The following is a 144,179-nucleotide window of genomic DNA, read 5'->3' as shown; positions in this document are numbered from 1 at the left end:
AATACTAAAAATCTTTTAGCAGAGGAGTTACAACTGTGGCTGTCAACATGGCTATAATTAGGCAGCACTAAGTGAAATGACTTCTTCTCAGATGTACTCCCTCGAGAATCCACAGATCTGGATTGTCATACAAAGGAAGGAGGCTAAAAAGGGCTGCTCACTGTTTGTGTTGCAGGGCCTACAGAGGCCAGCTGAAATGGGACCCAAGTGGAGCAGTCTCAGGAGTCAAGGAAGAGCGAGGTCAGTCTGCCACTCAATCTAAACTGTCACACTTTGTATTCCCCTTCTGCCTTTTTTTCCAGGGCCTCCAAGCACCTCACAAGTACCAGAGTTATGCCTCTCAAACACCCAGGAGTATTAATCACTTGAAAGATGAGTTAATAATCTTTGAGTTGTTGAGACATGCTGAAGAACAAGCTGATAAATTTTCATTGCACAGTGGGGAAGTGTTCCTCTGGCGGGGAGATCGGGTTGATGACAAGTTCAGAAGCCTCTGGGGAAGCAGATGAAGAGACAGAAGTTTTCTGTGCGAACAGGAAAAGTCACTTATAAATATAAAGCCTCCTGTGGAAAAGTCAAGCAGTGTTTAAAGAGACTCATACCTCCCTGCTTAAGGATTAATCTTTACATAAAAGGTAATTGTTGCTGCATAATTTCTGCAGTGCCTAAACCAAAAAGGTCTTTCTTCAGCATCATGCCTTTTTTTTTTTACAGTTTAGAGAAAATAAACATTCTTGAAACATTTGTGAAGAGAAATAGTCTCCAACTACCAAAGGGTTTTTGTGTATTTTTCGTTCCGGGTATCACTACCCTGATCTTGTTCTTTACATGTGACCCCACTTCTTGTATGGATATGTCTGAAGGTGCGCATCCTTGAGGGTACTGATCTAGCCTGAGATGAACTGGCTGTGACATCCCTGCCAAGGTGGAGCAACAGCGGTGACAACAGCAATTGAGAAGGATATTAAACTACCATTGATTAAGTCAGCTCTGACTGTAATGCTGAAATCAGCATGACTCCTGGTGCTGCAGACTATACTGCATTTCCACAATAATAGAAAACATCACTTTTCAGCCTTGCTTAATGCTGTTGTCCTGGGAACATAAAATTTGCACTCACTCCCAAAATGCTGATCTGTTGACTCATTTTTCAGGTGAGATGTTATTAAATCTTGCTGGGTGTGTTGCTCCTGCATCCTATTTGTGAAGAAGTGGAGGGCTGAGTTTTGTTATCAGCTCCCTTTATGCCTTATTATAGCAAATGGCCTTGGGTTAAAAAGCAGGAATTTCTGATTCTAGAGATGCCTTGAATCCCTGCTTCTGATTTTTGTACAGTATGCAATCCATAAAGGCTAAGCACCATTCAGGAACTTTCTGAGATGACAGATTTATATGATGATGCTTTATGCCAGGGCTCTCCCTACATGTGATGTGCCTGCAGTCAGGAGTTGGGACTCAGACAACTTTGGTTAGTGCCAGACTTGTCAAGTTGGGGCTTGGCCATCATATTAATCTATAAAACCAGACTGTTCATTCCACTTCTGAGGAAGGCAATGGAAAACATGAAGGACTGAATTAACTTAAGGGTAAGTAATTGCTGAATTCAAATTTCCAGGTCTTTTTACTGCTTCCTTTTGTGTTTCAAACAGCTGCCACCCACCTGGGGTGGCAATATGTTGTCACTATCAGCACACCTGCATGGAGGACAGCAGAAAAGCAGCTCTCTCCTGTGAGTCAGTGTGCTCCCATCTGAAACATTTGGTATGATTAGCAAGGAGCCTCGTAAGCACATCTTTTTCCTCCATCTGGCAGTTTGATACATGTTCCCCTGTCACCATTTTTGATGTATTCATTTCACACGTAATGAAAGACAGTCTCTTGGGTGTTTAAAAAGCAATAGCAAGGCAGTTGCTAGCGCTCCAGTGCAGAGACCTTCAACCAGTGGTCCTGCTGGCTGTTTTTAGTTACTGTATGATAGGAGGAGCACTTTACCTAGCAGCAGTCTTGATCCTTATGTTTGCTACAGTGGAAACACTTTTGACAGCGAAAGAAGCATATTCAATGGTGACCACTACCAGAACGAAAGAGCAGGGCTGAGCACGCCGCAGTGTTTTGATGTGCAAAGCTAGCACTACTGCACGTGCTTGTGAGAGGAAGAGGTGTAGAGGTGACACCAACACTGTTAGGGACAACTACAGTCAAGGGAGGGGTAGAGGTGGGTGTACAGCTCTCAGATGAGTCAGTAAGGAAGAGCCCCCGCAGAGGAGTCTCACACCTCTTACTGCCTTGCAGATCTGCTCGCTGCTGCCTCTTCTCCTGTCCTACTTTCTAGGAAAGCTGCAAAAGTTCACTGCATTCTCACAATGCCCCCAACAGCAATTCTGAGCAACTTGCACTATCAGAGCACTCATTAAGCCATCAGCTATACAAAGAGAAATCTAAAGATGACAGACAATGCTTTTCACAGGTACTCCTCCTTGCATAAGAGCTGAGCCTGGGCTGTGTGAAGAGGGGAAGGAGCATAGCTGAGAGTTTCTGTGAATCGCACAGGAGCGTAACAGGCAAATTTTTCTTTTATATTTCTGTGCACAGAACTATGGTGCAGTGAGGACAAAGACATATTCTGGAAGCTCCACCCTGGGCCTCCATTACTGCTCAGAGGCAAGTTCTGTGACTGTACCACCAGCTCTTACCCAGAGATGCTGGCATCAACAACAGACCCATCAAAAGCAACACCTCTAAACTTGAGACTCCAGGCTTTTTATGGCCTCATATTCCAGAACTCTGTTAAACCCTCTGCTTTTCATATAGTCAGACCCATAACTGTAATGTACATAGCACTTTTATGTCCTTACATGACCCTTATTACATGTTGGTTGACAAGAAGCTCAACATGAGCTGCAGTGCACACATGCAGACCAGAAAGCCAACTGTATGCTGGACTGCATCAAAAAGAGCATGACCAGCAGGCTGAGGGAGGTTATCCTGCCCCTCTACTCTGATCTTATGAGACCCCACTTGCAGTACTGCATCCAGCTCTGGGGCCTGCAACACAAGAGAGATGTGGACCTGTTGGACCAAGTCCAGAAGAGGCCACAAAGATGCTCAGAGGGCTGGAGCACCTCTCCTATACTGAGAGAGCTGAGCTTGCTCAGCCTGGAGGAGAAGGCTCCAGGGAGACCTTAGAGCAGCTTTCAGTGCCTAAAGGGGCTACAAGAAATCTCAATAGGGACTTTTTACAAGAGAAAGTAGTGATAGGACAAGAAGGAATGGCTTTAAACTGAAAGAGATTTAGATTAGGTAATAGGAAAATACTCTTCACTGTGAGGGTGGTGAGGCACTGGAACAGGTTACCCAGAGAAATTGTGGCTGCCCCATCCCTGGCAGTGTTCAAGGGCAGGTTGGATGGGGCTTTGAGCAACCTGGTCTAGTAGAAGGTGTCCTGCCCATGGCAGGAGGGAGTTGGAACCAGATGAGCTTTAAGGTCGCTTCCAACCCAAACCATCCTATGATTCTATGACCCAACCTGCAGACTTTCTTCCTACAGGTGTCAAGACACACTTGACCATGCCTCTGTGGTCCTTGGGGAAGAGGGTGATGGAAAAACAACATAGAACTGAGTTATTTGTTCTGCTGCATCCCATCCAGTTCGCCCTTCCCTTCAGAGCTACCTGGTTCTCAAACAAGAACTTTTAGTTGTAGCAAAACAATTCACTATCAGAATTTCAGAAAAAAATCTATTGTGTTTTCCCTCTGAAGCCAGAGGAGGCTCCCTGGGCAGGGCAGACTCACTCATCTGAGACCAAGTTAATCTGTAGTTTTGGGGCTGAAACAAAATAAACTTTAGTGAAAGAAAGTCCCCAAACTGTACTTGCTTTATTTTCTACCCACCTCCTTTATGTGGTTTATGCTGAGGTAATCCCTGCATAAGATGGAAAGGGCTGGTTGCTTTTCCTAACTCCGTTCCTGATCCTGAAACACACACAGCTTGGAACAGCCTTACCACACACAGTGTGACCTGGCCTCTGTGTGGGGGCTGGTGAGTACAATGTCTCTTGGGTGTCTACATAACACCCCAGCTGACAGCAGATAATCCCTCAGCAGATGCAGATAAATTTCTGCTTAGGGATGCCACATAACTCCATCGCTCTGTCCCTGGGTTTTGCTTCTATTCCACATGACAGAGGGTAGCAATATACCCTCCTCAGCCAACAGTAAGGAATTGATGTTAAATGTACACTGATCTCTACAGTCTCTGCAGAAAATCTCTGCTCACTGAGGAATTTCTCTACCTTTCACAGAGTCCTAGAGCAAACCAGGCTGCCAGGCACCTCTGGAAATTGTTTCCAATGCCCTGCTCAAGCAGAGTCAGCTAGAGCAGGCTGCTCTGGACTGTGTCCAGTTGGGTTTTGAATATCTCCAAGTACAGAGGCTCTAGAACCAAACTAGGCAATCTATGCCAGTGTTTAGCCATTTTTACATTAAAAAGCTTTTTTCTTACCTTCAAGTGGAATCTCCTGTATTTCAATTTATGCTCATTCCTTCTTGTCCTTTCATTGGGTGCCACTGAGAATAGCCTGTGTAAAGCAGATTTTTAGTATGCTTCTTTTCTTCCCTACACTTTCTTTACACTTGCAAATTTCTATCTGAGGATGCTGTAAAAAAAACCAGCACAATATGAATTACCACTTACACACTGAAGCCAGGCTAGTAATGATGTGGGGCTGATTCCTAATGACAGCCACAAGTTGGCACGTCTGCAACCAGTCAAAAAGCATCATTCACTCATTCAGCTTCCAACACAGGCTTATTTATGAGGCATCTCCTGTCTGTAAGGGTAAACAAGGACCTAAACAGACTGGAAGTTTACCCTTCCATTTATGTTGTCACAGACAAATACCAGTTTACTGCCTACCAAGGATTTCTAATGTCTGCCACCTTGCTATTAATGTAGCCCAAGCACCAGAACACCCCTGACATTGCTCCTCTTGCGCCCAGGAGTTCCTTGGAGCTAGCCACTGGTAAGTATTCCATCAGCTCAGCAAGACTCACCTGTTATCAGAAAATAACCTTTACAGTTAAAAATTCTTTAATAGGCTGATATTGAGAACATGCTGGTGAATGTACAGCACTAAGGCTTGAACCAGAAGTACAGAGGACATAATAGGATCTCATTATAAGGGTCTTACTAATAGTGAAAAATTCTTGTTTCTGTAGGACTCTTCACTATGACATTTAATTCAGGGAAAAACCAAACCAGAAAAACCTCAGATTACAAACATATCAAGCAATATTTTGGAAATAGTTGCTGGGCAATATCAACTGCAGTGTCAGTGACAGAACTTTATATTTTGAATTAAAATTTATTCTTAACTCGACTGTGATCCTTTACCGGCACCATGTTAAGAATTTTCAAAGCTCTTCCTTTGCTCTGAAGGATTTTAAAAGGCAGCAGAGTCCACCTCAGCCTTCACTTTGTGAGGCTGAACAAGCCCAACTACTTTAGGCACTGTTAATAAAACTGCAGCTTTCTCTGTCATGGTGCAGCCTTGAGCTCATCTGCCTTGAGCACAGAACTGCACACAAAAGAGTTCTGGGTATACGTGCCTGGGAATAGGTCAAAACTCTGCTTTAAAAAGACCTCTTCAGATACATAAAGTATCTGTTTGCCTTTCTCATTACCATCCCATCACAGTCATGATACAACCAACTATTATCCTCATTCCTTCCTTGCTGCAGCCCAAAGAGCTATGGGTGGCCTTTTAGGAGCAGATACCCTTCTTAAGGTGTGACTGATCTGCTGTAGCTTTAGCTGACTGAATAGTAGGTTTCACAGCTGCCTCTCAAGTGCATGAGAGTCATCTCCTACAGGTGATTCACTCCAGATCACTGTCTCAAGTGCTAAGACTGAACTTCCAGAGTGCTTTTCTTTCTGTATCACTGATAAAGATGCTGTAATAACTGTTTGGTTTTGACATTTAACATCCAAATAGCTCCTACCCTCATACATAACTTGTATTCTGCCCTAGCAAATGCCACCTCATTTCCATCACTTTAATCACCAGTACCATGCAGTGCTTTTAATGTTCCATCTCTTTTCCGTGCTGACAGTACCTCAAAACTTCCTTAGCATCTGCCCTCCCAAGAAATTAAAATCTTGAAGAGGATCAGACCCAACACCTTGAGAAATTCTGATATTAATTTTCATCCCACTCTGTAATTCTTTGCCCAAGTTGACCTGTGCTGGCTCCTCCCTCTCTCTGATACCCAGTTGTAAGGGTGTCTTGTGCAGTCCAAGACAAGTATTATCACAAGTGATCAAATCAATACAGCTTAGCAAGTTACTTGACAGTTTAGCATCCAGGTAAATGAGTTATGCCTGGAAAATCAACAAGAGACACCAGCTAAGTTTGCCCTAATCATTTTATCTACATCATTTTCTACCTACCTTCAGGTCTTAATTATTCTTTCCTTCAAAATTTGTTCTGAAGATTGCCCACGGTTGTAGAAAGACGGATTAAGTCTTTGCTGTCAAGATAATCTTTGTCTTTTTAATAAGCATGGGTACGGTGCTTACTGTTCTGCTGTCAGACTGGAGCACTCCTAATTTTTAAAGTCTCTGTTCCTGGAACAGCAGCTTTATACACCAGCTCTTCAAAACTCCTGATGCGGATAATTCTATTTCTTCTCTCGGTTTGAGCACACTAAATGCTGTGAGCTTCTCTTGCACTTCACTCATGGTTCTTCCTATGTCTCCACCTTTTTTCAAGCAGCCACCCTAGCTTCATTTTCTGGTGTAGCCAGAGCAGGAAAGAAATAATTCTTTCTTTGTGTGAATTATAACAGCTACTGCAGGTCCCCTCTGAAAAGACAAACATGATTGTGTAGAGATAGCATTACATACAAGACTACCTCCTACTATTCACTTTTTCACCTACTTAGAGCACTGCAAGGTTTTACAAATATACAGACCGCTCTGTTGATGAACTTTGAGAGAGAACTGAGGAGTCCTGCCAGCATGAGGCTGAAGACAGTACATTGAACTCCAAGGAAGCTACTGGCAAAGTACCTAAAGAATCACAGAATCACAGAATCCCAAGGGTTGGAAGGAACCTCAAAAGATCATCTAGTCCAACCCCCCTGCAAGAGCAGGGTAACCTAGAGTACATCACACAGGAACTTATCCAGGCAGGCCTTGAATATCTCCAATGTAGGAGACTCCACAACCCCCCTGGGCAACCTGTTCCAGTGCTCTGTCACTCTCACAGTAAAGAAGTTCTTCCTGATGTTAACGTGGAACCTCCTATGCTCCAGTTTACACCCATTGTCCCTTGTCCTACCACTAGATATCACTGAAAAAAGCCTAGCTCCATCATCCTGACACCCACCCTTTACATATTTGTAAACACTGATGAGGTCACCCCTCAGTCTCCTCTTCTCCAAGCTAAAGAGACCCAGCTCCCTCAGCCTCTCCTCATAAGGGAGGTTTTCCACTCCCTTCATCATCTTTGTGGCTCTGTGCTGGACTCTTTCAAGCAATTCCCTGTCCTTCTTGAACTGAGGGGCCCAGAACTGGGCACAATATTCCACATGCAGCCTTACCAAGCAGCTATATTGGCAAATAAAGGTAAAACTCTTTAGTCAAAGCCTTTGGCTTAGGCTGAGGCTAAACCATACATACAAATTTACCCGCAGGGGGCAGCAGGAGGGCCTGGAAGCCTCTTTCTGTCACCATGGAGCAAATCTTTGATCTAAAGGATCTGCTTTTGTATTCATCAAAGTCAGCATCAAAATTCCCTTTGGCTTTAATAGCATCCTGTGTTAGCAGAGTGCTTTTTGCTTGCTTGGAGCTGAACAGAGCTATAAACTATGCACATGCTCTTTTGCACAAGCATTAGTGCCTGTTTGGTGCCAAGGAAATGGACTGGATTGCCACAAAGGGCTTTTTCCAGGTACTAATTGCACTGTAAGAGATTCAGTTCTACAAGCTCACAGTAGACTAAATGCACACGGTCGATTTCCACACTCTGTATTTACTGATCACTCTTACAGCCAGCATTTAGGGAACTTAGCAAAGACCGCTAAGGTAAGTGTTTTAGCCAAGTCTGAGTTTGTGATGGGCAGGGGTGTTCTCTGCATCACTTTGTTGTCTCGGCAAATTAACCATGAGCTAGCAATGCCCCCCAGTTTGCATGTACTCTAGTATTGTTACAGCATGTAAAGGTTCTTCCTTTCCTCAAGCACAGGCTTTACGTCAGACACAACAGAACCTTGGTAATTAATCTGCTGCTTATTTGGTGGAAAATTACATCATCTGGTGAACTAGTCCAAGAATTAATATGATTCCAAGTTTGTACCTTAGCTTTATTAAACTTTGGCTGTGTAGTCCGTGTACTGTGAAGTCTTGTGTATCCAGACCAGCTGGACATCCTTACCAGTGTGTTTGGGAATTAACGCATTTTGCAAAATGTTCATGGTAACTCAGAAGTTCCTGAGTGAGTTCATTAGTTCCAGTGGCAGAATTCCAGTGGCTTGGCACCAGCCCCCCAGAAGTGAGCGCACAGCTGTCCTTGTGGGAGTATCGCTGCCCTCAGCCAGCCATGAAAAGCCAAGTGCTGTGTAAGGTCACACACACAGCTTTCCCAGCAGCTTGCTGTCCTTATCTGAAGTATGTGCTACTGCACTCCTGGGCCTATTTTGCTCAGCTGATTGCTCAATGTGCCATGCTCTATGGGGGGCCTGAGACACACAGAAAGGGACTGTGACAGAACCAAATGCATTGTGGTGACCTCTTGTAAGCAGCGTGCAGGCTACAGGATGGTAGTGACACAATCATCATGCAACCACAGGTAACAGCTATCATGGATCTGCTCTTCAGTCAGACTTGCTTCAGCAAGGCCTGAGACACTGAACAATCAGTGGGAACTCTTGAAGGCACCCAAACTAAACCCACCCATAGCTGGGGCAGCCACAAAGCCTGTGCAGTGAGATATGGCAGCTTTGTAGAAGTGTGTGCTTCATGCACATGTGAGTGAACCTCCTGGAGCATGTGGCATCGAGTCTCCTTAGCAAGACACTTCAGATAAAGGCTTTCTGGGTAACAAACAGAAATCAAGGATACTTGTGAGAAGGGTCACTAAAACTTATTTTAATTTCTGCAAATGAGCAAATATGTTTGGATATAAAAGTGAAATAGGTATAAAATGGTTTCTTTTAATGTAAGGAAGATTACACAGGCTCTGCTCATGGAATAGTAAGATCATTTAGCTATAGAGTATACTTAAACAGTAGTTTGGCATGTACGTAAACTACATAATGGAGATGGTTTAGCATGTCCTCATGGGATATAAATGAGGACAGCATATTTGCAAAGCTAATCTTTAATAACCCTATAGTTCTAGTCATACTGTAACATAAATACATTTCCTAGTATAAGAAGCTGCACTGTTCTGTGAAACTGAGCCACATATATGGTTTAAAAATGCACATGCAAATGTTATGCTTCTTCAAATTAGAACACATATTTAGAGAAAGAAAAAAGAAATCTGATGTTTGTCATTTAGTTATTGCTATAGTTGTGATATATGAACTACTAAGGATCTAGCTTTGTTAACTTAAGATTAAGCTTGTACCTTCCTGGTTCATACCATGAAAGCAAATTACATGTCCTATCCTAGTTTTAATAAAGGTCCTGTGATTATTTAAAGGGATGAACTAAATAGAAGTTCAGTTCTAGACAGGACATGCTGAGGTCCTGCAAAAGATCCTGGGGGATACTCTGAACCTGCAGCCCTGACAGGAACGGCTCCCTCATGCTTGCACTGTTTATTGAAAGTCATTTCACTGAACTGTGCAGCTGGATAGTTGAGTCTCAGATGGGGGATTCTTTTAATCATGTTAACTTAGCAACAGGAAGGTGCACTTAGATATGCACACAAACGATAAACTTGTTTTTATAGTGGGATATTGAATTTTCTACAAACTTGGCAGCTCATCCAGATTTCCTGCCAGAAGCGTAACACTGTAAAAATGTAAAGTTAGAAAGTTCAGAGAAATATGTGGTTTATGCTGGTTTCCAAGCTTACTGAAGCCCATTAACAGTGTGCAAGAGTTATAATCGGGGCAGCTTACATCTGGAGCAAAGTGTTTATCTTGGCTATACTTTGGGCTGTCAGAGATAAAGGAGAGTGAGAATAGGCCACACTCATGACATCTGAGAAGTTAACAAATGCATAGTTAGTGCAGAGTGTGAAATACCTGCATGCTAATTCCAAAGATAGTAGCACAAATTTCAAAGCACTAGAAGGAGCATACAGTGCTCAAAAATTACATCATTCAATCTTACTGCTTCCATAGCTTGTTTGTCACTTATGGTGGAGATGGAATGTAACTACTTCTAATTTACATTAAGGTCCAGCTGGAGGCTTGCTTCCATCCCACTGTGATACACACTGACCACTGATCAGTACCTGGCTCCTATCAATGCTCATACAACCCCAATCCAAGCTATGTATTGTTTGTATTCTTATTAGCTGCCCTGGTGGGAAATGAGGCAGAATTCAACGTCTTGCTTTTATTTAAACATCAGAGATGCCAACATTTATTTTCAATTATATTTTTCTGGTCTGCTTTGACCTTATTTTAGGTTAATTTGTAAACCAAGGCTGTAACTTTGTCAAAAAAGCTGAACCCTGCCAGACCAGCAAATCAGAAAATTTGGGAAGAACACCACAGACCTCCTGGCTGAATATGCAGCAGCAGGCTAAGGCTCAGATCAGCCCCACTCACTCTGTAACTTTGTGCCAATAAACTACCCATAGCCTGCAGGCTGTTTGGTAATGTGGTACCTCTCACCCCAGTCAGGCTTGAGGGTTCCCATGAGTTTATTATATATGTTAATGAACCAGAAGCCCTTTTGTTTAAGCCTGGGGAGTGTGATCCCTTTTGCCATGGGTGTGGGATGAACACAAGGCAAAATTCAGCTCCTACCCCAGAGGTGCTACATTTAGCCAAAGGTGAGAATAGAAGTTGAAGATGACATGAGTCCTGCAGGTGGAAGTTCCTCACTGCTGAGGCTTCTAGGCACTATACAGCAGTGCCTGACATTGGAGTTCCAGTCATTTACTGATTCATGATGCAAAAAAAGAGTAAGAAATAGTTTATTTTACTAGAAATTATAACCTATGGGTCTCAGAAATGCAGAAAGACACCACTAAATGTGCTGGCATGCAGGAAAGGCTACATCTGATCAGAAATTATATCCTGTGTGTTCAAGACAGCATCAGCACCAAGCTGGTTCAAACTGATTCAGTGAGAAATGTGAGCGCTGCTGCAAACAGAAGTTAAGCAGAAAGACTTACTCTCCTTAGTAAGCTGATCTGTGAGACCTCCTGGAGGCAGCAGTTTCTGCTGGAAGCCTTGTGGTCTACCCAGTCTCAGGCTATGGTGAAAATGGTCTCCCACCAGACACTCCCAAAAAACATTTCTTGTGATACTTAATAGACAAGATGGGAACTTTAAGGAGTTCTCTCCACACTGTTAGTAATTTGTCATGGAAACTGCATGGTAACATGATTATATAAATATGTCTGAAAGGAAACTGGTCAACTGACAGCATTCTCTGGTTGTTAGTTTGTTCTAGATACAGGATTATTAAGGTCTTCATTACATGCCCTATGAAGCATACTTGGACTACCTTCCCATGGCCAACTTAATCTGTTCAGTGTTTTCATGTGCATCACAGCTATACATGAAGGAAAACCTGCAGCTCGCTAAAAACCTGGGTTTCAGGCCTTGAAATTGCTCCTGGGTTCATGGGAAAAATCAATCCTAGAAGTCAAACCTATGCAAGCAAATGTTTCCACAATCTGCTGTGCCTCCTCTCCACCCTCCTGGCCCTCACAGAGAACCCATTCCAAAGGTTTTCCAGAGCTCTGCTATAATTTTCAGTTTGTCACTCTCTAACTTCACAAAATTGAAAATTCTTTTATTTTTATCCATCTATACAAGGCAGTCTCTCCAGACCCCCACAGCCTAGTCATTTGCCAAACCTGTAAGATTTCCAGTGACAAAGAGCAGCTCATTTTCATTGCCTCGGCATTCCCTCCTCACTGAAAGAAACCAAAGCAATCTGAAGCTGTGATTTTTGTGACCCTCTAGATAATCTGCTTCTCTGGAAGCTGGAGCTAGAGCAATGCTGTCCAATACCCATACAACTTGAGTGAGCTCCAAAACTGCCGAAGAAATATTAAAAACTAATATACCAACAAAACACCCAAACCAAAACCACAACTAAATGCATATAACAAAGAATGGGAAAGAAAACATTTTTTGATCTAGCCAAAAATCCTCCAAATTAATGGCTTGAGGAGTAAGGAAAATGAGATGTAACAGCAACAGTCTCTTCTTGTGTCTTGATGGAGACAGCAGAGCATGACTGGGTGTAGGAAAGCAGTGCGCTGTCAGCCACAAACAGTGTATTTGTTAGCTCCAGAGAACTGCTTGCTGTGCAGACAGACGGGAATTGTGTGATGCGGGTACAAATGCCGTGAGCCTGAACAGCGCGAGGCTGAGGGGAGGCCATGCTGCTGCAGCAGCAGCGCTGGCAGCACGGAGCCGAGCCCCCAGCAGGTGGTGGGCTCCGACAGCGCAGGAGAGGGAAATCCCTGCTGCAGACTCATTGATTTCGCGGTGGAAAAGAAGGGGAGTGGATCAGCCCACATTTCTAAGGCTGTACTGCTGTGTGCGTGCGGTGGCTGAAAGCTGGCTTCCCTGATAGAAGTGAAATGTCCTGGGAGACAAGTCACAGAGGTCTCAGTAGCAAAGCTCATTGCAAACTGAAAATAAAGTCTTTTTTTTTGTATGAATTTCAGTCATCTCCCTTGTTTTGGAGATGCATTTCTTTGAACCATCAGAAAATGCTGGGTTCTCAGTGCCCACCTTGGGTCTGCAAACATCTGACATCTCACAGACTGCAAAATTACCTGTCCTGGTCATGCACATGAAGAGTAAGAGACTCCCAAACCGGTGAGATAAAGTGGAGTGTGCAGCTATCAAAAGGCAGGACTGGCTGCACGTGGCGCTCCTGCTGCTCAGTCACTGAACAATGCTAAGTTGTATGGTTCCCTGCTACTTGTTTCACTTGGACTGTTACAGCCCCCATCTTTACCTGCCCAGGGTTTCTGTCATCATGATACAGGAGGTACCACAAACATGAACCCCATCCAACAAGCACACCTTAATGCACATGCACAAAGGATGGAATAATGGTTGCACAGTCAACCTCTGCATTCTGGAGTGGTTTATGTGGCTATGTGACCTTAACATTAACTTTTCTGAATGTTTAACTGCTCGGGTTTTCAGAGAACAAATGGAAAACAAATCCACCACACGGCCTCATACCTGCACCTCTGTATGTTGTGAGCAGGACTGAAGCATCAGGATCCCCACCTCTGCGTGAGCAGAGGTTGTAACGGACCCTGAGCTGATGGCACTGAGCTCTCTGTGAACCATCACTGTGGGCAATGAAGCACATAAATCACATCGCGATTTGAGGCACCCGACATCACAGCGGCAGCCTGCAGCAGCCACAGGCAGCACGGGCAGGGAGAGTCTCCTTTATCCATGGTGGTCCTACACCGGACTTTAATGCATCTTCAAGGATTTTAGCTGCCAAATTCTAAAACATCCCCGCTGGGAAGCACATTTTCCACAGCTTTTAATGTTTTAATAGTTTGGGCTAAAGTTACATTGCTGGGTCCTTGCCAAATGCATGCCTCAGTGCAGGGAGGCACTCTAGCTCTTACTAACTTGTGTGTTGTGATGGTTACAAAATGACCGTATGTGAGCTGAACATGGGCAACGACTGTTTCACACTAACTAGTTCTGGTTCTGTCTGAACTATTTTTAAGAAGATTTAAAGCTGAAATTCAGCCTGAGGCAGACAAGTAGTATGAGAGATTTCAAAGAAATTTAGTTTGGCAGGGAAATGGGGTGTGGAGCAGCCCTCTCCCTAAACTCTGCCATCTGCAGACTCGGAAGGAACACCGGAATGCATCTGGCTCTTACGAAACCAGCAGAGAGCGAGGAAGTCCTTCCCATCAGATGGAGGTTTGCCTTCATAGTTTTGAAAATTACCCTAATCCTTGCGGTTTGGTTTGGTTTTTTTTTTTCCCAAGCCTTTTACTAACTTTTCCAGAAAGATGTTAATTTCTATGTTCAAAGGTTTTATCACTCCTTCGTTCCCGGTCCATTCCCCCAACCTCCCTCACACACGGTCTTTGCTATAACCGTCGCCCCGAGCGCCCGCGGGCGCCATTTTGCCGCCGGCGACGCGCTCCGTGCTCCCAGCCACGAGATGGCGGCGTTGCGCCGCCGCCAGCCCCGCCGCCGGGGAGCGGGGGATACGCTCGGTGTGAAGGGCGGAGGGGAGGCGAACGGCAAGCGCAGAACGGGTCGCTCGCTCGACCTCACGGCCCAGCCGGGAGTTACCCGGGCAAAGAAATCACCTGGGGGCGCAGGGGAGTGAGGGTGCGGCCGTGGAGACACGCAGCCGGCGAAGCGGCGAACATGGCGGCCAACGGCTCCTTTCTCAGGCTCCAAACTTCAGCGCCTCACAGGCGGCTCCCGAGCTCTGTGCCTGCTCCCTGGAGCTGAGGTCTGAGAGGTCATAGATAATGGATGGAGGGGAACTCCTGAGCCCCCGCACGTAGCCAAGCCACGGCTGGCCTTGTGCTGCCCTTTTGGCGTGTGTCAGCGGCTGAGTTTGCCCTCGGTTTCCCAGGGCAGAGCGGTCCGCAGAGTTCAGGTGGTTCTTCCTCAGCCGGGGTAGTAAGAATCAGCACGCTCTGAGGCGGCCGCGTCAGGCTGGCCATGGTGCATTGCCGATGTCATTCCTGAAAGCGGGAAGTGCTTGGGAGCTGCCCCTCCGGCCTCCACTCGGCGGCAGCGGGGCCAGCCGCACCCGGCCATCCACTTCCACAGCTGGTGGAAGTACTATGTGCATTAAAAACAAGTGACATAATTTAATTTGCATGCTTCATGCAAATAATATGACTTGGCCCGAGTGTCTCCTTTCTCTCTGAAAAAAAAAAAGAACAACAAAAAACCTCCACCTTTTTGTTTCACATGGTTTGGGGTTTTTTTTAGCGTAAAAGCTGATTTTAGGCTATACACCTACATTCTCTCCACATCTAGCTATGTAACAACTCAGTTGCCTTCACCTCACTGACTTCTCTCTGGATAAAACCATTTAACATACTGCCACTTGCTTTTCCTGCTTTACGCATAATTACTTTCCCATAATTGTCTTTCTTGACTCATAGCTTGAGCCTGCAGGTGCTGGATCTCTTGTGAATGGTACCTAGTGGCATCATTCTTGCTGACAGCAATTCAGGAGTCAAATAAGCCAATGGCTGGAAACAGGATTAAAACCAGAACAAAAGAGGCCTTGAATAACGTGAAGCATGGGTTACTCTCCTTTGGGAAATCTGAAGGGCAGGTACCGTCAACTGCAGGAGTGAGCTAGTGCCATCTGGCCATGTATTTCATGTACCTGTGCAGTGGTTTGGCTGTGGAAAGAGCTGAGTCAGGGATGTAGATTCAGCCTCTGTCAGTCAAAAGCAATTCCATTTGAGAGGTGGGAGAGGCTGTGTTTGGAGTCCTGTGAACATCTGAGACAGATGATGCCAAACATGTGGCTAAATCTGAAGGTGTTTCTGCCTTTCAGAAAACGGCAGCTGTTTGTAAATGCTGTAGAAAGTTGCAGCTTTGGGAATAGCGAGGAGAGGAGGGTTTTGGAGTTGGACAGTTCATGATAGTCTGCAGTGGCACTTGGCCAAAAGAACACTTTAAAAAATGTGGTCTTGTAGCTTTTAATCCATCTAATTCAATAATTACTGAGAGAAATGAAACATCCTCATTTTTTATACAAAATTAGGTATTTGTAGGGTGATCATTTACTTCTGTATTGCCATTTGAAGTGAGACAGGTGTGATAATGAAGTTCTGCTACAGCCAGCCCAGCAGTTTTCTAGCAGCTGAACAATTCTGTCTTCTCTGCAGCAGTAATGTTTCCTTGGAAGTTGGTCCTTCCAAGTGTGCAAGTGTATGTTTATTCCTTCATTCAGAGGTGAGATGAGAGAGCAGGTGATGATGAAAACCACAGGAATCTATGAAAAGGGCATTATTTCAGGACAAAAGCATCTCTCAATCCCGTCCCCTCTGTAAAATAGGCTAGTGAATGCTTAGGCAACTGTTCCCTGGGTGAAGACATGGCTGAGTGCCTCCCTTTGTCAGAAACTTTTTTCTTCCAAAATCTTAGAAAACGAGCTGTCGTGGTATCACCAGTTCCATTTTTCTGTTGTGTATTTACATAGAAAGCATTACATACTAAACAGCTCCATCTGTGGGCTGATGCACCTGCACACAACGCCTGATAGAGATGTGGGCTAATAGCTTTGAGGGAGGTTGTGAAAACTGCTGTGAACAGATACCTCAAAATAGCCCATTTCCAAAATAGGTTTGTTTCCTCTGGATGAATCATACTGTATAGCATGTTATCCTACAGTAGTAAGCAGATATACATATGCATTTTTTACTAGAAGGACTACATACATGTAAAGTTGCAACAAATTCAAGTCAGGAATAACTGATTCTATTCTGTTTGACAGGAGGAGTGTGAGCTAGTGATGGAGTCTGTTGCTTCAGGATAAACAAACAGTAGAGGCTTAGAACTGTCAACCACTTATGTGTCCATTTGGCCAAAAAGGTAGCTTTTGACTGTGGAGACTGGTAATTAATGCCAGTATGAGTTGTTGCAGACCTTCAGAAGAGTAGTACATAAACATCTTCTGCACTTCCAAAGAGCAGGAAATTAGAAATGTTGCCCCCATAGGTGACCATGCTGCTACCTTTTGTTTGGTTTTTTTTTTTCCTCAGGCAGGTAATACCTGTAGGAGTGAGCATGAGCTTCCTACAGGATGTGTTTTCTGGCAGCTATTTCCTATATAGTGCTTTGAGAAGGGAAAGACACCTTTACATACAGGTGCTTTCAAATAATCTCATGGGTAGTCCAGTTATGTGTCTGCAAGGATTATAACAGTAGTCACATGCTTAAATCACAAAGCATTTCATAAAGGAAGTGATACATTATCCCCGTTTGAGGCGCATCGCTTGTGTTTGTATTGGTCACCCAGAACATGCTCAGGCTTGCTGTTGAGCACTGAGGCTGACTGGCATGGAGCAGCCTGTGCTCCCTGCATTCCCTCCAAAGCAGAGTGATTGATTGCCTTCTGCATGGCTTCTGGGGATGGTGGTGGGTTGTGCTGACTCCTGAGCTGTGTAGGGAATTGTCTGGGACACTGCCAGTTGGCTTCAGTGAAACTGATGCCAAGGATTATGTCAACAGTTTATAGAGGGTTGAATTCCAATGCCCTGGAACATGCCCTAGTAGGGTTTAATTTATTTGATAGACCTAATCAGAAAAAGACTAAGTGCTTTTTCCAAGGTCACATAGCATGTTTTCAGCCTTAATCTTGGGCGATCCCTTGAAGGATATAGTTCCCTGGGCTACAATACACTAAATATCTCACAGATTTTGTGTGTATGCCTAGGCTTTAACATAGGCGCTGACACATGGAAAGGTGCTTTTCCTGTTCTTTCCTGAGTCTTTTCTCAGCTTGTAAATACACAGCAAGCAAAATAAACTTCTGGGACTGAAAGCAGCAGAATTATACCAGGGCTAAATTAGTTGTAATATGAACCACTTTTTAGAAAAAGGGGTTTGCTGCACTCTTCTGAGGCAGTTTATATACCTTTGTCTTTAACATCTAAGCTCCAAGGCTTAGAACCAGGCATGAAACACATCATGTGAAGCACACTTGAAGAGTGACAGGATTTGTCTATGTTTAGCTTGGGTTTATTTAAAATTCATTTAATGCCATGTCTAGTTCCTATCCAAAAAAACCTAAAGCACTTTATTGCTATTGTGCTGTAAAGCTCTTTGGATATCTATTTTAATAGCAACTTTCAGTGAGAAAGTGCTTTAAACTGGATTTTGGTGAAATATAGGTGCCTTACCTCCAGAAAGCAATCCAAAATACCATCTCACAGCACAGCCTTAATCTAAAGTACCTCTATTCCCTAGTTCCCTGGGCATGCAGGAAATGAAGGGAATGCACTGAGAAAGTAAGCACATGTAAGCTCCCTCAAAGTCTAAACTAGTATGAAGAAACCTGAAATCCACCAGTTTCCAGCCTGGTTTTGCCTGTACGCGTATCTGAACTCACCACAAAACACTGTAGCTGCTGTCATGTGACCCTTTTCAGTGGCACTGCTGCTTGCCATTGAGAATAAACATAGTGGTTGGCAATCTTGCTCAGCATTGGGAAGCACCTGGATCCAATGTTCTTTTCAGCCTGAAGGCATTCAAACCTACAGTTTTCGTTATGATTTGTATTCTCTAACCACCAGGACCGGGGGTGGCAAAAGCAGAGGTGGGCTCAGACAGGAAAGCAGATCTGGAGCAGGAAGAGAAAGAGCCTGAGGGTATAGGTAGGTGGGTGGAGGAAAACCTGGATTATGATAATGCTGAGGAAGGGGAGCTGAGAGGTAGTCTTCCATTTTGTGAGCAAGTGCTCTCCAGTCACTGAATTAGCACATAATGGGTTGGCTGTCCTTTCTGCCTTTTGCTTGGCTGTTCTGGGAAAAGTAGTGCTCAGCTCAACCAACTGTCTGCTTTAGGAGAAGACTCTGAATTTCAAGAGGGCAAAGTGTGAAAAGGAAGGAGGAGAGGGTCAGGATCTCAAGCTGTGCCTTGTAATCTTTGCCCAGTGCATGGGAGCATGGCATCACCTGTGGAGATGCCCTGTTCCCTCCACTGACTGCGAGAGCCCCACCTAACTGATGCTGCCAGTTACTGTGGTGGCCCTGGGAACACATACTTTAGGGGATGTACTGCCTGTGGTGGGAGCTGAATGGTGACTTCTCAACCTTTCCCCATGCCCCTTTCCTGCTGTGCAGTCTTCTCTTGATGGCAGAGGTGCAGAGTCAGGGCCCCTCTTCACAGGGCAGTATTGTCACCCAGCAGGAACAGGGGCCTGGACTCTGCTTGTGCCCTGAAGGCTTGTATGAACTACTGTGGTAATATTTATTGTATTTCCACAGCACCAAGTGAGGAGTATGCTGCTTTCCAAGTCATACGTAGTGGTGGTTCAGCTGAGATCTTCATCCTATAACTGACCCCTTGGAGAACAGAAACCTCCTGTCTGTTCTGACGTTACCCCATCAGGCAGCTGTTGACTCTCTTTCCTGACACGGGTCACAGGTCTGGAGTTAATTTGATTAATGGTGTAGACTTTGTGTAATTGCTGGAAAAATTAATGAATGTCTTGAGACATTATGTTGTTTTCTTACTTTATTTGCCTTCCCCCTTCCACAGGCAAGCATGTACATGCTCACACAAATGCCCAGATCCAGGTCCTCAAATGAGCCTCAGTAGGCTGTACCTCACTTGCTGTGTCCAGGTTTGGGCTGAAGAAATCCTGGAGGATACCAATTCCACCTAAATCTCTTTACCAAGTCCTTGGAGCAGAGGAGAACACACAGTACTATCTCCCTGAGGGTGCTCCAGAAAAACGTGACTAAATTTTTTTGGTCATGACTTGTGCCCTTGTATATGTTGGGACCGTGCCCAAGTCCGTACATGCACAATCCTGATGTAAGTTACAGGGAGGCCCCAACAGAAGCGACAGATAACACCACCTTCTTGAGAACTTCTGTCAGGTGTTATTCCGCATTCAGATTTGGAGATGTGTTTATGTGTTTGGTGCTGCTGCAAGTTGGTTGATTTGTCATGCTTATTCTGGTATTCATCTTTTTAATTGGGTGTTAAAAGGCAAGCAAGATAGATTAAACTGGAAATTATTGAAAGGTGATTTGCTGATCTTAAAGTAAATTAATAAGCATATGGCTGGTGGTTCTGATGGCAAGGACTTCTTTTTTGTCTCTTGTTTCTCTGGTATCAGTTCTGTCAGCATCCTGGGTTCTGTATTTCAGCTGTGGGTGTGTTACTACAAGGGTGCGTAGGATGGTTGGGACACTTGGTCTTTGTATTGGTTTAGGTGTGCAAACTGCAGCTGAGCATAAGATAAAAATGTTGGTAGAACAAATGAAAAATGGCAATTATTTTCTTCTGCAGAGAGGTACTCTCCCTGGAGGGATTTTTGCATTCAGTAATTCAGCTTCATGGGTTTTACTTGAAATGATCTTTCATAAATCTCAGGCTTATGCTTCTGGCTAGTTTGTGCTTGATAAATCATTGAATGAATCCATCAGAAACAGAGTGCCACATTAAGAAAAAAGGTCTGGAGAGAGCTAAGAGACAGCTGTGTGACAGCTGGAGTAACAACAGCATGCACAAGAATGGAGAACGATCATTGAACTCCCATGCAGAGGGCACAGGGGCCCAGAGCTTCAGAGTGCTGTTGAGTCCTAGGCCGTGCACATCAGCTGAATCCGAATAATCCTTTGTCCCAACTACACAGAGTATCTTCCAAGCTTCCAGCATGGAAGCTGATGCCAGCAGCCAGAGCCTGTTTGCTACCCTTGCCTATGAATGTGTGAAAAAATGCTGCTGAGTTCCTTGCTACTGCCTAGCCTGATCCCACTCTAATGTCCAGGTAGGATCTTGGTGAGAGTCTGTCTCTAAACCTGTAGGGATTCACATTCCCTTTGCTTTTTGTCTTGCTGTGGATGAAATTGCTTGGTCATTAAAAACAAACCGCTTGTGGTATCTAAAGATATGGAACAAGTCTACAGTGCAAGTATAGCCGGTCCTGCTGCAGGGTAGATGATGAGATAGCTGATTTCCTGAGGCTTCTGCCAGCTCTTTCTTGGTGGCCTTTTGGTCAGATAGAAAATCACATCTAGGGGGAAAAAAACACTGTTCTGTGGTTAACATAATGATAGTCAGACAGAAGGATGCTAGTTCATCCAGCAAAGCTTAGGAGAAGTATCCAAGATGCATCTTGCCGCAATCAGAGATTAGGGCCTAGCTGGTTCAATTAATGAAATTATGCCAGCTGAGAATCTGGTCTCCAAGGGTTTCATCTGTATTAAGTCTTCAGGGAAGGGCATGTTCTCTCATCCAACAGTGGAACACTCAAGCCAGAGCGATCTGTTTGGCTTCAGACTGCAGCCATGTTTTCTTCTCCAGAGGTGTTTTCTCCACATGCTGGATTCCATTTTTCAGTAATTTTGAATTAAAACATGATTTGGTCCATTACACCAGATCCTGGCCTGGGAGAAACCCCTACTGCTGTGGTCAGGACAGACTGAGGATCACCAGCTGAAACGAAGGTCACAGGTTGAAGCCTAGCAGCCAGGGTGACCATCATGTAACACCAGCCTTCTTACAGAGGTAAGATCTGGCCATAAAACTCTGTTACGCGGGAAGGCAGCTGGACACCTTGCCAGGGCAAAGCCAGAGGCACGTGGATCTGGACTTTGGACACTCCACACTGTTTTCCATCCTTTTTCAATCTACCCAGGCTGACATACGTAAATACAAGTTTTGTGAGAACTTTATTTTCATGCTCTTTTCTCTTTGCAAGGTCATTCCCAGCATATTAATAGGGTGTTTAGCGAGTCCTTTTTTCTCTGAAATGCCAAGCTGTGAAAATGTTGAGTAAAACACAACTGTTCCTTGCTGGCATATGGGGTATCTTCTGGGGCAAGATCCTTTTACAGATCTAGCACCTAGGAGTCATAGTTTATATGCAGTGACTAAGTCCTGGTTGCTGAGGGACTAGAACTAATTGAAATAAAGTGAGGAAGCTCTCAAGATATTTTAGATGAACCTTTATAGAGATGAATACATATTTATGTTCTTTTTTCTAAAAGTCATAGTCAGAATGTCAGCCGTTTGGGGACTGTTCATTGTTTCATTTAAAAGCTGGTAAACTGAGGTGGATTTCAGTGCAGTTGTTTAAAGAGAAATGTTGTTAAAGAAACCCTGAGCCAGTTGTTTTATTATAAGCTCTCCTAGTATTATTGTCCCACCTTATTTGAAGTCTGCATGTTCTGCCTCGTTATGGCTTGACATTATCTGAAGAGAACACCATAAGTGATGTATTTGCTCTACTTAACAAACTGCAACAGAAGAAACAGTATTTGGGGAAATCACTTTTATATTTCTTTATCACTTGGCCAGGAGGGAGCCAGTACATTAATTTCACAGCAAGAAGGAAACTATTCTCAACATGTTTTAAGTTTGCTTTCTAAATAAAAGGTTTACAATTATCCGATATCAAAAGTGCTCAAAGGTTCTACTCTCTTTTGTAATAGTTGTCAAGCTCATAAAAAGATTAAAAGAGAATTGTTGGGTTTTTTTGTTATTGTTGTTGTTCACTGAATGTTAGAAGGGTTTGTACGCATAGAAAGTCCTATCAGTTTAGGAAACAGCAGCTGGATAAATACATGTGGAGTGGTTTTGAAGGACTAAGTGGTCTTAAACTGCCCTTCCCAGGCATATTGGGTTCCACTATATGTCCCTGGGAAAGGGCGTTGCGATCAACAGAATATGCACATAGTTTGAGACTAAGAAATGTACAATATGTGGGCTGGAGAATGTCTACTGTGAGGACAGGCTGAGAGAGCTGGGCTTGTTCAGCCTGGGGAAGAGAAAGCTCCTGGGCAAACCTTAGAACAGCCTTCTAGCACCTAAAGGGAGCTATAAGAAAGCTGGAGAGGGACTTTTTACAAGGGATAGGGACAAGGGGGAATGGCTTTAAACTGAAAGTGGGTAGTTTTAGATTAGCTATTAAGAAAAAGTACTGAAAGAGTGCTGGCACAGGTTGCCCAGAGAAACTATGGCTGCCCCATCCTTGGCAGTGTTCAAGGCCTAAGTTGGAAGAGGCTTGGAGCAACCCAATCTAGCAACCCCTGTGGCAGGGGGTTGGAACTGGATGAGCTTTAAGGTCCCTTCCAACCCAAACCATGCTGTGATTCTACCATTCTGTGAAAAGATGCCATAGCACCACTCCCAGGGGTCCGCTTCCTAGAGGGGACAGGGCTCCAGCAGCAGCCAGGAGATGCCTGGAAGCAGGCTCATCGCCTTTTCTCCAAATTCACGTCGGCAGCTGGTGGGAGAGGTGGGTACATGCAACCCAGCAGAGAGGCTGCTGCTGCCATCTTGGGCAGCAAGGGGCAAATGCCAGAGGCAGTGCTTAGCACAACATTGGCATCCATCTGCACACAAAGCAGTGCTCCCCTAAGCGGCTGTGCGCACGAAGGAGGCTGAGGCAGGTCATAGAATCTTGTGTCTGCTGGAGAAGATATTTCACGCTGTACAAGACCTCCTTGTACCCTCCCTTCAGCACCTCTGGCTTGCTGAAGAGGGGAACAGGCTAGCAGCCAGCACAAAGCTTTCTTTTTGCAAAGAGAAAGGGACATAGGAGACTGAGGCCTGGGCTGAGCATGTGCCTGGGAAGGCTGGGCACACCTCTGCACTGTTGTGGCTATTGGGAAACAGGTAGTGATGATTTCTTTCTCCTACCCCACTGCCCAGCTTGTGGGGCATATGGGGTTTGGTTGGCTGGGCTGCACCCTTTGTGGAGCAAATGGATGAGCAGATCCTTAAACCCTGCTCCATGTCTGCAGCTCATCTGACTGCATGCCCTAATCAGTTGACACAAGTTGCTACAGGGCCTCCTTGCTCACTGAACCCAGCACCCATGCCACACAGGCACGCTCTTGCTTGGCATGGAGTTTGCACAAGAGCTTTCCCACACTGTGTAGTTCCAAATGCAGTGTGTGGAAAGCAAACTGTACCTGTGCACCCCCACACTCTCCAGTAGTGGTGTGTCTCTCTAATGGAGATGCACTATGGAGGCTGTAATGAAAATACAGCCAATTTCCTGGTGAAGTGCTTCATCTGCAGTGATAACTTCTCCAGGACAGTGGCCAAACAGTGCAGAAAATGCTAAATTTAAGTTGTGCGCTGCATGAAGAGCTCTTCAACCAAGTTCATGTCCTCCTGGCCTGGGTAGAAAACAGCTTATGGAATATGAGGAGAGATAATCCTTTTAATTGTCTTTTAATAATTACTAGCTTTTCATCTCTAAGATACTTGGCTAAGCCCCTCAGGCTCCAAGTTTCATGAGGCAACAGGTTCTATCAGGAAGGATGTGCAGTCCATGCTCCATGGGAGAGCATCATGGGAGAGCTCATGACTCTGCTCCTTGCTTTGTTCCTTCTGTTTTAGACTGCCTGCGTGGACTCTAGCAGCTGCAGTGTCACAGACACACAGCAGAGTACAGAGGGGAGAGAAGCACCAGCTGCCTTTTTATTCCTTCTCTCAGATTAGATATGTGGATCAGCTGGACACAAAAACTATGCCAAAGGAAAGAGACAAGAGATAACTGGAAATGGGGTGATACACAACATGGATTTGCTTGAGGTAGATCATACCAAATTAACACAGTGCCTTTCTTTTCTAAGATAATTGACCTTTTCAGGTAGGGCAGGCACAGCCAGTTAGCACTAAAAAGTTAAAATAAACCCCAGAAGTTATTTCTTATACTGGAGAAACAAATTTTAATTCAAAAGGAGATGGTAGCATTAACTGATGACAGTGTTCAGTACTTCCAGTAATGGGGCATGTGAGATGCTACCCACAAAAATCTTGTTGGTTTGAGTAATGAAGCAATGGAAGGTAGTAATGCAAATGAGGTTAAACATAATAGTGGAGAGCATAGGGCCTGATCTGAGAACTTGTAACGGGAAGCTCTGCCACCAGCCATATAGATGTTTTTCAGTTGGGGTGAGGAAGATCTGTGCATGTATTAGTCCAGGGCAGTTCAAACACGGTTGTGATCAAGACTTGGAACACTTTGTCCTTCCCTTGCTTCATAGATTGTGGCAGTAACAGCTGTGGCTCAGGCTTTTGTGACCACACTGTCATCCCTTACAGAAACAGACTTGCAAGAGGACAGGCTGTCCTGAGAGCACTCCTTTTCCTGGTGACTGGACATAACAGCTAGTCCAGCTTCTGTTGGATGCTCCTTTTTCCCTCAGTAATGAGGCAGAAACTCTAGCCAGGCACTGCAAGAAGATACTGCATTTTCCCAATTCCTTCTCCAATGCACAGGGATGGAACAAGAGCTATAGGCTCTAAGCTGGCTTCTGGAAGGGTAAAGGTGTTAAGTTCTTGGGCACCCTTTGTTATGAAAACAGCCATTTACCATGGGAAGAAGACTGGCTGAATGGGATTGTGCTATGCTGGAGCTGGTGCACAAGCTGCGTCATGCTGCGTTAGTCAGTCACAGCATGAGTAGGAGCCGCTGATATACAGGAAGCATAGTTCTAGTGCATATAGAATGTAAGGATGACCAGCAGAGTATGGGCAGGTTTAATGCCCTGGTCCACAAGTCTTTTGAGTGTTTGGCAAGCTGTGTTTGCCTGCCTGTAAGGGATTTGTTGAAGGTGCGGAGAAGGGAATCACAAACAAGCAGGGGGTGGAAAAGCCCATGTTGTAAGAGGAGATTCAAGAGTCAGGCTTGTTTCAGCTGGCAGGACGAGGTGAAGGGGGATATAACTGCCATACACACCCATCAAAGGGTGTGAGCATTTCAGTGTGGGCAGAGGTGAGGTAAGACCAAAGGTAAAAGACAGAGCTGACCACAGATAAATCAAGACATCGGATTAGATTTCTAACAGTATGGAGTGAGCAACCTAACATGTTTTAAATGGTACTTGGCTTGTTTACTAGCGTTTGTATTATGTATTTACCTATGATAGCTGACATCAGGGCTCATGGCGGAGGTCCGTTCTTGCCATCCATCTTCTAGTTCTTTATGAGCTGCTGTTATTTCCAGTAGGACATGTTTTGAAGATGTGAAATGTCAAGCAATCAGCCAAAGCATACAGCTGTCCTTGAGTCAATGAAAGAAGTATTCCTCCATTCCTGAAACACCCAGGTCTCTGGGAATATCACAGCAGCAAGGAGGAAATAATGCATCTCCTGCTTTAGTGCCACTGAAGGAGCCACAGTGGACATTGATTCATAAATCCTATCCGCTCTTCAGCCAGTGCTGTTTCCAGGGTGCTTGTGTTCATATGCATGGCTGAGAATGACCTGATGGATACTGGCATGCCATACCAGCAGTGACTGCATTGAAGAACCAGGAAAAAGAACATGCTATGTATTTTTTCATACCAATACTTGCACATATTTGTGCTGGTGCTTCTGAAGTCTCATTTTGGCCAGTGTATGCCTGTATCCTTGCACACATATATGTGCATGCACGTGTATTTATGTGTATAGGCATCCAAAATGAGCACAGGGGTGCGGCGGGGTCATAGAACCATAGTATCACAGGATGGTTGGGTTGGAGAGGATGTCTAAAGATCATCTAGTCAAACTCCCCTCGGGAATTGGGCAGGGACACCTTTCACAAGATCAGGTTGCTCAAAGTCCCGTCTAACCTGGCTTTGAATACTTAGGTGCCTAGGTTCAAATACAGGTATACTAATTTTACATGTCTACAGTATAGAACATTATAGTTTCAAAGGTGATCTTGCTTCTACTTCTGGAGAGACCACCGGGAAGATACTGTTGTAGTTAAATTGCAGACATCAGTACAATGAAGCCCAAGAGACATTCCCATGCTTCCTTGGCAGTGTCCCCTATGATACCAGGATGGCCCATAGTTCCATTCCACCGCAGAGACAAACAGGTGATCCAGAAGTGTGACAGAAATCAGTGTCCAAAGACCAGAGTAGGAGGGGATGTTACGATAGGAGAAATCCTTGCAGGTATTAGTAAGACCCAGCTTGCAACCAACCCTGTCAAATCCCCAGTTCCAATGACACATGATTACACCAGCAATGTGCTCCATTGTTTTATGTGGGGAGCCTGCTTAGTCTTCACCCATACCTGGCAGTTTAACTGTATCAGCAGAACTGTTGGACAACAACAGAGCTGGCTTCAGTTTTCCTATCCCCTTCCACACAACTGAGAATATTCCCATTGCTCTGGTCCAGCTGCTTGCACAGCTGCTGGGTACACCTCTGCGAGCTCCTGGGTCCGTCCATGGTGTGCCAAGATGAAGATGAATTATACCCAAAGACACTTGCCTTGGTGATGTTAATTCAGATTTAATGTTCATGAGCTTTCAGACCTGCTGAAGCTAGAAAGCTTCTGCAATTAACAAAACAAACTCATGTAATAAACTGTTTGCTTATGTATATTCAGTCCTTTTCTCTAAGATGGATGTGCCTGGTATTGGTCGCTAAATCCTTCTGGAATAAACATGGTTTAGTGTGAGGTGTCCCTGCCCATTGCAGGGGTGTTGGAACTCTATGATCTTAAGGTCCTTTCCAACCCTAACTATTCTATGATTCTATGCCTGAAATTCCTCCTTCATAATGCTATTTTTGGTTAGTTATCCCCTGTCAAATGTATGGCTTTTGGTTTGAAGTGGTTTATCCAAGATTTTGTCTGATTTTAAAAAAGAAAATTGTTAAATTGGATTTTTGAACTATTTGTCAAAAAGCCAGAGACAAGCGCTTGTTTTCTGGCCCTGGGGAAACTGCAGGGACTAGGATTGGTGGGAAGAAAAATGAGAAAGGGTAAGAAATCATATTTGCATGAATCACATTAAAAAATTGCTCACATTTATTGAATTTTGGAAAAAGGAAGGTAAATAACTTCCCCTTCCCCGCCCTTTCTTGGTAGCACCTGAACTTTTTTGGCTGAAGATATAAACCCCAGATAAATAGAAAGTGAATGAAACTGCCTGAGGCAGTGTAGGAGAATTGGAGCCATAGGAGAAAGAGGCAGAGGCTGGCAGAGTGTAAGGATGTAAGGAGCGATGCGGGAGGAAGCATGGCACAGCCGTTAATGAAGAGGTGCTAGCAGCACTGCTTACTGTGCACACACGGCTGGGTGTGTGCATGTGAGCTCTGCTGTGTGTGCATGAGCACCACTCGCGTGTCCTCTCGTGGGAAGTGGGGATTAGCCCAGACTGGGCAGAACTCAGCAATATTGTTCACATAGCTTAATTATTTTGCAGTGTTTCACAGAGTCTGTCAGCTGGGAAAAGCATTTCCAGCTAATGGAAGCTTGCTACACACATAAATCTGTGACTCCTTTCCATGAGATTCTAGCTAGAAGCATTGAAAGCTGCTAAGTGAAGAGAGAAAAGATACGCTGAGAGACACTTCCTGACCTTTCTGAAACCCTCCTCATGGAACAGGAGCTGTGCAAGGCAGCAGTGCATAGCTCAGGCCTTTAAGTTCACCAGAACAATTTGATAATTTCAATGCCCAGTTCCTTCTAGCACATATTAAAACCCTTCTCTGCAGAGGCTCAGCCAAATAAAGTACTATTTATTTCCTTTTTCTGCTCCTGGAGGTCTTCCTCCATATAACTCCTACGCAGATGCAGAGAATATTTACAAGCAACCTCTCTCACATGTCTCAGTGCATGCAGAGCACTCCTTTCATTTAGCGTAGGAGGTTTCTATTTTTGCCATAGTAGGTCCCAAAAGACTTTGCTCTAGCTCACACCACATCATAGTTTTTATGTGTTGTGGATAGTCTGGAATGATAACTGGGATGTAACAGTGCACAATGGCTTCAGACTTCACATTCCAAAGGACTAAAATGAACTGTCTGCTTTTTCTCCTGATTTTCCCATGGAGGCTTCAAGTAGCACCATAAGAGGACAACTGCTGGATGAGAAGGGTCTGTGTAGTTGTACCCTGCCTCTCACACCAACCAGGGCCTTTCACCTCAGCTGACTGTGGGAACAGCTTGGCCATCCATGTAGTTTCTTCACACCCCAACAAGCAAGTGGGGAGCTTTAACTACTAAGCCTGGGAGTGCAGTTGCTGAGGAGGGGTTTCAGTGCATGAGACATTAAACTTCAAGAATATGCAGCAATATCTTGTGTCTGAACCATGGATTGCCAAAAACCCTTAGGTAATTTGCTTTTGCTGTCTCAGTTTCCCATTTGTAAAACTCCATCTTACTGGGTCACTGGGGCATACTGGAATAGCATAGTGACGGTGCCCATATAGCTCCCCTAGAACTGTTAGGATGCCAAGAGGAAATGCCGCATTACATCCACTGCTACAACTTGGTGTGACAGGCAGGAGGACCCAGAGCGTGTCCTGCTGTGTTTGCCCACTGCAATTTCTTGGATTTATAGCTCCATCAGCGTGGGTTTAGGTGACAGATTTGGCCTCACTCCTATGTATATACATACTTTCACTACAACTCCCAGCTATTAGGTGGAAAATTATCTTTCCATGCCCAGTTCAGTCTGGGCCTCTTCACAGAAGTGACCAGTTACTGCCTGTGTAGCTGCTCCTCCCATGGGGACTGGGTGCAGATTCACTCATGCTTTACATAGGCCACCAAATTAGTGTCAAATGTGATGATTTACGGTCGCTGCTCAGCCAGCATGGACTCCTTGAGTGGATGAGTGACCTTGAGTTAGTGGATTTTGGACTCTCTTGCCAATTCCTTGCCCTATCCCCCAGATAAAGTTTATTGTGAGTATCTGTCTTACCCAATCCACAGGCAGGAAGGGTGTTTAGCTAACTAACTGCAATATATTCTCCACATTTTTTTCAATGTTAGGCTGAAGTAAAATATTACCTTAAAAGCATCAGTAAATACTGCAGCTTTCATGTAAACACATCAGATATACATCTGCTATTTCTTTGTTCTTTACTGATAATAGAGAAGTTGTAGAAGGCAGGCATGTGCATACCTTCCACTGTGTGGGCTTCTTTCCATCCCTTCGGCAGCAGCCTTTGCCTACCAAGAAGTCCTTCAGGGAGCTTCCTGTGTACGAAGAGGATGGGGCAAAGGGGTCTGAAGAAGCTGGGTGCTGCTCTTGGTTTTGCCAGGAATTTGTCCTCTTTATGGATGTCTTGTGAACAGGTCATACCTGATCCTATGTGCTATGTGCTTTCAGAGGCCTGTAGCAGTGTTTACAGGTAGTACTGCCCTAAGAGCAGTCATTGCCATGAAGGATGCTAAGGTGTGCTTCCTCCACAGAGATTTTGGGTACAGTCACCCAAACTAAGCAATATGCTGACTGCTCAGGATTGTGATGCTCTTCAAGCAGAAGTCCTTTTGTGCATAGAACATGGGTGGTGAGGCTAAAAATACTTTCCTTCCTGTCTTCTTTACCCATGGTATTTTATGGATCCCACCGACCCCTGCAGACCTTCTACAGCAGGCTCCCAAAGCCTGTCTGGGAACAGCAGTCCACTGCTAAAGAAATGCTGTGTAATCATACACTCGTAATACAGCCTAGCAAAATAAAAGGTTACATTCCTCAGCAAAGTAAGTCCTGCCATAAAAAATGCCGTAAGTCTCTATATATTATACCTGAAAACCCTGAGAGCTCATCTAGGGAAAAGGCCAAAAGCCACCAAGTCCAACACCTTGCATCCATAGAAACTACAATGAGTGCAAAATTCACTACTACGTGCTGGTCCCAAGGTAGTCATTGCACTTTGAAGGAAGCAGGATAAACACAGTGTTCTGCAGGATAATCCCAAATGTGTTAGTAGAATATTAGCCAAAGGCTCTGCATCCCTGAGAAATAGTGGGGTAGGAGGTACAAGGATTAGGCAAAGAATCTCAAGCTGGTACTTCATATATCTTTTAAATTTTACCCTAGAACTAAGCACTAGATCAACGGTGGCTTCAGCTGTTGGTAAATCAGTGTCTAACAGCACCAAAGCTCACACCTTCAGGCAGGCCACATGGCTGAGAGAAAAAGTGGGCAGCCTTCACTGAACCACAGTAGGGTTTGTCGTCGGGATGCCACATGGATGCATAACCACAGAGGTCCTGATCCTCAGCAGCTCAAGGTCCAGGCCTCATTTCATGACCTAGCAGCCAATGCAGAGTGCTATGGAGTGGCCTACCAAAAACACTGGCTGTGGAGAGTGCATCCATGAATGTGAAACTCAAACAACCTCTTGACCCACAATCCACCTAAGGTTCAATCCACTCCACTCAATCATATAGAAACCGCTTACAGCTATGCAAATAGTCCATCCTACCTGTCTTGTTGGCCTTCCATCTGCCTGGCCCAATTAGTGTGGTGAGTAAATAGAACAATGAGGTCAAATACAGGGCTAGATTTTCCTGGAAATGGCTCCAGCTATGGCCAAGCTGCTCGATAGTGTGGTATCCAGAGATCCTGCTTTGGGAGCAATAGCTGCAGCATCCAACCATCCAGAGGGTGGATGATCCAGAGCAGGATGACAGTCACCAGCCCCTGCAACCTTGGGGACTAAATAAAATACCATCTGTATATGCTGATCTGCAGAACACCCAGTGTTTCCCCTGCACGAGCTCTGGATTTGTGCTCACGCATTCCTGTGCTTCAGATGCATTTCAAGGGCAAATTACAACAGCCTCTGACATGGAAGGGGCTTTTCAGCACCCCATCAGACGCCAGGTGATTTTTTTCTGCAGCATTAAGTCAAGGCGATCTGGAAGGGAGGCAGGCAAGCCTGGTCAGGTTCTCACATACTCGCTCCATGGTATGAAGCCAAACTGTGAAGTTTTCCAAGTATTTTAATGAGCATGTTTCAGACTTTTTTATTAACTTTTAATGCCTCTTTCTTTTGGCAGTTCCAACTGCTATGCTACAGGAAAGGCCAAGCCACCCTCCAGTGCTGTTCCAGATAAATAGGACTTAACCACAAATTAACACTTATCTCTTGTACTGCTTCTGAAGTTGAAGGCTCCGTGATCTGTCTGAGAATTGCTGTCTGCAGTTTCAGGTTGATTTTGCTCTGTGAAGCCCCATCTGGCTGAGCTCTAGGAGAAAATGCTCCTTCCTCAATGCCTGGGTGTCCATTGGCAACTTGGAGAGAATTGCAGGAGCTGGAGCATCATTTGTTGGGTTTGCTTGTAGGGATCTGGGGGACAGGCTCCACTTCTAGGACATGGAGCTGCATAGCAGGATGGGGTGGAAAAGGGGCTCATCAGAGGAGCAGCTTAGAGGATGGGAGAGAGACACTGAGGATCTGTCCTGCTCTGAGCCCTCTGCACATGCTGTTGTTGTGGACCTGGAGGAAAGTGATGCTGAAGGTGCTGCATCCCCAGGCCTCTGCTTGGTTTCTGAATAAACCTCTTTTCCTCACTCTGCCAGTTTGCTTTGGGATTAAGACGTAGGAGAAGGATTCAGCAGCCCTAAAGGTGGAAGGTGTCCATAAAAAGCTGCCTTGCTTCTTTCAGAAATTTGTTTCCAGATCCCCTCTGGGGATGAACTTCAGAATTGGGATTGTAATTTCTATTTCTCTATAAAAGAGCCTGTTCCAATCCAGGCCTTTAATTGCTCCCTTTTTACCTAGAAAGCAATAAGGATATAACATCTACCTCCCCAGAATGCCCCCGAGACAGACCTCTAGACATTATTTCAGCAAGTTCTTCCAACAGAGACAGGCCATGCTGGAACTACACACATCCTGTTGAGTCTGCTGTTACTTTGCCAAATCTAGGAGAATTCCAGCTATGAATAAACTGGACACACATGAATGCAGTTGAAATTGTCACCTATTGGCTTGACCCTATTCTTTTCTATCTGGCTTCCCCCAGCGGGATGGCATATGACCCTTGGGTTCTTCCAAGACACCTAACTGCAGTGAAGCAAGAAGCCATGCAGAGAAACAGCTTTTTCCATTACACAGTGTATAGAGAACAACTCTGGATTTACATGGGAAAATGTAGGTATCTGAACATATGCTGTGATACCGGACCAAGGCAGTGGTACACACAGACATACAGAACATTCTGACTGTAGACAAGAAAACCCACTTGTACTGTGCAGGTGGTTCAACACAGGCACAGGCTTCACACAGAAGTTGTGGAGTCTCACCCTTGGAGATACTCAAACCCTGACTGAACACATCCGTGAGCAGCCTGCTCTGTCTGACCCTGTAAGAGCAAGGTTTAGGGTTGGACAGTCTCCAGTTGTGGCTGCCAGCCTCAGCTGCACTGGCTCTGTGATTGTGTCCTATAAGGGCCCTGGCATTCCCCTGGTCACTGCGATCACAAATCTGGCCCAATGTGCTCCACAGTTTACCCAGTTTCCACACATGCAGAGGAATATAAGAGGATGCTGGTGCGTAAGTGCTTATTTAGTGTATTTTATCTTAGTGTGTGTTGCACAGCTAACAAAACTGTCAAAGGATTTTCCAGTGGCATCCACAAAAGCTTTGGAAAGGTTTGCTTTTTATATGTTCCTGGATTATCTTGAAAAATTAATTCTTCTTCCTGCATATCCAAAGCTCTGAGAGATGATACAGATGTGGAGGTAAGTATGGATGGTCACCATGTTTTTCATTCACTTGCCATGCAAGCCTTACAGTAGTAGTTCCTTGTACTGGAAATCATTCAACCCCACACCCTGAACATCGCACTGATGTGATCAAAGCTAACTGTAACTTTTCACCTCTGACTTCAGGGTCTGAGGTGGAGCACCATGAGGTTGTCTCATTACCTGCCCCATGTCCTGGTATCCCTGTGCTACAATTACAACCATCCTGGCTGCAATTCTCCAGGCCTTGTGAAATGTGCCTCTCTCTGGGCCCTGTCAGCCTGATGGCTTTCTGTGTACATGATCCTCACTTTCCAGCCACAGCTCAGCACCAGCCCTCATCAGTGCTGATTCACTGGCTGGATGTTTCTAGGATTCAGACATTCACTGCTGTCTCCTTTTCCCCCTGGTATTTCAAGTCACTTTTCCAGTTACATTTGAGTTGTTCAGTTTCTATATTCCTATATATTTCTATATATTCTAATCTTCTGTATTGTTTTAGGTAAGCTCTTCCCTAGCACTGCTCTCAGGGCACCTACTGAATGTGAAATCCCTTGTAGACTCCTCCAGCCACCGTGGGGGTCCCAAGCTGGCAGTGCTGGGGGCTCAGCCCCTGCTGCAGCTCCTCACTTGGGCTGCTGCAGCTCTGATGTCCACAGATTTACTGGGCTTGTGTCCTGGCTGTGCTGGCCACCGTTGTCAGTGGTTACATGCCTGCATCACTGCCCTTCCAACCTGAGCACACTCTTGCTAAGGAGAAAGGTGATTTTGGGCAGCTCCACTGCCACACACCCTTACAAGGGGCACACTGCTGCTGGTCTTTTAAATGCACAGATGTGGCACCTGCAGATGCTTCCTCTTCATAGCCCTTTTCTCATCTGTCCTTGCTTTTGTGTCAGCATTTGAGTTAATGTTTCAAGCAGGAGACTGCCTGAGCAAACTGCAGGGCTGTCTGGACAGCCACTGGCACACTGGTGCAGTGGGATGGCATTGTTAGCAGGACACATGGACGAGGTCACTCTGATCCCTGTTTTATAAGATGCTGCTGCCTAATGGGAATTAATTACAACATTGATATTAGACTTTTATCATTCAGTTAGCTACTTCTGAAATATTAGCACAGACAGAAGAAGTTGCAAAGCATTTTTGCAACAATGAGAATATAAGCTGCACCACTTTGCTTTAAAGAAGTTGAAACACTACACAGAGCCTAGAAAATGAAGCAGTAGAAACTGGAGATACATTAACTTTGTGTCACTTCCTGTGAATTGATCCTGGTGAATAGCTTTGATAGAAATGACAAAATTTAACCCCCAGTTAAATATTACACCGATATTAAAACTCTTAAAAATTAATCTTCTAAGGTTTTTTTCTATGATTCTATAAATGAAGGAGATTCAAGCTGGATGTGAGGAAGAAACTCTTTACAATGAGGGTGGTAAAACACTGGCACAGGTTGCCCAGAGAGGTGGTGGGTGAGCCATCCCTGGAGACATTCAGGGCCAGGCTGGATGTGGTTCTGGGCAACCTGGTCTAATTGGAGATGTCCCTGGTCATTGCAGGGGATTGGACCAGATGACCTTTGAAGGTTCCTTCCGACCCAAACTATTCTGAGTCTATGTCTATATTACTTTCGTCTTTGTCTTTTCATATTTCTATGGTCAGAGTTTGCTAGCTTTGCTTTTATTCATTAATAAACCACATCTACTTTAATTAAAGCAATGCAAAGCCTATTGCTTCAGTATTGCTTATGATACCATAGTTGTATGACTCTTTCTATCTTCTTTGCACCATCCATGCTGTCATCCAAGCAAAGGCCAGGGAGTTTTATTTAGCTAAATCTAACAGGGAGTGTCAGCTTAACACTTCTATGTGTGACGCAGGGCTGGACAGGGATGGTTGCCTTTGTGATGTTCTATGCAGTGTTACCATTTGTAACATAATTTAGAACTGCTTTACGAAACTCTCGTGATTAACACTTGGAGTTGCAATGTAATTTGTCCAGGGTTCGAAGCTGAGAGAACAATTGAGACAAATATGGCTTAGCAAGGTTTCCTCTTCTTGCTTAGGTCTGGCTTCTACTCAGGTCCCTTTCTCATCTTCTCTTTCTAAAAATAGTTGTCCAGCCAGAAGTTCTCAGTATGTACCACTGCTTTGCTCTGCTCTGCCAGTAACAACCTCAGCATTCAGGCAACTCACTGAGGTGCTCTTATGCTCTTCTATTTCTCCAAAGTGATCTTTTAAAGAGCTTTAAGACTTTGCAGACTGACAAGATGTAGCCTTGGTTTGCCCCCAGGCCGCTCTCCCCCTTTCTGTCACATTTTCCAGTCCTAAGGGATTTCTCTTGAACTTCGAAAAGGTTTGCTAACGTGTCTCTAATTTCTTTCCCCATTTCATTCAGCATGCCTGCATGCAGCATAAAACCTTTTACTGGTTTTACAGATCCCAGGCTTTTTATTAACTATTCCTGATCTTATCTCCCAGTCTCTTAATTCCTCATATTCTGCTCTCAGCAATCAGAATCTTGCTTAAGAAAATATCTGTTCTCTGGCAGCCAGAGATGCAAAGTAAGCGTTAATATTTTATTTGCCCTTTTAATTTCTCAGTTTTCTTTAACAGCCTTATGAAACGAAATGTCTTTCTGTCTTCCTTCTTTGTTTGCTGTTTATGCTCTTTCAGGTGATCCAGGCTGGTGTAAATATGGTGAAATACATCAGTGTCTCCCCCATCAAGTGTGTTCAGCTGTGACTCCAGTGTGGTTTTGCTTCACTGCCTTCTAAATGTGCAAGCAAATTAGCAGGGACTGCTTGCTCAAGTTTCCTGCCTTTGCATCCTTGCATGAAGCTAGCAATAGCTGAACACAAGCCAGGTACAGAAGCCTGCTCACACTAAAAGTGGATCCTTTACACCTCACCATGTATGAGCAGTGAATGCCCTCTGTGGAGTACGAGCACCTCCAACTCTACTTCTGACAATGACCAGCACTGCTGCACAGTACCAGCACAGTGTGGAGCTTGGCTTCATTCTTAATAATGTTCATGTGTGGATTCTGTGTTTTTGCTGCAATGCTCACTTGCTTCAGCTGTTGCTTGATCCACATTTCAGATCCCATCAGCTGATGATTACTGGACTGTGCAATTAGAGGCTGACTGAGAGCAAATCCTGAAGTGTTTGGACTTGTTTCTCAGCAGGCCATGTTGAGATCAGCTCCTGGTTTAGCCTGAGGTAGACAGCTTTGGACACTTGTCCTTGTTCTGGCAGATGGTAATGGAGCTGATCCCAACTGACCAAAGGGACATTCCATGCCATACTATGTCATGCTCAGCATATAAAGCAGGGGATGTTCAGAGTGATGGTGTTTGGCTTCCCAAGTAACTGCTGCACGTGATGAAGCCCAGCTTTCCTGGGAATGGCTGAACACCTCCCTGCCCATGCGAAGTGGTGAATGAATTCCATGTTTGCTTTGTTTGAGCACATGGCTCTTGCTTTACCTATTATGCTGACTTTATCTCAATCCATGAGTTTTCCCAGTTTTACCCTTCCAGTCCTCTCCTCCATCCCACCAGGGAGTGTGAACAAGCAGCTGTGCGGGGCACAGTTGCTGGATGGGGTTAAACCATGACAGTCCTTTACGGTGCCTGAGGCTCAAAGGGTTTGAGATAATGACAGATCTGATTGTAATGTGCTAGATTGAATTTATAGCTTTTATTGCTGTTTAGCTATTAACTGACATGCTTCTGTGCTTTTCATAGGTCTTGCTTGCCTTAGTGTATATTAGAGTCTAGTACTAATTAATGGCTGCTCTTTGCTTTCTCTGCTTGCTGTAGAGCTGTGCTGCTCATCATCTCAGTGTGCTGTGCTTGGGAGTGTTTTGCTAACAGCAGTGGTGATATGTCTGGATGGGCAGATGGTCAGGGCATCACTCCTGTTTCTGTGCTATTGAACTGGACAGGCTGGAACTCCAGTGTGACCTCAAGTCGAAGGGACTGACCTGTGGATGACTGCACATAGGAACAAGACATCCTGAAGTGTCTGTGGTCATGAATAAGCCCACAGCAGAGCAGGTACATCTTGAAGCATCTGTGGCCGTGGTAATGTCTGTACCACAGCAGGTGTACCTCTGAAGGGATTGTGGCCCAGGGGTATGTCCGTGTTGGAGAAGGTATACCTCGAAACATCTGTAGCTGTGGATGAGTCCATGATGCCACAGCTACACCTTGAAGCATCAGTGGTTGTGCATGAGGTCATGCTGGAGCACCTCAAAGTGTGTGGCCATGGATAAGCCCACAACAGAGCAGGTACGCCTTTGGAAGGACTGCATTCATAACCATGTTGGAGCAGGTTTAATTCTGAAGAGACTGTGGCTGTGGGTAAGGCCACACTGGAGCAGTTAGATGTCTGAAGGCATTGTAGCCCATGAATAAGGCCATGCTGGAGCAGGTGCACCTCAGTGACTGTGGCTGTGGGTACCTGTGTGCAGCAGTAGGTACACCCCTGAAGAGACTGTGGCTCCTACATAAGGCTCCACTTGGAGCAGGTACACCCCAAAGGGACTGCAGCCTGTGGATAAGAAGTCCAGCAGGAGCAGGGGCAAGGGAAGGAGTTCGTTGCAATGTTAAACCTTATGGTCTGGTCCAAAGGGACCAAGAGTGGAGATTTTAATGCATATACCTTTAAATTGTGTTAACCCATGATTTGAGTTGCATGTTACAGGAATTACTATTCCAGGAACCTCTCATTGTTAGCCAGGCTGGGAGCAAAGGCAGGAGTTCAACTGCAATCTTAAACCCTATAACCTGGCTCAAAGGGATCAGGGGTGGATATTGAAATGGATGTATCTTTAAACTGTTGTAACACATGATTTGAGTTGCATGTTACAGGAATTACTATTCCAGGAGCTACCTGAATCAGTGGAGGATGAGGCCTTTTCTGCTCCTCACCCCACCCCACCAGCGAGCAGGCTGGGGGTGCACAAGGAGTTGGGAAGGGACACAGCCAGGACAGCTGACCCCAACTCACCAAAGGGATATTCCACACCATATAGCATTATGCTCAGCATATAAAGGGGGGGGGGGGGGGAAAGAATTGTGTGAGGGAGCATTTGTTATGGTGTTTGTCTTTCCAAGAAACCATTACATGTGATGGAGCCCTGCTGTCCTGGGAATGGCTGAACACCTGCCTGCCCATGGAAAGTGTGAATGAATTCCTTATTTTGCTTTCTTTGTGCACTTGGCTTTTGCTTTACCTGTTGAACCACCCGTATCTCAACCCATGAGTTTTCTGTTTTGCTCTGATGATTCTCTCCCCCATCCCACCGGAGTGAGTGAGTGAGTAGCTGTGTGGGGCTCAGTTGGTGGCTGTGGTTAAACCACAACAGATCTCCAGCCATCATGTGTGAAGCTGGCTGAGGTTTTTCTGCACAGTGCTTGTGAGACCAGAGCAATCAGGAACTCCTCAAGAGTGCTTTGCCAGCCTTCACTTCTTTCCTCACTCTTGCCAGAGGTTTCATTTCTCTACGCTAAGAAGCCTGGGAGTCTGCAGAGCTTCAGCATGGCCACAAACCCAGAACAAGCAAGCAGGCAGCTGCTGAGGACCAAGTCATCTCCTCTTGTGCCTACAAACTCTGTCACTATCTGCTCTCCCTGGAGTGCCAAACCATGATTATGAGCTGCAATCAGTCCTGCAGGAGAGCAATAATAAAAATAAACCTGAATCTTAAAACTGCTCTGTTGTGCCTTGATGCTGCAGACTGCCTTGATTAACCTCTGTGGCTTTGCTTTTCCCAGAGGGATTAAAGCTGTCATCTTTTGCACCAGGACTGAATGCTGTAGCAGCAAACAGCCTGTCTGGAAGTACAGTCTCTGCAGGCAGCAAACCCTTTTCTGTTACTCATGAGATTATCAGCATGATAGAAAAATCAAATTTCCCTATTTTTCTGTCACCTCCTCCCAAAGTTTAGGTGGCTGTGGAAGTCAGGTTCCCCTGCTTCTCTCACTCGTATACATTAGGGGTCCCTTCTCAATGATACCTATGTATCTGCTTTGCACAGGACCCCTGCTGAAGCCAGTGGGAAAGTGTAGGATGGCCACACACTGACAATTGGTGACCCTTCTCTTCCTGGTGTGTAGCCCTGTGCTGGATTTGTAACTCCCTAATTAAACCCTGCTCTGAACTCAGGATTGCCCTTCCTCTGGGCTGTCCTGTGGTGCTCCAGCACAGACGTGTCCCACAAAGATCAGTGAATCTATTCTTGTAACTGCTTTTGTACAAAACCCAACCAGGATTGTCACAGCTTTAGACACAGAGGCACAAAGCAGTGCATGTAAACAGAGCAGTGTCAGGACCAGGGCTCAAGCGTGGGTGCAGTAAGTGTTAACAGTCTCAGCTCAAGCCAAAAGCACCCTCCCCAGGTGGTGCCTGGGCACAGCCTGGGGTGGCCTAAGCAGGGGTCCTCGTGGCATCAGGTCAAATAGCTTCCCCACTTCCTTACTTCTGAGTAATGTGCTTTGTATTATCACCAAGAAGTCTTTGAAGTACAGTTCACAAGTTGTTGGGTTTTTTTAAGGGCAAAAGGAAGAGCCAGCCCCATTTCCTTTGGGTGACATCTCATTGGCCTGGCTGAGGGTCACTGCCTTGGACAAACATCCACCACTGGCCAGAAACATGGGATATCATTGCGGTGGATCCAGATTGCTAAGAGAAATGGCTTATGCAGGCACATGTGAGTGTGTGTGCATACATGTGTGGGCATGTGTGTCTTTGCGTCTGGCTGTTTATCTGCCTGTCATCCCCTGCTAAGCTGTGAAGCTACTGGCTGACTCAATCAGATGTCATGCATATAATTAACTCTCAGTTAGTTTCACACAAATAAGGGAGCAGAGGGAGGCAAGAGACGCAAGAAAATCCCAAACCGTGGAAAAGCGGACACAGGAGGTTGCGATTTATCATTTACCAGAGGGTCTGCATGGGATAGGTGTTTTCAAAATGTTCCTGCCACAGGAAAAGCTGCCAGTTGGCACTTACTTGTTCCTGGAAACCACATCAGCCATCAGCAACACTAAACCCCATAGGAAATCACATCTGCTCTGGAGATGGGGGCTGCTTTAAATGGCTTTTAACGTGTCTGTGTGGCACAGGCATGGGAGGGCCATTATCTCATGTCAAGCTGCTGCAGCAACACGAGCACATCTCATGAGAAAGGTGCTAAAGCCATGAGCTCTGTGCTCTTCCCAGGGTGAGCCCTCCAGTGCCTGGCCAGAGCCTCCTCTTGGGAATGGCCAGGCCTTTCCACCAGCACTGGCTGAGTCTCAAATACATACTGGAGATAGATACCCAAAGGACAATTCCAGCTTAAAACAGCTACCAGGAGCTGAGAGGAGCAGGTGACACTGGTGAGCACATGAGCTGAATGTTAGCCAGTGCTGCGGCGGGCTCTGGGAGTGGGGACTTGGAGGAAGCTTGGCACTGGGAAGAGGCAGACCTGTGCAGGGCACTGCATCCAGGCTGGACACACAAATTGGCATCAGATGGGAAGCTGAGGATGCCTAGTAAATAAAATAGGCCTGTGTCTGCTTTCTGGCTGGGGGATGAGAGCTCCTGTCCATATGGTGAGGTTCCCTCCTGTCCCCAGAAAAGGGTGACCTCATTGATCCTGCTGTCTCCTGCCCAGGCCTGGGGTCTGGCATGGAGAGTGCTCAGATCCACACCAGGAGTGTACAGTAAGAGATAATGCCCTATTGAGCCAATGTGGCCAGTGGCTGAGTCCTTGCCCTGGCTCTCTTCACCTTGCCAGCAGCTGCAGTGTCCAGAGGGACACCCATGCCATGCCTCCTCCATTGCAAACCCCAGCCATGACCATCTGTCTCTTGAGGCCTTGTGCCAGAATTAAGCCCTTTGGCGCAAAAGACTGGGAGAAAAACCGGAGCGAGTGCTGCTGGAAGCAGGCAGGAGAGAAAGAGGGGTTGGCTGCTCTAGTAGGGGTATGGTATGGCATATGGTATGGTATGATGGTATGGTATGGTGTATGGTATGGTGTATGGTATGGTGTATGATATGGTGTATGGTACGGTGTGTGGTATGGTGTGTGGTATGTTATGGTGTATGGTATGGTGTATGATATGGTATGGTATGGTGTGTGGTATGTTATGGTGTATGGTATGGTATGGTGTGGTATGGTATGGTGCATGGTATGGTGTATGGTGTATGGTATGGTATGGTGTGGTATGGTATGGTGCATGGTATGGTGTATGGTATGGTATGGTGTGGTATGGTATGGTGCATGGTATGGTGTATGGTATGGTATGGTGTATGCTATGGTATGGTATGGTGGCCCAAATGCCAATGGCACCGCTTGTGGGGAGGCTGGGGAAGGGCGGGAGGGAGCAGGCGCCATGCGGCAGCACACAACTCCCGCTCTGTGCAACGAGGCCTGAGGAGATGGAGCATGCAAATGGTGCAGGGACGGGGCTTGAGCAATTGTGTGGGGCATGAAGCAATGCAGGAATACTTCCAGAGAAGCCCTGACACACAAGTGCTGCTGAGGCACTTCCTAGGACAGCACACACTGTGCAGGGCAAGGCGGTGTGCAGCCCGGAGACTGGAGCTGCCGCCAGCCCTCACCCCATCGCCCTGCACCACGGTCTCACGGAAGTCTGATTGCTCACCGGAGTCAGTTTCACAGTGGGATGTGAGATCTCACCCAGCTCCATGGTGCCAAAAATATGTCTGAAGACTTCAAATCCTGGCAGGTTCGTGCATCCCGATATGCAAACACCGGTGATTAACTTGGCATAAAGCGTGACACGGTCCCATGGCCTGTGAGGCTGTGCTCACAGGAGAAGGGGTGGGGATCCACCCCACAGCAGCCGAGAGGTTGACGCTCACCCAGTTCATGTAGCGTGCTGCAGGCGGAGTCATCCTCACCTCCGTCAGAGTCCAGAGGTGAAAAACGAGCATGATTTTATAGTCGGGAGGCCCGTGTTGTTTGGCAGTGGCTGTAAGCGCCTGTCCCCTTGCCAAGAGGAGCTTTGCAAACAAGTGCCAGCCCTCCCAGGATACCGCTAACAACTAACGCATTATGTGAAAGTCAGACAGACGTGGCACAGGCCGGTGGGTGAAGGAGCCTCCAGTGCCCCACACCAACACATGGGGTGCAAAGGCTGGAACTGTGTTAGAGTTTCAAACCAGATTAAACGCAGAAACCCAACATTCTCTGGACCATCAAGATCAGGGTTAGGGTTGTGTGAAAGCAAGGAAAAAAGGACATTTGAAAGACATGTCATGGTGAAAAATCTGGGATAAATACCCAGATTTCTCACCAGTGGCATTTCTCACCAGCTCTGTACAGAAGCACTGGAGAAATCACTGGCACTTGCAGTGGGCACCTAAAATACAGGCAAGGCTAAGTGGCAGTGCTCACACTGTGAACAAGGGGAAATGAGGCTTCTGGAGCAAAGGCAGAGGCAGATCTGGGTGAGACAGCTGGAAAAAACATCCAGTTGCTCTAGATGATTATTCACATGAGCATCATTCATGAGTTCACACATTTGGCATGACTGAAGAACACTGCAGCTGAAAAGGAGGCTTGTGCACACAGTCCTCTTAAACCAGATGCAGCTACTTCACATATCATGTCTGATAACTGGTCTTCAGAACAATGACTGCAAGTTCAGATATGTAACTGCTCATCCCTCAATTGCTGGGAAAGAGTGACCCAGGAGATAAAATCCACAAGGGAAGATGCAGAGTCAAACTCTGATCTGAATTTATGACTGCATGGCACTGGCAGAGCTAGAACTGTCACCAGTGATGCTGCTGTTCAACAGAAAGCTGAGAACAAGTCTGCTCCTCTTGCCACAGGCTGAGGCTGCAGTCACTGGGCATTTACAGATCAGCAGAGGCAGACCCTCTGGGCCTTCTCTTGGCTACAAGAAATGGCCTTCCCATTAGAGCACTGATGGGGGAGTCACACCAAATGCTCCCTCTGGCATCTCTAGGAGAGCTCAGCTGAGCTGGGAGCTGCTGGGTTGCAGCTCTGAGCACTGTGACACTGATGGATCTTCAAGGGTGAGGATGATATGGGCAGAGATACCCATAAAGAGAGAATTAAACCTTAGAAATTGAGGGAAAGAGCTGAGAGGCACTTTTTATAACATTTCATGAGGTGGCTTTTATGATTTGCATTGCTCCATGGGAGATAGGAACCCAACTGTGGACTGCATTCAGGGTGCCTCTGGCTTGAGCACAGCCAGGGGAGACAGTGGCTGGAGCATCATATCCATGTCACTCCCATCTCATGGAGGTTGAGAGCTGGATGGAGCAGGAGCTATACCAGGTGCTGCTAGCTTAGATGCACAGGCTCTTTCAATGACTGTGGGAGAAGTCTGTGATAAGTACATTTCTGCAGTTGACAGCAACTCAAATTTCACCACCCTTTTACCTTGAGCTATTTAGTCATCCTGAAGCTTTATGCTAACACAGCCTGGTGCCAGCAGCCAGCTCCTCCTCCCCTTCCCAGTGGAGAGAAACACATTCCAACCATTAGTCTTTACTCTTATGTTCCCCTAAAAATTATAATTTCTCCACCTTCGGCTAAATCTGTTCAGATGCCATTTTCATGATCACAAACGTAATGCTACAGCAGTGAGGGGATGGGAATGGATGAGGTTTGGCCAAAGGGATCCAGCAGAGACTTCAGCAGAGCAAGACAGGGCTGCGGACCAGCCTCAGGCAAGGCTGAGATCCTGTCCTTGTCCTAGCTGGCAGACAGGAGCTGGCCCCTTCTTCCAGCACCTCTGCTGGGGACACAGGGTGGGGAGCGCTGTATTGGCGGCAGGAGGCTGGCATGTCTGCAGCTTATGGAAGTTGCACCTGATGTAAGAGCTCCCTGAGGCAGCACCGGTTGTGCAATGACTCCAGAGAGCCCTCTGTGCCCACAGATATGTTGGAGTAACTACAAAAGTTTGATTTACACCATCTGTGGATCTGTCCCAACCTATTTAACAAGGTCTAAAACACTCAGTCCCTGCACTGCTGGTAATAAAAGTGACTGCTATCCATGTTTTTCCCAGGGTGAGCTTAAACAAAGCTGGTGAGGGGTTTTACAGCTTTCAGGCTGCTTCTGTGCACTTGTAAATACGTGTCAGGTATAACAGTAATTATTTGGGGCTTTCTTTAGATTTTGACACTATCATAAAGTTGTAACTTGCTGCACAGCAGTCCTTCCTCCCAGGGTACCTCACAGCTCTGGCTATGCTCCTGGGGAAAGAGAAGGAAGGCTTGAAATGATTTATTTCCAGGTTATGTACAAGAAACACCTGATATTTCACTGAGGATTTGGATCCCTAGGACATGAAGGAACATCTGATAGGAAAATTCTCACACTGAAATAAAAATATTAATTTTTAAAACAAAAAATTCAGTCTGTGAATTTGGGGGGGGGGGGGCAGGGAATATCTGGAAGTCACCTTCTTAACTTATTTCAGTTCTTGGCAGGACATTTATTAGGGTAGAAAGGTGATTCTGTTTCATTCAGCTTTTCACAGTTAGTATTTGTAAAGACCATGAAGAGTTTTCACAATATGCTAGGGATAAATGGAATCGAACTCTTCTCTGCTTCATAGGTCCTGAGGCTGGATTGACACAGCAGCATTTGAGAAAGGGAAGGAGTGGGCCATGGAGGTGTTCAGCATCGCATTACCCTTGTCTCTGGAATGGAGATTGAACCTGATAATCCTGTATTGCATGTTTTGTGGGGTGTCTGGTGATGCTCCAGGTTTATTTCCAGATGCTCCTGGTTTATTTCCTAATAACTCTTGTCACATAACTGTCCTTTGCAAGCCCTGCCTTGGCATAGACATTGGGGCTTGGTAGGTGACAGAGAAGGAGGCTTAGAAGTGCTTGGAGAATAAGGCTCTGTGAAGAAACACACCTGGATTTTCCTCCTCACAGTGTTTGCCATCTCCAGCATGGGCCAGCCTGTGCAGAACCACTTGTCCTCAAAAGTTTGACATCCTGAGCAAGTGTTCTCTTTCAAGTGAGTGCAGTGAGGTATTCCAAGACCAGATTAAGCTTCTTCCCAAACCCAGAGTGCTGCACAGGTCCTCAAATATCACTCCTGCCTGTGAAGGCTGCTCATGGAGACAATCATCCCCACTGCAGCTTCAGAGATAATTGCACATATGGAGGGAGATTTTATTTTAATGTCTGCCATGACTTCTTTTAGCCACTGAAGGAAACAGGCTGGGACATGTCAGTTGTCTGCTCAGGCTTCATAGGAGGCTTTCATCCTGCGCTGCTCAAATAAAAACCCCTATGAGATCACTAGTTGCTAAACACTCGACGTGATTTCCCAAGGCTTGCCGCGATGGTAAGTACTCTGGTAATTTGGGTGGTGTTGACAGAAGCCCTGACTATTACCCAAAGCACTTGGTGATCACTTTTTTCTGCTGGCTCCGACAGCAAAGCACCAAGTTCACCATCCCTGCCCCCCTTACAGACAGAGACACTGTTATGCTGCTAATGGTTCACAAAAAAGCTTCCTTACTGTAGTCCCAAGAGCCTTCCTGCAGGCCATGCTGCTCTACTGCTCCTCTCCAGTGGCAAGGATGGGATGGGACAGGACAGGATGGGACAGAGACAAACACATTTCTGGACACAGTCATGTAGCTGCCTTGCTGCCCAAGCTTAGCTGTGCTCAGTTTCTTTAGTGATCACAACTCCAGTAGCCTAAGAATAGGCCAGATTCACAACCTTAGTTCTTGGGTCAGCTCCGCCTTTGGTCAGCACCATCATTTTAGGTTAATATTTTTAGCTTAATAATTGAAACATAATTTCAGGTTGTATTTTAATGTCATATTCCAAGAGTGGATGGTGTCATCTTTTTAAAACGCATACATGATTTATTTTTCCTCTGTGACAAGGACAAAAGGAGTTTTCATTTACAAAAATCTGTGTGGCTGAGACTCCAGAGCACCTGCTGTTTCCATTCAAAGACAGCACTGTATTAAACTTCCCTGTGTATCTTTTTTTTGTACTAAATGATCGTAATGGTCCTCTCTTTATAAAGTCAAAGGCTGAAATAAAGAGACGAAAATGGTGTTACCTGTTATTTTATGAAAACCACCACATCTCCTAACAGGAGGAAGCATTTCTCCCTGGACTTCTATTCAGCACTCTTTGCCATCAAGCTCATCCTGGCATGGGCCTGAACCAAGAGCGGTCTCCCCACTGTTCTTGGGGCAGGACTCCAAATCCTGCTGATAAATCCTGAGAGATATCCATGGACTTCTGCACTCATTGAGTAGGAAGTGTCATGACAGCTTCTAGAGAAGCCACAGTGAAGAAGGCTTAGAAGACCCTGGTGAGGTGATAGGGAGGAAAAGCAAAGCACAGGGTGGTGGTTTTCAGAACTGGAAATACTTGTAAACTTGTCTTTTCATTTTGGTGATCTGGAATATCACCAGCTGTTCACACAGTTGCTAGTCTGTGATAGTTGGGATCCAGGTTTAAACTCTTACACAGTGTCATATACACTGCTCACAGAAGGAAAGCATTATTACTGTGTTCAATGGTGATATAAAAAATATTCTCAGTTACCGATCTACTTGCAAAATACTGGATTGAATATTACCTTTGTGCAATGCCAGGGCTGTGTTTGTCCATGCTCCTTGTGTAAGGCTTGCAGTGAGGAGAGGAGGGAAGAAGTGAGCATGGTGGCAATGCTAATCCCCAATCCTTTCTTCTTACAAAGAAAGAGACATCCACAGCACAGCTGTTATCATGACTTACACAAATCTCAGAATAAGATGGGTCTCATTAGCTTCCCTTAGACAAGCTGGAATGCTAATGAGCACGCATGCCTTTGAAGGAAAACCCAGGGACCTGCCACTTTAAAGGGAAGCTCAGGCTGAGGTTACGCTGCAGCGTTCTGGAGTGCCTCTGCCCTGGGATTTTGTTTAAATTAAGGCATTGCGGAAACTGGCAGAAGGCAGCCACAGGGGGTGGAGTTGCACAAGAACCTATCTGTGTGTTTGCTGGGGTGTGAGGGCTCATGTTTACCCTTTATTTCACAGAACTGAAAGGAGTTAATGTGTGCCCCGTGAAGTAACAAATCCTTTACAATCTAAATTCTTCCATAATAAAATATTCCTTGGAAAGGCATTAATCCTTCATGATGATCTTTCCCCAGTCTGAAGGAGAGCCTATGTACTACAGTGACTATCCAAGGGATGTTTCTTCTCATCCTTCATAACTTTTGTTACCTCTGGTGGGGAAAGAATCCCCTGAGCTATGATGGCTGTAGTTCATTTTCTACAAAGGCTTGCCACCACTAGCTGGGCTGTAGTCAAACAGTGCATTGTTTGCTTTGTCCCAACCAAGCTTGGGTAAATCAAGTTCTTTATGTCAGGACTTGATCCTTGGTGGCAGCAGATCACCTTTGTTAAGCACGTTTCCTTTTTCTGTTTCTCTTTTTCTACTGCTAGTACATAATTAGGCCTATATGAGACCTACCTTGGTCATTGACATAAAACAGCTAAAGCTGTAGAAGACCCAGTATGAAGCTCTCCTGAGTGCCCTGGAAGAGTATTGACAACTCTAAAGTCAGGAGATACTAAAATGAAAGTTGCTGAAGTGGCCTGGAAGGGTTCCTGTGTTGCACTGAGCCCTGGCTCTGGGTGGTGCTAGCAGGATCTCCCAGCCAAACTGCATCCCAAAGCCCTCATTCTCACTGCTCCTCCTGGGGATTTCTTTCAGTAACTCACTTCTCACCTGGTTAGATGACACCTTTACTTTACCACCTCAAATATGTCAAGGTCTCTTTGTACCCTATTGTCATGCCAACGCTGTCCTTTAATTTAAATTCAGTTTATTTCCTGGTATTTACTTCCTTGAGGTATTAGTATCTTTTTGCAGCCTTTCCTTTTTGTGCTGAACAAGTCTGGGACACCCCTCCTAGGGCAGGATGAAGCAGGTCATGCCCAGGGGGTCTCACCACTCATTTCTGCAGCAGCCTCATCACTGCTGTGGCTGGCTGGAGATGCATTCCTGCAGCGGTACAGCAGTGCTTTGCTCATTGCCATACTGTTGGCAAGGAAAGAGAGCTGGCCTCTCTGCTTGTCTGCATGCTGCAACTGATGACCTCCCACATCTGGTACCACTACAGCACTCACACATCCACTTACTATTATTCCGTTTCTCCAGTTTCTTGTTGTTTCAGCCAAAGTGTCTAGTTCTACAACCTGCCCAGGGATGTGGTAGGGTCATCACTAGAGGTTTTAAATATGCAGCTGAACAGGTGCTAGAAAATCTCATCAAGGTTCCCTTTCCTGTGAAAGGCTGGACTAGATGATCTATCTTTCAAGGTTCCTTCCAACCTGGACTGTTCTGTGATTCTACCATTTCAAGCAGCATCTGACTGTGGTCCAGCTTGCATCTGGGAAGTGACTTTCCTGCAGTGATACAGCACCTGGTAGTATAATTAATGTCAGTAATGTCAAGATCTCTGTGCAATCCAGCACCAGAAGGCAGAAAACGTGGTTGCTGAGCCAGAAGGCCACCCACAGTCACTGGTCTTGTTCGTACTGCATCCCTACCAATCTTCACAGGGTCTTCTGCCTTCAGGATGGTCTCTGAGCAGGAGAGCTCTGGAGGGGCAGAGGCATCTGCTCTTAGGCCACATGTAGCCTGACATGTGCTCAGTGTGCATGGAAACCCACATATTTTCAGCCACTGACATCAGCAGCACTACTGCTGAGCAAATGTGGATTTCAAAGGGATTTTCAAAGCAGACTCGTGAAGCAGTCTATTTTATTTTCCTTCTGCCTCTCCTGACGCTGTGCTAACTTTCAGCATCTTCCTCTGACACATGGGAATAGCAGAACTGTTTGTAAATATGGAAACAATAAAACTGGACAAAATAGCATAGTTTTCTCTATCCTTACTCCACATGCACAGAACCATCGTGGCTAAAAATTTCTTAATAGTAGGTTACCAGCCTCAGGCTGGTAACTAGTTTGTAAAACTTCTTCCCAAATACATCAAGTCTGGTGATTAAGAGCCGAACCCAAGGTCTCACAATGCAGTGTTCCATGAGTCCTTACCCTGGTAAAAGCAGGTGACACCAGGCACACCTGTGGTTGTATGAAATCATCTGAACTATCTGCTCTTTACACCTGCCCAGAAGATCTCACAGAGAGCTGCTGGGTGTAGTAATCTGTTTGCAACATGCTGGAAGGATGGTGAAGCCTCTAAGTGTCCAGCTACTGCACTCCAGGCAGAGTGAGAAGGGCTGCTAGAAATGGCAACAGCCACTGTGGGTTCAGTTATGGATCCTGCGAGGGACCTTTCTGTATTTGGTGACTTGGTACTACAGTGACAAAAAACTACACAAACACTTCAAAGGGAATAAGGCCACATGTTTTCTGTTCCTCCTTATGCAGTGTGGTGCTGCCTGGGAATAATCTGTGGTGGTGAAATCTTTTGAGTTTGTCCTTTTCCTATGTTGCTCTCCTGGAATATTCTTTGCTGGGGTGAAAGACTACTTCAGATGCCATTTATGACCCACTTTATCTAGTGGACTCCATTGACTTGCCAGTGAACAACAGAGCCCTTGTCATACTCTCCAGAGTCCCCATGTTCAGCCTGAAGTTCTGCCAGCCTTTCATACAGAACCCAAATAGCAGGTGAAGTCACCCTGCCTCTTAACATGCAATGGGTCATCCATTGTAGGCTTTATCTGGTGATGGCTGGAAGCCCCTTCAAAATAGAATGTGCTTCCAAAAGGTATGTTTAATCACTGTGACTGCACCTCTGAAGTGGGGAGGCTGCCCCCCAAACCCTCATGTCTATAGCTTCATCACTCCAGGTATCAATTTAGAAAAGCATTTGGCTCAATGGCTATTCCTCCAGTCTTTCTAAAGTCTTCATCTCACATTTGTTCCTGAGTCACCTTTAACTGACACTGTTCTTTACATGTTTGCAACTGTTCTGGCTAAAGTGCTGATACAGTGGAAAGCAGCAACAAACTGAAAGGCTGAATTCCTTGTGTTCACAGAAAGCATTTAGGAGAGTAAAAGGTGGGGCAAAAGTTTCTCATAAGACCACCACTGGTATCGCATTTCATTCCTCTTCTACCTTAATAATGAGTCCGGTCTTCCTGTGACCATGAAATTTCCCATTCTGAAGGACCAGAAGAGCCTGTCACTCAGCACTAGCCATGGCTCAGGTTCTCCATGTAGCTCCCCTTGAGATTAACAAGAGATGCTCCCACAACTTCCAGTCTGGCAGGAATCAGGGAAATTCTTTCCATTCACTTCAAGTGAGTGATCAAGGGTGATCAAGCCCACACAGGGACACAAAACTTAGAGGTGAGCAGAAAGCTGTAGGAGGGAGGAGAGTTCTTCATTTGACTCCAAGGCATTTGTGCATATTCAGCATGAAAGTGCAGCACAGTCTTGACCATAAAGTCTGATGAAATTGTTGCTCGGCATGCTCAGGTTGCTCTCATGCTCAGCAAGGCTGAAGCAACATCAGGAATGTAAGGGATGGAAAGCGTTATTACACCTCTGGGTAAATCTAGAGTGCCCCAGATCTGGAACACTGTATGCAGGTCCTGTCCCCCATGTCCAAAGAGGAAGCAATCAGAAATACTACCAGGTCAAAAGGGCCATGGTAGGAAGTCACACCAAAATGTGCAGGACTCTGCATGCTGTAATGGCCAATAACAAATGGGAGACAGAAAGAGAACAGTTTGCCTGCTTTTTCACACAGTGCCACAGATAGCAAATGCCACAATCAGAAATGTCATTTATAAGAAACAGAATGATTATTTGAAGAACCTCATAACTTGTGGGGCTGAAGGTCACATAACAATATGGAGGTCAAAAGTACACAGGGGTTCAAATGGTGGTCAGACAGATCCATGAAATAAAATGTTGACTTAGAGGTGTAGATCCAAGCTACAGCTGAGGAAGTCTGAGACATGGAAGGGAAGATACTTGGAACGGGAAGAACACTGTGCACTTCTTCCCAAAGTGGCCAGGGCAGGAACTCTCAGAGGTGCACAGTGCAGCATACAAGCCTCTTGTCCAAGCCAGGACAGAGAATTGCATCTTCTTATGAAGCAGTTGTGCGCTGAGGGAAGGGCTTGTCACATCTCTCTCAGCACTTTCTAAGGAACGGTTGTATTTTCACTTCAGTCTGGCCACCACTGCAGAGATGTCTCTGTGCTTCTCTGATGCTTGCTCATGAGGAGTTTGTGAGAATAAATACAAAGCTCACTATTGTGTCAGCTACTAGTCAGGCTTAATGACCATTTATTAGCCCATACACTATTGAGCAAAGAGACTCCCTTTTAATGAAGGTCATACTAAATAACAGTGTACAAATAATGCTTAATGACTCAAAGCGATGCTGGGTCCTTTAAGATCAAGGAAAATGGTCTCTAATTATACTTGGATTTCTTCTTCCTTAAATGACATCAACTAGTACACCAAAATGTACTAGTGACATAAAGTCCTTTCAGCCAGGGAGCCCATTTATAGGTAAAAAAATACAGGATTTTTATTAAACATACAAAATACTTTATCATCTTAGTGAAATAAGGTTCAAAGGAATTAGATTGTGATGTAAGCAAATATATATCTGTAATAGCATACATGTTTGTTATTCATAACCGTCTCTCTCATGGTTAATATCACGGGACTCACTACTTCAACTCTGCAGGTGAAAACACAGAGACCAGGAAAGAGGATGTGGCTTCTCCAAAGTCACACAATAGCTCAATTGTCAAGTATGAAACACGTAAGTGGAAATATACAAACACAGAAGCCTGTTCACAAATGGGAATAAAATATGACAAGAATGAGCAAACCTTTCTGTTCCCGAAAGAGAAGGGTCATCTGCTGTGGTAAAACAAAACCAAACATCTTAAAAACACCTGCAAAGTCCCTGCCTATCTGCATAATTTACACCAGATTCCCTCTAGAGACTCGAGGTTGGGAGGGGCTGATGCAAGAATGTTCCCCAACTGCTGCAGGAGCTGGAAATGGGGCCATTCGCCACAGATAGAGTGGTTTTATTCGATAAACTCAGGAGGCTTGGATTCTTACTAGCAGTAGAGTTGAGGGGATCAGTCAACTGCAGTCATAAGCTGTTTAACCGTTTCTAAATCAATTGGTAAAGGGTTTCCCCACTTCACATTTATACCATCCCAAGTGCGCTGCTGGGCTCTGCTCTATGCTGCTGTGCCTGTGCTGGGCTGCCACTGGGGAGCAATGCACACAAAAGACTTACAGACGGCTCCTGAACGTGCTGGTCACCCGCCTGCAGAACTTTTCCATAGACATGCAGATCTCCTCAAATCACCTCTACCATAGCCCAGCCTCTCTCTTCTTTATCTCCCAAGACACTGGTAATCACACTGAATTCCCTGTTATTGAGATTCTCAGGGAAGAATCAAAACTTTCCTCTCTCCGGGGAAGGAAAAAAGGAAGGCAGCTGCTTCTTACAGCCCTTTCTCAGCTCCTCTTCCACTATTTACCTTACTTCTTTACCTTGCAAACAGCTCAACGTCTTGGAGCCTGGGCTAAGCCCAGCCCTTTTGTGCCCTGCAGTCATTGCTGCATCTTTAAGGGAAAACTGATTCCCAGGAATGCTGTGCATGCACATACCTATCTGGGCTCTGCACCCACACCTGCCCACCAGGTAACCCAGTGCCCGCTGGCCCTCGCAGCCACATTCCAGCCGGCAGAGCTATTACTCACTAATTGTTACCTGTCAAACAGGTAAATGAAGCTCTTGGGCCAAGTCCAAACAAGTGTGTATTCCCACGAAATCCTAAACCAGCAAACCTTTGACCTTTCTGCAGCCCCACTGTTGATTTTTGCTGGGACTGATTTAAAAGTATGATGGTAACTTCGATGGACAGAAAAAAAGTGGCATGTTTGGCTATTGTTTATTGTGACGAAGCTTTCTTGTATGTGTTAATACCTGCAGGAGACCAGAGGATTATCAGAACAGGAGAGCAGAGCAGGCAGACCAATAAACACAGCATAGCTCACATCTCCCAAATCACACAAGTCGGGTGGCTTTCCAAGATCTTGGCAGCACAGTGCTGATCCAGAAGGAGTTTGTGGATGGAAGGAATTAATATGCAAAACCTCCCGAGGATGAAAAAGTTCGTGTACAAAATAGCCCAGAGCCATCTGTGAGGGCTGGAACTGGCATTTCCTCTTCAATTCACCCTGCTCAGACTTGCTCTGTAGAGCATTAACAAGATCAGCTCCTCTGGAACAGGAGGGTCTCTGCACACAGCCATAGGCAGAAGCCTGTTACTGTTGCCCAGTGAGGCTGTAAAGACTTGGGCAAAGCTTAGTGCTTTCTGAATAGGCCAGCTACAGAAAGCAGCTCAGATCAAACTGCCCCATCACCATAAGGCTTGATCCTCCTGGCTAATTGCACAAAAAATACATTCCCCTGCATCCATGGAAGGGCAGCCTGCTCTTACTGTGGGGTTTTGTATGTTTCTACATCCAAATGCAATGAAAGAAATAATGGCTTTATTGAAAAAAATACAGCTATAAATCACAACATTCCAAATAGCACAGATGCCCCTGATTTACTGCAACCCTCCTCTTTACAAGCAATCTGGCTTGGACTGTATGTGCTTTGGGGTGAAGGCCACAGTACCTACACGCTGTCACAGTGAATGACATGATCTGACGACACTTCTGCCTCCATAACACGATTCAGTCTCACCATAGCTTCATCCTAGGTGCTGTGTTGAGTCTCCCAGCTGTCAGAGGTGATGGCCTCTGAAAGAGAAGAGAAAGGGTATAAACCAGACTGTTACTGATAATAACAGTAACACGATCTCTCTCTCCCCACCAAGACAGTAATCTTTATCCACAAAGGTTGCAGACAGCCTCCATTGATTTTGACCTGTCTCTTACCTTAGCTTTACACATTAAACCACACTCCTGTAGATGTCCCAGATGTCATCTTAGACATTGAATTTTATCTTGGAATAGATTATTATTATATTTTTAATAGGTGATTTTATTTTGGAAGTTAACTGAAGAAAGCAGCTGTTAGAGAGACCATTTGCAAAACAAACTGGCTTTTTATGCTCCATTTGAAGATGCATTCCTGGCTTTAACTTAACAGAACCTCCAGACTGAGGTTGGCATGTTTCTTTGGAAGTGGCTAGTGCTTGAAGCTGATTTTTAGGGTTTTTATGAGATCAGATATGCTAGCAGAACTCCAGCTCGGTCCTGTACCTTCTCTAACTGCTGAGAGATTGGCTCAGAAACCAGAGAAATCCTGGGATTTACAGCTGAGCTACCAGGTTTCATGGAGCTGAGCACAGCTTTGGGCTCTCGCAGACCCAATGTGCCAAACAGAGATTCCTACAGCTCCTCCTCCCTTTTTCTTCTCCTTACTGTGAAGAAAACATTAAAAGAGAAAGGATGTCCTGCAAGGGGATGAAAGAAGTAACCTTCTCCAGCAGGTTGCTGGGGCCTTTCCAGACCTGCCTGTTGAGAAAAGCACACGTGGTAACTGCTGGGACAACTGGCTGAGTTTCTTTATAGGAGGAACAAGTACAGAAGAGTTCTCCTGTCTTCTCCTTGCACACACAGCCTGCCAGATCCCCACAAAACTCCTCAGCAATTCATGAAATGATTAAACACAGAATCCAAAGATCATTATGAGGATGACTTCCTCTCCAGAGCCTCCCCTGCACCCTGAGGACATGGCTGCACTGTTTGCTTTCAGCTGACACCCACCTACATTGTCACCCTTTGTGACAAAGCTGTTCCCCTAAGTGAAGAGGAGCTGAGGGACCAACAAACATTATCAAGCCTTGACTTTAAAAGGATGCTGTGAAGAAGCAGTTGATGTTGGCCCCACTTCTCCCTGCCTGGCAACAGGAGGTAGCCCAAGCTTGGCAGGGAGTGGGAGGGGAGGAGAAGGGACTGTTTTGGTTTGGCCAGGAGGAAAGGCAAATATTTTCTCTTGTGGCTCTCAAGAGAAGGCAGCATCTTGACAGAGGCAACCTGAGCACCAGGCCAGAGGCCTCTTAAGAGTCCTCTCAAAAGCTGTTCAATCCAACAGTGGTCCCTTCACAAGCTCCATTCAGCTGAATTTACTTGATTTGGGATTCTTCCCCCTTTTCACCTCACAGTGAGATTAAATAGATGTCCTGTCTGCTCCTAGCTCCTTGCCAGGCTCCAGCATGGAATGTCTTTCAGCTTCTAGCACTGTCACAGTTGCTGCACTGACCAGCTTCCACTGGGTATCACCTTAATATTAGTGTCCAGTAGTATCTGAAACCACCAGTAATGGTACCCACAGGTATTTTCCTTAAGATAAAAGGGAAGATATCTTAAAAGATGACTAATAAAAAGGTGTCTGTTTGAAAAACATCACATGAAAATGGACAGCTGCATTACTGTTACCCGTCTAGAACCAGGTGGAAATAATTTGGCCAGAAAATGCTGATTTTTCTTGTATCTCTCATTCCAGTTTTGACAACCATTTACTGAACAAAGAGCAAGGTTTCAGGATTTTGTTGCTCCTTAAGATTCCTGGAGCACCTGGGCTCTCAGGGGTCCCTACAAGCTGACTTTATCCATGGTGGAGCTGATTGTCTGTTCTCTCTACAGGAGTTTTGAAAAAGGGGCAGAATTGCTCAAAGTTTGAGTTTTCTCTTCCAGACCTGTAGAACTTCCGTGTCTTAATTTTTCCCAACTACATATGTGATCAAACAAGATATTAGCTCTGCTGGCAAACCTGACCTCTCCCCATAGCATCACTTTCACATGTTTAACAGATGAAGGATGTCCTCTTTGTAATTAGCTCTCAATGGAGAGATCATGGATTATTTAGCTTTTTCTCAACAGCTGAAGAAGAGGGTTGGTTGACTGGAGGGTTAAGGAAACTGAACTATGAGTGCTCATGCACTGATCACCAGGAAAACCACCAGTTCACACAGTCTCAGGCCACTGCCTGTGACCATGGACCATTTACATTATTCCACTCCCGACTCCATCTTGAGCAAAACCGTGTTACTCAGAGAGCTGGTGACACAGACAGAAAGTTTTCCAGCTTCTGTAATGTTCAGAAGTGAACCATCCTGGTATTGCTACTCGATGTTTGTGTGGGGTTTAATACCTGCTAGTGTAATTGAGAGGATGTGCAGTAAAGCTGTGTTTACACTTGTTTGAGATTTGGAAAAGCAAAAGTAGAGAAAAGAAGAAAACATATAACTCTTCAGAGCTACAAAACAACCTTCTTAAATGAAGAAATAAATAAGGGATTCTCACAAATGAATGCAAAACAACTGAGAAAAATAGATGTGTGCCTAATCAAACAAAGCCCTGATTAGTTCAGTGGTGGTAGGGGTACATCAGTGACACTAACCCTTACAGTTTTGTATATCTCTCTTTTTCTAAAGGCCAACCTCTTAGATTTATATGACAAAAGTGTATTATTTAGCTCTCTGATTCTTACACTTCATTTTTACACAAGGGAAAAGCTTGAGAGGGAAATACTGAGACACTGACAGACAGATGAAACCTCTATTTTTCAAATGTCACGATTCTAAAACACGATGCAAGGAAAGGGGTGCCACCACCTGTAAACATTCACTTCAGAGTCTAAAGCGGGGTTTGAAGCTCAGGGCCTCCAGAGTGCATTCTGTCATCCGCTGCAAACACTGTGGCATGAAAGAGGCAGAAAGTAAGATAACAAGGTTCTTGTGTTTGCTAAAAAGAGCTCAGTACTCAAATGCCTGTATCTTTGATATGGCTCAGGGCACAGCATGCCACCTAGACAGCAGTGTCTCTGCCACTGCTCCTATGCACCTTAGGGGAGGCTGCTACAGTACCAAAACTATCAGTATCTTCCCATCATCAAGCTGTCTGTTGTTCACAATAGGTGCTTCACTGCCCGGTATCAGGGGCAAGAATGGATTGCATGGGCCAGGCTGCCTGTTCTTAGGGTGAGATAGCTGAGAGGAGTGCACTGCAGCTTCCAGCACTAATTAGCCACTAATCTCATGTACTGAGATTCCCACACACCGTGCAGGCTGCCTTTGATGACTTTTCAATTAGCATTATAACACTCCAAGCTTTGAATGCTTTGTGCATATTTATCTTTTCTTTCAATTGTCAGGGCCAGCAGACAGAGTAAATTAAACCAATTTAAGACTATCTGTGTCTGTTATTTGACAGCTATTAGCCTAAACTGACATAATCTTCTGCCAGCTCAGAACTAACACATTTGTGTTAACCTGGATATGACTGACTTGAATTCTTTCACAGAAAATGTGAGAAATCATGTAGGTGCTGCTACAGAAGTGGAATTCACTCCAACATGTACAGGAGAAATGTCTGCCCTTATTGCATTGATTTGTCATTTCTAGAGGTAGGTGACGCAGGTCTGCTGAATGAAGGAGGGCAAAACCCACACACTGGTCTCAGACTGAACAGGGGCTGTATGCAGCACATGTTAAGGGAACATTAGAAGAGGAGCAGGCATGGAAAGAAGAGCCTGCAAAGAAGTCATTGTGTTTGATTCCCCTTCTAGAACCAGAGCCTAGGGCTGAGAAACATGCTGCAGCCTTTGGTACTACACAGGTAGCAGCACTCACCTACAGACAGACTGAATATGACCCTTTTGGGCCTGATCATCAGCTCACAGAATTAGAAAGATTCTCAGTTGACCACATCCACCACAGGATCAGGCCTTCTGAAGAAGTGCTTCAAAGGAGAAAACGACACTTGGGTCTTAGAGAGACCTAAAGCCAGAGGAGGCTGCAGACTTTCTGGGAAAGTAATCTGTCAGCAAAGTGCAGGTCAAGCAGTTTCCTGGGCACACAGGAAATGACTACACATGTAACAAAAAATTCCAATTCCTTCACACTGTCATCAGTGATACGTTGGCTGATACAAACCTCTAGCAAGGTTGCTACTAGCTACTGCCTCATTTCTGTTGGAATTTTAACTACTGTATTGTCATATCAGAGCATCCAGTTCCCAGTCGCCCCAGCCCCATTGTCACTGCCACCAAGCTCTACTCACTGGAGCCAACACCAGCTGTTGGTGCAATTCTCTGCATAAATAGACAGTCACTGAGGGAAGGCACTTCAAAGCACCCTCCTCCAACTCAAAAGGTTCTCCCCATTATAGTGCTATTGGTTGTTTACACTGAGGTAATTGGTGTGTGTGCAATTGGCCTTGTTTACACTAAAGATTCTCAGATAGCCTTGGTCTCCCTTCCCCCTCCCTTCCCTGAAGGAAACTCCAAAACCTAAAGGGAACACCACAGATGAAGGAGAAATCCCCCCCTTCCCTGCCCCCATCTTCCAAGGCTGGGTTTGGAGGGCAAAACCATCAAATTTAACCCCAGGCATCTCACTGTCTGAAGCTAACAGAATTCGAGCACTACCCAGCTGTGAAGTCACTTCCAAAGCAAAAAATGGAGAGGTAGTGCAAAGGACAACTTGAGCGATTAACATTCTGTATAACAGTGTCTATAAAGAACAGGTACAACACCTTCTACATGTGTATCTTCTGAAGAAAAGATGATCATTTCACCTGTGGCTTATAAAATACCTTCCTGATCAGATTGCTGCACTCAGGCATACACTTGTATAAATTCAGAAGCTTCACTGGGCCTACAGTGATGCTGATGCTGTGGATTGTCTTGCTGTTGCAGAAATTCACCACCACTCCAGCCACTGGACAAAGCTGAAAGGCTCAAGACACAGATGCTGCCAGAGCTCCTGGTGATGCCATGTGTCTCTAATGCTGAGTCTCTCTGACATCATGTGAGACTCCAGAATTGGTCTGTGCAAATGCTGTAATTAATTCCACTGCTTACACCTGGAAGGCTTTCATTCACTCCAACAGAAAAGACTGCTTTGCTTGCACTTTCACAATCGCTAAAACCAGGCTGCTGCCAAAAGAGGTGGGCCTGTCCTACAAATGCCATCCCTTTCCTTCTATTGGCTCCAGCACTCCCACAGCTTAGGAATGGAGTTTTAGGGGGTCAAGCCAGCCTACTTACCTGCTTGAAAACTAACCCTACTACAAAAACCAAACCAAACCAGTTTTCAGGAAGATGAAAAAGCAAGGCTGCTGCTGTGACACAAGAGGGCAGAAATGTATGACCTAGGGTAAGAAAGAGAAAGCCCCTTTGGGTAGGCACATGCTCTTCTACTGGGCTAAGCCAACCAGTGGTGACTCTGATGCACTTATCGGTTAGAAATCTCAACAAAACACGCTTTATTCAACTTCACTGTAAGGAGGGTTGAAGCATGCACCTCTCACCTTACAAACAAGATCCCAGGAAAGCCTGAGTGACAGTACCTTCTGACATTCTCGTATCCTGCTCAAGTTGCTGCCTATTCCTTGGTGTGACCTTGGGGATGCCATGGGAATCCCCCGTACAGGATTACTTCCTGCTCCCTCCACTTCCACTGTGTTGTGGTACCAAGCTCAGTGTCAGCCACCTGCACTTCATACAGACATAAGACTGAGAAAAATTTTTATCAAGAGTTATAAACCTCTGGTGAGAATGGACTTCACTATGCCCAAGGTAAAACCTGTCCTTGAAGCCAGCTATGATACTGCATCATCAGTTGTCCTGTGTAGATACTGATTTCGGCTTAGAGTTATCAATGTAACACTTAAAATTCAACCTATACTGCCCATAGGCTTAATCAATTAGCTCTGATATGAGATAAAGACATTTGGGTTAAAAATCCCACATTTCAAATGCCGTTTGTCTGCTCTGTGAGTGCAATTCCCCCCAAAATTCCCTCTCCCCTCCCTGTAAACTCTACCTTCACCTTTGCTAGTGATTTAAACAAAAAAAGGGCAAGGCTGACCTGAGAAAGGCGTTTTGCACTCTCTCAGGCACTGTCTGGGAGCCCACAGGAGGGCTAAGGGATTCTGCTAGGCAGCAAGTTTAACAAGCATTAGGCATGATGATGTTTCAGGGCCTAAGAATTTGCAGTCAACACAAGTTTGTCAAAACATGTAATCCCTGCCTGTGCAGTTTAAAAAGAAATGTATTCTAAACTGGGAAACTCACTGGTTTCACTGGGAATGCAAGAGTACTTTCCAGGAGTCAGGTTAGAGCATTCTGCAGCCTACCTGCCTGCATCTGCCACCAGCCTGAGATTTGGGCAAGGGGTAATAAATTCCTGGCTCTGCACAAATTCCCCACATAATCTTTGGCAAATCTGTTGCTCAAAAACCTCATATAAACCAGAGAGGTGCTGCACCTACCTCCCCACGTCTGCCTTACACATCTCCTTTGAAACCTTCACAGGTCAGGAACTGTCTCTGGCAGTTGGTGCCTGGACTGTGGGAGCTTGAGCAACTTCTCTGTGATACCAGATGTCTTTGCCTTGGGGCTAGGAGAACGCAGGGTGTCAGTTTGGCCTCCCTCTCACACAGGCTTCCTGAACCTTTGAATGCATCCTCCTGCACCTAGTTCACTCTGGAATGACACAGCCTAAGTACATGATTTTGCCTCTCTTCCCCAAGCACCTTAACCACAGTATCTATTATTCAGAGAAGTGATTTATACCCCCCAATGATGGTAAAGCAGGATTTGCCTTCCCCTGAGAAGTCCTAGTACTCAGAGGAAAGTTTATGGTGAAATAAAGAGCAACATACACATCTCACCCCCACCCTTCCCCTCAGGGCTATGGCTCATGTGTGGGAGCTAGAGAAAAAAGTAGTAGAGAAATGGAGCCTGCTTTGCCCCTCACACCCAAACACTGCATATAAACAAACAGCCATCTCCAGGTACTGTTTTCAGTCAGAGACAAGCAAATACTCAGCATCTCTTTCCTGGAGCCACATAAAACTTCTTCACTGCAGAATACTTTCACCTTGCTTCTTCCTGAAGCTAAAATTTCCACTTAGTTGGAGAAAAAAGGAAAAGAAACAAAAGTGTAAGGGAAAAGCACAGATGTTCTAAATCCATTTATTCTGAGAGATTTGGTTTCTGTACTGAAACAGAGGAAGCAAAATCTACAGTTCAACTCCTATTTACACACAGTGTCTAGGGGATGACACAGTAAGAAGTTTCTGCATCCTGAATGAATTGAGAAAACATTAATGTTTTATCTGTACCTTCTCTTAAATGACTCAGAGAAACAAAGGTTAAAAGCAGCATATGCTACAGTCATGGAACACCGTTAAAGGACTTGGAATTACATAGTAACTCCAATCTGCATTAAAAAAAATTAAAAAACCCCAATACTGGATTAGGCAGTGTAGTAATGCACACAGGTAACAGAGATACTACAGAAGAAAAATGAAATGTAAAGGAACTTGGAACCAACATGTCAAAGTGAGTCACTGAAAGCCCGATTTCTGGGTCTGGCTATGCCACAACACAGAAGTGGAACAAGGCAGAGTAGCTATCACATCTCCCTGGGTGTCAGGAAAGTCCTTCCAGCAGCAGAGGAATAGCAGAATCTACTTTCACAGCACTCTGAGTAGAGATAAAGCAGGCTTGTAGGTGCATGCAGGGCATGTGCATTGTATAAACACGGTATCACTGAGATGGTGAACCTGATAGGACCGGATGACGAAGCAGCTGCAGGGGATCTAGAACTGGGGTCCTCCCCAAAACACGGACTAAATGATCTTGAAGGTCCTGATCACTGAAGAACCAAACCCAGGCAGTAAGAAAGGTTAAAGATTATGTCAACAAGCTCTTATCCTACATTGCCCCGAAAGCCTGATGGAGTAATATTACATACTGCCTTTATGTATATGAACGAAACCAGTTGGAGGCTTTCTTCTGAAATACTCCTCTGTTTAAAAGAGAATAGCAACAAATAGTAAGAGAGTGACACCTCTACACCTGTCTGTAAAGTTACTAAAAGCAGAGTTGACAAAGCTTAAACAGAAACACAGAGACACAGGGTCTAGTGACCTTTACATAGAACAAGGCACTGCAGAGATCTCCTGGCTTCAACACTGGTTCCTTTTGTGCCACCAGCCAGTCCTCTTTATCCTTTACCCTTCAAATGAAATAACATTTGCCTGCTCCTGAAGGCAGACACAAGGATAAATGAGCAACTGCACAGGGGCTATCAACCCCACCTCTTATTCAGCAGATCCTGAAAGCAACTTTTTCCATTTGCTGTGATTTCTCAAGTACCTTGCTATTTGACTAGTGACCTATTTTGAGGGTAAACTGCATTTATTTTAATTGAACAGGATAATACATCCACAGCTTTGTTTCCCAACTCCTGCTGCTCCGTTTGGAAAGTATTTCTGTTGATTCTTTGGGCTGCATTTACTGTAGTTCCTGAGTGTGGGAAAAGTAAACAAGCAATTATTTGTATGCCATCCTTCACCTTCTGCATGCTAGAACACTTACACCTATTTCAGGACAGACTGTTAGAGTGAAAAAAGAGACACATTTGTCATTGTTTTTAGAATGCTTATTATTGCAGTGCAGTATTTTAGACCTGTGGAGCTTCTGTATTTTTTAAAACCCTCAACATGCTTATAACCAATGCAAAGGCAGTTAAAGCTCTTGGGTTTCCACATGTTGATCACATCCCTGTTACACATTCCTTTAAAATGGTGTTCTGTAAGTCATAATCGTTTAAGAACTTACTGGTAAGAGCTAGGAACAGTAGCCTCAGTGGCAAACAGACTTGGCCAGTCCCACTCTCCAGTGAGAGCCCTTCAGTCCCAGTCCCCATGGAACCCAGAGGGCCAGCTCACCTCCACCAGGCACCCACTGCGGTACCAAGAACTGTGGACTCATTTTGTACAACTGAGGGAATTTGTGTTGGAAAAGAAGGGGTGGAAGGGAGGAAGTTAAATAAATAGAAAAACTTCAATTTAGAGAAAAAGTTGGTTTTAAACTGCTACCCTCAATTAAAAATGTTCTAGTAATTAAAAATTAAAAAAAAAACATAGGTATTAGAACAATTTTCTTCTTCCATTCCCCCAGAACTGTTCACAGCCTGAACAAACTAACAGCATTTCACCTTCATCCCCAAATAGTTCGAATTAGGATTACTCAAAATGCATCTATGAACACATTTTTGTTTGCAGTTTTGTTCTATGATGATGCAAATATCCTGTTGATCAATCCAGGAAGCTGGACACAGCTTCCGGAAGGCATACTCAACATTTTTCTCACAAGTCAGGTTATTTAGGATCTCTAACTCTGCCCCATAATGGCATCACACAATTTTAATGTCAACTTAATTCTATTTGCAAAATCGTAGATCCCACATCACACTATACTGTCTTTCAGAGATGCCTTCTTACTCTCTTTCACACTATGGTTTTACACTAAAAGGAAAATTACCGTCATTAGGTGACCTAAGTGTATTTTCCAAATGTTTCAAAATGCTTGTGTGAATCACTAAAAAACACTATCAGGTAGATCAAAGCATCTGCAGAAAAGCTATCATTCTACTTTAAACTATGTTGGATTGGTTCCAGAACTGTGAGTAATCTTTATGAAATGGATTGGTACTTTAATGTCTGCTAATCAAGTATGAACCTAATATTCCCATCTGTTGTCAGACTCTGCCAGCTTCTTAGCTGTCTCAGTGTCTCAATCCTGAAAGGATTTCCATGCTGTGAGTTATTTTAATTGCTAAAAATTACTTCTCCTGTTCTAAACTGAAATAACATTGTTTGTGCCCCAGTGCCTAAATTCAGTGTTGCAGATACACAGGATAGTCATAAGTCTGACATCTTTCAGACCTTGAATTCTACACTCACAATCAGCAAAACAAAAATAAAGCCCCTCCCTCTTTTTCTTATATGTTTCCAATGTAAATCCGTATTTCAAATAGAAAGTGCCATGCTTGGCTCCACACCTTACCCTGTAGCCAGGAAATACCTGATGGTCCTCCACACAGCTGAACTGCTGCTGTTGTACAAGATGTGGATGCAGCCGAGAGCTTGAGGCTGCTAAAGAAATCCCAGCAAACCTCTTTGGGGAGCAGAAATTGCAGCTTCATTGTGAAGCATTAGGAGTAAACTCTTATCAGGATCTTGGTTATCTAGAATTACTTCCTTAAAGTTAACCGTGCAGTGATTAATTCTTACAGCATCTGAAAGATCTATTTGGGGTATATTAGGGTTGCACTGAAATATTTTAAGCTTATTTTGATGGCTTCATTGAAGTCAGTTGAGGATCAAGGTCTGCAAATTCCAATAAATATATTTTCATGCAGAAGACGACTACAAAAGAAAGACCAAGGGGAGGATTAACAGTAAATGTTGCATATCACAGGATTAGTGGGTGGCTGGTTGTCTTTGAACTTATTGTTAGAGAATATGTTTTATATCAACAGCCATCAATGACATAGAAAGACACAAATAAAAATACCCAGTAATCACTGCCTACTGAAAACAGTTGTTTTCAAACATCTGCTCTCTCACTGAAATACTTTACAACACTGTTTTGATAGAAATACTTCTGTAACATCTTTTATCACGTAGGCTTCTTTTAATAGTATTCTGAAAGATATTTTAGGTACTTAGTGCAATTAGTAAGCCTACTTGAGCCTTATTTGTACATTCTATTTCCTTTAGCCAGCCCTGGCAAGTCCAAACAACATTGATGGTAGCTGCTATGAAGTAAATAGTGTAAACATGAGGTGAAGCATTAGACAGTTGAATTCTACACTGAATTCTTATGACACCACCACAAAAAAAATGATGAGTTGCTGTGCAAACAAAGAAGCAAGCACAGTATAAAAAAAAATAGTAGTTTACTGTTTTAAATTTCTCCCATACACCCTAAAGACAAATCCTAGGTTTTCAATAATGTATGACATGACTGTTTCACATTTTGCTTTACAGGAAGCAAGACTGGTCTGGCCAGAAAAAACATTAGCTGAGTTTTCAATGACTAACAGATTAGTTTATAATAATCTTGTAGATCATGAAGAATGAGCATCAGGCTGGATTAGGTAGGACTTGTTTGACCTGCTCAGTTAGAGGTGGACTCTGATACCTTCAATTTGATTCCAGTCTGCAGTCTGAAGCAAAAAGCTCATCCTGAAAACGATAAGCCCTATGTCTACCTACCTAGTTAAATTAAGTTTCAGGATATATTTTTCCAACTAAGCAAGTTCCAACTAAATAACAGTTAGCAACCTTAAATCAAGAGTTCATTACTGCATTTTCCACTTGCATTCCTAACTTTGACCTTGGAACACCGTCTAAAATGGTGAGCAGTAGTAATTCAGTCTCCCAACTACCTCATTCTAAGAGAATCTCTCCTGAGAGCAGGCTGCTAAAGGCAGTTTTGTATTTGACCCAGTACTAGAACAACAAACTCCATTTCAGTTTGAGTTACAGTTTGGGTTTGGTCCAGAACTGCAGATGGCATCAAATGCAGCTTCCTTCTTGTAAAATCACACAGCAGCAGCATTTCTACCTTGGGGAAGATGGCATTTTCAAAAGTGATTATCACTGATCTTCCTCTCCTTCTTCCTTTATGTTTCATACAGAAAAAAATAGGGGGGAGAGGAGGGAAGAAACAACAACATCCAAATGTTTCCAATAATTGAAAAATTTAAAAAGAGAAAGAGGATACCTGAGTTGGCATTAATCCTATTGGTGGTGCTCAAACAGGTAACCTTTTCAGGTCTCAAAGTTTCTTTCAGCATAACAAATATTTGGGAAAGAAACCTTCTCATTTCTGAAGTTAATAGGGGGGCTTTTAACTGTTACAGAATTCTACCAATGTGTACCAACTCACAGTAATGTGTCTGAAAGACTCAACTTGTTTTAAGATTACATAGTAATCCTGTATTCAAAACAACTGCATTATTTGCAATGAATAAATTACTCTGTTTCTCTCCTGCTTTTATGTAGCCTTATGGCTTCCTCAAAATGTGTTATACAAAATAATTCATAGAAGCATTGTTGTGAATAATGGTCTCAAGTTCAATAACAGTATTTTTTTATTCAAAATCCAGGCCACATTAACAACTTCTGATTGGATTTACAGATTACATAATTATGTTTCTTTCCTGTGACTGGTGAATGGAAGAGGAGGACAGCTAACTAATACCTGGTACTCAAAGAGTCATTGATCTTGCTATGTTATTTTCCAATTCTGCTTAGTTAAAGTGACAGGAATCTTCATGGGGCTATGTTTGAGCTGACTTATTTCTGATTTATACTGAATTGGCTTAGTTTGGTTAGTTACTATAAATATGGATAAGGCCTGAGACTCAGTAATAGATATTTGTGCATGACTGCAATCCCATAATACCAAAGACTTTACACAGTCAAATTTGATTTTGACTGCAAGAGTAGGTGAAAAGAATATCAGGTCGCAGATCACAATACCTCATGTTTTATATATATATATATATATGCATATGTATATTTAGTTATACAAACATATATACTTCTGTGAATATCCCTGCATTCCCCTGCCAGGTGAAATCAAGGATAGAAAATGGAAAATGCCTTCACCTAAGACAGTACAAATTTGACAGCTTGGATATGATTCAACTAATTTTCTTGCAAAGATCACTAAGCTATATAATGGTCTACCCCACATAATTCTGCATTCTTTGCACATACAGATCTATCTGTACAGCAGAGGTTATCAGCAATCAAGTTGGATGACTATAAAGGCAGATGTCTCCAAGAGGACAGGTAATAGCAGGAAGAATTAGTGGGGTTCTTATCTGTCTCAGGTAGAGGAATGGGGACTGAAAACGGGTGAGAACAGATGGAAGTCTCTCTGCTATCCTTCCACTCCCTCTTCACAAACTGACCCAGCGGGGGAGAGGCTCTCTCCCCCCACCTTCCCCATCAGGGACAAAGCTGCTGCCCACACAGGCCAATCCCGCCCCTTGTAAGCACACCTATGTCTTCAAGCAAAGTACCGGTAGACTGATGGTGACTGGCAGGCTGATGGTGCAGTCCTCCTTATCCATTCAATAAACACCCTGCTCCCGCTTACAGACTTTCTCTGCAGATTTCCCCTGCTGACATAACAGACCCTTCAGCCTGCCCGGATCAACTGTTAGCTCTCAGATCCACACAATGTTTGTCATCTCCTGGCACCACGACATCCTTCTGCCGTGAGATGCCTTCGGCACCGAGGCATTCACCAACTTCAAGCCTGGCTGGTCCCAACCATGGTAAAAGAGGGGAAAAAAAAAAGCCAGAAATCCATTAAAAACCCCCTAACTATGAAATTGTCTTGCAAGCACCGACATCCCCCGGGGCACCATCCAACGGCAGGCAAGCGCTAGCCGTGGCGGCCGGTGGGCTCTGGGCACGGCTACTCCGTTCCGAAGGGCAGGGAGCAAGGAGCGGGCTGCCCGCCGCTCGCCCTCCCGCCTGGCTGAGGAGCCCCACGCTCCAGGAACCTCACCTCAGCGGCCATCGGCCGCCGGGCGAGGCACCAAGGGCCCTGCACCTCATGGCGCAGCGCCTCGCTGCCTCAGCGCGGCGGGCCCGCCTCGGCCCGCTCCGTCCGCGGAGGAGGAGAGCAGGGAGGAAAGGAGAGAGACTTTCTGTGCCGGTGGAGCTGCCGCCGCAGCGCCGGCTCCCGCTTTCACCCTCCCTCCCTCCCTCCCTTCCCCTCGGTGGCGCCGGGCCCCGCGGCTGCCTCCCGGCGCGGAGCGGCGCGGGCGCGAGGTGCGTTACCTGGAGCTCGGTGGCAGCCTTACCTGTGCGCGCCTCTTCCAATGGCAGCGCACCTGCCGGGCCGCGCCGCCCAATCAGCTGGCGGCTCGTCCCTCTGCCCCGCGCCTTTAGTGAAAGAATCCAGCGCCACTCGGAAAGTTACCTGTGCGCGCCCGGCCCGGCCGCTCTCTGCCCGGCGAGCCCCACATGCGAGGGGGAGGGGGCTCTACCTGTCCTACCTCGGCGGCTGGCTGCGGAGCCGGGAGAGGGGGGGAAGGAAAGCAGAATTACCAGTAGCTCTGGTTCTGCCGTCCCGGGCGTTCACACATACACACACACACACACACACCTTCACCTGCACAGACCTGAAAGTCCAGTTCCGCCAGGGAGACGGAGGCACCGGGAAAAGGGGAGAGAGTTCATTGGATCAAACATGTCACAAGAGACGGACAAGTAAGTGATCGCAGGCACGCCGCTGCTCCCGCTGCGCGGGGCTGGCCGGCCCGTCGGGCTGGTCGGGTTTCCCTCTTGCCGGTGGCGGACGCGGACCTGCCGGGACTGCGCTTCTCCCTTCGGAAAGCGAAGCCGGACCGGGCGGCACACCAACACTCAGAGTGCCTGAGGACAAGCTGAGGCTCTCCGCCCCCCACCTCGCTTTCCATCTGGCTATGGGGCTTCTCGATATTATTATTTTTAGCTCCCCTTTTATGTGTTTTTTTTTCTTTTTAAATTTTTTTTTTCTTTTTCTTTTTTTTTTTTCGTCCTTCCCTCACCTCGAGGGTCACTTTTCTGGAAGGAGCTCTCCTCTTCTCGCCCAAGAAGAGGGGAGCGGCCTCCGTCCTCTGAAGGCCCTGGATTTAAAACTGCTTCTTGGCTTTTGTGTTAGCGCAACAAAGGGCTTTTATCCCGGCCGGGCACGGCCATCTTCCTGCCCTCGGCCAGTGCGGGCGAGCAAGGCAGGGCCGGGGGCCTGTGGAGGCCTGGGTCTCTCCCACCACCCGCGGCACCAAGTGCTCCCGCCCTGCCTGGGCGCTTCCCGGCTTCGGCTGCCCCAGACGCTGCGTGCTGCGCCTTCAGCCTCGGCGTCCTGACCTTGTTTTCCCGGCGGGGCAGCGGCTGCCAGGAGAGCGGCGCCTCCGCCCGAGGTTAAAAAGTAACTTTCGTGGTAGCGGCCCCGGAGGAGAAGGAAGAGGAGGTGGAAGCTGCCGGGCCCGCGCCCGCCGCAGCCCTTCTGCCGCCCCGGCGGGGCACGGCGGCGAGGGCCGCAGGCCGCTGCGGACGGGCCCGGGTGCACCGAGGCGTGCGGAGCTGAGTGCCCCGAGGCCGGCGAGGCCAAGGGGAGAGCGGCGATGAAGTGGGAAGGCCCCCGTGCCTGCTGGGGACACGGGCGGTGGTGCCAGGTTCCCCCGGGGCACGCAGCGGGCCTGAGAAGGAGCCAGCTGTGGGCTCGGCGGGAGAGGGGCCTGTCCCGGGTGGGTGTCCGGTTCCACCAGTGCTTCATGCCGATCGGGCACAAACCAGGGGCTGTTTGTATTTACCTCTTCCCCTCCCGCCCCCGTGCGCCGCGGGGTAAAGGCGATGCCTGTTCCGCGATGGCGGCTGGGCGTGAGGGCCGCGGCCTGGCTGGGAGCACGGCGGCGGCTGGAGCTGTGCGGCGCCGGGGAGCCGCCGTGAGGCAGCCAGGCGGGAAGGCCATTTTACCTGCTCAGGTTATTAGTGCTTCTGCGGGAGGCGGGTGAGGAGAGTAACGGGGCGAGGAAGATGGAGGGCAGGAAATGGCAGTTTTGTGTTACTGCTGCTACGGTGCAGGTAGGAGCCCAAGTCATGAGTGTAATCTTGGCTACCCTTGGTGGTGTTCGGATACAAGCCCTTGTTGGGCTCCCCAGGAACCTTTGTGGCTAAGGAGGTAGAGAGGAGGAGCCTGATGTTGGAGACGTCGACTGAGAGAGGCTTGGTGACAGCCTGCCCGTCAAGGAATGAAAGAAAGAGATTATCCGACAAAAGAAAACAGCAGGGTTGGCTGCTCTGTTAGGGAAGAGATAGTTCAGATGAGAAAGATTTTAAAAATAATTGTATTTCTGGACTTTTTCAAACATCGGTTGACAGTGGGATAGTGTGAAAAGGTGGTCACCGACATGAAATTAAAATAATTGTGATAGGAGCTGGGAACAAAGTGGAGTTCGGGAGTTTGGTCTGAGCTGGGATGGGAGCTTAGGCCTTAGGTGGCCAGATAAAACCAGTAAATCATTTAAGTGGAAGGAAGTGAATAAGGACAGAACCCCGAGGGATGCTGGTGGGGCCAACAGGAGCAGCTAAAGGAGCGGTTATTGAGTTGGGAGGGGAACCAGATGAACTGCAGAAGAGCTGAGAACTGACAAGAAGCAGTGATGTAGGGCACCCCAAACCAACTGTTGATTCCAGAACTGCACAAAGGTGGAAGGGGGCCATAAATTACTTGCTGAACAAGCCCAGTTGTCAGTTTAAGCAAATGGAAACTAAGCTGCAACAGATCAAATGCAAGTACTTAAACTTCCTCTCCTCTCACTGCCAGAGAGGAATAGGGGCACGGAATATGTGGGAGAACAACTTTGTATCACATCTTTGAAACAGAACAACAGCACAGTGGAAACCCAACTCATACAAAAAATAGGACAAAAGTGGTTCCCTTCTGGGTCTGAGATGCTTCTTGGACTATGCTTCCTTCCCAACAGGAGCAGTATGGCATAGGTGTAAGCTACTGAGACTGGAGCATTAATGCCCTTCATCCACTGCTTTGTGTAGTGCTGCTGCAGTTACCACTGTGAGCATGTACCCTGAAGTAACAGCTCTTCCCCCTGTTGCAGGTATGCCTGTGATCTGTTTCTGGTTGAGGTGTTTAGAAAGTTCATAGGTGGTAGGTAAGACTTTGAAAAGGAAATAGAAGTAAAGAAAGCCTCTGGGCTCTCTGTACACAAGTGTAACACGGGAAGACAAGTACATTTCTTTTCAGAAAAGATGACCAGCTGGAATGAGATATTAGACTGGTGGAGGGAGTTTGCATGGGAAGGTGGGTTGTTTGGGGTTTGTTTTTTTTTTGGGGGGGGGGGGTTGGGTTTTTTTTTAGGCTTTAATTATATCCAATTAAAACCTAGTCCAAAGAGTACAACATTATTTTCCTCCACATGGCCTTTCTTTTACTTAAAAACAGCTCTTCCCTACAGGCAAGACTGGAGAGGGAAGCTCATTATTTTGAGGTCAGTTAATTTATCAGTGCCATTGGACACGTTTTTGTAGGGTTTGTGCTAATAAAGTGTTGATGTAGAGGAGTAAGCAACTGAGGGGATATAGAAAGTATGAAAAGTATGTTTCTGTCTCATCTTTCAGTGGGATTTGCTGGGTAGAAAACCAGAAAGGAGAGGTGACACATCTCATTGCACAACAGCTCTGCAGGCTGCCTGAAATGTCCCTCTTTGGAGGGAGGAGCAGGGACAGGGTGCTGTAGTACTACCTGCACCAGCTTTAAGAAAGGAAGGTGGATGCTTGGGTGAAAATGCTGAAGTCGTTTGATTCTAATGTTAACTGAGGAGCTTGGAAGGGGAGATTATCGTTAAGAACAGTGTGTGTATCTCCCTGTCCTTCCCTGTAGTCTTTCTGCCTTAGCTGGGTCTTGCCTGCTTGCTTCCACAAACTGCTATCAGTCAGAAGAGATAAGTCATGATTTCACATGCACTTTTCAGAGGTCATACCGACTTAAGCAGGCTGTGGCCACTTGTCCCTGCCTCCATTCCATCGTCTCAGCTGTGTCAGTAGAACTGTTTGTGCAGCTAAAGAACTGGCTCAGGGGCATGTTGGGTTGAGAGTAGCCTGATCTCCTCTTAGAAGTTATTTTTAACATCTGTTTTTCATCGGTCTGGGTGCTTCATATGCAGGTAGGGCGCAAGCAAATGGCAGGGGTTAAAGATGGAACTGCTCAATCTAGAACCTCTGAAGAAGGAAATATGTATCCCTGCTTCTCTGTGAATGTTTTGGAGGTCCATGCAGCTGCTTCTGTTACTATTCAATTCTCAGGGCAATCACAAGGGGGCATAGGGTAGGAAGAGGGAGCACCCCCTTTACAGGATGTAAAGACAATTCCAGGATTCACTTCTGCATTTATAGGCTGAAAAGTTGCTCATATTGTAGTATACAGGAAAAAATTATCACTGCAGAATTCCAGAGTAATGGCTCTAGTGCATTAGTGAAGCTAATCAGTGACCTCAATATTTGTGAGACTTAACAGGGTTTTAGAGATTGTACTCCTGTGAATGAAGAGCAGCAATTGTACAACCACTTGGGATCTGCCTGGTAAGTGCTACAGCTGTGCCTCCACTGCTCCTGGTGTTGTGTAAAGTCAGAAGTCCCATGTAGGCTAGGACTGCAGTTGTATGAAGAGCAGGCTTGGTAGCAGACCTGAGAATGCTGGTTGCTGTGCCTCCTGCCAGCTGGCCAGCCACATGACTGTCAGTCAGGCCCCCAACACCCCCAGTACATGCAAGAACTACTCAGGACACCAAGTAGATGGGGCTGCGTCATGCTTAGACTGACCACATTAAGGAGGACTTGGGGCAGCCTGGATCTGCAGCTGAGCATGTGCTTTGTGGGTAAATAACCAAGAAGAGAGTGAGCTTGGAGGTGGGAATGGGTTCAGACCTGCTCCCGTGTGTCAGTGGGGGCATGTTCACATTCAGCTTGCTACTTGGTAGTGTCTGTGGCAGAACTTGATCTTGGACTTTTCACAGAGTAATTTTGCCCTGTTTTTCTGTTTCTTCCTCAGTGTGTAAATGAAGATACTGTCTTCATAATATTTAGCTTAAGCATCTAGTATTATACCGATTATAACTTATGGTTTACTGGGCAATTCTGCGAATTGTTCTTAACTTTTTCATTGAGGGCCAAACACATTTCTCATCAGCAGATGCTGAGTAGCAATTAGGTCACAGACTGCTCCATTGCTCAGCGTGTCCACTAAGATGAATTTTCCAGCAACTTGCTCATCTGCAAATGAATGGAGAAGGGGATTGGAGGTGTTTGGTGCTTGTGCTTTTCAGATGGCAGACATGCTGTCACAGATCTTCCCCACAAAACCATCTCTTTGCAAGGAAGGTGGAAAATCAAGTGTGCAGAACGTTACAGAATCTGAAACCATAAGTTTAACTGAGAGGAGTAGGGGTATCAAATGATCATGTTTTGATGCTAACACTGCTGTCTCTCTGGTGCTGAGGTCTGAGGCTGAGCTGAAGATCAAAGCAGAGCAGGAGGGAGGGGATTTTCCCAGGTCACTTAACTTGATCATAATACTCCATAACCTCTTCCCTGTGGAAGGGTCAGCTGGGACTTCGTTTTTGTCTGGCAGGGACATCTGAAGGGGAAACAATATTACACCGGTTGACATTTGTTGTCAAATATTTTCACAAATATTAATCCAGTGCAGGCCATTGATGGTTACCTTAAATATTTGTTTCCCCATGATTAAGGAGCAGCCAATGAAGCTGCCCTTTTTTGTATGTGCAGGCACATACACGCACACACACAAACAGTTTCAAATGCATATGTAGGAATTCATCTTGGGATAAACTTAATTAGCATTTAAATTGGTGATTGGGGCTGTAGTAGCTAATTGAAAGAATAAGTATTTTAGCCATTCTAATATACCTGAACTAACTTCATAAAGAGAACAGTTGCTTACGAAATATTTAACCAAGGAAATCATATTAAGTGCGTGTGAACTGTGGAGAATTAAATATTGCAACATACCTGTAGCTTGAGAATATGTCTCCAACCTTGAAGATTATGTGTATCTGTAAATCCATTAGTTTTCCTAATAATGGGGCATAATGGCATCTTTCATAGTTCTGTATTTTGTTGTCCTGTAAAGTATATGTATTTTTTTTGTGTGTGCTTTTTAAGAAATACTCATGTGAAATCTTGACTCCCAGGATTGCTCAGTTGCTGAATTCAGGTTTTCCTGCTGACTGTACAGGAGACTTCATATTCTGAAAAAGCAGCGATCGGTGCTATTGGTGCAGTAATGATTCCATTTCCATTAACTCTGTGGAAGCAATGAATGAATAAGGGCCACAGGGCCAAGGGTCAGATTAAACTGCAGCAGGTCTGAGAAGCCATGTCATGACCTGTTTTTAATTTTAAACCCTACTGCTGGATGCTAAAACAACCTTGAGTGCTATGCACGCTGGAAATGGGCGTCTTAGCAGAACAGAGCATGGCATGGTATGAAGCTGCTAAGTAATTGCTAGTTGTGTGATCAACTCTTTGGCTACTGCAGTAATGTGAGTTTCAGAGTATCCTATTTTTTGAGATGTCAGTAGTGTTCTGCAAATATGCTTAAACTTACCTTTTATTGAGACTGTTTTCTGATTAAAAAGAAAAAAAAAGGCAATAGGCTTAGTGTGCTAATAACAAAAGATTGTCTGGTAGAAATAATATTTAATTAAAGCAAAACCAGTCTCTGAAATCATAGGTATAAAAAGTTTGTCTCAGGCTGAGTAATTGCCTACTTGAACTAGTCCTCAATAGGCATTTACTGTGTGTATTTAATCCTTTTGTCAGATTTTTTTTGTACTTCCACTTTGACACAGTTAATATTATTTTTGTCAATGTTAATGAATCACCTATTTGTTTTAATCTTTTTAATCACTATTACATGCTCAAGTTATGTTGGTTCTGAGTAAAAACAAATAAAACTTCTAGTAGGCATCTAATTGTTGAACTATTCTCTTTTTGCCCTTTGCTGTTTCTGCTCTCAGTATATTATTTTACTTCCTCTCAGAATGTTTGGTAAAAGTAAAATAATTTCTGTTAAGCATGTGTAATTTTGTTCAGTTTTGTCTTGTGCTCAAAAGGAATAATTGTCCCAAAACTGCCTGAGTCCCAAACCTGTGTTCATTAGTAGTCAGAACTACTTAGCCTCTTTAATGGGAGTTTTTAACTTGGTATGGACTGCTGGGTGGGCCAGAGGGCATTTTATCTTTTCGTTTTCTGGTGGCCTAAATGCTTTGATTTTCCTTCACTCTCAAGTTATTTGCATATTTATGTGCTCTCTGGATTGGGCTAAATGCATTCTGGAGACTTGTTCCTGCTTCTAGGATAGATTTGATGTCGACAATGAAAGACAAAATAGCAAGACACATGGGCTATAGTTTTCCTGTTCATTAAACGTTTGTGCTCCTTTGTAGTTTCAATGGACCACTATTATCTAATTCAAACAACAGTGTTGCTGACTTTTTAATTATACTTTCAGCAATAAATCCTGAGGAGACTAAACCTTTTTTTTTAACTGAATAAATCAAAACTTGCAGTGAGTCACCCATGTTGGTGTGGTGTGTTGTTTTTATTCTGTTTTTCACTTGATGTCTAGGCAAAGTAGTATGCTGAAGGTAATGAATTTGGAGTAATCTTTAAAATGAATGGTTTCAAGCACTAGAGCTACCTTTGATTTATACAGGACAGAAATTTGTCATCTGGGATCTAATCTCTTTTAAATTTAGATTAAATTAACAGATCACAGCTTCTGTGGGATCTGTCCTTAGCTGCTTTTATATGGTCATAGTAGTTCAATTTGTGCCTATGAATTCATATGTATATACGTTAGTTGTAAATCAAATTATATGGCCATCTGTTCTAAATCTGTTTTATAATGTTCTTACAGCTGAATTGAGATTTGTGTAAGTGTAAAATAACCAAAGGTCTTTAGAGCTACTGAAATGCTTGTAAATGGTCAAACTCTGCCCTTCTTGGCTATGTCAAAACTGAAGTGGAAGCTTTTAGCTCTTTTCCCAGCTCTTAGATGTGGCTGGAGCATGGTCCTTCACCTTTTATCATACCAAGTGGAACACGTGTTCTTGAAGATCCCCATTTCTTACTTGGCATTGGAGGAGAAACTAAGCAGACAGATGTTCTTTCTGTAACTCATAGCACACTGAGTTACAGCATAGTTAGCCATGTCTCTGATCTGGACAAGGGATCAGGAACCCAGGATGTGACAAGGTGTGTGGTACATGTCTGCATGCAGTAAAGAAGTGTCCCTTTGGCTAGCATCTCAGTTTAGAAAACTTGTGTTTTTTTTCCAGGGTTTCTGGATTGGAAACAGTTGCCCTGTGCACCTGCTTATTTATCATTCAATTGAAAAAAGAGCTTGTGAAAAATATCCTATGGCCTTGACGTGCTGGGCTGGGAGCCATGATGACATGAGTCTCTCTTGCCTTTTCCAGTTGTTTGACAGGTGCTAGAATTTCTATGCACTTTCTAGCAGCTATATGGACCACAGCCTCCTATCTCTTCTCCCTAAGGGACAGCTTGCAGGGGATATGTGAAGATGTGCTTGGTGCTTTTGTCTCACAAAGATCAGGCAGGCTCAGGCTTGGGCTGCAACCTGGGAACAGGGATTCCTCCCATTCTGCTGCCTTACATTGCTTGTTCCCCTTTGACACCTAACCTTTGCAGGAAGGGCAAAGCCCTAATGCATTGTCAGGAGACAAAGAAGTCCACAAGGATACGTGTGGAGCAGCTTTATTCTTACTTTTTTTTTATAAGTTTATTGAAGGAGCAGATGCAATGTCCAAAAAAGCAAAATCCCCCATCCCCCAGGAAATTCCAGGGCTGGTTGCTCCCCGTGTCACTTTTAACAGTCTGCTTTGGATTTCAGGGGATGCATTTCCCTGGTCTAAGCAAAAGCTGGGGGGCAGGCAGGAAGAGGCTTTCTTCCTTACTGGAAGCACTGACTGGATCAGGTTGTAATGCTGAGCATATGATGGGGAGGAGAGTAGAATGCAGCCTCGCTGCATCAGTCTGCTTTATGTTCAGTGGCAAATTTAGGAGAGAGGTTGAAAGCTGCACAAACTTCGCAAATTCAGCAGGAAGGTTTTGAGCATCATAACTGGCTGACAGACTGGCAGGCAGGACATCTTGTTTCTCAGTAAAAAGCAAGCTTTCTTCAGGGAACTGTGGCTTTTTGCCATTGTTTATGAATGTGTTAATGGACCTTTCTGATGCTAATTCACAAATTGCATCAAGTTGGGCGAGAATTTTCCTGTAGTAGGATTTTACAGCCCCAAGTGCTGGCTGTTGAAAGTTCATTATCTCTAGTCTGAAGAAGAGCTTGACAAACCAGCCCTTTTCTTTCAGCTATTGACTTTAAGTACAATGTACTTCTCCAATCTGTGTTTACTGCAGCAACTGAGACGAAACTAAGTGAGCACAGTCTTGGACATCTCTGTTTATACACTACACTTGTATAGGTTTTATAAAATTGCATGATCATTATTTTAAGGAAATTAAAAAATATCAGTTTACCAGATGCAGAAATCACCGTAACTGGTATAAGTCTGGAAAACTTCTGTATAACTTTTCTTACGAGGAAAGCACACAAATCATGTAAGATGGTACAAACAAGATCTCTACTAAACAGCTGGGGGGGACATGGAGCCAGAATGGGAGAGATTTTGCAAAATAAAGGCCGTCTGAAATTTAGTCTTTACATAAATACTGAAGTGTCAGGGTAATTGAGCTTCTAAGCTAGATCATTCTTCAGGAAATACCTTTCATCCTCACATACCTACAATTTAAGACACCTAACTGCTACTACTATTTAGCTTAAAACAACAGAAACACTTTTGCATTTATTAGGAGCAAAACTGATAGTTTGAAGGGAAACATACTTTATAGGTACAAAGTATCCTCAATTGCTAAGCTGTATTTTCATGGTAAAATAATGGTATGATTTTAGCTGTGCAGGCACATCCTTCCTATCTGTGCTCTGGTTAGCATGTATTCTGACTGCCAGGTCAGGGCTGTGCTGGGCTGTGCAGGCACATCCTTCCTATCTGTGCTCTGGTTAGCATGTATTCTGACTGCCAGGTCAGGGCTGTGCTGGGCTGTGCAGCAGCCTTTGCAAGCTGGTTTAGATGTGTCTGGGGCTGGGGTGGATATTTGCTGATACTGCTGGCCGGGCTAGATGGGGTCTTCCACATGCAATCATGTCTTATCTTCCTTTCTTAAGTGGGTGGTTCTCCATGGATGTGGTCACTGATGGGTTTGCAGCTTGTGATAAGATTTATAGATGTGTTGCTAATTGCGGGTTCCAACTGAGGCATTTCTGGTAGGTGTGGTGTTCAGAGCAGCTCTCTCTGGTGGTTCTTCTTGTGTTTCTTGTAATATGTCCCCCTTTAATCTTCTCCATGGTTCAGGTGTCACCAGAGTTACCCTCCTCGAAACAGCTGCCTGCTGTCATCGGTTACACAGCTGGAATATCTAAGGGTGCCCATCATGGAAGGGTGCCTGATGAGACCAGAGGAGCTTACCTGTGCAGAACCTCACTCAGGAGGCTTGGTTTTCTTGGCATATATGAAAATATAAAACATTTCTCTCCTCTGGTTATGGGGGGACACTTTACTACTCCTCTGTCACATTCAGCTAAAATTATCCAGGAGGTTCACCAGCTGTGGAAAAGGAAAGGGAATTTGGGTGCACACAAGTCTCATTTCTGAAGAGAAACCCTCCTTCCCATCCAAATGACCTTTTCTTGAAGCCAGGGCAGTTGTTTTGGCTGAGTGCTTTGGGTATAATCTTGGAAATCATGATAATTAGATCTGACCATTAACCTCCCACAGAGCCGATTACAGGCATGGGGGTGATGAGGAAGTTTTTTATTTTTCTTAGTGCTATTGTTTGAGGCTGTTTGCAGAGTAAACACAATGAGTGTGTCGGTTGATTGTGCTGCAGACCATCTCTCAAGCCAGAGGAGGCAAATATTTATTTTTTTAAACGTGAAAACCTGAGTTTTACAGAAAATGTGCTCTGGGGAGATGCTGGGGAGGCCGTGTGTCTATGTACCTGTGGCCTTTCCAGCCATCCCAACTGTTTATTTAGCGAGTGGCTGTTCCTAGAGTATTTATCTCCTCTAGTTTAGGTTATCCTCAACACAATCATATACAACACCTCTGAGGGACAGCACTCTCTTCACTGATTTAAGATTGTCTTGACTAAGTTAGAGCAGCAGAGATTGACTCCTTCCCTCCAGCATTTCTGCAGACAAGTGCAGCCCAGCTCTTAAAATGTGTGTTTTTAAAGGGCATATGACAGTCCGTCTGTAGTGCTCATGACTCAGTTATGACTATTGCATGGCTATGAGTGCTCTGAGTAACAGAAGACAGTTATTGATTGTAAGGGTAGGTTGCTACAGGAAGGAGAGTGAGTGATATTTTGTGCCTTGCAATGGGCAGATGCCAATGCAGTGAAGCAGCTCGGGTTTACCTGAAGGGGAGCTTTGTTGAGGAAAGAAGAATCCTTGCCTGGAATAATTGCCTCTGAGCCAAGGAGAATTGACTACTCCAGAGTGGGAACAGGCCCTCAGCTATCTCTGGCACAAACAGGGGGCTGTTGCAAATCTGATTTGAGTCGCTAACAATAAGGGATTGAAAAGACAAGCAGACCTAGAATTCTCTGTTTTCCCTTGAGCTCCCAATTTATGCTTTGGCTTCGCTTGCTGAAGCAAACCTGTGACAACACAAATGTATATGTAGAAAAAGAAGCATAAAAATCTGTAGAAGAGATGGCAGAAGGCCAAGCAGAAAGGTCTTTGGAAAAGAAAGGAAGTTTCTAAAAATCTAGATATTTTAGATGAAAGGAAAATGTAATCTGAACTGTAATTGTCGGCTGTATTTGTGATACAAGGCTACAAAATGCTCTTTCCCCCCCACAGAGTTCATAAAACTGTGCTCTGTGTGCCAGATGGATTATTTTGTTTTTCATTAAATAAAGAAACTTGTAAACAGCGCTCTGTAACATAGAGATGATAATCTCCACTGTCCCCCTCCTCTTCCTTAAACACAGCACCACGCACTTTGCAGGTTGGGCTCAGGCAGCAGCAGAGCCCTGGGGTGAAGCCCCAGCCTGGTGGTCACTGCAGCTCAGGGGCCAGGCAAGGCATGCTCCCTGCATCCAAGAGCAATTACTGTGTGTGTTCAGTTGTGCTTTTATCAAATCCTGTTTCTGAAATAAAATAAAGTGCTCGGTTGGGCAGTGTTTGAATGCCACTCTCTGAGCTACAGCAGCCATTCGTTGGGTTATGTCTGTGGAGCTGGCACTGCTGCAGATAGGGGAGAGCAAAAAGAGGAGACTGAATGATGAACACTTTTTATGTAGAAGATGGCAAGAAATGTTTTTGAAGGTCCTAGTTAGGCCAGTTAATTCAGTATATTCAGATATTGTGCCATCATTGCAGCTTTCAAATGTAGTGTGTTAAAATTGGTCCTTGTAACTTGAGCCACAATTCTTGACAGTACTGTTACAACATACACTCCTCGTTCCCCTGTTACCCTGCCTAATTTGTTTGCCTACTGTGTTGTGTAATAGGAATACATTTTTTTGGTGTGTATAACTCTTTTAGCCATAAGTTTATTGATCATTGTACAAAAGCAGTTACTACTGGCTTTATTTATGCTTCCATTATACTGTAGATTTCAGCCATAGCTGTTGTGCAGCAGCCTCTCTCCTGATATACTCAGGCACTGGTCAGTTTGTAGCACATTCAGGCTGAAGGATACTGCTCTGCTGCGAATCCCACTTATTAATGGTCTTGTATTGCCATGGGCCTTTAGCTAGATGTGGTGAGTAATAAAGTGTGAATTGATATGAAATATGGTGACTTCTGCTCCATCCACTGGACCCATTACTCATGTCTCATTACAGAAAACCTCTGAAATTAGGGACAAATTGCATTCCAAAAGCAGAGAATAGCTCAATTACAGGGTGTGCCAGTTATTAAGTACTGAATTATACTTTATTTAGGTGAACACAGGATTAGTATTAGATACTTTCATTTTCATTCATGTCCTCTTATTTTAACATTTTGGTTAAATGTATTTTTCTTTAATCAAGTGTACATCTAACAAAAATACTGCGGCAAAATGTTCTTACATTTTTACTTCCTTTTTTTTTCAAATAGTTTTTAGATATTTTCATTGCTTTATCCATATATTAGTAAAAATACGTTTGAATTGTTATCACATCTGCATACATTTTTTTTCTTAAGTACTGAAGAAACATAATGTTGATAAATATTTGTGTCATCAAATTTAATACAGAGATGGTATAATCCTATCACTTTCATTGAGCTATATGATGTTCTTTAACTTGTCTTGTTAATAAAGTAATCCCTTCTGGATCACCATTTTATTCTTCCTGTCTATGCAGTAACAAGCGACTTGTGGCCTTAGTGCCAAATGACACTTCATTCAACACCAGACGAGCCTACACCAGTGAAGATGAAGCCTGGAAGTCGTATTTGGAGAATCCCCTAACAGCAGCCACCAAGGCTATGATGAGCATAAATGGTGATGAGGACAGTGCTGCTGCTCTTGGCCTATTGTATGACTATTATAAAGTAGGTAACTCCATTGCTAATCCTCCCTGCTGCACTAGCAGGGGACTTCTGTATGAGATATCAGAAGAGCCTCTTTTCAAAAGCAGAAGTCGCTGCATCTTGTTTTTTTGTCTCATATTTGCACCAAGCACTCTTTCTGTTTTAGGGAGCCTGTCCGAGGTTATGTGTTTAGTTCTGGAGAGAAAAAACAAAGTCAGAACTCCACATTAAATTTGCAACCATGATTTCTTTTTGAGCATAATGTTCTTCCTCTTCCCTTGTAAGAGCATTGATTGAATTAGCTCCCTTTTTATTTATGATTGGATACATGCAGTATACTTTAAAAAGTGGAAAAGGGGAGGCCTTGTCCATCTGTAAGTTTGCCTGCTTTTCTGTTTCATTCCACACATGTTTTAGTTTGTTCTTTAACTGCAGTATCTCTCATCTGACAGTTTCCCATGTTATTTTTATTTGCATAATGATTGCAGTAGGCTGTGTACAAAGACACAGTGAGGTTTAGCCCTTGCACTGGAAATTTGCAGTTTAAGTAGAAAGGTGGAGGACAGAAATGGAGCTGGACCCAGAGACAGGGATCTAAGTCAGTTTACAAGAGGAAACACTGACACAGGGTTTAATTTTATACGAGGTTCTAAGCCCAGGACTTCACCTACCATTTTGATACCACCTTTCCTTTTTGTGTATTTTATAGTATTTAAGTAGAGCTATATTTGAGATTTCTGCTGAAATCAGAGGAGAATCCTGCAGGGAGGATCTCTGTGTAATGCAGAAATTTCTCTTGGAAACCCAGGCTGACCCCTTTGTACTCTGCAAGTAGAATCAGTGTTGCCTACCAAACACTAAAGTGTGAAATTGCTGAACTATCTTAATACTCCTGAAGCCACCTATGCCTGCACTGGAGACAAAATCTTCTGTGAAAGCCAGCAGGACAATGCCAGCTCCCCTCATAATTCATAAAGAAGTAGCAGGAGTGAAAATTCAAAATCTTTTAAAACCCTTTTCTTTTAATATTTATTAGTATAAATGCTTTTAGAGAATGGGCTCCTCTTTTAATCTCTGCTACGATCATTAAATGTGTAGTCAGGAGAAGGGAGTGTAGGCAAGATGCCATATACCAGCCCTATGGCTAAATATTACTGATTATATTTTAAGAGATGTTTCTTGCTTTTTTGTGTTGTCAGTAGTGAAAAGCTTATCCCAGTGAGAAAGAAGAAAGGTTCTTTTCTCTACTTAACAGAGTTGCCACAGTGACAGAGTCTGTGAAGCTAATGTGAATTTGTAATATAAGGGATGTGAATGAGCATCTGGAGTGTTGGCTTCTGTCTTAATAATACCTTTGTATGTAGCAGTTCATTAATCTGCTGGATTTTTTAAACAAAACGAGAGAACAGCCCTTTTTGTTCTCAAAACTATCTTCTAAGAGACTTGTCTGTTCCTTGTTCCAAGCAATTGCAAAAGACTTGGGGTTCAGATGGAATGAGCTGTGTTAATCTCAAAGCCATTTCCAGCATTCAATGTAACTATTTCTGTCTTAAACTGGGAGAAAAGGTTAACTTGTGTTGATGCTCTCAAACAGGAACTTTAAACCTCTGTGCTGTAATGTGGAAATGTAGAGAACTTCCAGTACACCAGATTTTCTTGAATTGCCCTTATTTATCATCTGGCTCATTTATTCTGACATACTGAGTAATTTTTTAAAGTACTTTTTTGCAGTCAGTAGGAATTATTTGACTGTAACTGTTTGGGGTTTTAATTTTTTTTTCTTCCCCTTTTTCTTGTACTAATATTTACCTAAACATACATCCTCCTTCAGGGATAAATATATGATCTTAACAGGGGAACCAACATGTGCAAAATGTGGCTTGGAACCCACTTCTATAGTACATGAAAGAGGTTTTTTTTTTTAACCAGCAGGATGCTTAATAGGGAGAGAGGATGTCCCAAGAGAAGGAAAGGCTCTGGCTAGCACTCTGACTCTGCTGCTGACCTGCAGATATAGCTGGTGTTAACCTTGGCTACTGTAGTGCACTGTAGTATTGGTTTTCCTCTAAATTCAGATATTTTCCTGATATTTCCTGAAAGCATTTAAAGATAAAAGGCACAGCTTTAGCCCATTCTTAGATCTATTCTTGCCCTTTAATCTGGAGTTAACTGCTGAGACAGAGCTGATAAATGTTCTTTTGTAAAACATAGAAGTTTTAGCTCCCAGATCGCTGGTTCAGCAAGAAAACAATATGGTCATGGCAGCAGCTTTGCCCTTGGGCATTTCATATCTGTGCTGGTGTCAGGAAACTGGTATGTGGGAAGACAAATCTTTTAAGATGCTTGGTGTCAATTTTGAATCTGTTGAGGGGACAGATTTTACTGGATTTTTAATCCTCATGGCTGTTGATGTACTCAGCAAAGCAGAATTAAGTGTTCTCTGATGACATGTCAACATGCCCTGACCTGTCTGCATGCTGGGAAAGCAAACGATTCACAGACTTCCCCTAGGTACAAGTCCTGCACCCTCCAGACTGCTCTATAACAGGAGGAGTGAGCTGGCGCTTGTGGTTTAACCAAAAACCTTTTTTTTCTCTGAGCTAAAAGGGTCTCCATGCAGAGCTCATCAAAGCATCATTTATTCCTTCTCATCTTTTACTATTCTGTGAAAAGTGTGCATGTGTTTGGGAATATAAGCTTAGATTTTGAGATACCTTGGCCTAACTTGGTTTTGCAAAGGTAATGGCATAGAGTGCTTTGCTCCAGACTGATGTGCCCAAGAACCAGAAAACAAAACAATACCTACACTGTTTTCCCCTTTGGATTTTTTTTATTTCTGTTCACAATTAGCCTCCTAAAGAAAAACAACTCCTGGCATCTGTGAACTAGACAACACTGATGTGGTTACATTCTTCTAGTTGTTGCACTAGAGCAGTCTGAAGCTGCAAATACCTGACACTTGTGTTTACCTGACCCCATGCCTGGTGTTGTTCTCAGGTTCCCAGAGATAAAAGGCTGTTGTCTGTTAACAAAGTGAGTGATAATCAAGAAGACCAAGATAAAAGGTACAGTATTATTCAAAATCATACACCCAGCTACTAACAGTGTTATGAAATGAAGGAACTATGATAACCCGAGGGTTTATGGGTTTCTTTCAGAAGGTAAAAGAATGAAGAATGTTTTGAGAAGCAAACTTTACCCCTTTTTACTTTTAAGCTATTAGAAAACTTGAACATTATTATTAAACATGCAATTTGTGAAGTAGCAGAAAGTATCATTATTTGTTTGTGCCTTGTTTTGTTGCTTCTGAGATTAGTGAAATCAGATTATATGGAGAGTTGGCTATTGGCTGCTTTCTTTTTTTCAATTTTTTCTAGAATAAAAAGTGCATAGTTTGGCCTCAGTAACCTGATTTATTCCGTTTTCTTTAACATAACCTAGGGTCTGCCCAGAAGCAAATAAAGTGACTCTTTAAAATCATTTGCTCAAAATTATTTTCTTACCCCTCTCAGATTTCAGCCTTCCTCAGGCTAAAACTGACTTGAAGAGTCAGAGGAAGCTGACTCCTGCCTTTGTTAAGACTTGTGGACAAGAGTGTATATTTATGTAGACAGATCTAAGTTTCTACATATGTGAAGGTATCATCATGTAAAATTATGGTGGAGAGAGGCTACATAAGGTTTATTTCAATGTAGCTAATTTGGGACAACCAAATAGACTACACTGGCTGTGTGAAGTGGAAATTTAAGTAGGTAGTAGTATAAATTCACTGTTTCAAAATAGAATATGAAACTTTTTTGAGGGACAGGTTTTCTTCTGTAAACACTAGAGAAATTCCTAAATTGAGTGTGATTGACAAAACTGGCTTTTGATGGAAAGCCAAGAGAGAGGAACTGTAATGTCAGAGTGTTATCTCCTGTGTTGAAAACAAAGCAGTGTGTTGCACCTACTAAAAGTTTTATGAATTAATAATTTTATGTGAGTGTAACTACTATCAGCAATCAGATTGCTTTCAACAGCAGCCGTGGGTAGATGTGGGAATGCAGCTTGAGTTTAACTTGCAGCTGTTGTAGTTACTGATCTACTCTGATACAATGGGATTCCTGGGCTTGCCCTACAGAAGAGCATTGGTACCAGAGTTACACAAACAGTAGTGGCCTGTCAACAGCCTGAAAGAGCATGCATCAGCATATAAAATTTGCTGCTGATATTCTGCCTATTTCACATGTAAATTATCTACTGTGAGTAATCCATCCCTCACCTTACTCTTTATGCTTGTTTTATGCCCAAAGGCTGTTGCACTGATGGTTTGATTTTGCATCCAAATCATAAGACAAGGCAAAACCAACCTTGGACACCCAGAATTTATTGCAACAGGTGATACTGGCTATAGGTCAAATCAAATGCATTATCTTTCTCTAGCTGTTAGAGCTCTAGAGCTCTCTGCTTGCCACACGATGTCTTTTGCCTAGTATTTGTTAGTGTACTACATCTTATGGCAATGTCTTATCAGAATTGAAAGATCCCCTTCCTGGCCATCTAAGAGCATTAAGCTGTTTAAGGAGGAGGTTTACTCTTATCAGGACACTTCATAATATTTTTTGGTTTTGTCTCACAGAAATTGTCTTAACACCACAGAAGCTCAGAGTAATTTGAGTGGGGGAGAGAACCGTGTGCAAGTCCTGAAGACGGTGCCGGTTAACCTTTCCTTGAATCAAGATCCTTTGGAGTCATCCAAAAGGGAATACAACACAAATGTGTCTGGGAGCTCAACACCCATCACTGGGACTGGAGTGACTGTGGTTAAAGCAGAGGAGTTCACCCCTGTTTTCATGACCCCACAAGCACACTATGCAAGAGGAGAAAATGAGGAGCACCGAGGTGTTATCTTTGAACCATATGAAGTGTCCAACATTGCTTCCCACACAAATTATCTCAAAGAAGACCAGCGCAGTACTCCTGACAGTACGTACAGCGACACCTTCAAAGATGGAGGAACAGAAGTAAGTTTTTCACCTCCAATTAGCATCAAAGACCTCAATAAAAAGCTGTAAACAAGATCAGGTGATTTGAGCTGTCCACAAGAGCCATTAGAACAACAGTGATGCTTGTTTCAACAAATTCAATTCTGCTTCCTGCTGTGTTCCTGTCAGTCTGTGCTCTGATTATAGGGGGGTATCATGAGGCATTTCAGAAGGCAGATTAAAAGTTGTTTATTGGAAACTCTGAGAATAATAGACTCTGATCTTTTGTCTTCTGGGATATTGTCTTGAGTAGAGGATAGTTGCCAAGCTGAAAGAAGATTTGTTTCCTGTTAGCAAGATCTGCCTTCTGAGCTATTCATAACAGTAAGAAGTAGCAGCCACTTTGTGACTGGGAAGTTCTTAATGTTCTTCTGAAAGTGCAAATGAGTCTCTGTTGCTACATAAACCCAAGCAATTTATTCAGAAGCTGTCTGTTGCACTAAGCTTTAATTCTGCAACATGGGTGAGTGAGAAAAAGTAGTAGAATTAGGTGACTAAAGGGGAATGGAGAAGTTAACAGGCAGGGAGATTTTGGTGGGTGTTTATGTAGTGGAATGAGAAGAGAGATAAGGAGCTACCTTGTAACTATTTTACGGTTATGCTGAGGCAGACTAATTATAGTCAGCTATGGAGTACCCTCTCTCTGCTTTTGCCTGCTGCAGAATAATGCGAACAAGCCAGAAATGGAGAAAGGTAGAAATTATTTAAAGCTTCAACAGTAGCTCTGCAAATAATGAGAGATATTAGGGGGTAAAGATCTCACTGGTGTTTTCACTTCTAACTCTTATGAAATTGTAAATGTAACAAAAGTACAAGGCAAATTACATTAGGACTGAGTTAGTCTGACTGGATATTTAAGACATTTACTGTTTGTATGTGTATTATAGAGAAGTAAATTGTCTCCACACAGGCATCATGGATCAGGATGTCTGGAAGTGAAATAAATTTTTAGATATAGAACACAGCTAGGTCAACTACATGAATAATTAATGGAGAAATCTAGCCTGCCATTGAAAAATCAGTAAGATCAAACTTTGGATTAGAAACACTGCTCTGCATTAGCAAATCACGTCAGCTATTTCTTACTGTTATAGCTAAATGGCTCTTTATGTGACTCTAGTGGTACTGTACCTGTGGTTTTCCCTGAGGTGCTGTAGCTGAGTGATTCCATCACGTTGGTTTGCTCTGGGACACACTACAAAGTGGTATCAAATATGTAAAGATGTTTAACTGGAAGGGAATTTAGATCCATATGTTGGCCTTGCATCCCAAACTCCACTTAGCCCTCACATACTGTGTGTGACTGCTTTTCCAGCCCTGTGGCATTGTGTAGGGACAGCTCTATGAAGGTATGGGGAAAGCATAATGTTTGGCAAAATGTTAAAATGTACCAAAAGAGAAACTTGTGCTAAGCTAGTGTTTAAAGTAGGAATACATTTGTTCTTACTAGTTTTCCTATTCAGTTGGTGAGATTGGCTGCAGTAGATCTGCTCTGATACTTGCTCAATATTTAAACACATTACATATAGGTATTTAGAAATAGGTTCAAAATGCTTCTTGAGTGACTTAGTTCTGTTATACTAAAGAGTGGTGAGTATTTATAGATTCCTGTGGTAGTGCATACTTCAGTCAGTCACTTGCTATATTATTCAGATACAATTTCAACAATTACATAAATATACCTTGGTCATCTTTTTCATTCTTATTTAGGTGTGATTAATTTATTAGTTCTTTATAGCATAGACAAAATTTTCAACAATAGGTAAGTAAATTGAATGTTTTTGACAATGTCAACCTCTAGTCTTCATATAAAATGAGATGACTAGCATATTAATATGGGACCATCCTTATTGTAATACCCCTCAGATGTGAGATTTCTTAGAGTATTTAGTTTATCTATTCTGCTGCTTATGGATCCTTGACTTTGGCTCTTAAGGAAATCTTCCTAACCAGTACATAATACCTTTACACTTAACGAGTATCTGACTGGATGTTTGTTGTGACACAGTTGTGCATAAAGTAAAAACTCTTTCAAAATTGCCTGACTTGACACTTAGAATCATAGTATCATAGAATAGTTAGGGTTGAATAGGACCTTAAGATCATCAAGTTCCAAACCCCTGCCATGGTCAGGGACACCTCACACTAAACCATGTCACCCAAGGCTCTGTCCAGCCCAACCTTGAACACTGTCAGGGATAGAGCATTCACAACTTCCCTGGGCAACACATTCTAGTGCCTCACCACCCTCACAGTAAAGAACTTCTTCCTAATATCCAATATAAACTCCTCCTGTTTAAGTTTTAACCCATTACCCCTTGTCCTATCACTACAGTCCCTAATGAATAGTCCCTCACCAGCATCCCTATAGCCTCCCTTCACATACTGGAAGGCTGCTATGAGGTCTCCACGCAGCCTTCTCTTCTCCAGGCTGAACAGCCCCAACTTTCTCAGCCTGTCTTCATACAGGAGGTGCTCCAGTCCCCTGATCATCCTCGTGGCCCTCCTCTGGACTTGTTCCAACAGTTCCATGTCCTTTTTATGTTGAGGACACCAGAACTGCACACAAAAAAAGTGAGGTTTCATGAGAGCAGAGTAGAAGGGCAGGATCACCTCCTTTGACCTGTGGGTCATGCTCCTTTTGATGCAGCCCAGGATATGGTTGGCTTCTGGAAACTTCTGGACACAAAACAGCTTTTAATTGCTAACTTGGTGATCACAAAAGAAGTTCTGGTGATTAAATGTAATGATCCATCAGTGAATCAGACACATCAGTAAAAACATGTTTTGGGCAACATGCAAGCCAAGAAGCAGCAGCAGCAATGCTTACATAATAGAGTATGAATGGGCTCATTTGCTCAAAAGGACAGAGTACACATTCTTGCTTAGTCTGTGCAAAAAGATATTTTTTTTTTTTAGAATTCTACCTTATTTTTTTTATCTGTTCTAATTTTTTAAAGTGACTGCAGGTCTCCTTTCATCCGGTAAAGCCTGCATTTTGCTCAAGCAGAACTTTAGAGGATCACACAATGGTTTGGGTTGGAAGGGACCTTAAAGATCACCTGGTTCCAATTCCCCTGCCATGGGCAGGGACACCTTTCACTAGATCAGGTTGCTCAAAGCCCATCCAACCTGATCTTGAAGATAAAATACTTTCTTAGCCTCTCACCTGTCATATTCAACAAAGAGAGTATACCAATATGAATTTTTGTAAGCACTTCATTGTAGGCTTTAAGGACAGCTGACTACACATATATTTTTAAATACAGCAAAATAAAACAAAAAGTAAAATCTGTAGGAAAACTGATTTAATTTGAAAAACTGCTTATCTTTGAGACTTGGTACATTTTTACAGGCTTGTTTTAGAATATATTAATGTGTAAGCAAGCGGTTTCATAAGACAGATGTTTTTCAGCTACATTCTTGTAGCAGTTAGGTTCAGTAAAACTCTAAAAGTTTGACATAAATGTATCATGAATTTCTAATGTAAAGACCATGTAGGATTCACTCCAGTCCTGGGGGATTTTAAGTTTTAATAGTTGATAGTTTCTTCTGAGGGGTTCTTAGACAAATGTAATTCTACTTTTTGGCGTTTGCATTTTGATCGTATCAAATTGTCTTTAATTGTTGTTTTTATTTTTCAGAAGTATCGCAGTGTGTCAGTGGGGGCTGAAGAATATATTTATGAACAAACAAGGTATTGCATAAGCTTTGAAATGTGTTGACTGGCATCATGTGGGAATGTATTGAGGAGAGGCTGCCTGTATTCACTTCTCTCTTTCATCACACTGGGGCACCTGCAGGGCTCTCCTGACTCTCCCCTTCTTCTCCTGTGCATGTTAGCTTTTATATCTGACCAGTTTATTCTTCATCTATTATCTTCTCTCAGCACTTTTTTAAGTTAGTAATTCTTCTGAAGCTCCCTGGAGATAGGGAGATTAAAACTGTTGAGAGAGGTCCCCAGGTAATAGGGCTTTGACAGCCAGGTCGTGGAAAATCTTCCCCACATTTCAGGATGGTAGGATCCACAACTTTGATGTCCAGGATGGTTGCTCTGGCTCCACCAGCCTTATGGAATTCCCATCTTTATTTTTCCCTTCTGTTTTTTCTGTTCCTGGTAGGTTTTCTAGGAGACCCCCTGACATTTTACACTGCTTGTTATAGTACTTCATGTTTACCTATAAAATAAATGAAGCATCTATTACAAGCCATGTTAAAGACCCTAAGAGTTCCAAAAGGTTTTTACAAAGTTTCAAAAACTGAAGTTTGAAAAGATTAGTGTCCTCCTTAAGCACATAAAAATGCATGCACAGAATGGGCAAACATTGAAGAGTCACTTTAACTAACAAAGACTGTGATTAGTAAAGTTTACAAGCTGGTGCTTCATTTTATGTTTGTGATTGATTCTGTTGATGTCTGAGAGTTTACTCTCACTTTAGCAACAGGAACATGCCTACATATTTTTCCTAGAGTAGACATATGACTGCTGCTGTAGTGGAGGTTCCTTACAGCTTGATCTTTTTCCTGAGGAATATTAAACCAATCAGTAACTGCAGTGAGCTCAGAACTGAGTCATTGTATAGGCAGTACATATGAAACAGATACTTAGCAAAGACTGCTCATTTACTACATTGGATTTTTATAAAATTGAATCCTGATGCATAGGTATTGTTAACAATTCTCAGACATTGTCTTTCATGCTATGGCCCAGGTCCACATTAGAAAGAAATACCCAAATGCTCATTCACAAAAACAAAATACATCTTTCCTGGGAGCTACCTGGAAGTGATAGGTGCTCATGAATGAAAACTTCATGTTGAAAGAAAAAAGTGGTGAACATGAAAGTAATTGGAAGGCTGGTAGAAGATCCTTTAATGACTGCAGGGGGCTTTAGTTAAGACTCGTGGTGAGAATCAGAATAGGGTTATAATAATTCGAGTGACTGCAATCAGTTTTAGGGGTAAGAGTAATCCTCCTGCTATAGGGCACACTTTGATTGCCATTCGGGAACAAGAAGAAAATTCTCAAGTATTACCACACAGAGACTGCAAAATCGGCCAGGTGCGGTGTGTCTGGGACTTGCATTTTTTGATGTCTTTCTGAAACAGAGTGCCAGGAAACAGAAGACCAGACTGTGGCAGACTGTAGGCAGCTCTGTTAAGACACTGTGTGTCTGCCTTTAGTTTATCTGAAGCCCTTCTCAGTACGCATCCTTGTCAGGCCTTCTGTCTGGAAGGAGATTTTGAGGTGCATCTCCCATGGCACTCAGCATGTTTGTTAGGCACCTTGCTGTGCAAAACCTGCAGCCTCTTTGTGTGACACTAGATCTGAGGATGTGCCCCCACTGCTGATAGGAGGTCAATATGCTGGACAAGCCTATGCATCAGGATGGATGCAGGGTCCACAGTACCAGTGGTTCTGCTCTTCCAGTCTGCTTGGATGGACATGCGTTGCTTGCCATTGTTGACAGAGCCTCTGCTCCCCTTGCACACAGGACAGAGGGACTGCAGCAACAGACACCATGGTGGGCAGCAGTGGAGGAGAGTGCAGTCTCCTTCATGTTGCCTTCATGTTGTGTGCAAAAACCTTTATGTTAGCAGCAACTGCATTGTTGAGAAGTGCTGGTACAGTTGTCAGTGGGTTGGATAGGTATAGGTTTTTTACCTTAGGTGAATTTTTTTGCTTTTTACCTTAGTTTTGTTCTGATTTGTAACTTTTAAGCAATTAGAAAAATGCCTGTATTTCCATTTATAAGCTGAGAAACACTTAGAACTTGTCTTCATTTGCTTGAATGGTACTAAAATAAATAATTGATACTAAACTCTCTGAAACTTCTTACAGTGCATCACATTTTTTTCTTGTGTTCTCTTCAGTGGGGATTTAAATGGTATTCATGCATTTTAGTGATTTTTTTTTCTATTGGATAATTAAAAATGTTTTTTGTCTTCCCTTTATTTCCGTAATGCTATGGCAGTGTTATGATGATCCAGAGTATTTGCTTGAACTAGAAAGTTAAACATACATTCTTATTTTAGACCAGGATATTCGTCCTTTTAGTTCTACTCCAATATTGCTTAAACACTTGCTGAATTAGGACCTTTGTAAAAGTGCTTCCCCCGGTAACTCCAATTTGTGAGGACATCCTGCAAATGTCTCCTTGCATTAAGCTTCCAAATGCAGTTTGAAGAGATTTATTCTGCAATGTTAACATTATTTTTCATTTAAGAGAATGTGAGGAGCTGCAGGCATCATTTTTATTGGATTATTGTTCAAGCCCGTTATTGGAGGAGGCAGCTGAAGGAGGCTTTTTGAGAATTGTGTTCAGCTAACAGTTCACTAGTTAAAGAAGCTTTGACATTTCATGGTTCAAGAGCTGCTTTAAAGGTGGAAGGTTCTCCTTTGAAGGAGTGTCTTCTGAAATCTGACTTCTACCACAAGAGCAAACTCTTTTTCTCTAATTTTTGTCTTTTTCTAAAGGAGGGTTACTTGATTGCAGATACAACTAAATGCAGGTACTTCATTCTGTCTGATTAATTTTGAAAAGACTGCTTGTAAAAACCTTGATTGCATGTTCTCTTTAAACAAATGAGCCTTCTGGTTGTATTCCTTCTCTGCACTGTGCTGAAAGTAACAGCTGGACTTTCCATTCTCCATGTCCATATTTTAGGTTTTTTTTGGAGGGGTGTGTGTTTTGTTTGGGTTTCTTTTGGTGTTGTTTCTCTTTTTGTGATGCTCCTAAGTTTAAATGTCTGTGGAAGTAGCTGATTTCCTGTGAATCATACTAAATGCCCTCCCAGTATTTGACATTCTTACTGTGGGTATGCAGTCTTGTACTTCGTAATTCTTTTCAGAGGAAGTAAAGATATAGTCTTTGATCCAAGAGACTTTAAGTCCAGATAGTTTTATGCTTGATTCCCAGATATGATGGACTTGGAAAAAGAAAATTACTTTTTTAAATACCTGTGTAACCTTTTCTTGCAGTTTTATTATTAGCTTCTGCCTTGCTTATACAATGCATGAAATAAATAATAAATGGAGAGAAATAGAAAAGGGCAAAGTGATGTGGATTTTGTTGGTATTTCTCTCATTGTCTTTCCAGCAGCACTTTTCAGTACACGCTAGAAGCTACCAAATCTCTGCGTCAGAAGCAAGGGGAGGGGCCTATGACCTACTTGAACAAAGGACAGTTCTACGCCATCACCCTGAGCGAGACGGGTGACAACAAATGTTTCCGTCATCCCATCAGCAAAGTCAGGGTATAGTTCCATTTCTTTCCTAGATGGGACTGCAGTTCTGCAGATAAATGCAATTGTGGTTGGTTGTTTTTATTATTATGTTTTTTCTTGTGGGAGAGGACAAAGCAAACTTACTGTCACGCCTTGTGCAGAGGTGGGAGAGTCATATTGGTGATGTTCTCAAATATCTTGGGGTCTGTTTTTTCAAAGTGTGATCTTATGAGTTAATCATACACGTATCTGCCTCAGTTTATGAATTGGCAGAATGGTATTTGCATGGATACCACACTTGACATTGGTGAATTTACCTTTGCTGTGATTAAAGAAAAAGTCAAAGAATTGCTGCATCTGCTGTGTAAGTCCATCTTCACTGACTCATGCTCTTCAACAGCTGCTTTTCAGCCAAAATGTGAAGAACTGAAGCCATCCTTTGTGACATAACTTTTAAATAATTTACATAGCGTAAGTGTGAGCTTTCACTTGATGTTCACCCAGAAGTACGACAAAATGGATTACTTGCATCTTAGATTCCACAGGTAGAACCAGAGCTTGAGTACTCAGAAACATCTGCCTCGTGAAGAGGCCTTCTGTTTTCCCTGGTAATGTTTTTGAGTAAGCAAATCCTAACCCAGTAACCTTGGAATGAACAATGAGCTTCAGAGTTGCTGCACTGCAAATTTCACCCTGAAGCTGGAAGGGCTGCACATATGTGAGGCTGCAAAAGTGTTTCCATCCAAATAAATTGAATACCAGCAAGATATTGTGACTTTAGTCGAAGGAACCAGTGAAAGTCAATGTGAAGCAGACAACAATCTATGTTTCTATCATACATAAAATTTAGAGAGACTTCCTAAAGAGAAGCGATGATTTGTAAACCTGAACAGCAGTTAATTTTCAGCCTGGTTTCCTAGGGACATGAGGCTGATAATGGTATGGTGTTTTATTTTGTAAAGAAGAGATGAGACCATTTCTGTTAGAGGATATACAGTTTACAGAAGATTGTGAAACCACATGCAACTTTCATACTTTCATGATCATGTTGTTTGTCAGGCTCCCAGACAAGTAACTGTTGAATTTATTGCCAATTCCATACAAACCTGATAGGCGCAAGAGGTTCTCAAAGTATTAAACCTCTATAAGTTTCATAGAAGTGTTTCATGGAGAAGAAAGATTGTCTCGTTAGTGGAAGAACTGCAGTCTGCACTGTCAGTTCTGGTTAGTGCATCAGCTGGCCAGCCAGCACGTACTTGATGGCCAGCCAGTATGCACATGCATAGTTCAGGACTCATCCACACATACCCACACAGTAGCCAGGCATGGGAGGTGCAGTGATGACGTTCAGCTTTTATAGGTGGAACGGAGAAGGTCACAGTGCATGTGAAGAGTTATGGTGGTGATTATGTGAACGATAATAAATCATGAATCAATTGTGATCCAGCTCCTTGGCTTATGAAACAGCTTGATGATGGTTTTTATGAGCTTAGTGGCTCAGGGTTAAATGAAAAATTGAAACAAAAGAGGATATTTAGAAGTATTAAAATTTCTATTCTTTGTGATTTCTTTTCACTTCATTTTACCTAGTATGAGCATTCTTTCACTTTTTTTGTGGGTTTTTTTGTTTTGCTTGCCTACAACAGGGCTTTTTAAAAAAGCCTTTATTACACATGCGACGTTTTGCTTGAAGTTTCAATTTGTTCCTTTTGAATCACAGTTTAACAAAAGGAATTCAGATCTTGAACTGACGAAAAGCTCAGGAAAACTCAGTAGTCACATTGATTTTGTCATTAATGCATGTATGCAAGAGTCCTGCTCCAAGAAAGGGTATTTGGACTGTGTATGCTAAACTTGAAAATGTCCTACCTTTAGAACACATCCCTTTACAGTGTAATGTCATCTTCCAGAGTGGTAAGGAATCTGAATTCCAGCAACTGGACTGGACTTGGATCAGAACTGGAACTGGGGAATCCTCTGACTTTGAAGTGATCACTTTTTACTTAAAGGAACTTGGACTTCTTAAATCAAAGAATGCAATTAAATACTATTTGGACTATCAAAACCATAATCCTAGGCCCTGCATTATTTTCAAACTACATTTCTTCTGCCCCAAGTTTTTAAGTACATGGCAATATTCCACTGGAATATTAATCAGCAATCTTTTACAACCAATATACTGAGAGAGGGTGGTGACTGGATCAGCATTAGAGGCATATGACATATTTTAATTTTTGTATATCTGACTGTTAATTTTATTAACTGATGCAGTTTCTGGTGTTGGTTTTCTTAGAGCGTGGTCATGGTTGTTTTCAGTGAGGATAAAAACAGGGACGAACAGCTGAAATACTGGAAATACTGGCATTCTCGGCAGCACACAGCTAAACAGAGGGTCCTCGACATTGGTGAGTATATGAGGATCTCCAGTTGTTGCAGGGAAGATTGCAGGGTGTGAGAAGCTCTAGTACCTTACACTGGGATGTGGTGGGATATACTGGCAATGGCTGCAAGGCTTATACCAAAGTTTTTAGCAATAGCTCATCCCTGCTAGGACTAGGCTATGGGCTCTATGAAGCAGGATGTAGAAGGAATTGTTTCAGTCTTGCATGCATATTTAGTGGTGTTTCACCTTCTGCTGCTAGGAAGTCAAGGTCTGCACCTCTGCAGGAGTGGCAGTGTTTGTTTCCTTTATTTTTTCAAAGGCTGATGTACTCTTTGATCCAGTAACAGCAGCAGCCCACATAACAGTTATGTTAACTAATCAGGTGTGTAAGTGCAGCCTGAGAGTGAAGATGCCATCAATATAGTGACCACAAACGGGCACACAGGACTTCTGCACCCCAGTTTTGGGGTCCTGTTGGTGTCAGGGATAAGTGAAAGAGAAGTGAACTCTGGTGTGCTATCCAGAGAGACCTGTTTACTGTTCATCCTGTCCAAAGTATTTACAAGCCAATTTCAGCCACAACTGCTCTATCCACATGCTTGGGAGATTTTAGCAAAGGAAGAACACGTTCCTGCTGCCAAGGAGCCTGAAGTTGAAATCTGTGGGAGTGTCTAGACATCAATAGCTTCTCCCCTCCCACATGCAGTTTACACATGCAGACATCTGCAGCAGATTCCAGTCAAAGGAGTCGGCAAGACCAAAGCAGACAAAGTCTATCTTGTTTTGACCGCCTGAGGGAACCAAACCATTGAATGGCAGGAATGAGAGGGGGCACAGAGGAGGAGGAGGAGGGGAAAAAAGCTGGGTTACTGTAAGACTTCAGGGTGATTGAACAGGGTGATCAATCCTTAAGTGTTTCTACTCATGCAGTGCCTTTCCACTTTGAAATGCTCCAGCCTCCACTGAGGCTGGCATTATTTAAAGTCAGGCTATTTGGTTAAAACACCTCTTCCTGAATCTCCTCTCTGCCTCTTGTCTTATCAGCATAGTACTGGCTGAACTGTTTTCACAACTACTTTTCTTGTTTTCTTTTTTTCCCTGTCCTTTGGGGTATTTAAGGAGTAAAACTTCTACCCCAGACAAAATGACTCTTATGATGACATGTTAAAAGAGCAGGTATGCCACGTCACAGCTGTTTCTGAAGGCTGCCTGTTTTTGTGTGCTAGTCCCTACAAGCTTGTAGTGCTTGTGCTCATACCTTTGAAGGTATGTGCTTAGGAGCTTGTTCCACTGCAGTGCCAACACCATCAGACTCCACTGCACTTGTGGTGTACCGCCACATTTCAGTCCCCTTACCTGAACAAGTCGGTTTATGACACGTGCTCTGCAGCACAAATGATGTGCATGAACTGTGTGTTTATCTGTGTTAAAGCGAACATCTTCTGTTTCTGCTAGTTTGAGATGAACTAGGTCTGTGCTGACTTTTGAGGTGCTCTGGCATCTTTATTTGAACTGCAAATATGAGCAAAGCCTGTGTAATAAGAATTATTGATACAGCACTCCCTGACAGATGTGAGAATTTTAAGAGTTCTCTTCAGCGTTTTCAGAAGAAAGATTTATATGTGCTCACTAGTGTTTTCTTGAGAACAGCTGAAATATGACTTTGGTTCCTACCAAGTACAATGTTTCTGAATTGCATTTCACTTTCTTTGGGACCCACATTGTCGTTGTGGTTTAACACCAGCTGGCAACTCGGTACCACGCAGCTGCTCACTCACTCCCCCTACTCCCTTCAACCCCCCTGCCCACCCAGTGAGATGTGGAGGAAGATCAGAAAACAGGTAAAACCCATTGGTTGAGATAAGAACAGTATAATAATTGAAGTACAATATAATACTACGAATAACAGGGGAGATAACAAAGAGAGAGGGATAAAACCGAAAACCCAAGCCAACAAAAAGAAAACCCAACCCAACAAAACAGCAATGATGCACAATATCATTGCTTAGCACCCGCTGAACAAAACCCAGCCCAGCTTGAGCAGTGATGGGTCCCTCCAGGGTGACTTCCCCCAGTTTATATACTGGACATGGCACACTGTGGTGTGGAATGCCCCTTTGGCTAGTTTGGGTCAGGTGTCCTCTGCTTCCACTCAGATTCTTGTGCTCCTCCTCACTGGCAGAGCATGAGAGACTGAGAAGTCCTTAATCAAAGTAAACACTACTTAGCAACAACTAAACATTGGTGTGTTATCAGCACTGTTCTCAGACTAAAGCCAAAACACAGCACTGCATCAGCTGCTAGGGAGAAAACGAACTCTAATCCCAACCAAAACCAGGACAGATGTGGATGTTTGGCTTATTAGGGCAGAATGGCTCCCAACTACATTTCTCTTACAAGTTTCAAGCTGCATTTAGCAAAATCCTCTTGTTTTATCATCAGATAATCTGAGCAACTTTATCCAAATTTGAAGTTCCACTTTGAGTGGAAATAGGGTGGGAGTTGAACCAGATAACCTCCAGGGGTCCCTTCCAAACTAAATTATTGTGTGGCTCTCTGGAGATTTCCCTTTACATTAAAAAAAATCAGATTCCTAAAGAGCTCCTTTAAAGGAATACTGAGCTAATGTCCAAGCCCTGTGTAGTTAACAGAGAGTATTACAAGTCCATGAGGGAGATCATCAAATGCCAGGATATGCCATGGAGTACCATTTAACCAGGCAATAAGAGAAGCTTACTAAGGACAGGAGTATGTGTTAGATTTGTCCCATCTTCAGGAGATGGTCTGGCAATCTGCTGGTAGCCCCACTTCTCTCTTATTTTGGATTTCACTCTGATTATCATAGAATCATAGAATAGTTAGGGTTGAAAATGACCTAAAGATCCTCAAGTTCCAATCCCCCTACCATGGGCAGGGACACCTCACACTAAACCATGTCACCCAAGCCTTTGTCCAACCCAGCCTTGAACACTGCCAGGGATGGAGCGTTCACAGCTTCCTTGGGCAACCCATTCCAGTGCCTCACCACCCTCACAGTAAAGATCTTCTTCCTTATATCCAATCTAAACTTCCCCTGTTTAAGTTTTAACCCGTTACACCTTGTCCTGTCACTACAGTCAATAATGAAGAGTCCATCCCCAGCATCCCTATAGCCCCCTTCAGATACTGGAAGGCTGCTATGAGGTCTCCACGCAGCCTTCTCTTCTCCAGGCTGAACAGCCCCAACTTTCTCAGCCTGTCTTCATACAGGAGGTGCTTCAGTCCCCTGATCATCCTCGTGGCCCTCCTCTGGGCTTGTTCCAACAGTTCCATGTCCTTTTTATGCTGAGGACACCAGAACTGCACACAATACTCCCAAGTGAGGTCTCACGAGAGCAGAGTAGAGGGGCAGGATCACCTCCTTTGACCTGCTGGTCACGCTCCTTTTGATGCAGCCCAGGATACAATTGGCTTTCTGGGCTGTGAGTGCACACTGCTGGCTCATGTTCATTGTCTCATTGACCAACACCCCCAAGTCCTTCTCTGCAGGGCTGCTCTGAATCTCTTCTCTGCCCAGCCTGTAGCTGTGCCTGGGATTGCTCTGACCCAGGTGTAGGACCTTGCACTTGTCATGGTTAAACTTCATGAGGTTGGCATCAGCCCACCTCACAAGCGTGTCAAGGTCCCTCTGGATGGCATTCCTTCCCTCTAGTGTATCAACAGAACCACACAGCTTGGTGTCATCAGCAAACTTGCTGAGGGCACACTCAATCCCACTGTCCATGTCAGCGACAAAGATGTTAAACAAGACTGGTCCCAACATTAATCCCTGAGGGACACCACTTGTTACTGGTCTCCAGCCGGACACTGAACCGTTGACCACAACTCTTTGTGTGTGGCCATCCAGCCAGTTCTTTATCCCCAGAGTGGTCCATCCATCAAACTGATGTCTCCCCAATTTAGAGACAAGGATGTTGAGTGGGAAAATATGAAGGGTTAATCATGTATTGGGGGTCTTCAGAACTGTCTGAATAGCCATAAATCAGTGTAACCAGTTCCATACATATTTATAATCATTAGTATTACTTTAACTTAATGTTTGTAGCATATGTTTAACATCGGTGAATACTTTTAAATTGTTTATGAATCACCCTTTATCTAGAGCATGACTTGGTCCGTAGCAGGCAGAGAATCAGTTGAACTTGGGATGTTCCCGTTCTGGGGTCCAGGTATTCTGTCCTCTGATGAGGGTGATGTCTCTGCTTTTGCTGCTTTCCCCAGTGGCACAGGTCTGTCTGTCTCCTTTCTGCCCTGCAGTTATATTCTGGAGATCAGAGGAAATAGAGTGACTTGTTCCCTCACTTCAGACATGCAAAGGTCACCATGTTCATTTGTTTTGTGTCCTGGCTGCTAGTGTGCCTCCTGGGAGGAAGGATGATTGAACAGTTATATGTAGTACTGGGTCTGAAGATGCATTTACCTTAATAGGATAAGCATGTACTTACATGTAAGAATGTCCTTAGTACTTGAGGAATAAACCTGAGGACTTGACACTTAGTAAGCAAGAAGGAAAGGTGTTTTCCAGTATTTAGCCTGAGTGCTGCTGTGGATTTTTCTGAAGGAGGAGGCACTTTCACTGTTTTTAGCTTAAAAAAAAAATCCCTCCCATTACAAAACCCTGTTTTTTCCAGTGTTGTGCTGTGACCTTGGATTACTACTTTTATTTTTTTTTCTTGTAAAATCTACTCTGCTCTCATGAGACATCACTTGGGAGTATTGTGTGCAGTTCTGGTGTCCTCAACATAAAAAGGACATGGAACTGTTGGAACAAGCCCAGAGGAGGGCCACGAGGATGATCAGGGGACTGGAGCACCTCCTGTATGAAGACAGGCTGAGAAAGTTGGGGCTGTTCAGCCTGGAGAAGAGAAGGCTGCGTGGAGACCTCATAGCAGCCTTCCAGTATCTGAAGGGGGCTATAGGGATGCTGGGGATGGACTCTTCATTATTGACTGTAGTGACAGGACAAGGTGTAACGGGTTAAAACTTAAACAGGGGAAGTTTAGATTGGATATAAGGAAGAAGATCTTTACTGTGAGGGTGGTGAGGCACTGGAATGGGTTGCCCAAGGAAGCTGTGAACGCTCCATCCCTGGCAGTGTTCAAGGCTGGGTTGGACAAAGGCTTGGGTGACATGGTTTAGTGTATGATTCTACATAGAATATAATATTGAATTGCAGCAAATATTGATTATTTAGAATCAGTACCATAATCTGACAAATACTGAAACAGGTTCAAACATAGACATACAGAGCGGGTGTGGAAGTTTTGGATTGGGGTTATTTGTGCTCTAGAGTCTTGCCCATATTTGTTTTGCAGGACAGTTTTTATTATTTATGTGCATAATACAAAACCTACTACAATGGTATGCAATGCATGTGAATTATTAGTGTTTAATGTTGTAATTTGCCATAGTTTAATATGCAGTTTACCCAACAAAAAGGAAATAATTCCTGTGGAGCCTTTTTCTTGCATTTGGAAGAATCCCAGTTTTATGGTAAATCACAACAGCAGAAGAGGAAAAATGTAGTCACACTGGCAACTTTCAGATATCCTTGGGGTGTAAATGCTGTCTTAATCCACTGAGGATCCTTCTTTAAATAACTTTAAATTGAGGGGAATATGATACACTTCTGCTTTTAAACAGCATGTCACATAGATGCTCCATGAGATTTGTGTATGACAATTAAGGAAGTGGAGGCATGTGTTGGGGGAAGGGAAGGGCTGGTGGGATGTGAGGTTCTGACAGCCTTTTAAGAGAAGAAAACATGTGTCTTTACAAGACATGTTGTTCGTGTCTTTCCAAAGTGCACCTACACAGCACGCCCATATGCAGCAGTCAGTTACACAAGGCACTCTCTGGTGAATCATAAATTTAAGGGGTGGGTGGATGTGTGCACATGCATATTAAACTACTTATGTGTCTTCTAATTCTTCTTATTTGCATTCCCACACTGAATTAAGATAGTGAAGCCAATTACTTCAGTTAGAAAGGAGATCTGAGTTCATGATGGGAATGAAAAGCCTGCTGCCCTCTCAAACTGTATTCACTTGCTGCATCACCAAATATCTTGTGCTGTTCTTATGGTCAGAACAGTGAATTTTTACTGTATCCAAAACCATGCCAGCATGCCTGTGTTTCGTTATGAGAGACAAGTATACTGATTGCACCTCTCAAATGTTAAAAAATTCTTATTGCAGCCATGGTTTTGTTATAAATGAATTTAAAGTTGTTATTACTTAGATTTTTTTTTTTTTTAGAGAGCAATAGTGTATTTTTAGAAGGGCAAAGGAAATGAATATTGAAACTGTTTGAGTTTCTAGAATTTCTCTATTTATAGAATACAAAAACATCCTCTTTCTTTAACAAAACTAGGAACCAGTGTGCTTCTGAAGCACAGATTTGGGCAGTATTAGATCAAGATTACTGCACGACATAAGCTCATCCCTCTGGCACTGAGTACAATTACAGCCTTCAGTGATTCTCAGGAAAGGTATATGTATCAGAGAGAGTTGATGCATTCGCATGAACAATCTGAAAGTTCCTTTAATCAAGCAGATATTACTTACTTGCAAACTGTGTCTTTCTCTTAACCTGTCATCAAAAAGAAAAAAGTATGTTTGGTTGGCAAAGGGAGAGAAAAAATGGGCTTGTTCTTTCTCATTATAAAGAAGACCTGGAAGTTGTCTGGTTTATGTGGCGTTTCACCCTTACTGTTTTGGGGGAAGGATTGGGTCATCCTTGAAATTTGGGCTTCCTCCCTCTTGTTTTGCATTTCTTCTGAAATGTTAGCTCATTGATAGTATTAACAGCCCATGAGAAAGAAGTGTGAAGAGGCTGCAGAATTTGGAGTCAGACAATTAAAAAATACTTTGTCTTTTTGCTATTTTAGTGTCATACAGACGTTAGGGAAAGGATTTTTTTTTAATTTTTTTTGTCTGTTTTATTTTTTTTTTTAAATAGAAATCCATCATTCACTGCAGTAATTCCTGGGAGACTTGAAATGGCTCGACAAGAAATATGCACTACCGATCATTTCCTTCAGTGATAGCTCTTAGCCTTTTAGAAAGCTTCTTTAGCTTGTTTATTTACATAAAGATTTAAATGTTTCAATAGCTTCCAGATAATTTTCCAGATTTGGCCATTCCTTACCCAAGCTAATGCGCCCACTCATTCCCACTACAGTCACAGATTCCTTTTTAAGGGCAAGCAGTATTTTGCAAGAACATTAGCTGGTGATGCGTATGTGTAAGACTCAAGCTGCAGTATATTACCTCTTTGCAATTAAGCTTATTAATAATTCAACACAAACAATACAAGTGGTAGTTTTGATGCGTTAGACAACCCAGGGGAAAAAGCAAAGATCTGCTATGCATTGTAAAAGAGAAAGTCCAAATCTTTTTTGTGAGTCTTTTGTTTGTTTATTGTTTCTTACAGCTGATTACAAGGAAAGTTTTAATACCATTGGGAATATTGAAGAAATTGCATTCAATGCTGTGTCCTTTACCTGGGATGTCAATGAGGAGGCAAAGGTGAGGAAAAGCCATGAGGATGGCATCCTTTTATAAGTATCATCCATCCTTAGTCACTGTTCCACTTCTCTCCTTTTTAACAAATAAGAACGTGGGTGGAGCTGAGTGCCCTCAGCCTCTGCAAAGCCAGGCAAATTGTAGTCTTCCACTGGCCCCAGGGATTCTGGCCATCTGTTAAAGGGAAAAGGGTGTGTAATGGTTGGTGTGATGATGTTGTGTTCACACCTGTGTCACTGACAAAGAGAGTTCCGAGGAAAGCCTGCAGGGCTCTTGCGATGCAGTTCCTTACTTGTGACCTCTCAGTGATTTTTTTTCCATTTAAAATATGCCCTGCCTGAGAAAGAGTAAAGGATGTTTTTTCATTTTTGCAAAGTCAGTTTAGAACAAAAAGTGACCTTTTTCTTTCTCTTTCCTTTCTGTACTTTTAGCATCTCTAATAATCAATATTCTGTAACCTAGACTATGCTTTCCCTTGTGTTGGTACCATTATTTTTTATTTTGCACAGACTGTCCTTGTAATTAGGAACGAACATATTTCTGAGGACTGGTGCATTCTGTCTGTCTCTGTTAGTGTTTGAGTACCCTCAGACATGGGGTTTTGCATTCAGGGATGTGACTGCTACAGTGGAATTATAAACCGGGGATTTATAAACCAAAGAGCACTTCAGCAAGTTTCTCACAGATAAGGTTATCCAAAGGGGTGGCAGAGTGTTTCAGCTGCATGGACTAGTGTGGGAGAAATGAGAAGCTGCCATTAATTATAAGAAGTTGTCTCCTGAAAATAGGCTGTGTAAAATGTGTGGGGATAATGCAGAATTCCTGGGGATGTAGAAATAATAAACAAGCATTGTTGAGCTTAGCAAACTCCTCATACTGTTTTCATGTTGAATAGAAAATGCCCAGTGTTCAAGTAATGCTAAGGATCTTTTCAAATACAGAGACATCTTCATGCATGATCCCTCACTGCATTTCTAACAGAGCATTACAGAGATTGCACTGGATTGTGCAAGCAAGTCATTTTGTGAGAGACTGCATTGAGTACAGAGTGGTAGCATTAACACTCACTGTCCTGACTTGCTGACTGAAGGTGCTGAGGTCTGTACTAACAGCGATTTTCATCTCTGATGCACATTTTAAAAGAATAGAGCACTAAAGAAAATACAATAGCTGAAAATCACCTAGCTCTTTCAAAAGCTGGCCTTGGTAAACAGAGTTGTGCTTGTCCTGGTTGCTAATGGTGCTGTATTTACTCGTGTAATGATTACATACTCACTGCTGCAGATACTCCCCCATTATGTGATTCCATTTCAAAATACAGTGGTATGTTGTCCTCTGCAATCACAACAGATGACTGCTATGTGCTTGTGGTCATTATGCAAGCAAATGCAGGTTTGGGATCTCTAATGCAATGGACTTTCCCAAGGGCTTTTACAGAAGCACTAAAGGCTAGGGCTACCTTGCCCCACTGGCACCATCCCCGTTGCCAGTGCTGCTAGTTCTTTAACACATATATATTTGCAGCTGCAAGCCAGACTGAGCAAGACACCATTTTGATCTAGGAGCAAGACTCCCACTGATGTCAGGTGTTATGCTTGGCCATTTTTTCTGATCTTGCACCTTTCATGTCGCTCTTGCCTTAGGTGCCAGAACATCAAGAGCACAAATCTTGCAATGATCACTGGAAATATAACAGAGTAAGATGTTAAAATAATGACTCTCTTACTGCTGCTGGATTAAAAAAGTGCCAGGAGTAAAATGTTAAGAGAGCCACATGTATTTCTGCAGGAAGTAGTCATTAAAATGCAAATTAGCTTATGCATATTTATTGGGGAGGTTAGTTATCGAACATCTGAACTTTTAGGAGCTTGAACTGCAAACGTATTGATAAAAGTAAGAAGATTCATAACATGCTTTGGTGTTGGGCTATCAAACATAAATCATGTTGTACCTGAAAGCTTATCACCATGCACGAAAGTGTTTCCTTCCCCACACGTGTGTATACACGTACCTACATGCTCGCTCCTGTTAGAGAGTCTAATACAATAACCTGCTGCACTGGGTCTGGGGATTCCCATAGGATGGCCCTGCAGTTGTTTGAAAGCTGTGGACTCGGAGGCACGTCACTGAAGGCTGTTTTTTCTCCAGCAATTACTTCATCCAAGAGAAATGAAGAATTTCAAGGCTTAATTACAGACTCTTTTCTTAAGCTTTTGGAATGATGATCTTTTAACTGGCTCCATTGTTTCTGCTCAGTGTTGTTTTCCCTTTTCAACCACAATTTCAAGATTAAAACTTAACCTCACAGGCACAAAGGCCTTTCTCTTCCGAGTCAGACAAAAGCGGCACAGAGCAGTTCTTTCCAGGGCCTCTGAGATGTGATGTGATGAAGCGCTCTACTGGCCCGGGAAGAAAGAAAGAAAACAGACTGGTCATTGGAAATGCACAGGGGAATGATCTTGAAAAATCAAACAGAAGAAGCAGAAATCGTCTAACAAAAAATCACCAAACCAAACATCCCTGTCTCTCCTGGGAGACTAAATCGTGCACCTAGGAAAACTTATCTGGAGCATTGGGTTTCTCACTTTCTTATTCCTCCTGGAGGGCAGCTGATTTAAAGCCAGATTTCTCCTCCCCCACACAAGCAGAGCAGTACCCTCCTCCTGGAAACCCTTCAAGATGAGGGTATAGCAGTGTGGGTGTGACAGCCAGAATCTGCCTGCTAACAGTTAGCCTGCTAAGGGTTTGTAAGGCAGCATTGTGCCTGGATGGCTCTTATGTGGAAGAAACAGACATCCAGAGCGTACAAGCAGAAGCCTCTCTTTATTAACTCAGTACCATGAAGGGACCTGGGGTGTTGGCTCCAGCTCTCTGTGCTTTGTCCCTTGTGTTCTGACTGTTGCCTGGCAGAACAATTCCATGAAAGAGGGAATCTTGTACAGCACTGTTGGAGCTGTGGAATAATCTCACTGTTGCTTTCTGTGGACTAAGGGAACAGCACCAAAGTCAGAAACAGCACTCCACTAGTTTCCTCAGCTGTATTTGGTTGACAACGGATACAAGGGGACAAGCAGTCCCCTGGCCGGCTGGCAGAACAGAGTTGGGCCTTGCACATCCTTATCTTTTTCTAGAACAACATCCTTTTGGGCTGAGGCCATTGTTTAGAGGTCACCATAAGACTTGTGGTTCAGAGCAGGACACAGGGAAATGAGGGGAAAGGTCTACAGCTATGTCCAACTCTTCCTTATGCTTCTTACGCACAGATAAACATACTGTGCGGCAAGGAAGCAGAGATAGGAAGTGAGGTAGAGAGGGCTGCATTGAGACCTCATAGCATCCTTTCAGTATCTGAAGGGGGGCTATAGGGTTGCTAGGGATGGACTCATCCTTAGGGACTATAGTGATAGGACAAGGGGTTATGGGTTAAAACTTAAAGAGGGGAAGTTTAGATTGGATATAAGGAGAAAGTTCTTTACTGTGAGGGTGGTGAGGCACTGGAATGTGTTGCCCAGGGAAGTTGTGAATGCTCCATCCCTGGCGGTGTTCAAGGCCAGGTTGGAGAGAGCCTTGGATGGCATGGTTTAGTGTGAGGTGTCCCTGCCCATGGCAGGGGGGTTGGAACTTGATGATCTTAAGGTCCTTTTCAACCCTAACTATCCTATGTTTCTATGAAGAACACTTTATGTACAGTCCATCTTTGTTTTGCTCCCATTATTTACTTTATGTATAAATATGCAGCATTTATGGGCAGGGTGATTTGTTGTCTCCCTTTGGTTTAACCTGAATGCTATGTCTGGTATTTTTAAAAGGGTTCTTTAAAAATTATGAGGAAACAAGCAGCAGTTAACAAGGACTGACTAACTTTTTAACCATCTATTAAAAGTCTTTTCATAATATGCTAGAAGGTAGTTAGGCACGTTGCTGATGCCCTACAGAAGATTTGCTACAACATCTGTCTGGTTGTCAAAGTTCTAGCGGAGGCTTTTGAACAGAGAGATTAGTTATATTTTTGATAGACATATGTCTGCCTGCTTGCAGTCTTACTGCTGACAGAAATTAGTTTGCAAGAAAGATAATTAATAACCAGAAATCTCCTGGTCAAAGGTGATTATCTTTGTCATAAATCATACCAGCCATTTGAGATGCGTCTTCTCTGTGATTAACACTTCAGTAATTTAAAATGATTAGGATGATATTACTTCTGAAACAATATATTAATTGTATATTTTTTATGGAAAGCACCTTTTAACCTTAATTCGAAGGCATATTAAAGTAGACAAAATTACTTTTCAGTGATATCAAGAAATTACTGATATCTGCTAAGCACTACAACTTAGACATGCAGCAAACAGAGGTTGGTGGATATGTTATTCAGGCAGGTGCTGTCACATGCTTTTTAGTGTGTACAGTATTTGTGTGCTGCACATTTGTTGTGTGTACTTGCATGCAATCATTGTCCTGCTATATTTAACTGATCTTTAATCCAAAGTATGCTGAAGCCTCCGGGAACCTTTCCAGTTATTTAATGAGTTTTGGCACAGCCCATACGGTAATAAGCTGTTTTCAATGATTGAGTTATTTTCAGGATTAGGTTTTTGGATATTGTAGGCCAAAGTGAGCTATGATACCAGTGGGCACAATGGTAAAATCAAGCTTATAGAGCAGCACAGTTTCTAGCAATGATTCGTATTGTGGCAATTCATATTTCTTTAACATTGGTAGTGTTGCTAAGGTCAGGTTTTGACTAGTATAAGAATTATTCTTAATTAATTTTCTTCTTGACTTACATCAATTTTCATATAATTAGGAAGGAAAGTAACATTTTCTGTACTCTCAAAATTTAAAGGTTGGAGGAAAAGAACTTTATTTTGGGGAGCTAGTACTACAAATTATGTAGTATTAGACTTTGCAGCTGCTTTATTAAACCATGTCTGTGTGTGCAAGCATGCATATATATAATATATACGAGTATATATATTATATAATGCCAGGCAATATATATACACACACAATGTATCTATTAAAGAAGAGTTAACCCATGGTAGCAAATAATGTTGAAATTTCAGTGTGTACAAATGGCTTGGTAAGTATATATCTGAGATTCAAAGCAAATGGCATTTTTATGTAGTTTCCAGGGTGGGGTGTGGGTTGAGGAAGCTTCAAAAGAGTACTGTAAACATTTGCTGGAGACATTTGTATTGAAATAAAACAAAGGTCTTACCTTTGTATGGGATTTATAAGGTAACGGCTGGCAGGAGAAACTATAAAACCACACTTTTTGTGTATACGAGGGGAATGATGGGATTGATGTTAGTCATTTGAGAGACAAGTCATTAAACTCTTTGTTGTTACAGTCTGGAGGGATGAACCATTTTTAAGTAGGATTTTGCAGACCCATCACCCACGCATAGATTCTATGTATTGCCATGGAATCAATGCAATTTGCAGTAGTCAGTAGAGAAACTGCTTTAAGTTTCTGGTTTTGTGCTGTAACACAGTTTTCTCTCCCTTCTCCTCTTGGCTCTTCCTGAGACGGTGGGAGCCAGAAATGTAAATATGTAAATAGTAATAAAAGGCTAATATTAGAAGTTTCGTAACAATAGACCTTTAAAGTGTATAAGCTGAGAGACCACAGCAGGAGTCATGTTGACTGGATTAAATGATGAAAGGGGAAATGCATTTCTGAGTCTTGCTTTCTCTTAAGACATGTTACTGTGTTTGTGTCTTGTACATCACTAATGATGCTGCAGTATTTAACAAACAGTCAGTAATTCACATAATAACAGCTGCACTTTGGAGGAATGCTTTCCCTGAAAGAGACAGTGCTTTTTCTAGACAGGCTCTAAACCAAACAGAAGAGTTGTCATTATCTTAGGCCACTTTTGAAACTTTCTCAGGCACCAGATGTTTCTCCAAATGATTTTTTCATTGCCAATGGCATGCCTGAGCTGGAGACTAGATGGGTGGAACTCTGTCATTAATTGCTCTAATCTAAGATATGCTGACATTAAATAAAAAGAGACATCACTATAGCTACAACCCAAATGTACTCCCAATAGCAAAACATTGCTAAAATCTAATTTGCACAGGAAAAATAGTTTGTAAATTAATTCAGGTACAGCTACAGTTACATCCATTAAAATAGTTCTAAGTCAAGCGTAGGCAGGGCCCTAGGGAAAAAAAAAGTAGTGATTTCTATTCCTGCTACTGTTATTTCTACTTAACTCTACATTTTCTAACTGTTTAACTGTACTATGCAAGAGACCGGAACAAGGAGGATCTTAATCCTGGATGTCTTCCAGGAGAGGTAGACAGAGACTGCATCTTTTCCGTGGCTGCCAGTGGGGTTGTTTTGCTCATTGTTGCGTTGAGAGTGTGAGTACCTGCATTAAGGACAGGAGCTGCAAAGGAGGGGAAGATGAGGGTTGTAAAGGGCAAAGCAGTCTGTGCTTGGACAGGTGGGTTAAAATCATTGCTGCTTAGAGCAGGTGGCATGTCTTGGTTACTGCTTTGGGGAGGTGAAGGTCTCTCGTCTGAATAGGGGACTATCCAGATGGTTCTCCAGGTCCTGTTCACCACAGGAGGCTGCTGCACCATGGTGTTAAAACGGGTGCAAATCCTGAGTCATTCAAAATATAAAACCAAACCCAAACAAAACCTAAAATAAACTTTGTAACAGAACTTAGGCCCTCTTGCCCTTCCCTCTGCACAGCCCCTCCATTTTCCAAATCCAAAGTCAGTGTTGTGCTTTACAGGAAAGCTAACAGAAGATTGTGTGGAGACAAAAATTTTTCCCCAAAATAAATGATCTGTGTTAATTCAAATCCATCTGTCTGTGAGGTGCAGATGATATGACAGGAAGTATAGTGTACTTCATGTGCGTGAACCTAAGTCACTGCTCCTCAGGGAGGTCCTGATGTATTGCAGTGTCAGGACAAGGATATTGAATCTTAACAGCATCTATCTATTATTCATGCTGAATAATCTGTTATTGCTGTATGGAGACTCTGGAAATGACGGTCTGTCTTCCCCAGTTGCTCCTACTCTGCTCTGTGTTTCTGGAGGCAGTGGAAGAGATGACACACCGTGTATGTAGTTGATTAAGGTGGGACAAGATCTTTCTTTTACTTCTCTGCTGAGTGTGCAGCAAAGGTAGTTGATGCACAAACTGCTGGTTAGGTGCGAAGCCTGCACATCCTCTCTCACATTTTAATGTACAATTTGAAACCCTCCTGTGCACAAGTATGGGCTAAAATATTTGCTGAAATACTTTTGCTAAAGAAGGGGCTAAAATATTTATTAGATTCTGGTTTATGTCAAACCTCATTCCACTGCTGTGTCTTCAGACACAGTTTAAAGCATTGCTGACACTGTGAAGGAGTCTGAAGGCTAATGAAAATTCAGGCCATTATATTTCAAAGGCATGTGGACCCATATCCATGCTTACCTTTGGAGCTACAGACCTAGTTGTAATATGAAACAGAAATAACACTATCAGCTTCAAAATCAGAGTTTCACCTGGGGCCCTTCCCCACCTCCCTCCTTTCCCCGCAGTTAAAGTTCAACTATTTCATTTGTAAATGCAGGTCTGTGATACAATCAGAAGCAGAAATGCAGAGGGGCCATTAGCTCAGTCAGGCAAACAAGCTGCTCTGGCTCCATCATAAAAAACCCCTGACTGTAATGCTAACTTCTGCCGTTAGGGTAAAGTATTCCCTCTTCCCCACCCCCCCACCGCCCCCCCCCGCCTCCCGCCCCTCCCAGCCCTACCAGAGCCCTTTATTCTCGGCTACCTTTCTCTGTCTTTCTGTTGTATTCTGGTCACTCAAACTGTTGGTTTGGTTTTGCTTTGCTTTGCTTTGCTTTGCTTTCCCTGCTTGTGGATGGGGAGAGGTTCCTTCATGCTCACCCTTCCTGAATCCCCCAGAGCCCAGGTGCCTGTTGGATTTCCCTTTGCCCAGAAAGATGTGCCTCTGATCTGTTTGAGAGACCTGTTTGAGATCCCTTCCTTCCTGAGTGTGCTCATTCTGCTGGAGCAGGTTTCACATCATTCTAGTTCAGGCAGTGTATACTGGTGGTTTTCTCTGTCCTTTTCCTTAGTTCACAGTTTCAGTGTTTTTTTTTTGTTTGTTTCTTTCTTTCTTGTTTTTTTTTTTTTTAAATTGAAAGTGTTGGGTCAATACATAATTGGCCCAAATTACTATGTAGTGCATATATTCCTCACTCAGAAGAACAGCTGTATTTTTAATCCAGTTTAATCTCTCAAGTTTCATGCACACTATCCTGACTGAAAGATACCAGTGATACATCAGTTCACAGTGCTTACTTTGCATGAGAATAGTCCTTGGGAGACTTGGTGGTGGGAGACCCTTCTCCCAGGACCTGTACTAACACATGGCAGATGACACAAAGTTTGTCCCATGGTAAAATGGAGGTTAGGGGGGAGGAGCTGAGTAATGGGTATCAGCACACAAGTTGGTGTAGAAGAAAAGCATGGGGTGGATTTTGGAAGCAAAAGCAGGCAGTACGGTTGCCAGGAATGGAGGGTAATGTCAAGTTGTGCTGCTGCTACAGGGTAAAAAGACTTTTGAGAGGAGGCAGGGAGTAGTTTTATAAATGTTTGAGAAGCTCCTCCCCAGTTTGAAAGACAGGGTGAGATGCATGTTTGAAATTGAAGACTGACAGTGAAGGACCCTCAAAGTAAAGATGAAGAGTCTCTTTTGATGGGCTGGAGGAAGTGGTGCTGCTGATGAAAGGGTGAAGGGAATTTGTAAAATAATAATAATAAAAAATGTTAGGACATGTTTTTGCCACACGGAATTTGAATTGTGAGCTGTCAGAAGAGCAAACCAGACCAAAGGACAAGTGGAAAGGATGATACAAGATGATCTTGCTATTTCTATATTAGCAAACATACAGAATGCGCCTGTAGAGCGAAACAAGTCAGGGCTAAAGACCTGACGTTCACATGAGGCATGTTTTAGGAGGTTTTATTTCGGGTTTTCTTTAGTCAGTTCCCAAAGACTGAACAACCACTAGTGGCTGGAGCATGTAAGGTGTACTCCTAGAACACATCTTCTGGTCTGGCTCTTCCACAAAGAATCCAGATCATGCGCTCTGAGCTCTCAGGTGTGAATCAAAGCATGGTAAGTCAGGACAATCAAATGATTCACCTCAAATGTGAGCTCCTGATCCAAACTGAAGCACCGACACATGCCTCCAAAGTTTCTTTTTCCTATTGTGGTAGCATCTTTGCTGGACTTGGGACAGAAGCAGAGAATAAATGTGAATTGCCAGTGTGGGTGATAGATGGGGGTATCCATTTGTTGTCATGTGTTTCCTGAAGCTTAATGGTTGTTTGCATCACATGTTGAAAGTAATCTCTCTGGCACACAGATTTTCATCACAGTGAATTGCTTGAGCACAGACTTCTCCTCTCAGAAAGGAGTAAAGGGTCTTCCTTTGATGATTCAGATCGATACATACAGCTACAACAACCGCAGCAATAAACCCATCCACAGAGCCTACTGCCAGATCAAGGTTTTTTGTGACAAGGTAAGTGGAAAGCGCAGTTGCCACGGATAGAGGAAGAACCTTGTTACACAGTTTATTATTGGTGTATTTTAGACCTAATTAAATGGTCTTTCTTTCCCTAAAGAATTGTGTTTCATGGTAGAATTTGGGCCATAAATGTAACAAATTATCATGTAATTATTTTACTGCTTTTTTAATTTTATTTTTTTGGCTCTGATTCCTCACCCTGTAAGAACAGTTGGACTGCTTAAGGACAGGATGCTGCAGGTCATGATATAAGAATGTAAGAAAAGTGAGAAAGTACGAATGTAAAGATCTCTATTTGGTAGGTCAGTGCCGATCATATACTTACACAAGTGTCAATCTGATGTTATGCCTTCTGGCTCCAATAGCCAGAGAAAGTAAATGTGATGGAGAGGTCTCTGACAGAGAAATGTACCTTCCAGTAAAGGCCTGCTAAGCTCTGTTTTCTAATACAGTGGAAAATTGATGCATTATCTAGTGCAACTGTTTGAAGTTTTTTTCCCACTTGATTACAGGCCGTTATTTTGGAAGCTTCAATGAGACTTTTATATTGCTAGGATTTTCTTATTAAAAGTAAACTACAGGCTATATTAGCAGTTCCCATTTTGTAGTTCAGTGACTGTTACTTTTTTCTGTTTTGCACTCCCTCTTGCAGAATTTTCTTCCTTTACATTTCCCTACTCCTGTATAAGATTTTTCAGCACCAAAACATAGATCATGCCTTAATGACTCTGACTACTTAATGAGTAATGTTATGGTCAGCTGTATCTGTCACCAAGTAGACAGTTGCTCACAAATGTTATGTCAGTGATGATTCTTAGAAGTGAGTGTGGCCACATTTCAGCTGCGTTTAACACCTGCCAGCCGATGACTTTAGCCCTGCTGGGAAAGGTCTTCCAGTGTGGAGCTGCTGCCTGGATTCTAGTCAAGGTTCAGGGATTCAGGAGCTTGCATCTATTTAAGTGCCTTGGAAATTTATCCAAATTAGTCTTGCCATCTTACAGACAGGAATAGAAAGCCAAAAGGCCATGCCCCAGGCAATACGTAGCATTAACTTTTTAATGGAAAGGGTAAGAGTTCAGCTGTTCCAGCTCTTTCTGCTGCTGCTCCTTTCCCTTTCAGAGTTCATTCCCTTGTTGCTGTCTTGACAAGGGGATCTTGAGGACTAATCAGTCAGTTGTGTTAGTGGAGCAAAAACTTTGAAAGTAATGAATGTAAATGTATGCACTGAGGTCTTCTTGCAGTCAAAATGTTATGCTTTCAATTCTAACTTTGAATGTCAAATATTTAGAGATTTCAAGCTACAGCTGGATGTTAAAAGCTCAGTAAATATCAAAGTAACAAGTCATTTTCATCTACCTGTTTTTGAAAAGCAATTAGGAAAACTGAATTATTTAAAAAAGGAAGGAAATTCAGAGCACAAACTCATCAAGGGTGACCTGTAGACACAACTGATGGAGATTTTCAATAATACATGTTCATTGCATTTACTTGCTTAATTGGTACTTCAGATATCCAGCAGGAAATGAATGTTGAGTCTTTTAATCAACACTGTCTCAAAGTAGAAGAAAAAGATCACAGGGGTAGTTAAAACATTATCCACATCTAAACTATATTGAGAATGGGAACTAGAGGGCTCAAGGGTGTCGGTAATGGGATCTGTATCTGTCTAATATAAATGTATACATGCACAAAGAGCTTTTTAACTTAATGCAGGGCAGAAAATGAGTTGAATGAATGAAAATTATCAAGGTCAATTCACATGACAGTTACTGCTAATTGGCACTGGGAAGGAAGGAGACTGAGGCGTTCTTCTCCCTTCTCATGCTGCTGTATCTTAACCAACACCGTCTGTCTCTGTGCTTTTGTAAGTATATAAATGGTTGGAGAATTTTCACTTGCTGGTGGCACAGGGAGACTTGGTCGCGCTCAGAGGAAGGTAGCTCATGGGGTGGGTGCCCGCATCTTCCCAAGGTGCCAAAACAAAACCCTGGCACTGGTGGAGGCTCTGCTAAACTCGCCCTCTACTGACAGCGACAGGCTTTGCTGCTTGTTGGGAAAGGCCGTGAAGCTGAGACAATTATTGCCCATCTCTTTCGTATGATCAATTATAAAAATATTATGGGGCCATTAAGAAAATACCCAACCAACCAAACAAAAAAAATCCCAAACCAAACAGCAAACATATTTTTTATACATTTTAAAAGTGTGAATTCCACCGTTATAACCCAGTCTGATTACCCTGAAGAGAAGGTGGTGAGAAAAGTGCTTGATTTATTACAATCATCTGGATCAGAGGAAGCGTGCAGTAAATTCCTCCCACCTAAGTACTGAAATGTATCTTAGTTTGAAATGTGGAAGAAAAAAATGTTTCTGTGCCTGACAGTGTTCTTACAAATGATGTTTCTGCAGCGATAGTGCCTCTTTAGGAGCACTAGGCACATTTGTATGTTAACTTGGATTAATCACAGGCAGAGGTGTCCAGTTTTTAAGAAACAGTTGCTGATAAGTCAGTCTTCTAGCTGAAATTCAGTGTAGCTGTTGTGGAAAAAGCTGAAGAAATAAAATCACATTTCGCTAAGTGATACATATATATATATAATGTATTAGTATTTACTCAGGCAGTTGCTTAAATTTAGTATTCATTTACCTGTAAACTAGAGAGTAGCACTGCCTCAGATCTTGTCTGTGCTTTGTGACATAAATGTATGAGATAAAGGCTTCAAAGGTTGTAATCGTGTGCTTGCTTGCTATTTATTCTCCAGTCTTTTGTCTATATTATTTTCCAGTAGGCTACCTTCAAAGCAACTGGTACAGTGCACATCTTGTTTGTCAGTGCTAATTCTCTCTGCCCTTGCAGTCTTTATCATGTGCAGATCACTGATGCTGCATATGATAAGAGAATACAATTTTTATTCCTTAAGTAGGTTGTCAGGGAAACTTGCTACCAGGCTTATTTGTATTTATGTATTGCAAGATGCTTTAGCCACCTTGTATGAAGGAACTAGGGATTCAGAGATATTTTGATTTTTCTGTATGTGATTAATTTTGCTGAAAAGAACCAGAAGCATTTGGCTTGGCAAATATATCATTGTTCCAAAATCAAATAAATGAATCCTGTTTTCTTTATACAGTTCCTGCCATCTTGTCTTCAGTGTGGGTTGTCACAGAGAAAATGGATTATCATAACATATTGAGCAAATCTAATTGCCTATTAAGCTTTAGAGAGAAGGCTGAAGTCTATGTACCTGTCCTACCAGATGTGAAGTGCTGTGGCCTTGAACTAGGAACAGGTGTACACATGAGCTTCATAATGGTGGAGGGAGTGGTACTTATGAAGATAACGGCTTTTGTAGGCTGGAGCTATGATGCAAAACGTAAGCTCAAGTGAGTCTAAAGCTTAAGGGACTTGGAAAAAAGGTATTTAGAATCAGCTGAAATTCATAGGCTGTGTTTTGCTGATGGCTTGTAGCAGAAACACTTGTTTCGTTTATACTAGGTCCATGCATCAATGAAAAAATCAAAAATTCATTCAGTTTGACTGATCGGAGTCTAATTTATAGTTCCCTATGAGTGGGTTATTTCTTCTGTCCTGAAGATATGCAAATTCAAATTTAATAGATATGTGTTAGATAGCTCAGCTGTGAAAACTCTCCAGCAGAAATGCTCTGGTATATAAGAACCTGATTGTGGTCTGTTGTCTCAGCCCCTACAGCAATGATGTACATTGTGTAGACTTGGCTGGCCCCTGCACTGTGCCATGTAGAATGCTCCTAGCTCAGAAGGGCTGGTAGGTAGTTTTGTGGGTATGCAGTTGCTGTATTTGTAAAGTGACTGTGGCACAAATAAACACTGGCGGGTGGGAACGGCTGCCCTGCTTGGAGACTGCCTGCACTCCAGGGGAATTGGGGGTGTCTTGCCTTGGATGAATGAAGACAAAGGTGTGAAGCTTTACCAAGGTCATAGCTACAGAGTATATATAAAAAAACCCAACCAGTAAAACATATGCACTTTATTGAATATAAAAGGCTGAGTCCTCCTCAGTTTCTGCTTTCCTGAGAGGAAACTTGTGCTTGCTGCCATGTACAAAATAACTTTCACACTTCATCTCGCTGCCTGAGAGCAGCAGCATGGCAGCACTGAGGTAGGGCTGTGGCCACCTGGCAGGGCTGCTGGCACTGGGCTCTCAAGGATGTGCCTTCTGCAGGACAGAGGCTGTGAGGTATGTTTTTACTCCTTTCTGCTAAAGAACAAGTGGCCTTTAAAGGTACAAATAGAATCATAGAACTGTTTGAGTTGGAAAGGACCTTAAGATATCTAGTTCTAACCCCCTGCCATCAGCAAGGACATCTTCCACTGCACCAGGTTGCTCAATGCCCAATCTAACCTTGCCTTGAACATTGCCAGGGATGGGGCAGCCACAGCTTCCTTGGGCAGCCTGTTACAGTGCCTCACCACCCTCACAGTAAAGAATTTCTTACACATACCTAACCTGAATCTCCTCTATTTAAATTTGTACCCATCACCCCTTGTCCTATGGCTACAGTCCCTAATGAAGAGTCACTCTCTGGCATCCTTTTAGGCCCCCTTCAGATACTGGAAGGCTGCTATGAGGTCTCCACGCAGCCTTCTCTTCTCCAGGCTGAGCAGCCCCAACTTTCTCAACCTGTCTTCGTACAGGAAGTGCTCTAGAATCAGTTTTGATAGGGGCACATCTCTGAATCAGTCATGTTCTTCGGCTGAGGTTAATGGCAGCTGGATTAGGTCCTGGGTCTGGAGGCAATGTGTCTGATAGACACCTTCATATTTGTTAAAGAATTGTTTCTTTCTCCACCTTTTTCAATCTTTATAAATCTATTGATAGATCACAGCCAGGAGTATACCTTCCCTTGAATTCTTTTCAAGCTTGGTTCAATGGCTCATGTGTGAATTTTGCCATCTTGAGTGGATATTTTTGGCTTTCCTTACCTCACTCCCTCCTTTCTTTTAAAGAAACTTCTAATTTTAATTTGGAAAAAAATCTTTAATTTTGCATGCTGACTGTCTGGGAGCATATGGATCTTTAATACCCTTCACAACGTGATGATTCGTATTTATAAAGTAAATTAGGAGGACTTCAAAGGAGGTGTTGCTGCTTTTTATGTCAATAGCAAGTTTTATTTTCTAAACTTGTTGAGAGTGTATTTACATAACAGAAGCCTGCAACTTCCCAGGAGTTCCTGGACCCTAACAGGGCAGTGCTACATTGCTTTCCAGTTTCTGGAGGGCTTCTCCCTGTTTGAAATGCCTGTATTTTTCTGGAGGAGCCTTTGTGCTGTTGGCAAGCTGTCAGTGTAGCCTTCCTGCACTGGCAAATCTCAGAGGCCTCTACAAAGCTGGCCACAGTGGAGCTGTGCCACCCCCAGATGAGGTGGGTGGAGGAGAGTTTAGGGAAAAGCTTAGCACAGACATAATCCAAGATGGTAGTGATTCTGCAGGTGTTTTACATCAGTACACACGCAAGGTATTTGGTCTGAGTGCTCTGTCCACAGGATGTGGTGGCAACAGCCCCATAGAGACTGCACACTGCCTGAGCCATCCATCCCATCACATCCAAGCCAGCATGTGGATATATTCCTCTTGCTGTTTCCAGTCCTGGGGGGATGCTGGATGTGCCAGCCTGAGCTTTGGGCATTGGTGATCCATCCAAAGGTGGCATATTCCCAACAGTTCAAACAGATTTATCTGTAATGGGATGCCCAGTCTCTATTTCAGCATTTCTGATACATGTGTTGCTGTAGTTCAGGCATTGCAGGGTACGACGTTCACAGTGGTTTCTCTTTGGATAATATCTGTGGGTTGTCTTTTTTGCATCAGGGAGCAGAAAGGAAAATCAGAGATGAAGAAAGGAAGCAGAACAGGAAGAAAGGCAAAGGCCAGGCATCTCAAGCCTCGTGTAATAACTGTGAGTAATATGAGCCTTTCTGGTTTTTGCCTAAGTCACACTTAATGTGCCTCCTCTCATAACCATGTTGCTCTGTGATCCTCCTAGCAGCGGAAGGGAAGTTGAGTGCACTCCCTCTGCAAAAGAAGAGCGATATCACCTTCTTCAAAACAATGGCTGACCTGGATTCCCAGCCAGTTCTCTTCATACCGGATGTTCACTTTGGAAACCTACAAAGAACTGGACAGGTAGGAAATGATAATGAGAGGAGCTGGTGCCCACCTGCTGTCTGGCTCTTGTGCTCTGAGGCAGGGTTTAGGAAAATAGATCACTGTTCCCAGGGACCCCTTGTTTGAGCTCTTGTTTTGGTAAATGTAGCTCCTTGTGAGTCCCTTAAAAAGACCTTACAAAAGACAAGTGCCTTTCCAAGTTCTGGGTGCGAAAAAGGAGTTTATGCTTCATTAACAACCACCTGGTTTGTGTTTGTTATGGTTTTGACGTTCTTTTGCTAAGAAGAAAGAATGAAAGAGTCAGAAATTTTGAAATAGGAGGTTGTGACTGAAAGAGAATGTGCTATATGGCTTGATGAGGTAAAGTGCCACCTTGTGGTAGCAGTGATCCACCTCCTTGTCACTGCTGAAATCAAAGGCCAAGCTCTTACACGTGTAAGGAGGTCCAGAGGAGTCTCACTAAACATCACTGCCCGTTTTGTGTCAGCATCACCTGGAGATCTGGGAAATTCTTGGAAGAAAATATTTTCACTCTACAAAGTAAAAATCTATCATTCTAATGTTAATATTCAGTATTGGCAGTTATTATCAACAGTAAATGTGAAGAAGTCTTGGCTGACTTGACTTTTTAAGACATGCTTTATTACTTGCTGGGAAGTTGCAAACCTGAATTGAAGGGTCAACTCTGACAATTTTTTGAATATGAACATGTTATTTATTGACAACTTGGAAAGTAGGATGAGACCTTTATGCATGTGTTTATAAAGACAAATAATAGATGAGGAAATTTTATATGCATCTTGATGCCAAATATTAAAATAATGAAATTCAAATAATACTGAGTGTTGGAATTGTCAGTTATTTTAAAGCAGTGAGATTTGTGGTAGAGCGAAGCACAGGGAGTGCAGACACTGCAGTCGCAGCTGTCACTGACTGACTCTCCAAAATTGGAAAGACACCCACTCACATACATATCAGTGCTGGTACCTTCTGTCCTCATGGCTTTCAAACCAGAATGTGGATTTGTCTCGAAACAGTAGAAGGTGAAAGCATTCCTTGGTCTATATAATCCAGTAAATAATTTTTTAAACCAACTGGAAGATGCCCTTGTTTGCTAGCTCTTCAGCAATGTTCAACTCTGTCTCTTTAGCTGCTGTAGAAGTTGAAGTTTTGGCATTCTTGCAGTCCTGAACTTGCCAATTTAATTGTATATTACTTAACATAAGAGTGATAACAGTCTACTATTTATGTGATCACGTCCTGATCACAGAGTGAGTTACAGACTTCAGCTCTGCACACACACAGCTCTGAGCTATCTTCATTGTACAGGTTCAGAAGTGAAGAGCCGTGTGTGCTCTTGAGTGTTGCCAGCACAAGTGCTGGAACCTGCCTGAGATTCCCTGCTCTGCCCCAGCAGAACATGAGGTTCTGGTGCCCTGCTTCGCCCCATGCTTGCACAGTAACTCAGCAGCTGGAATGCTGGTGCAATTGTTGGTGCAGACCCTCGGTGCAGGCACTTTGTGAGGAACTTGACTGATTGTTCTGTAAACCTTTTGACAACAGACTGTGACTTTATGCCTCCCCTGCTGTTAGCTGCATTTGCTGTTGTTGTCAGTTTGGTCTCAATGACTGTGAGCTTTACTGATTTGCAGAAAACAATGGTCTGGACTTGAGCTTCTGCCCACAGCACAGTTCTGGTACAGTTCAACTGTACCATTAGTAATTGTATTTCCATTAGGCCTGTAGTTTAGTATGTTAGTCTTTATAGTTTAATTAGATTTTCAGACAATATTAAATACATACAAAAAGCTTGTGAGTGTTGTGGCTATAATTGTATTAGGGGTAATTCAGGTGAGCTGTGATCTAATTTAGAGGATTGTAAAATAGCTGGGAAAATGATATAAACCAGGGAGAGGGCAATGTCTGTCAAAATGCTTCAGTATTTTTCCATTAGATGATATTCAACAGCAGTGTTTTTAAGCCACACTTTTTCCAGAGCAGAATTAGAGCTAGAGGTGTTTGTATTTTATAGAAGGAAGAGGATTTTTAACAGATAAAAAACTGCAAATCACTTGTTATCTTTTTCTCCCTTTTGAAGTTATTCTGATAAGCAGGTGTCTGAGATTTGGGAATAACTTTGTTTTTCTATTTCCTCACCCTTCTAGGTTTACTATAATACAGATGATGAGAGAGAAGGGTAAGACATTTATTGTTTCACAAACTTTGGAGTTAGCAGTTCAAACTCATAGAAAGCAGACACAAAACATGAAATCAGATAAAGCTGATCCTCTTTCTCCCCCTTCCCTCATGTTCCCCAAGTGCTAACAGTAGGCAAATAATATGGAGATCTGGTAGAGGGAGGTTTATTTTATAGTAACTTTGTTTTCCTTCAGGTGAGCTGGCTGCTTTTTACATCTGGTTTTTATTACATTTCCAAGTAAAACATTTTAAAGAACCCTAAGGTCAATACAGGGACATGACAATATATTTGGTAATAAAATACTTACATGTATAAATGAAGCACTGAATTTCTGAAAGCATTGCTGAAAGCTGTTTAGCAGTGTGCATGTGCACATATGTGTATGTATGCAACAAATGGGAACTGCAGAGCAAATACCCAAGTGTTCCAGAAAAGAAAGGTGGAAAGAGAAGAGGAGATCCTGGGAAAGGAGGTGGTTGGAAATGGGAGCATCCCTATTTGGCTTTGGAGGGACTGGAGGAATTGCATGAAGTCCCTGAAATAGTTATGAAATAAAGGCTTTAACATGTGTGGCTAAAGTTCAGCCAGTGTTAACTGTAATGTGTGCAAGCTTGAGTCCTGAGTAAGCACCCTCAAATCTGAGAGCTTGGACTCACATAAGCATGCAAGTGTCCTGTGGCAGGGATTGGCCAGGCACCTACAGCTAGCATTGTCTTGAAAACACGAGGCCCTTTTTTTCTTTTATGAAGCTAATGTAGTTTGTAAGGCTCACAGTGGAATTAGAGAAACAAAGGGTTTGCACTAAGCACATTGGTTCAGTTCTCTCCTCAAAGACTAAAAGGAAGCACTGAGTTCTGTGAGAGTTATGCCAAGGGGAAGGGGCAGCTGTAGTGCCTTCAGCCTTCTGCTTCCCTAGCAGAGTGTTTCACAGCATCGGGCTGGATCTGGCCCAGCATGTTATTCCTTTTGAACTTGCTGGTGTGTATGGTCTTCGATATTAGAAATATTGCTGGTGTTACCTGAGGCTGTCTCCTTGACCCCACAGAGGAAGTGAATCAATGTGTAAATGTGGGTTCAGCTCCTTAGCTGTTTCTTCCCCCCGCCCCCTTCCCTCAATATTTAAACAGTTGAGGGACTTTGGGGTTTTCAAAATAGGATGTAATGTTGGAATGTATTTCTGTCACCTGTCCCAGCCAATCATTCTGAGCAATGTGAGAGGGCTGGAGAGTTCAGTTAAGCATCAAAAGCTAAATCCTTGCAGTCTCTGGTCTGGTGCTACTTGAGTAGCTAGTGGGGTTTTTGCCAGAGTACAAAGTGAGTCATGACTGCTGCTGTTGTGAGTGGGTCTCCTCCCCTGCTGGGATCACAGTTTTACTGATGTAGTCCCTGTTGTGTGTATTCTAGTAGCAGTGTCCTGGTCAAAAGGATGTTCCGGCCTGTGGAGGAGGAGTTTGGTCCATCCCCTTTGAAACAAATGAAAGAAGAAGGCCTGAAAAGAGGTAATAATTCTTAACAGTTAGAAATAATGCTGTGGTACTCATGACTTCAAGCTGGGAAGAGCAGGTGTGGCTCAGACCAGGTCAGTTGTTCGACACTAGTCAAATGTGGGGTAGGTAGGAGAAGAGATTATTACACCTGCTAGTATACAAGGAAACATTTAAACAAGTCCTAGTAATGACTTAGAAGCAGAAAACAAATCAGAAATGACTGTGCTATCTCAAGAAGGGATCAAGACAAAAGTGTCTATAAAATATAAAGAAACTAGAAAGCTTCTTGATCCTGGGCCAAGCTACATAGTTCATAAACGTTCCAGTAGCAAATCTGTGGTTGTCTATTTTTAACTTTTGCTCATCTTTCTGTTCTGAATGGGATCACAATCAAATATGCAGGATGCACTGGGTCAAATACAGAGACCTAACACAGTCAAGCTCCTGCTGACTACAGACTTGAATTAGCCTGAATAAAACCTTAGAAATTTCCTAACAAATTAGAAATATAAGGCATGGAGAGACATCTTCCAGCAGACCTAATTGAATCATTTAAAAGTTTGCTTCCCTTAACTGTTTTTACTACCCTGAGTATTATGATTATGTTTCATATGCTATACCAATTCCTGTTTTCCAGTCTGCTACAATGAAGCTAAAGTTGAGTAAGTAACATTGAAGCAATAGTTTAGGTATTGCTGTTAAACTTTGCCCTAAAGGTAAGAGTGAGCAGATAGTGAGTTTGTCCACAAAATCTGCTTTGTGTACGGTCACTTCCAGTGTAGTGCTATAGGTGACAACTTCCTACGCTGCCACAGTTAGGCAGCCTGGAGTATATTTGCCATTCCTTCAATCTCATGAGTTCTGTCAAGTATGTTTATTGGAAACTCCAGGGTTTTGACCAACTTGTATAACTCAAACTTGCAAATGTTTTGAGGTTCCCCCATCGGTTTGTGAGACAGCAAAGCAACAAGGTAGAGAAGTGACCTCGATTGTTCTTAGCTGCACCATTTGTAAGACTCGTCTGAGCTTTAGAAACAGTTTCTCATGAGCACTTGCAAAGTTTCTCTGTTGGTTAGGGTGGTGTTCTTGAACCAGGGGAAGCATACAGGATTACAGGATGGAGACTGATATCTTCATGAACTAAATGTAAATATATTCTTGTTTTAAATAAATCCTCAATGAATTACGTGAGGTCAGCCCTGAGTGCAAACTTGCATCTGGCTGACTCAAGGTGTTGACAAAATTCACACTATCAGGGCTCCATCAAGCAGAATTGCACAGCTACAAGGGCTACATAAAGAACTGTCAGAACTGGAAGCCTGAAATGTTGCCTGCAAGAAGGTATTGGTTTGCTTTGATTATTTCTGCCCTTTGCTGTTGTAAGTTGTTTTAATATCATCCAGGATTTGCAACCATATCAAGGGGAAGATTTCAAAGAAAAAATAGTTTTTCAACTAGTGGCAAAACTATGTTAAGTAATTAAATCCAGGAGAGGCACAGAACCCGAGAAGCTGGAGGATGTTCTCTTCACATCCCCTTCCTGTTCAGTGTTTCTTGCAATTTGGACTGTGCTGGCTGGAGGCCAAGGCTCTTCCAGTGTGGCCTTTGCTCTTTGAACTTCCTGCCATAGGGAATCCTGCATCTGGGATTGTACTGATGGAGTAAAGCTCAGCTGAATCTGCCCATTTGACAATACTGTCTTTGCCACAGGAGTCATCAGGAATTAAAATGTTTTGCTGTTTTTCCCAGGCTTAGCCATACTAGAAGCTGGTTTTGTTCTCCAGATTTATTTGGTCCAGCAGAATCAGTAACTCTTAGAAGAGAAGGTATAGAAGGAGCACTGGTGTAATCTTTGAGAGAGAGCAGGTCTGATAAGTGAAAATATGCATTAAAAGCAATGTAATCACAAGATGGCTCTTTATTAATAAGTGTCACCCAGTAAGGTGTTCAGGCCCAGCAGAAGAAATTAAGTGACAGTGTATGGCCTTGCCTATGCCTGATGAACCTAATTGTAGTACTCCCTGGTGGAATCAAAAGTATTAAGGGGCAGCATGCAAGAGAACAGGTCTGAAGGGGTTTGCAAACCATTGGTAAAACATTTGCAAAACATTGGTAAAAAAAAATATTATCTGGTAGCTGCATCCTCTTGGATTATTTCTTCATCTCCTTGACCTCTAAGGGGGATACAAGTGCTCAGTGCAGAAATGTTGAGTATGTTAATCTGCAGCAAGTGTGCAATGCAGCTAGTCACTTGGCTAGACTTGTGGCCTGTTCCTGTTTTGAGTTCTCAGTAAGAGTCTTCAAATCACTTTCCCTTTTGTATTTCACAGGGAGTTTCCCATTGATTATAAATCCAGCAGCTGCATTACAGATCAGGGAGATTTCCAGTCCTCTAGTTCTCAGCTTGAAGAAAGTCATATTTTTGTCTATATATATTGCAAACTGTATTATTAAAGTGAGCACATCTACAGCCTGGTGACAGCAGGATCAGGGGGCATTATGTATGAGTTTTATCACATTGTCACAACCATGGCTTGGTATTCAGTGGCAATGCTGCTGAGCCCAGTAGAGCCTTTACAGCCCCTTTCCTTCCATCCTGGCTGTGTTTGCTGCTGCATGCCAGCTAGCCTTCTCTTCGTGATTATGCCAGCAGGAAGGCTTGTGGGGCTGAATTGTAAGCTGAAGTAAGGACCTGATTTGTCTGAAGAACAACTCAGAAAAAAGGGTTATTTTTTTCACTCACTTCTGCTGTTTGAGAGAGTTCATCATCCAGGAAAATTCAGTGAGACAGGCCAGAGTAACAGAGCATAAGTGCAGGGATGAGACAGGAACTTCTTAAGGCATCACTGTCACTGGAAGTTATTTATGGAAGAGTGCTCTAGTGAATCAAAGCTGGGATTTTCACACCTGTTGGGGGAAATTAAAAACCAACAACCCCCCATATGTTTACTAATTCTGCTTCTCTGTGTGTATAATAGTAATTCAAGTTTCCTGTTATCCTTGTAACAGATCCTTCATTAAGCATAATGTTGCCTGACATGCCAAGCACAAGAGATTTAAAGCTCAGCACATGGATTGTATGATGTCCCCAACTTTAACCTCAGATCAAGTGATTTTTTTCTCCATTCAGATATGTTTGTCATTATTAATTAATTACAGAGGTCTACGTGATTGAAAAGCCAGGAGTTACAGGACAGCCCTCTAATCACAAGGAAATAATTACTGGTGAAAGTAGCACATTGAGCAAGTGCTTGCTCATGCAAGTGAATGTATCAGGCCCATTAAAATGTAACTACTGATGCAGATTTTTTTTGTTGTTCTCTTACATTCTGACAATTACTTAGGTTGTCACCCAACAGTATCTCAGCTTCTAAGCCCTTTAAGAGGACACTCTCAGACAGGTCCCAAGCTATTAAAACATGGATGAATAGGATGTCGGCTCTGCATGCCTGTGATAGCAGTTTGAATTAGAGATTTAAAATCCCACCATTATCCTGCACATCTTGTTTGTAACCCAAGGCAGGGGACTGATCTGCTCATGTATTACATCTTTATTTTCAGTCATTTTGAAAACTGGGCAAAGCAGATACAATGAAGGTACATTTCTCTGCAAATGGGCCTGAGTCCACCCTGCTACAGTCTTGACCTGAGAGTTAGGTTCCAAGCAACTACTTTTGCATGAAAAATACTATCATCTCTGTCGTTTAATCTGCAAGTCATCCATTGAGTTACCTGGTGAAGATATCTTTTGGACAGCAGGTTTCAAGAGACATCTTTTTCCGTGTACCAAAAAATGAGAGCTGATTACTAATGTAGTTTCTCACTCAGACTTAAAATACCTAACAGTGCATGCATATTTGTACCTCATGTGCAGCACTGCTATTTGAAAAGGCAGTTTATTTAGGGAACAAAGTAAGTTCTGGAACATCTTGGTTAACTTGCTACTTTATCCGTCATGCGAGATTACGCCTAACTACTTCTCCAGTGTTTATTTGCTTTGTAGCTGCCTGCTTTGCTTTTGCCATGTCAGCAGGTTTCTCCCTCCTACCTGTACAAGTCAGAGAGAGGAGAACAGAGCTGGAGAGGGCAGAGCACTGTGCCTGTGAGCCACTGAGACCCAGCAGGCCATCTGAGGGAGGAAGAGGACATCTTCAGGGGTACAAATGACATTTGGGTACCTGAGCAGGTGTGGCCACACAAGCAAATGCCTGCCTGCCAGCTGTGCTTTTGAATGTCTCCCCTGTAAAGTCTTAAATGACTTTGGATTTGCTTTTTCCAGTGTTTATTTTCAGACTGGCCAGACCCTTTTTCAGTCGTCTGTGTGGTAATGCCAGAGAACTGTTTCTTTTCCTTGTTGTTGATTTTGATTTCAAAGGCTCAGCCAAAGGTAAACCGGACTTAGCTTTTCTGAATGTCCTTTCCCAGCCTTTTGGATGAAGCCTGGAGAGGTGCAAGACGAGACACAGTTTTAGGAAGACCTAGCTTGTGTGATTTGCTCTGACCCAAGAACAGCTCTCCAGTGCTTTTTAGTTTCTCTGATTTCAGTAAATGGCGGTTGAAATTCTGGAAGATATAGCTTCCATGCATTAAATTTGCTGCATCTTCTTTGTGTGCTTTCAAAGCAACTATGATGTGTCTTCCCCATTTAGATCACTAATGATATAAGAGCATATCTTGCATGTCTTTTTAAAGTGCAGACTGTCTTCAGCACTTCATTTTATCTGACATGGATTAATATTTGTTTTTCTACTCAGTGTGGGTTGTTTCATCTGTTCAATTGACTGAACCTGCTCCAAGTTTGACTTTTTTGTTTCAGTGCTTTTGTATGTGAGGAAGGAGACAGATGAGGTGTTTGATGCTTTGATGCTGAAATCACCCACAGTAAAGGGGCTAATGGAAGCGGTAAGTATCTGATGTCCTCACATTGTTTGTCTTTCTTACTAAGAAAATCTTGTGGCTTTCAATGTATTATTGAGATAAAACATAATCTAAAGATTAAATTATTCTGAAATACATTTAAAGCAAGAGGCTTTCTGAGGCACAGCTCTGAAATGCTGGCATGTTCTGAATTCAGTGCTGTAAGCAAGTTGCTGGAATTAAATACTGTCATACAGCTGATCTATTGGAGGCCTGTACCTTGAGAAATGGAGATAATTAACCAATGTCAGGGAAGTAGAGAGGTGCTGGCTCCATCTTCTGAAATGTTTCTTTCTGAACTGATAATTCTGTTCAGTTGCCTGTTGAATCTTCTGTAATGCCCATTGCTGTGTTCACAGCCATCTTTTAAAGAAGAGGCCCAAGGATGCAGTGTTTTTGTGTGAATCTATATGGCTTTTGTGCAACTGCTGTTCTTACTATATCAGAGGCAGCTGCTGAGCCAATGCAGACTAGTCGTTCAGACCTTCAGTCTACTTCCTTCTCTAGCCCTCACTCACAGAGTAACCTACTTACCAGCCTGCCTCTTTGCTGCTTCTTTGTAATTTTTTGCTTGCTACCTATGAATTGTGATAATTTCCACATTTAATCCTGTTTGTAGGAGCTGAAGGCTGGTACATATGTGAAATTTGGGGAGGGAAGAGTTAAGGAGCAACCATGTCTCAGTTCAGTGAGGAGACTAATGTGTGACTGATGTGTGGGACCCGAGTTGATTGCCAGCCTTTCTTACATGTAGGAGAGAAGACAGGAATGGATGAAAGTGTCCCTAGAACTTTCTCTAGCACTGTTCCTAGAAAGTTCAACTGAGTGCTAGAAGTGTGTGTACTTGTACTCATAAACTGTCACAGTGTTTTGTTGCATGTGGGCACTTCCAATGCAGTAAAGACCAAGTTATTAGGTCAGTATTTGGCCAGTAGCAGAAGGCAAAAAAGATCTGTGGGTTAGTGAAGTTGTTTAAAGCACCCATTCAGATCAGAGTATCTCTGGAGAGAGTCAGCTGCATTCTAAGGATGTCCTAACTGTGCTTTCACCAACACTGTTAGCTGTGACTGCAGCTCAGTTGTTATGCAGAGCACACATGTGTAATAACAGCCAGGATTCACTTGAAGAGGCTGCATTCTGATTCATGATAAGCTGTAACATAATTCCATCTTGTCTCTGTATGGAAGTTAAAAGCATATTATAATCCTTCTATAAGCCTTCAAGCTGACATGAATATTTTATCTCCATTAGTCTATGCCTCTCCATGCCTATTCTCCAGCCACTGTGTAACATAAAAACAAAGCTGGTGCAGAAGCAGGAAAGGTTTCTGCATACCTCTGTCAGCACAGCTGCTGACTCAGTGGCATGTTTTCAGCACCAGAGAAATCTGATCTGTTGTAAAATGTCCCAGTTCACTGGAAGGACCACATTCAGAAAATCTGAATTCTCTTCAGTAGGATAACATGGATAAATCAATGCCAAAAAGCTGTCAAACTGCATAATCTCAAAATTCTCTCTACAGTCATTTCAGCATGCATGTGATTTTGTAATTGTGCACATCCTAAATGCTTAATTCTAAATTCAGTATAAGAACATAGAAACTGAGGCTCTGAATATTACAGAGCCCCACCTATGAGAGACAGCACCAAGGATCTGGAATCATGCCCTCCTCCTTTGTTCATGGATTTTACTTTTTTGTTTGTTTGTTTGTTTGTTTTTGTTTTTGTGGGTTTTGGGGGTTTGTTTGTTTGGTTTTGGTTTTGGGGTTTTTTTTTGTTAATCACTATTCCTGGTCTGTGGCTTTCCCTGATTTTCCATGATTAATGATACTGCTTTCTCAGATACTATGTTTATTTTATTCTCTTTTATACCCCCATTCCAACTGAACAATTAGATTTCTTCTCAGACTTCTTTCTTCTGGCAGATATCTACAGTTCTGGTTTCAGAGATACAGTACATCTCAGAATGTGATGCAACTATTTGGCTTTTTAGATGTTTGTGTCCTACTCTGTCCTACTCTGGTCAGTCTTGATCAACAGAAAATAGTGAAACAATTGCCCTTCACAAATCATCACACACAAGTGATGACTGACCAGCTCTAAATCCTGCTTTCAGCCTCATCCAAAATCAGGTCAACTTTGCAGATCTCTCTAGGCCCCCAGTCTTACATTGTACAGATTCATAGATTAATTCAAATTACAGAAGGCAATCTAAATTGAGAAATCCAAGCATCTCCCAAAGTCTTGCTGAAATTACAAGTGAACAGCTGAGCTTAACAGAGCTTGCTTAGACCAAAGTTTCATAGATACCTATGTATGTATCTTTCCAACCAAAGTAGGGCAACAGACTGGACCATTCCATAGAAGTAAGTTGGCAAAGATTTTTTCCTACATGCCTCAACCAGCCCCAGTGTTGCCCTGTCTTCCTGACTCCATCAGAGAAAGCATTTCTGGTGTCTTCTGCAATCAGATATGTGCTGCAGACAAACTTGCCATCCAGGGAACTGCAGCCAAAGGGATATCCTGACCGTTATTTCAGCGCCACTCTGAAGGCTGTCCCACCATGTCAGGCCTCCTAAGAGAAGGAAAGAATTCTTTGCTCAGATGGTTGAAGAATGACAATGGAGATTATAAAGAAAATATTCCTCCAAATAAAGATATATTTTTAAATGTTATTGTAGCCTGCTTGGGGCCAGGTGAGGAATCCTGTTGTTTTATATGGAAGTTGGCAGTAGTGGTGTTCCCCCTGAGTTGGCAACAAATGTGTTTCAGAAGAGGGTGTTAAGTGAGATGCCCTAGCAGATGCTAGCTCTCTGCTTTCTCAGATTCTGCAGCAGGACTTAGCACATTTACACTGGAGACTCATTTTCTGAGCCTGTGAGGGGGAGGCCCTCCCATACCCCTACTTCCAGCCTTGCTTCCCCAGCTTGCTGTTTGATATAATTGGTTGAATCCCTAGGGCTTGCTGAGAAATGTGCTTATTCAGTCAGCTGGAAGTCTTTCACAAAGCTCACTAATCCCTGCATGTTATATAAATCCTACACCTGTCATAGGCAGTGTGACAGGCAAGGCTTTCTCAGACCTGCCACTCATAGCTATGTAGGAAGCGGTGTCCCAGAGTCCCAGACCACTTCGAGCAACATTTGGAATGTGTGTTAGGTATCCCAAATATTCTAGGGAAGTTTCACACTGAAATGTGCAGAATGCTGTATATTAGCTGCTATTAGACCTTCTTGGCACAGGAATATTTCTCCTTGCTTGTTTGTTTGCATGGAGTCAGTTAGTAGTGTCTTCAAGTACCAACCTCTACAATGCCACTACAATATCACTTCAGAGTTATTAACCCAGAGAGGAAGGTGTATTGTTTCCTTATGATTGCACAATTGTGACATTTTCTGCAGTTTCAGGTTGCAGTTTTTCTCTGATGCCTCTAATGAAGGATTTTTTCAACAATCTGGTGATTGCGGAAATTTTTATTATCACTTTACATGAAAGCTTAAATTTAGGGGTACAACAAAAATACAGATACCAAAGTTCAGCACCAGATCACTGATCTGGGGTCACTGTTCTGGGTAAGCAAAGCTAGAGGGTGAGAAAGAAAAAGAGGAGAACATGAAAGTTGCTCTGAGAACTTTTCTAAGACAGTCAAGATTTCCCCTCACAGTGTGGCACCTGGACACCCCAGAGGAGTCACCAGTCATCGGTCAGGCAGCTGCAGCTGGACAACACAGGATGAGGCATTGAAGGAAGGGAGACTTGGAAAAACAGTGGCAGACAGGGGCAGAGTGTGAGTGAAGGGTGAGGTGTGGTTACCTACACAAGTACTTCTGGTTAGAGATAGCTGATTCCTTCTACTGTGGATCATGCCCGTGGGCCCTCCCTTGGACTTATAAGTGTAGGCTGGGTCAGGAGTTCACAAGGACTAGGTGGGGCACGCTGTCCCATCTGTGATGGAGAGTAGCTGGAATAAGTTAGGGCATCCCACACAGGGTTATGACAAACCCTGGGTTCAAATCACTCTTATTCTGCCCTGTCTGGAGCAAAGACTTGAACTTGCTTTAGATAAGGTATGTAATGGAACTTCTGTGTAGGATGCATTTCTGCCCTGTGCATGTGGTTATATAGCTTTTCTGTAGGCTACATGTCCTTTTGCATAGGCTACAGGAAGCTCAGAGTGAAAAAGATTGTTCTGTAGTCTGATAGGATGCTTGATATTGTGAGATAAGACAAGTGGCATGAAGCCCCTCTTCTCCTAAGTGTACAAAGTGGACCACTCCCCATAGCAGGGAGAGTGTGACCATACAGCATGTGAGCTTGTGCAGCCTTAATGCTGAATTAGGCTTCTGTTTAGGCAAGGAAGATCATGGAACCAGGACTACCATCAGCATCTCTAGCACCATATCCAAAACACCAGTGAAACATGCTGGTGTGAGTAAAACTGAAGCAGTAAATACAATCCACAACTTATTTTGTATTTTATTCTCTGCTAGGTGCAAAACTTAAGGAGTGGATGGGTAACCTTATCAGTTACTTCTTGTTTACATCCTCCCCTTTCTGTTAGCCACAGATGCACACTGGTCAGAGGAAGCTGCAGTGTAAAAGAAGTTTTATTGGTTGCTCAAAATCTTGGAGGCACACTATACTTTTTAAATAAAAAATTGTATCTTAGGTGAGATGACAATTATACAAATATAAGTGAGGTAGGCAAGTACAGGCTTATTAATTCTCTCCCTCAGAGAATTCCGGCTCTCAGGATGGGAGCCGTGCTTGGGTTCAACCTGTGACTGTTTGTCCTTGGTGCTGAGTTGATCCATTGCTTTCTTTGTATTTTCACTTCATGATAATTGCTTTAATTTCCTTCTCTAAATTATCACTTTTTCTTAACGGAAGCCTGAACACAAACACAAAGAAAGGATTTCACAGTGACTGATGTTTGGCAGTCTTTAAATGGGTTTTTAATTGTGCATTTTGGTTCTCTAATGTGGAAGATAAGTAGTCAGCTATTTGGCTGTAAGTTCATTTCACCTGGGAAGAGCAGGAAGCATACTTCAGTTGGCAGTGGAGTAACACAGAACATTTATCACTGAAAAAAGTCATTTTTCTGTAATTATTTTTATTATGGGACAATCCTTTTCTAAAGTATGAGCTGTGAGACCTGTTTCCTCAAAGAAGAGTTATGATTTGGAGAGGAAACATGGATCAGATGGAGAACTTGGGTACACCATCTCCACCATAGGCTCAGAATGGACCTCCAAAAAAGTTTCTAATATACTGCTGCAAAGCAATGCCAAAGCACCCCAGTGGAGTGCTTGTTAGTGTTAGTAACTTGTCAGCTGAGTAGTTCTTCCTTTTGGTGGAAGAAGCTTTTGCTTCCATGAGCTCAGAAAAACAGAGTAAGAAATAGCAGACAGGCAGCTGATCAGATTGAAATTCCCTGGTAAAATCTGAAGCTGGGAAGAGTGTTGACTCCTTGAGCAGAGCAGTAGGAGATGCGAAGCAGTTCTGATGACTCACACCATATGAAAACTATAATCCTCAAGTTTCTGGATGGAAATGATTGTTTTTTTCTGATCAAGATGTTTAGGATTATTCTCCCTGAATCATCCTTAAATGAAGCTATGGTATGGTTGCATGTGACTTTTCTATATAGCTATCCTATCAAAATCTGCAGAGATAGTGTTTTAATGCCTTATGTGAAGCAAGGGGTGATAATTTCATATTTGTCGTTAGTCTTTTAATGATAGTTTTGTGTATTTTTATGATTTCAGATCTCTGAGAAATATGGGCTGCCAGTTGAAAAGATTGCAAAACTTTATAAGAAGAGCAAAAAGGGGTAAGTGAACTAACTAGGGGCTATTGCAAGATCCTTTAGAAGTACTTGAAGATCCCAGCTATGCCTGGGCCTCATGATGCTGGGTAGCATAAACACTTCTAAGAGACTTGCCTATATGCTTGAAAATGTCTGTGGAGACAGAAAGGGATGGCAGAGGAGGAAACATGGATTTCCAGTCTGTGTCTGGCCAGTGTTCATAGACTTACTGTGAAGAAACAGAGTTTGTGTTTGGAAAATGTATTTGGATAAAGTCTGTTTTGTAGACCATATGCTTAATAACTGTGAAGCACTAGCATGGGAGAGGTGCTAGTGTGGAGTTTCTCTGCAGTGTTAGGAAGAAGTAGGCTACTGTCTGAATCTGAAAGGCAGGCAGGCAATGTTTGCTGCAGGGGTTTCAGCTGGGTAAATTTAGACATGGGCATCACAGCTGTGATTTTAGAATAGCTAGGCTACTACTCCTCATCATAAATCTAAATCTCTTCACTTTAACTTTTTTCACTTTTAAATAACTGCAATACTGTAGTGATATAATTTTAAATCTATCACTTATTTTCAGCTGCAACTCTAGCTTAGGGAATTATGTCTGGGGATTTCTTTAGCTTTTGAGAAGACAGGTGAAACTTCTCATGTTTTGCTTCTTTCTAACACTGTTTCCAAGTGATATTTTCTTGGAAGAAACACTTTACAGTAAAAAGCGAGGAAAACACTCATACACACTTCTAATAGTTGCTGATATTCTCACATTCAAGCTGAGATCTAGGCCTGTGAGCTGTGTGCAAAGCACAAATTGCACTGCTTCCTCATGTTAGCAACGCACACCATGGAGGTGCAGCACCTCACACAGCATGGCTGAGTACCAGCACGGAGTTGTAGCTGGGGGAGATACACCAGGCATGGGCAGCACCAGCTACTGTGTCCGCTAGGGATCTGGAGTGCAGTTCACCTTAAGTGTGTTAACATCCCAGCACTGGCATGTCTCTTACCTTAACTACTTTGGGAAGAAGCAGCTTCTAATCCAAAGACTATGGGGCAGATCTTGATGCCAATTCCCATTGTTGTCCCTGTACTGGCATGTGCTAGAGTCTGGTTTTGCATTGTAGTGAAGCGAGCATGTGCAGTGGAGTGCCTGGCTTTCCCTTTCAGTGTCCTGGTATGTAAAAATGGTTTTTGCCTTTGTCACCAGTATCTTGGTAAACATGGATGACAACATTATTGAGCACTACTCCAACGAGGACACGTTCATCCTGCACATGGAGAGCATGGTTGAAGGTTTCAAGATCACACTGACAGAAATTTAGCCTCAGGCAGAGCCTTTTTGTAAGGAACCACAGCATTTCATCCTTCTTGGAAAGCAGAAGATTCCACAGGAACTTGACAGACATTGATCAGAGAAACTGTTACAAGACTGCTTTGAAAATACTGTCCATTCTGCATATGTCCACCCACTGCGTATAGGCTTGGGTTTGTCAGGCACAAGGCCACTCATGTTAACCTGGTCCCTTATTTATTGTTCCCCACTCTCTAATGTATAAGCAGTTATCAGCCCCCAGATTTGTAACCAGATGACCCACTGCAAACATGAAATGCAGCATTTTAATCCATACTTTGGTGTGGACAAGCTCATTCTAAAACATGTTAAGGAACCATACTGGTCTAGTTTCAGAAACCTGGTGTAAATCACTTTATCAGTAGTTCTCTCCATTGTTGCTAAAAAACTGGTGCAGTGCTAAACATGAGAAAAGTGGCTAACAGAATTCACTCAGACTGGTCCATATCTCTCTCTAGTGTATAGTCTTGCCAAATACCTCTGGTAGTTCTCAGCACGTAGCAATGAGGACTTGTAAGTAAGGCATTCAGCTACAAATGTCACTTGTAAGTAAATGGTAAAGAAACCATTTTAACCTTGTATATAATGTTTATAATATGCAATAATATATTTTAACTACTGTATGCAGGCATGTTTACTGCCACTATGTTTTTGTATGTATTTGGTTTAGGGTTTAACAGAATCTTTCCCAGAGGATTAGATTGCTGAAATCCGTTGAGGAGTGTGTAGTGAGAAGCTGATAACTGCATCTGCACCCATATGCTCCACCTTTGCCCACCCAGTTTGATAGTGCTACAGGATCTGGAGTGTTCTGGCACAATGGTACCCACCTTAGGTGCCCAAGCCCCAGCTGCAGATCCCCGAGTGTCCCATCTAGCTGTCACCAAATCCAAGAGGCACCATGTGTCTGCTGCCTGGTGTGCCTAGAGATACAGAAGGGATTTCTCCTGTTCTGTTGATGAAATGGAGGATCTCAGAGTGGGCTTTTCTCAAGCCTGTGGAGGGAAAGGTGCTCTTTGCAGCAGCCTGCTCATTAAAGCATTCCTTTAGACTGTAAGAAACAGGACTTAAAACTCTCCTTAAGGGTACTTGCTCTTGTATCTCCATCGAATGTTTCTGGTTTGACTCTTAGGACAGGTGGGTGAGGTATAAACCTGGGCATGATCTAAATATTTTATCAAAACTGGAACAATTTTACCAGTAGAGACTGAATATCCCACAACTGAGGTGTGGAGATTGGTCTCTCTCACAAGGGCTGAATCTGAACCCAAGTCGAACTACAGGGTTATCCTGTCAAATTTCACCACTGTCTCATGAGTTCTGTAAAGAGAGAAAATGGTGCATGCTAAAATCATAATAGGAAAGGGGTTCAAGGCCCAAATGTGTCTGTTCTGTCTCCCTCCCTCTTCCTTTGTCATGTGCTCTTTCTCCTTTTGATGAAGAGTTTGGTAGTAATTCCCTTTTCATAAATATGCACTCCAGCAAAGATGCTCTTGCTACCCTGCTTAAAAACAGACATCCTGGGAATTAATACAGGGGATTTATGGTGATTCAGTTTGTTTCTGTTTGTCTCAGACTGAGATAAAATGTCTATGCTGACTTAGCCCAGATACTTTTTCCTAAAGAAAAACAGAGGACAGTTTTGGCAGATGTCATTAGGAACTGGGACCAGCACACAGGACTGGTGAGCACTGGTGTTAGTTCTTGTATTTCTGTTTTTTTTTGATGGTGTTTGGGATCCTAAGAATAGCAGCTGGGTTCTCTCAGTTGGTCATCATGTCTGGGCAGAAGCTGCAGGTGAAGCATAGGAGTAAATGTATGCAGGAGTTGAGCCCTGGTTCAGCACTCAACCCTGCCATCCAAGCTCTCTTGCTTATAGGGAATGTTTGTGGCATCTGGGGCTGGCCCGGGTTGGGATGTGCTGCATTAAGAGAGAACAGTGAGAATTTGGGGTTCACAAAGAAGGACACAGATGTCCTGGCAGCACCAGCACTCAGGTAAATGGGACATTCTTGTCTTACACATGGGTAGAGACATGCTGGGATCTGTTGGATGCTTCAGCATCTTGTGCCGAGGAGCAGTGTAGGATCAGAAAGAAATGCTGAGGCTGAAGGAGCTCTTTTCATTGCCATTTCAGGAGCTTTTGATCAGGTGCTGTGCAGGGAAGGAAGGTTGCTTCCAAGATTAATTGGAAGCTTTTCTAAATCCATCTTAAAGTGTGTGAATTCCTCGTACAAAAGAACTTATACTTCTGCCTTCAGTTCCTTCTTACAGTCTCAATGAAGGTAGCAGGGTTGAGGAAGATGAGTAGGATTTACCCTTATAGTAAATTTATTTTAAAAATAACAACTAGAGCTAGTTAAAGACGGTCTCCCTTAACTTTATCTGCTGGGATCTGAGAGCTTAATTTCTCTGCTCCAGATGCAGATGCATTGTGAGAACCTAAGACATTAGAAACAGCACATCCCCTTGCACCCCTTCAGTTGTAGTTGCAGCATCAGCTGCTGCAGGAGCACGTGAACCCTTGATGCTGGTCCTGGCAAGCTACAAGCTCTGAGGGTTCACCTTGTTGGTCAAAACCAGTCTATCAGACTGATAGGGAAGGGCTAGGAAGAGTAATGCAAACTTCTGAAGCAGTGGCCTGCCTCATGCCCTGCTTGATTTAAAGTTCTTGAGGAGTGCAAAGTGCCGGCATGTATATTGTTTAGAATATACATGTTGCTTTTGTTTAATGAAAAATATTGATTAATGCTGGATCTTCCAAATATGAGTTAAATGGAAGTAGCATTTGGCTGCTGTTCAGCAAGGGACAGGAATATCTGCCTTGCTTCCTTTGTCTCTTCATGGCACTACTGTGGCTATTTATTTAAAGGAACAAAACTCCTATTTCCTTTTCTTCCTCAAGACAGTAATCTTGAATCTGAACCAGTGCAGCCTGAAGGGTGGCTTTCTTCTCAGCTTGTTTTCCCTATGAAGAATTAGAGCAGTGCAGTGTCTGTAGATGTGTATTGAGAGACTGACAGAGATGTGCAAAAGGAAAATAGTCTTTGAAGCTCTAGTTTTCATCCCTGCTACAGATTTGGCACCATGTCCGTCCATTTGATGTTTTATTATGAAACCCCAAACCTCAAATTTTAGTTTCTTTCTACATAATCAGCTGCTGATATCCCCATAGTCAAGTTGCATCCTTGCAGTGAAGCTTTGTTGATGTACAGGGGTATCTCCATCAAGACATTTTGGAGGATTTTTACCACCAAATGTAAACTACCAAGAAGAGCTCTTTTTTCTTTCCTGTGTATCCTCTCATGAAGTTTTTGGTCAATGGAATTCAGAGATCAAGTGTCTTTCTTGTATATTTTCCTCTTTCAGTCTATGAATTGTTTAAATGTTGTATTTAATTCAAACAGTTAGCAAAAACTAAACTCTCCAGCGGTCAGAGATGCTGTATATTGATTGATATGAACAGGACAGGAGTACCTTATGACTTTTAAAATGTAAAGCTTATGAAATGTTTATATGCTCTTCCATTTCCTATGAATTGAGACAAGATACAAACAAGAATGTTTGTGCCAAAGTTTGTGACAAGCCTTCTTTCTGGCAAGCAAGGAAACTATGTATAAATAGCATGCTTTTATATTAAGCAAATAGCTCATGTAACTTAATAGCGTTGCAAGTGGGAGAGGGGTTTGATAAACTGTAAATACAGTTATTTTATTTTTTGTACATTTTTAAGGAGGAAAAAAATAAATATTCCTATGTATGAGAGAACAGTTGTGTGCTGAGGTGTGTATTGCTCCGTACTGGGATTGAGCTCCTACTTCTGAGCCCAGAAAACTTCAAAAAGAAGAAAATATAAATTCATTCTACTGAGGGAACAAGAACAGAGACGGAAAAAAAAAAATCACCAAAAATGGCTTCAATGACTGGCCTGGTGGATGGGGAGAGCAGTGAATATTGCCTACCTGGAGATCAGTATGGCCTTCGATGCTGTCTCCTGTAAGATCCTCACAGAGAAGCTGTTGGTGTATGGGCTGGATGAGCAGACAGTGAGGGGGATTGAAGGCTGAACTCCTGGGCCCAGAGGGTGGTGATCAGCAGCATGAAGTCTAGTTGGAGGCCAGTGACTGGAAGTGCACCCCAGGGGTCAGTCCCAGCCTGCTGGGTTGCAACATGTGCTCCAGTGCCAGGGGATGGCCATCCCCTGAAGCCAGGCTCTGTGCTGGGAGCCTGTCCAAATCCCTACCATGAGACAGAAACCTTTGGCTTTGCACAGTGGGATGCACAGACCAGCAAAGGTGGTACGTGGAGAATTTTAGAATCCCCATGCAACTGAACACCTCCTTACACTTTGCCTTTTTGTTGTAATTTTGCCATAATACAATTTGGCTTTAATGTTAAATTGTATTATAACCTTAATGGGAGAGTGAGGAGAACGTATATCTCGGTAAGTCTGGCACACTGGAAGCTCATACGGTAAAGCTGGTCTGAACATGCACTGAGCACACAGGGTGCCTGGGCAATGTGACTGATGCTCCTCCAGCCTGTTTCAAGCCTGGATTAATGTGCAGTTCCACAAATAGTCTGGGTGGTGGTTTAATCTCAAGAGGAAATAGCACTGGTTTCAGTTACTGTCCAGCAGGATATCAACTACTTTTAGCACCCTGGTGCTAATCCTAGCTCCACATTTAATCTAGGTAAAAGTAGGTAAAAGTTTGAGGAGCTTAGGGAACATGCACAGGAGCATGAGCCAGCCCCCTCAAGAGCCTGGCTGAGGCTGGCAGGAGTCCCTGCTGCACCAGGCTCTGCTGCCACCCCATGAGCCACGTTTCAGAGTGACCAACCACGGCTACCACCCTCTGAGCACATGATCCCATCCCACATCCTGTTCCCTGACAGCAGCAGAGGCTTCCCTGAGGTTTGCTCACCAGTCCATGGAGCTACATGAGCCCTTAAGGCTCTGGTGTGAAGGGAGTAACAAGGCATAGCACACCACAGCTAGCTGCAGCAGAATGTTTATTAGTAGGAAAGGACATTTAGGGATTTCAGTAGGAGAACTGGTTTGAACCATTGGTATCCACCATACATTGGTTTTTATCAAGATTGTTCAAGGTTACATATTTATATAAGAAAACAATAATTCATATTTAGGTGCAATCAGTAATTCCAGTATGAAAAAGCACCATGTCACAAAACAGTTTACAATACAAAAGTCTTCAAAATCTAACATTTAAAACAATTTGTTCAACAGTAATAACAATACAGTAAAAAAATTCTTACTTCCCTTCAAACAATACTGCTTATATATTTGGCACTGAAAAAGAAACTACCACAAACTCACCTTTTAAACCACACAATGCTGCTTTGTGGGTGTCTATATACAAGGGAAAACATGCTTTTTGAAGTCAGTCGTTTTGCCAGGTGCAGCTTGAACTGCTTGCTCCATTAAAAAGGAAACAACTAAAAGAAGTAAACCTCCTAAGCTGCAGCTTGTCTTGTCTATCAGCCCAGGACATGGTCTGGAGAAGCATCTCTTTCAGACTCAATCCATTGAGTAATTCAGTCCTGCCCGAAAGGCTGGATCTGAGCCCCTCTTCCTGCTCCAAATCTGACAAGAAGCATAGACCTGAGCCCCCTGAATGGTCCTGTCTTTTAGGGACTGACCCCAAGTTCTCACTATATATTAAGCACCCCAATAAGATTCTGACCCCAAATGTGCTGATCAGGTTCTTTAATTGCTTAATTTCTCAAGATTTTAGTTGATTAATTTTAGTCACCTGCACAAATAATCTTAAAACGTGACTCCATTGGCTTTGTCCTGGTATAGCCAGCACTGCCAAGGAAATCTGAGCATGCACACTGGTGAGCTGAGGGATAAGGAAGCCTGATACTCGGGCCCACAGGGTGCTCCGGGTTCGGGGACCCTTCTCTCAGGTCTCCTTGGGGGCCAGGACTTGCACACAGCGTGGGAGGACAGGGATTGAGTTGGAGAGAGGGAAGGACAGAAAACAAGACTTTTCAGGAAGAATTACTTTCTGGTCAAAACTGACCCCTATTAAAATGAGGACACAGGTACTGTGCTCCAGGTGCAGGACCGGTGCCCGTGTGCAGCTATGACAGTCCTTGAAAATGCTGATAGATTCTAGTGAACATGCAGTCCTTGGTGCTACCGCTAAAAGCTGAACAATAAAAAGAAGAAGAATCATTTAAAATAGTTTTTACATCTTACACCAAAGATGCCACTACAAGAACACAACAGTGTCACACATTGAGTAGTACAGCCTTAAAAATGCAAACCAACACTGGTAAGACTTTCATACATTCTGCATATCGTATGTACAGAGAACAGCTTCTCAAGAGGACAGGCATAGAGAGATACTCTGCTTTGTTCTGAGTACATTGCATAATACAAATACATTATCAGCATAAGAAAACTTTATTCAGACACTAAGAATTCAGGAAAGCTCCAAACTGGAAGTTAATAGCAGGGGAACTGGTGCACGTGCTGTGGGGCACAAAACACATACTTTGCCTTTCGCCAAGTTCTCCACCTCCTCTGATGGCCTAATCATCTACTCCCATTTTACCAGGTAGGTTTAACATGTCGCTCTGCAGTTACGCACTCCCAAAGCATGCAGCAAGAGCTGTCCCCAGTCTCCCTGACATGGGTCCTTTCCATGGGCTTTGCCTGGCTGAGAGCTGGCTGGAGACTTGGAATATCACCAGATTTGCTCACAGCAGAACCTGGGGGGGGGGGGGGGGGGGGGGGGGGGAGGGCAGGGATTAACACATCACAATAGCTATAGGCAGCTACACGCAGGACACTAGCAATTCTAGACAGCCATAAGAAAAATATGAGGACCAAATGAATTTCATTCATAGTCATCCCTCTTTCTGAGTCGTAAAAGTCTTCCTTAGAATATGTACGTTTGCTTACAAAGCGTTCATCTAGAGAGGTATCTGGTTTTGCCAAGACACAGGACATGCTGAACTCCATGCTGCTGCAGTTAGTTTGTCCATGGTAGCTTATTGAAAGTTAGATCTGGTATCTCTGCTGTACACTGCAATGTAGAAACAGCCTGAGGGAACAGAGATAAAGCTCTCCCTGTGGAATGGTCATGGAACAGGAACAGGACAGTTGGATCTATTCAGACTTTGGTCATGGCTTATCTCAATTTATTAGTCTCTACAGCATCAAAGCATCTGCCCCAGTTTACTCAAATTGTTGTGGTTTAACCCCAGCTGGAGCTAAGCCCCACACAGCTGTTTACTCACTCCCCAGGGTGTGATGGGGGCAAGGACTGGAAGGGTGAAAATGAGAAAACTTGTGTGTTGAGATATAGACAGATCAACAGGTAAAGCAAAAGCTGCACACAGAAGCAAAGCAAAACAGGGAATTCATCCTCCACTTCCTATGGGCAGGCAGGTGTTCAACCATTCCCAGGAAAGCAGGGCTCCATCACACGTAACAGATACTTGGGAAGACAAGCACCATCACTCCGAACATCCCCCTTCCTTCTTATTCCGCCCCGCTTTATACGGTAAGCATGACATCACTCAGTATGGCACATCCCTCTTGGTCAGTTGGGGTCAGCTCTCCCGAATGTGTCCCCTCCCAGCTTCCTGTGCACCCCCAGCACAGTCACTGGTGGGGTGGGGTGAGGAGCAGAAAAGGCCTTGACTCTGTGTGAGCACTGCTCAGGAGTAAGGAAAACATCTCTGTGTTATCGTTTCCAACACAAATCCAAAACATAGCCCATACCAGCTACTATGAAGTAAATTAACTCTGAAAAACCAGCACACAAATGTACAACTATTTACTTTTGCATCCATCACGTCATTCACTCAGCAATATTTAAAACTCAGAAGGTATCAAGTACTTCCCTCAGAAGAGGCCAATATTGGTCTCCTCTGGCTCAAGAGCAGGACAGAACTGAATATACAAATATTAACTACAAGACTGCTCAGACAGAATTGAAGTGAGCAAGTGGAAGAGATAAGCATATTGAAATGTGGCTCAGTCTGTCCCCTTGCAGCATATGTGCAGACAAAAATAACCCCTAACATAACTAAGCACTTCATTTTTACCAGGCACAGTGAGCCCACCTTGCTGCTCGCTGCTCAGGCAGCTCTGCTTTTGGGATCATTGGGACTTCTGCTAGCACAGGAGCTAAACAACTGTCAGGGCTGAATCTGAGATAGTCCGAAATTAATAAATAAACAAACCACGAACACAACTAAAACACAAATGAGGAAAAGAAACAAAAAAATACCAAAGCAACATGATCCTGTAGCACATTCGTATGGCTAACACTGAGCATGACGTCTTTAGAAAGTTTCCTTAGATCCTTGTCCGATTGAAACTCTGTTTTTTTCTTTTCTCCCAGATATTAATAAAAACTATTTGGTTGCCCTGGAAATGGGAATTAGCTCCTGACAGGAAATAAAAAGCTGGGGCTGTCAGGGAACTGTGACTTCTCCCCAACCAACCACCCAGGACCCGTTAATCTTCCCTCGGAACACAGCCAATTAACAGCACAAATGAAGTTTAGAATCTAAGAGGATTGTCTCAGGTGGGTTTGCTAATCACAATCATCCCTCTCAGCGCGGCAGCCTGAGGCCAACCCTGAGTAGGGCTGAAGCCCCTGTTCCCAGGGAGGAGAAACCCAGAGGTCACACTCTTGACACGTGGTTTTGACAGTTTCCACCTGACATTGCCGCAACAAAACAGTCTCTTGGTCCACAGCCTTTGGGTGCTCCGGGCAGCACTGGGGCACTGCACGCTGAATAGTGATGCATTGGAAGATACTGCCTCTGCCAGGGAGAAATCAGCACCCTGTGGAATGAACCATGGGAGCAGAGAGCAAGCACTGGTCAGGTTCAGCCTGCAGTACATCAACAAACACATGCATGGTCATGAAAACCACATTGTTCCAGAGGTTCAGTGTGTGTTCTTGAAATGCTCCATACCGCCATTACTTAATAGTGGGAAATAAGTAGTGTGGTTGGCAAGGTACACACAGGAGGACCAAAGTCTGGGAACCAAATCAGAAGCTGTTCAATCCAAGTGCACCAAGGTTGGCTCCTCCAGAT

At 43.4% G+C, this 144,179-nt stretch overlaps 1 protein-coding gene and 1 long non-coding RNA gene across 9 annotated transcripts; one reads left to right on the top strand and one right to left on the bottom strand.

Annotated features, from left to right (window-relative positions):
• Nucleotides 1-53,292: 53,292 nt before the first annotated feature.
• LOC115946792 (uncharacterized) lies at nt 53,293-68,369 on the bottom strand. 3 transcript variants are annotated; one of them, XR_004080820.2, is made up of 2 exons: nt 68,066-68,369; nt 53,293-54,167 (listed from the first exon to the last, which is right to left on the bottom strand). It is a non-coding gene; the product is annotated as an uncharacterized lncRNA (long non-coding RNA). The 3 variants fall into 3 exon arrangements; XR_004080821.2 differs by having other exon boundaries at nt 68,185-68,369; XR_004080822.2 differs by having other exon boundaries at nt 68,043-68,178.
• GRHL2 (grainyhead like transcription factor 2) lies at nt 68,173-138,857 on the top strand. Of its 6 annotated transcripts, none has more exons than XM_034063422.1 (16): nt 68,173-68,474; nt 81,249-81,438; nt 84,415-84,482; nt 86,036-86,420; nt 90,086-90,138; nt 93,544-93,697; nt 95,961-96,072; nt 103,524-103,618; nt 113,012-113,170; nt 119,030-119,117; nt 119,205-119,344; nt 121,492-121,523; nt 122,931-123,025; nt 127,830-127,915; nt 133,698-133,762; nt 134,946-138,857. In XM_034063422.1, exons 1-16 carry the CDS (start codon nt 68,455-68,457, stop codon nt 135,058-135,060), a joined length of 1,857 nt encoding a protein of 618 aa, XP_033919313.1. In that variant the 5' UTR covers nt 68,173-68,454; the 3' UTR covers nt 135,061-138,857. The 6 variants fall into 6 exon arrangements, with proteins under 6 accessions (XP_033919313.1, XP_033919315.1, XP_033919317.1 ...); XM_034063424.1 differs by having other exon boundaries at nt 93,541-93,697; nt 119,208-119,344; XM_034063426.1 differs by having other exon boundaries at nt 93,541-93,697; nt 122,934-123,025.
• The last annotated feature ends 5,322 nt before the right edge of the window (nt 138,858-144,179 follow it).

Source organism: Melopsittacus undulatus, chromosome 1 (assembly GCF_012275295.1).
Source record: "Melopsittacus undulatus isolate bMelUnd1 chromosome 1, bMelUnd1.mat.Z, whole genome shotgun sequence".
In the NCBI taxonomy this organism is placed as follows: Eukaryota; Metazoa; Chordata; class Aves; order Psittaciformes; family Psittaculidae; genus Melopsittacus; species Melopsittacus undulatus.
This window is presented reverse-complemented; position numbering and strand designations above follow the sequence as displayed.

Bases quoted from the DNA above. Each gene is read 5' to 3' on its own strand.
- GRHL2 (XM_034063418.1), top strand. From the start codon at position 68,455: ATGTCACAAGAGACGGACAA. The intron at 103,619-113,011 runs GTGAGGAAAAGC...TCTGGCACACAG, and splicing joins ATGTCAATGAGGAGGCAAAG to ATTTTCATCACAGTGAATTG. The intron at 133,763-134,945 runs GTAAGTGAACTA...CTTTGTCACCAG, and splicing joins TATAAGAAGAGCAAAAAGGG to TATCTTGGTAAACATGGATG.